The sequence below is a fragment of the Jaculus jaculus genome, chromosome 1 (genome assembly GCF_020740685.1).
Source record: "Jaculus jaculus isolate mJacJac1 chromosome 1, mJacJac1.mat.Y.cur, whole genome shotgun sequence".
NCBI classification, from domain to species: domain Eukaryota; kingdom Metazoa; phylum Chordata; class Mammalia; order Rodentia; family Dipodidae; genus Jaculus; species Jaculus jaculus.
The window spans coordinates 333209053-333353231 of NC_059102.1; the positions used below are offsets into that span (position 1 = coordinate 333209053).

At 42.4% G+C, this 144179-nt stretch overlaps 1 protein-coding gene across 5 annotated transcripts; it reads right to left on the minus strand.

The window, feature by feature from the left end:
• Nucleotides 1-6448: 6448 nt before the first annotated feature.
• On the minus strand, nt 6449-88806 carry Lpgat1 (lysophosphatidylglycerol acyltransferase 1). 5 transcript variants are annotated; one of them, XM_045154176.1, is made up of 8 exons: nt 88727-88806; nt 86978-87242; nt 43054-43172; nt 37859-37954; nt 33518-33791; nt 29380-29506; nt 10299-10405; nt 6449-8041 (listed from the first exon to the last, which is right to left on the minus strand). In XM_045154176.1, exons 2-8 carry the CDS (start codon nt 87213-87215, stop codon nt 7890-7892), a joined length of 1113 nt encoding a protein of 370 aa, XP_045010111.1. In that variant the 5' UTR covers nt 87216-87242; nt 88727-88806; the 3' UTR covers nt 6449-7889. The 5 variants fall into 5 exon arrangements, with proteins under 5 accessions (XP_045010111.1, XP_045010136.1, XP_045010118.1 ...); XM_045154201.1 differs by lacking the exon at nt 88727-88806 and adding an exon at nt 88548-88572; XM_045154183.1 differs by lacking the exon at nt 88727-88806 and adding an exon at nt 88253-88374.
• Between the last annotated feature and the right edge of the window lie 55373 nt (nt 88807-144179).

Sequence of the window (144179 nt, forward strand, 5' to 3'; positions counted from 1 at the left end):
TTCTGACATAGCCTCTCACTCTGTAGCCCATTACTATGTAGCTCAGGATGGCCTCCGACTCACCTCAAGCCCAGGCTAGCCTCAAACTCTGCAGCCTCCTGCCTGAGCTGGGTGCTAGGGTTACAGGCATATATCATCCCATTTGGCAAAAATCTTTTTACTTTACTTTTGTGGTACCAGGGATAGAACCCAGACTTCGTAATGCTCGGCAAATGCCAAAATCTATCCATTTACCAGGTGATCCATCTGATCGGTATGCTCTACACATGTGAGCGGCAGTACAACAGACCTGATCCACTTTAAGTACCTGGAAACTGAAAACATTGCCAATTAATGCAAATGTTGAGAGCTCCTCTAGAAACAACTTGTGTTCTTTGTTCAAACAGCTAGGGAATGATCTATGCAGATGATTCCCATTGACCAGACTTCTGTAGACTCTACCATACTCACCTCTGGACTGACAAACTTTAACCAAGAAGACAGCAGCTAGAGAGTTATGGAGATGGATCTGTGGTTAAAGGCACTTGCTTGCAAAACCTGCCAGCCCGGGGCTTGATTCCCCAGTATCCACATAAAGCCAGATGCACAATGTGGCCTATGCTTCTGGAGTTAGTGCAGCAGAAAGAGGCCCTAGTATACCATTCTGTGTCTCAAATAACTAAAGAAAATACAGCATCTAAAATGATGCTATTCCTGGGCTGGTGTCCGAAGGTGTGTCAGTGGCTTCCACTTTTGTGCCTTTGGGAGCCCCAAGATGCTATCACTCTCACTGTCCCATTCTAAACACATTAGAACTCAATGCAACCAAACAGCCCCAAATATTAACCCGACCCTTTGTCCTTCGTGGGACATGCATGTATCTACGAAAGACAAACAGCCCTACTGTGGGACATGGAAGCCTTGGTTATAGGAAGTATGTGTCACTAGTATTGTGAACTGCCCCTTTATTGGGCTTCCTGAGGGAGATGCCCGATGGCTGAAGAAAGGGCAGTCACCTGGAGTAGGAGGAGCCACCGCAAAGGTGGGTGTTCAGGAACAGCACTGTGGGCATTTGCCATGGACAGCCGCCCTGGTCTCCCTTTGTCTTCCAGCATTCCTGGGTTCCTCTTCCCACCAACCCATGCTCTGCTCATGGCTCCCCTTCTGGGCACCTATTTTCTTGACCCTCAACTGTTGGTCCTGATGGTGCTGACTGGTAAAAAAACTGCAGATAAAAGCTGGGCATGGTGGTGCACACCCTTAATCTCAGCTCTAGGGAGGCACAGGTAGGAGGATTGCTATGAGTTCAAGGCCACCCTGAGACTACATAGTGAATTCCAGGTTGGCCTGAGCTAGAGTGAGACCCTGCCTCAAACAAACAAACCTGCAGATAAGACTCTTAAGGGAGTTTGTGTACCAAAAATGAAACAAAAACACAAGTAATCACTGTCTCAGGAGTTTTTCTCCATGACAACAGTAGATACCTGGGACAGTCAGAGGATGGCTGCTCACTGTTGCCTCAGTTAACACAATGAGAACTTCGCTGTCTCCAGAGCGAGCTCACAGCGGAGCCGTGCAGTCGAGGGCAGCATGCACTGTGAAAGGCTCCTGTGTTTGCTTCCTGTGAAGTGGTTTGGATCAGGCATAACCAGGAGTACGTCTGGGTTGTGAAAGGAGCCTATGTCAGTTCCAGCAGTCGGCCAGCCCTCCCCCCATGTTGCATCTGACTCCGTTTCCAAGTGTCCTGAAGTGTGGTGACTGTGTTTTGCAGCCTTTAACAGTTGAGAACAAGGTTAACCAAATTCTGAGAGGTTAAGCACTTACTGCTGTCTAACACACAGGCATGTTATACCACGGTCACGCCTGCACATACAGCTGACTTCCTAGAACCAAAGGAAGGTTTTGCTTTTCCTTTGAAAAATAAATTTTTCATCAGGAAGATATTTTTAAAACAAACGTTTTTATGTTCAGTGGCAATTAAGAACAATGGCTTTCCCTGCACTTTGAGGAACAGGGCTGGTCAGTAATAGATCTCTGTGAGTTTTTCCACATCTGTGTTCAGGCCCCTGCCCCCAACCTGCTCTTTGTCTTCCACAGAAAGTCCTTCCAGAAGAGAAGCAAGAATCAGAACCTCATCCAACACCTAAATACAGCCAGAAACAGAAAAGGCACACTAAACTAAAACTATAACATATTTGGTAGATGTACATTTTTACTCAGTTTTTAGAAGTAAATCCTGTGGCTTCCCCTATGCTACCAAAAGCCTGTTTCTGTCAGATTCTTCTGAAGCTCATTGGGTGGGATTGTTCTTAGTGCTCTTTCCATCCCTTAAAGCTCCTGCAAGGGCCAAGAGTAGAATTTTGGGGGGGTGAGTGAGAATTTTATCCAATACTAATAATTAAATCAAAGAGTAAAAGACAAAGACCAGGGTGGTGATGTGCTAGAGATGGTTACTACTGGCTCTTCAGGGCCATTTCATTGTAGGGGGTTGCCAGCAGTTATTGAACTGTTATTAAAATTATATAAACTTCCAATTTGTGCTGAAGATAAAAAGTGGTTTGGAGGCTGGAGAGATGGCTTAGCAGTCAAGGTACTTGCCTGTAAAGTCAAAGGACCCAGGTGTGATTCCCCAGGACCCATGTAAGCCAGATGCACAAGGTGGCACATGCATCTGGAGTTCATTTGCAGCAGCTAAAGGCCCTGGTGCACCTATTCTCTATGTGCCCCTCTCTCTCATACATAAATAAATAAGAAGTTTTTTTTTTTTTAAAGTGTTTTGGCTGGGCATGGTGGCACACGCCTTTAATTCCAGCACTCAGGAGGTAGAGGTAGGAGGAACGTTGAGTTCAAGGCCACCCTGAGACTACATAGTCAGCCTGAGCTAGAGTAAGACCCTACCTCAAAAATCCTGGCCCCCCAAAAATGGTTTTATACAAGAGTAAGAAAAAGTTGTCTTATGCTCCGAGTGACACTTCCCTGGGAGATGAGTTAGACCGGAGCTTGACGCCATCACGCAAGCCAGTTGGCAGGCAGTCACAGGTGGGCGACGAGGGCTCAGCAGGAAGCAAGGAAGCATCCTGTGAGAACCAACTGGCTATCTGGAATTTACAATAATCATTTTATTATTTGTTAACTGCCTCATATGTCATTGTAATCAACAAAATTCTAAGCATTTATGCACACTTGCATGACTATTTTTTCCAGGACAGGACTGTTACAGTCTCACTAGAACACCACTGGGTGGGGTGAAGGAAGAGGACAATCCTTAAACAAGAAGGAAGCCGGTGGCTTTCTCACTCGGTGTTTCAATCAGTTCTCAGCACTACACGGCGCCTGTGCCCTGGGCACATGCCTGTAAATGTCAATGCTGAATAGCACCCAAGCAGCACAGACCACCACACCCACTGTTAAGAATTAAAAGCACTGTATTTGAAAAAAATCAACTTTATTTTCTCTACATTAAAAAAAATAGAACCAGCTATTAATTTTTGCTGAGAAAATGCTCTTGTGGTGCTCACAACATCTAAATGTCTGACAAGGTGATCTGGTAAAATCATTCCAAATGCATTCATCAACCAGATCCACATGTGACCAGCCCTTTACAAAAGTGATTTACAGTTGTCTCAGCCTTACATTCGCTCTTATCACATACTACGACATGCAGGTCACAGAGAAAGCTCAACTAGCAGAAATGAACATTACAGCATCAGGAAAATGAAATCCACCTGTATAAAATAAATACACCTTTGTAATGATTGCAAAGAAAGTGAAAGCACTTAATAAAATAACAGCAGTTGAATGTATAACTGTCTCATTACCCAATCATAAGATAAGTTACTGTAAAATGAACAGACCCCTTACATGTAAAGAGTTTGTACACCACAGTCATGTGTTCAACAGTTTTATACAATAAAAATAAAGCCATTCAAAATGTGTGCATACTTTGCAACTAGAATACACTTAAAATTTTTGCTCTTTAGGCTTTTAAAAAAATATTAAATGTAAAAATCCTCAGATGGAAATTTTTCAGAAAACCCCACATTTCTTCTATATGGCTACAGTCACCATCCCTAACAGCTGAGCACCTGCAATGTATTCCATGGCCCACTTCCTAATCACTGGGGACTGGAGTAAAATGATCACAGCAAAGTGTCAACCAATGGCTGCTCCAGAGGACGGCCAGCCCTTTTGGAATCCAGAAATTTCCAACTCAGGTGTTTTTGGTCCCAAATGTTTTAGTCTCTACCCCTCACTAAATGAACTACTACACCTGCTGCCCAGTGGTTCTCTCCACTTTGCCTGGCGTGTTGACAGACGTAAGGCTCACAGCACTTGCCGGGCAAAAAAGAGCTCATATAAGAAACCACTATCCATCCCTTGTGGACCAGAGCTAAACATACTTGTAAATGGTAACTCTGAAGTGAAGTCCTATGTTTGCTACTGTGTAGTGACTTCAAAACAAGAATGAACAACTGCAACAAAAAATACACAACAACCAGTTAACCCTTCCTATTCAGTAGTGCAAATACAACATTTTCTGTTTAAGAATGAAGAGTGCAGAGGACTGCCCATGATCAAAGACTACTTCCTATGGTTGTAGTGGGGACCAACTAACTAGCAGAGAAGTGTCTTCAGGCAAGTGATTGTCACGACACATCACAAGGATAAGCCAGGAGAAGGGAGTGACATGGCCACGTGAGTGGCATTCTCAACGTTGCTCCACACTGCAGCACTAGAGCCATGTTTCTTTCTGGGTGACTTCAGAACTCATTTTCAGATGAATTTGCAACAATCCTGTTGCACTAACTCTGCATCACTCGGGGATGCCTTTGCAGCCTGGGCCACGCAGGCTTTGGTGCGTCATCCTGGCAGCTGACCATCTTTCCACGTCACCTCACTACTTATTTACATGTCATTAACACATAGGCAAAACCAATTAAACAGTTTTTTCAATGGCTCAATTGAAGAATTCAAATCATTTTTTTAATTAGTAAGCATCACTAGAAGGAGAAAAAACTATAAAAATTCAGTCCTATACCAAATTAGACTTTTTAGACTTTTGGTTTTTCTATGACTTATTACTGAATTAACTACCCAGTAACTGATTAACTATCCAGTAATCTCTAGTTTTTTTTTAAACTAGGGAAAATTAAGAGTTGGTTGTAATATCAAAAACTAATCAGTAACCAACAGACCTGAACTCACAGGTTTTAAAACATGTTAAATTCCCACCTAACTTCGTTTTCCCATCTAAAGCTTGGTTTTTTTCTTCACATCCCATTACTTACAGGATTTTCTGTCACACATGTATATTCCAATCATTGTTTCTGTGAGGGAACTGCTGTTTGGTCAGTTCTGTCATCCATGGACTTGCTTGTGGCTGAGCAGACGCTTAGCACCGTGCCTACTGACAGCGGGAACTCAGCAGAAGGCTTCCACCCTCTCTGGTAGTAAGCCAGGCAGTCCAAACGAGACCACAAGTGCTGAGGTCCCAAGCAGCCACAGCACAGTGTTGCTTTTTCTCCTGAGGCCAAACACAGAACTGCTTTCAGCAGACTTCACGCAGAAAACACAAGCCAGATTCTGGCTCAGTTCTGTACAGTGGCTCTTCCCCGGAAGGCCCTTCAGGACACCAACTCTCTGGAGCTTCCCTCATGCAACATAACTCGTTGATAAGGAAAGTGTTGTCAATGTTCTCAAACAAACATATTTTGCAAACAGAAGACACCATGTTCAGAAAGAATCAAAGAAGGGCAGAACAGATTAAATACACATCTATTTACAACTTGTATCTATTTTCAAAAGTTAAGTCACAAATCTATAGGTAGTTGTCACTCTAGTGACTATGGAAATGACACTGTATTTGAAAGTAAAGCATCTTACAGGAGAGCGTGTTGAACGCATACAGTATATTAACAGGATCATGTTCCTTTGGAGTACAGCAATGGCAAGAGTGGCCCAGAGCCACATGTATGTATGCATGTATGCATATATAAATAGGAGAACTAGCCACTCTACCCTGTGGTCTGCCAGCTAGGACTGTGCAAGCTGCACTTGACAATGAGCCATCTCTCCCCCAGATGGCCAACTAATGATGTCAAGTCCTTCCTGCAATTGAGTAGTTTGTGGGCCTCAAGAAGCAATGGGCTTCTGGCTGCCGGCCAGCACTGACACCTCCACAGTGAGACTCCTTCATTCTCTCACCGTCACTGCAGAACACAGGGAAATGCTCAGGTTTCATGAAAGTTTCGTTTTATAACAACTGCTAACAAGCCAAACATACTCTGCAGTTTAACAGCAGTGGTTTAATATTCAATGAGGTATTTCAGTTAACACACTATTCTCTCTCACATACACTCCAAATTGCCCTAATGATGAAGCTGCAATGAGATTTATTTGGTGGTGTTTAATCTTTCCCACATAACTGGGGGAAAATTCACATATTTTCATCTTTTCCTTTCCTTTCTTCTTTTTTTTTTTTTTTTTTGGTTTATTTGAAACAGAAAACACTGGCCTTATTTTTGCTTTGCAGCCTGCTTCTCAGAGTTGCTATGTGAGCAACTAGTGACATTAGGGGCATCTATAGCACTGATGTCACAGAAACTACTGACTTATTCTTACTGGACCTTGAGAGTCCTACGGCCCTGAAGCCCAGACCTTCCCAACTTCAGTACTGCCATGGTGCTTCCCTGCCTGTGAAGGGCTTGGTTCTCCTATGAGGTAACTCACATGAACATAGTGACAAATTAAAAAAAAAAAAGTTTTCTAGAAACCACAGAAACTTGACTTAACCTTCAAAAGCAACAGGAAGAGACTGGGAAGCTTCTGTATGGCTGGCTCCGGGTGATGTCACCCCAGGGTGGCCGCTGGGTAGAGTGACAGAACTCAATGATACCTGCATAGCTGCCAGGGGCCATAGGAGACCCTGTCAAATGCTGTACCAAGTTTTGGCTCTACCTATTATTTTCCTAATAAACTAGTCTATTTCCCCTTAAACTGATCACTTAAATGTCTTACATAAATTGCTTTAGCCACCTCCAAGTGCATTTAGAGCTACTATGTCAAGATGGGGAAACGGCATCCAGCTGCCAAGAGGAACATGGCGTCCGGGAGGTGACCGTGGAGAGTGGTACTGGACAGGGTTGTAGGCAAGCACGCAGACAGGCAAGCCTCCTGAGAGCCGGCTCGCAGACGAGGCTTCCCTTTGTTTTCTGGCTATGTTACTATCCTTTGCTATATTTGCATCTGATAAAAGTGCATTTTGTAAAATACAATTATCAATCTATGATATGCCTTCTATACAAAAAGAGAAATTGGGTGCCCACCCCCCAGCAGAAGGGAAAGCACCGCACGTGTAAACATGGTGCTGGACTGAGCTAGCCTCTGAAGAACACAGTGATGACAGGTGTTCAGTGGACTCTGCTTCCCACCTCTGCCAGGCTCGAGGACTGCAGTTGGTTGAACAGGGAGTGCTCACCAGCTCCCAGGCTAGCAACGCCTCAGCAGGTGGTGGACATGAGGCGCAGCACAGCTCTGCACTGACAGAGGCGGCAGGCCAGGAGACAGGAGCACAGCTTCTGACCTGAACTAAGTGAACACGTGTGTCCAGGGGCAGCTTCTTTCAGAGGTCTCCTAGGGGTTACGATCTCCTTCACATGTAATGTTTGCTTAAAGAGATGGTAGAGTGTATCGTTTTAAAACATGAAAAATTCTTAAAATATATTAGCACATCGTTAAATTACTGATCCTCCTCATAGTAGAGTTTAAAATATCCCAAAGGGGGATAAACACTAATCCATCCATTGAATTTCCTTTTCTGTTTTTTTGTATTTTGATTTGCACATGTAAAACAATGCACACACATGAAAGTCTGAACTCCTATGAGGCCTTTGACAAGTCCAAGTCAGTTCCTAAAACAGGCAATGGTAAACATACTGAAGGATGTTGTACCACATGTAGCCTGACAGAAATGCAAAGGACTGTATGAGGAATATCCACATGTTGCTGAGGGTCATCTCCTTGGAAACAGCTTCCTTCTGGCCTTGGGAAGGGGGAAAGGCTCCTGCAAAACAAGAGAGAAGCAGTAATGTATTCTGCTATAGAAGCAAGCCTCCTGGAATGAAAGTTGAGTATTACTCCACACACAGTGGGGTTGCTGCGACGTGCACTGTTGTGTGGCGAGTCGCCTCTGAGATGCAGTTTCTGGTTAGCGGCCCTGTCACGCGCCCAGCCTTTGCTCTCCTCCGCTGAATGCTCCTTCTTCCAGTGACTAGCCCGTCAGCAGCCATTCCACATCAGAAACAATGCCCGCTCGCTAGCCTTGTCTCCGGTCCTCCAGCATGCAATGGCCTATCTGAGCTTTCTCTTGGTGGGCTTGCTCACCTCCAAGCTGGGAGAGAGAGAGCTGTCCCTCTGGCTGCTCTGTCTCCTCAGGGCTGGGTATAGGGTCTGTGAAAGTGATGGTGATGAATTCCGGACCAGCGCTGCTACACTGCCTTTCATTTATAAATTAAATGTTGGGTTTTTGTTTTTTTGCCACAAAAGTGGCTATATAAATAACAATGACATTTTCAAAAGGCAGTATGGATTATAAAATATAATAAATAATAGGCCAATAAAAAGAGGAATACAGAGTAAACAGATGTCTAAATTCTTTCTAGAAAGGAAGGCTAGACAGCTTCACAACAGTGTTACAGATGTCATTTTACCACTCTCAGCAACAAGCAGCCTTTGTCTTTGCTGATAATCCTCAGGGTAAGCTGGCTCATGAGGAGATTTGCTGCTCACAAGCAATTCACAGGGCACACTTTCCAGTTTCCAGGTCTAGTATGCCAAGGGTTTTCTTCAAGAGGCCTGCAACTGCTGCTACAATTTAGGCCAAATATCAGAAGGCAAGAAACTGAGGACAGGAAAGGAGACAGGCTTTGCCTTCTCAGCCCAGGGTCAGATCAGTACCCCACAGCCCTGTGGACTCAGGACACCTCCTGTTTATGTTTCCCCACAGTTCAGGTGTTAGAGGAACAGGCCTCCAACTAGCAATTTGTGAAAGCACTTTGCTTGTGCCTGGTATTGGACCAGTGTTAATTTGCTTCCGTCCAACTTCCTTCCACTTTTTCCTTTCCCTTTCATGTTTTCTCACTAATTTTCTGTGGTTTGTGGTATTAAGGAAGGGTTTAGCACTAAGCTACCTCTCCAATCCTCTTTTCACTTTTTGTTTTGAGCCAGGGTTTCACAAAGTTACCCAAGCAAGCCTTGAACTTGCAAGCAGCCAGGATCACAGGCCTGTGGCCCTGGGTCCAGCTTCATTGCTCTTAAGGAGTAGATAGAACAGCAAGAATACAAGGGAGCTTAGGGTGGACTTCTTTTTCATCCCAACGAGAAAAGACTCACTTTGCACTCTTGAATTAGAAAGGGAACTTTATCCTTAATGCCAAGGGAGTAAGTATGCATGGCTCTCTCCTTCCTGACTGCCCCACCATGTGCTCCCAACACGATGTTTTCCTCCACTTCACTTTCGGACCAAAGCCAGGGGTCAAGTAATCATGGACTGAGACCTTTGCACTGAGACCTCTATAACCAGACTCACACCTACGAATTTGTTTTGCGGCTCAGACGAGACTTTGGATTCACAGTTCACACAATGCTAAAACTCTTCAACCATCTGGGACGTTTGGAGAATGATTGAGTGCACATGACATTATGAGATGGACATGAGCCTTTGGAGGTGAGGCAGCAGTAGAATGTTATGGTTTGTGCTTGAAAGGGTCCCAAAAAGTCATGTACTTAGATGTCAGCTTGTGGCACTACTGGGAGGTGATACAATCTTTAGGAGATGGGCCCTTTGGAAAGAAATAAAGTCACACAAGGCATGCCCTTGAAAAGGCTACTGGGACTCTGACTGTCCTTTCACTGCTGCCCAGCTGCCCGCCACACAGTGGACTACTCTGCAAAGGCAGGCACAGGCATGCGCGCGCGCGCGCTCACACACACACACACACACACACACACACACACACGGACCTTCTGCCTTGACACAGGCTCAACACAATGAGTCAATGACTGGATGAAAACCATGGGGCCAATCTGTCCTCCACAGGAAAGAAAGGAGGAAAAGAGGGAAGGATGTAAAAAAAAAATCACTTAAAATGTACACAGGTGAAGAACTAAGAACCCAAATAGAGCAACACAGAGTTGTCTTTACATGTGTTTTAAACTGAAATTCTTAATTTGATTTATTTCAGGTATAAAAACAGTTAAAAATGATTATCTCCCCTAAAGCTCATGTTTGGAACATCAGAAATGTACACAAAATGAGATACCTGTTTCATAAAAATGTGATAAGAGGTCCTCTTTTTCAATAAACCGTTGATAGAGCCAACTGGCAAGGCCATCGGTTTCCAGGGGCACATCTTTAATTGGAAAAACCCTATCAAGAGTTAGAGGGAAAAAAGGATAAAACTACTTTAATTCAGAAGTGAAAATCATACATAACCACACTTGATTATGGACCAATAACAACAAATTCAGCCATTGGGTTAAATGCTAGGCCAAATATGTATCTTAGCAATGCACTTTGGTAAAATAAATGGAATTTACCCAAATTGGAGGGTTTTGCTAATTATATCAGAGATACTGACTTTATGAATAGGGAAAACCTTTTAAAAGATTTTTTTTTTTTTTGAGACAGTCAAGTATTCCAGGCTGGCCTTCAACTTCTGGTCCTACTGTCTTCACCTCATGGGTACTGGGATGGAATTCAGGGGTCTTGTGCACTTTACAACTGAGCTATATAAGTTTTAAACACAGTCTCATGCAGCAGTCCAGGCTGGACCTGAACATTGCCATATAGCCAAAAATGACCTTTGAACTCCTGACCCTTCCACCTCTACCTCCTGAGTGCTAGGATTATAGGCATGTGCCACCACATCCAGCTACGATTTTTGTTTTTGAAGACCATGCCTCACACTAATGATATTCCTGAGTGTTAGAGCTATAGCAATGTGCCACTACACCTGACTGTGACTGACTGGAACTGCTGGAGATCCCAGGACTATAACCTAACTCAACAGGAGGTAAGCTGTGACAGTTGGTAGCACCCAAGAGGTGAGAGCAGAAAGGGGCGTAGTCCTAGGTGTTTACTGACCAGAGTTTCTTTCCTTGTTTTCCAATTTTGTGGCAGATTTTCTTTATGCTTTTCCCTTCATCAAAGGTGTAGTGATACACAGTTTACAAAGTCTGCAGAGGTCAGCTGGGTGTGGCGACTCATGTCTGCAATCCTAGTGAAGGGAGGAGGGCTACTACAAATTCAAGGTCAACTTGGGTTTCACAGTGAGTTCCAGGCCAGCCTGGGCTACAGAGTGAGCCCTGTCTCACAACACCTGGAACAAACACACACAAAGTCTGCAGAAGCATACATGAAAATGGCAACACTATTCTTCTCCCTCTACAGAGGTGTCCATGAGCACCTCATTTACCCACTGCCTTTGCACTTAGTGGCATTTTCCTTCAGTTGCACATGCAAAGGCCGCAGGCTCTTCCCCGTCCTCGTCCCAGTGCACAAGCACAGCTGCCTATCCTACACTGCTCCCCGGCCAAGTGTGGGTGCCGCCGTCACAAGTACGCAGAGCGAAGACACGGAGGAATTCATGGCTCCATGTTTTGCCCAATATTTGTTTTTCCTGCATTAAGCAACATTATTGGTTTACATTTGCTTTTCTTTTATTAAATTTTTATTATTTGAGAGAGAGAGAGAGAGAGAGACAGAGAAGGAGGGAGGGAGGGAGGAGAAGAGAATGGCTACACCAGGGCCTCCAGCTGCTGCAAATGAACTCCAGATGCATACACCACCCTGTGCATCTGGCTTACCATGGGTCCTGGGGAATCAAACCTGGGTCCTTTGGCTTTGCAGGCAAGCACTTTAACCACTAAGCAATCTCTCCAGCCCTGCTAATTTTTCTTAAAATTTTTTGCATGTGTTTGTATGCATGTGGATACACATGCATGTATGAGTGCACATGTACGTGTGTATGTATGTGTGTGTGTGCATGTGTATGGGGGTCAAAGTTGGATGACTGGTGTTTTCCTCAGTTGCTCTCTATCTTGTGGGTTTTTGTTTTATTTTTTGAGATGGTCTCTCACTGAGTCTGGAGCTTACCAATTCAGTAGAGTACTAGCCAGCAAGCCACAGGGATCCTCCTGTGTCTGCCTCCTCAGGTGTTCACCAGAACACCTGACATTTTATGTGGGTGCTGAGGATCTGAATGCAGGTCCTCATATTTGTACAGGAATCACTGCACCTGCTGAGCCATCTCTGAAGCCCCATCATTTGCTTATTTTTTGAAGTACATATAACTAATTGAGCCCCAAGCTTTCAGACAACTGCCTAGAGTCAATTCTCTAGATTAGGTCCACAAACTTTCTACAAGGCCAGGGAGAAAATATTCTAGGTTACCTGATCTGTCACAGTACTAATTCTGCCTGCAGTGTCAAAGCGACTAGAGACAATATGCACTAATATCTCCCTAGCCTTGGGATTTGTTCCTGTGACTATCTCTGAAGCTGCATACCTTTCAGCTGACCCAGGCACACCTAATGGTAGGTGAAATACTGTCTTGTGCTCCCGGCTTCGTTTCTCTACTCTTGGTAGAGCACATTGGCTGGCAGTGTCTTGAGAAAGGGGACTTTCACTGTCATTTTTCTGTCTTGCTGTACTATGGCTCTTGAATGTTCCCCAAAGCCCACGTGTTCAGAAGGTAGAACCCCAGGAAGGAGCTACTGGGAGACTTTCAAGATGTGGGCTTTGCTGCAAGGTCTAGGTCACTGAAGTGGTGCCCTTGAGGTGGGATATGGGACCCCAGCCTCTTCCTCTCTTCTCTTTGCTCTTTGGCCTGAAAGCGAGAGGTTTGTTCCATTAGGTGCTCCTGCCAGCCTACCTCAAGCTTACTTCATGACAGGCCAAACACAACGAGGCCAGCGATCATGGAGCAAAGCCTCCAAAACCGTAAACCAAAGTAAAAGTAACCCTTTTCTCTTCACTGATGGATTCTCTTTAGTATTTGTTATAGTGACAGAAAGCTGACTAACATCATTCTTGGTTGATAGTTGGCTAGACATGGGACTTAGGCTTCTTCTTTATCTTCTGTCCTTTTTGGGGCACTTTTTGGATACATATATATATTTTTTTAATTAAAAATTTTTTTTTGGTTTTTCAAGGTAGAGTCTCACTCAAGCTCAGGCTGACCTGGAATTCACTATGTAGTCTCAGGGTGGTCTCAAACTTATGGTGATCCTCCTACCCTGCCTCCCCAGTGCAGAGATTAAAGGTGTGCACCACCACACCCGGCTTTTGTTTAATATATTTTTAATTTATTCTCTCTTTGCAAGTGGGGGCGGGGAGTGTAGTGTCAAAGCGACTATAGACATACGCACTAACATCTCCCTAGCATTGGGATTTGCTCCTGTGACTTTCTCTCTGAAGCTGCATACCTTTCAGGGGAAAGGGGTGGGAAGAGAAGAGGCATGCCAGGGCCTCTTTGTCATTGCAAATAAACTCAGATGCATGTGCCACTTTGTGCATTTGGCTTTATGTGGGCACTGGGGATTTGAACCTGGGCTGTTATGCTTTGTAAGCAAACATCAGGGTACATTTATTTATTTATTTATTTGCTAGCAGAGAGTGGTGGGGGAATGGGTGAACCAGGCCATCTTGCCACTGCAAACGAACTCCAGATGCATGTGTCACTGTATGTGGGTACTGGGGAAATGAACTCAGGCTGTCAGGCTTTGCAAGCAAGCACTTTTAATTGTTGAGCCATCTTTCCAGCTTGCTTTTTGGGGTATTTCTTCTTAAGTTCCAAGCCTATGAGTTTTTCTTTTGTTGTACTTTTAATTTCTCAGAGGTTTTAACTGCCTGCTACCTTCAGTTTACTGTTGTAGTTAGTCCTATGAGGCTTCAAAACTATAATGGAAATTCTTTAAAATTCACAAAAGTAGAGGAAAGGGCTAATGAATTCCAGCGTACTCTAGGATATTTGGAAGCGGCTCTCTTCTTGTACTCTTGTGTGCCTTTGTTCCTGCAGGTCACCCTCCATGTTTGTCTTGCTTTCTGTCTTCTAGTCAATCACCTGGAAATTAACTGCTGCTTGTTTACTCAACTTACAGGTAGAGACAGCAGCTGATCGGAAGTTCTCAGACTATGCATGGAGCCCAATGGCTTTGAGCTGAGCTGAGTTCTTAATGGAGAAGGAAATCCTAAGGTCTAGAAACTTCAACTTTTGCTTGCTATTCTAAGCCTGATTAGATATCTAATCTAAACAGATTAGAGTATCTCTCTGTGTTGAATGAACCCAAACCAGAAAGACTAAAGGAAGTCCTGACCTTTAAAAAGTGCTTACAGTGGGCTGGAGAGATGACTTAGAAGCCTAAGGATCCCAGTTCGAGGCTCGATACCCCAGGACCCACATTAGCCAGATGCACAAGGGGGCACACACATCTGGAATTCATCTGCAGTGGCTAGAAGCCCTGGCGCGCCCATTCTCTCTCTCTCTGCCTTGTCCTCCGTCGCTCTCAAATAAATAAATAAAAATAAGCCAAAAAAAAAAAGTGCTTACAGTATATAACATCATTTGACAGGGCTGGGGAAAGAGCTCCGTGTTAGGAGCACTTGGCTGCGCAAGCATGAGGACCCAAGTTTGATCCCTATCACTCACATGAAAAACTGGGTGTGGCAGCCTGTAACCCAGGTCACTGAGCAGAACCAGGCAGAGACAGGAGGATCAGTCTTACAAGGGGGAGAGGAATGAAGAGGACAGCAAGCTCCAGGTTCAGAAAGAGACTGTCACCAGGAAGTGAGGCAGAGGAGTGATAGAGAACACCTGACACCTTCCTATGCATCTAAACATGCGTAACCACACACATGTACAGGTATATACCACACACACACTCACAACAAACATGCGCACACACAAAACCTATACTTTAAAACAATTTTTTGTTTTTATTTTATTTTTATTTGTTTATTTGAGAGAGACAGACAGAGAGAGAAAGAGGCAGAAAGAGAGAGAGAATGGGTGCGCCAGGGCCTCCAGCCACTGCAAACAAACTCCAGACACGTGCACCCCCTTGTGCATCTGGCTAACGTGGATCCTGGGGAATCAAACCTTGAACAGGGGTCCTTAGGCTTCATAGGGAAGCGCTTAACCGCTAAGCCATCTCTCCAGCCCTTGTTTTGTTTTTTGAAATGGGCTCCCTCTAGTCCAGGCTGGCCTGGAACACACTATGTAGTCCAGGCTGACTTTGAAGTCACAGCTACACTTGTACCTCAGCCTTCTGAGTGCTGGAATGAAAGGATTGTGCCACCATGCCTGGCTTAAGACCTACACTCTTAGGCAAGTGCCTTAATTGCTAAGCCATCTCTCCAGTTCCAAGACCTACACTCTTAAGACCTGGACCCTCTTCAAACTACAACTCTCCGCTCTGACCTCTTTGCGCCTCCAAGTTTGATGTTTGTGTCACTGAGTCAATGAGTGTAACTCCCTGGCTTGGATTCCCTCATGCTAACAGTGGAGGGGGACAGGAGTGGAGTTAATTGAATAGTTGCTTTCTAGGCACAGTTTAAGTGAACCCGACAGTATAACATAGTGTCTAAGAACACAGGCCCTTACCGATACTACCTGTGGCTGAAACCGGCTCTGCCACCTGCCATTGCGTGACTTGTTTAACTCTGGATGACTTAGTTCTCTCATCTGTGGGCTGATAAGTTCATTTACTTTACAAAGTCATCATACATGTAAGTGCTTACATAATACTTGTCAAGATAAAGACTGGCACTCTGCCAGTATTGTGGCTATGCGTGGCTTGATGCCACATCAGCCAGGGCAAGCCCCACTGAGCTCCCAGGTTCTTCGAGCTCTGCACCAGCTGCAGTCACCAGACTGCATCTGCAGTCGCTGGTGGGGGCGCTGGCCCATGGCTGTTATTATACAAACACACTCGCTTTCTTCCTATAAACTGAAGCTGGCCTCAAGGAAAGTAATAAAAATGAGGGCTGGCGAGATGGCTTAGAGGTTAAGGTGCTTGCCTGCAAAGCCTAAGGGCTCATGTTCACTCTCTAGCTCCCACATAAGCCAGACACACAAAGTGATGCAAGCGCACAAGGTCACACATGCTTGCACAAGGGGCACACGCATCTGGAGTTAGACTGCAGGGGCTGGAGGCCCCGCCATACCAACTTTCTCTCTTGCGTCAAAAAAAGACACCAGTCTGCTGGGCTTGCCTCAAAAAAAAAAAATTAAAGAAAGTAATTGTGTAGGTTTGATTCAGGTGTCCCCCATAAACTTAGGTGTTCTGAATGCTAGGTTCCCAGCTGATGGAGAGTTGAGAATTAATGCTTCCTGGGGACTGTATTGTTGGGGGCAGGCTTATGGGTGTTATAGCCAGTTTTCCCGTGCCAGTGTTTGGCACACTCTCCTGTTGCTATTGTCCCCTTTAAGTTGGCCGGGGGTGATGTCCACCATCTGCTCATGCCATCGTGGAGCTTCCCCCTTCAGTATGTAAGCCAAAATAAACCTCTTTGTCCCACAAGCTGCTCTTGGTTGGGTGATTTCAACCAGCAAAGCAAACTAAACTGCAACAGTAATAGAAATGAGCATCCTCCTCCATCCATCTTAGTTTTTCAGTGGAGATGTATGGCATTCACTATAGATTTCTTTTGTATATATCATTAATCAGATGAAAAAAATCCTCATCTTTTTCTTTAAAACTTAAAGTTATTTACTTACTTGCAAGTGTGGACATCTGTATTTATCAGGGTCTCTTGCTGCTGCAAGTGGGTGCCTGTCTGGCTTTATAGGGTAAAGCTGGGGAACTGAACCCAGACTGGCAAGCTTTGCAAACAAGCAAGTGCCTTTTAACTGCTGAGACATCTTCTTAGCCTTAAGAAATCCTTTTTTATGCTGTTTTCCACAGTGTTGTTTTTTTTTTAATGAATGAAGTGTGTATTTTATTTAAAATTTTCCTTTAATTCTGTCAATGAGATCAATATATTGATTTTACATCTTTTCAAAAAACTGGTACTTAATAGGTTGGTATTGTATATATGTAAGTAGGAGAATAGATTAACGGGGGTGAAAAGCCCAAAGTGAGGTCAGGGGAAGAGATTGAGTAAAGGAAAAGTGGAGGGAGGGCTAATCAAAATCCAAGAGGATGCAAATAAATAAAATGGAATCCTCCAGTTTCGGACAATGGAACACTCAGGAGCCATAGATCATTGTTAGCAAATTTTCAGTGCCAAGAATGGGATACCTCCAGTGAGTTGTTGGCCAGGGAGGTCCCTGATGCCCCCAAAACATTATAGGCCACTGCTGAGGCCCTTGGTTTCCCACCAGGAATAGATGGTAAGACCCTATTGCTGAAGACTCCACATACTTGGGCTGCAAGGCCACTGAGAAATCCTGCTGGAACTGAGCTGATAACCTCCTCCATGTAGACCAGCTGACAGAAAGCTGGAAGAAGCCATTCTACATGCAGTTCAATGGGAGAAAGGGATACCACAAGTGAAGATACTCAACAGTGGACACTGCAAGCCAGGCCAAATGAACCAACGGGTACAGTAGTGACACATCTGTCATGGTGGAAACCAACTGCCCTCCAAGTGGACTGGAGGCTTGCTCAATGAGGGGAAATACACCCCTGATTCTGAAAACTTAAAACAGGGGTAGCCATGAGCCCTAGGGGGTGTAACATCTGCTGATGTCTGGATAAGTGTATATACTATGCTTATCAAACTGCCCAGTAAGCACTTCTCTTAATATTTATACCCTTATATTAATGCTACTCTCACTTTGGGTAGAGAATCTTCTCTTTTCAGGTGGCGGTGACCTTGGGATGACTCAGAAGGTATCATAGTGCTGGAAAGAGGTGACTGGAGTACTGAGTAACATCTCGATCACACCTTCCAAGGCTCAGGGTCTAATGTGGAAGAGGTGGCAGAAGGAATGTAAGAGCCAAAGGAAGGGTAGGACTCCTTACAACATGCTCCTCCAGACACAAAATGGCCTGCAAATCCATGAGCTCACCATGTCTGACATTACCTACACAAGACCATCATAAGAGGAGGAAAAGATCATGACATCAAAATAAAAGAGAGACTGATTGAGATGGGGAGGGGATATAATGGAGAATGGAATTTCAAAAGGGAAAGCGGGGAGGGGGAGGGAGGGAGGGTATTACCATGGGATATTTTTTATAATCATGGAAAATGTTAATAAAAATTGAGTAAATAAATAAAAATAAAGTTTAAAAAATTTATTCATTATTCATGAGAGAGAGATTGAGAGAGAGAAAAACTGACAGAGAGAATGAGTATGGGCATGCCAGGCTTCCTGCCCCTGCAAACTAACTCACGACATACATACCATTTAGTGCATCTGACTTATGTGGGTACTGTAGAATCAAATCCAGGTTGTTAGGCTTTGCAGGCAATTGCCTTAACCTCTGAGACCTCTCTCTAGCCCTGATTTTTTTTTCTTTTTTGCTTATTTTATTTGAGAGTGGAGAGAATGAGTGTGATGGAGCCTTCAGCCGCTGCAAACGAAATCCAGATGCATGTGCCACCTTGTGCATCTCACTTACATGGGTTCTGGGGAATTGAACCTGGGTCCTTTGGCTTTACAGACAAGTATCTTAACCGCTAAGTTATCCCTCCAGCCCCTGAATTTTTTTAAAAAATATTTTTACTACTCTGTTTATGTAGAGAAAGAGAGGGAGGAAGGGAGGAGGCAGGGAGAGAATGGGTGCAACAGGGCCCCTTGCTGCTGCAAACAAACTCCAGACTCATGTTTCATTTTACGTATCTGAATTTACATGAGTCAGAGGGAATTGAAACTGGATTGGCAGAGTTTGCCAGCAAGTGCCTTTAGCCACTGAGCTACAGACTGAGTTCCAGGTCAGCCTGGACTAGAGTAAGACCCTACCTTAAAAAAAAAAAAAAAAAAAAAAGGGCTGGGCGAGGTGGCACACACCTTTAACCCAGCACTCAGGAGGCAGAAATAGGAGGAGCGCCATGAGTTTGAGCCCACCCTGAGACTACATAGTGAATTCCAGGTCAGCCTGAGCTAGAGTGAGACCCTACCTCAAAAAACCAAAAAAAAAAAAAAAAAAAAAAAAAAGGCTGGAGAGATGGCTTAGTAGATAAGGCATTTGCCTACAAAGCCAAAGGACCCAGGTTCAACTCCCCAGGACCCACATAAGCCAGCTTCACAAGGAGGCACATGCGTTTGCACCTTATTACCAGTGGCTGGAGGCCCTGATATGCCCATTCTCTATCTGCCTCTTTCTATGTGTGTTCTCTCTCTCTCTCTCTCTCTCTCTCTCAAATAAATGAATGAACAAATCTATTTGGAAAAAAAAAAACAGATTTCGATAGGTACATCCTTAATTAACTATGCTTATCCCCTTTAACCTATGCTGATAACATTGTTGATGAATCTGTTTTTCTTTTACAGAAGGCAGCAAAAACCAAGAATTACTAAAATCTACCAACAAGACAAGAAAGGAGAGCTGACTTCCTAGCAGGAGATGAGCCATCCCTCACACATCAGCTAGGGCCCAGGGGAAACCAGAGGAACTGGCACGATGAGCAAGAGTGCTGCTGCCATGGCGAGCCTGACAACCAGCCCTAGGGTGGTGGAGACAGACACTGAGGAGACTCAAAGCACAAGCCCAGAAGCTGCTGAGAGCTCAACACTAAAGTCGACTAAAAGCACATCCACCTCGGCTCAGGGAATTTGCAGAAGAGGGAATGGAAAGACTGTTAAGAGCCACAGGAGGGAGGGAGTATCCAGAGGCACTGACTGACTGCTGCTCTCAGAACTCATAACCCACAACCCCATGAGGAGTACCAGCAATCCCACTGAGGGCTCTCAGTGGAATGGGGGCGCCACTACATGATGTTCCATACAAAGGTTCTACTAAATAAATAAAAAACAAACAAGGCTGAATTAAACAGTTTACCAACTGAACTCTTGAAAGAACACAGTGACATTGCTGGATCATGTCACTTTAAATGGGATGAATAGGGGGCTGGGGATAGGAGAGTGCTTGGACCAGGAATTTACACTACTATCTGCTCAGACAGCACGGACATTCTCTTAAACGCAGCCAAGAGAGTTGACTAAATGCTCGCTCAAGAGCAAACTACTTCTTAACTCTGATTGTTAGGTTACCATGGGATTAAAATATTAAAACAAACAATCCTCTAATATGGCAAGGGATCAAATGTACCGAAAACCAGTTCTCTTGAAACCAAATAAGAGGAGTTTGTGGGAAATTGAAATAAGTAAACCTAGGCATATCAGATATAAACTTTTAAAACATCAATAGCAACCCACATGAAAAACCAGCTCCTCACTTTTGAACCACAAAATTATTTTTAGTAATCTAGAATGTGCTTTTAAATCCAAAGTATTTTATTAAAATCCATAAAATCCCATCTAAGAATATTATATGAAGTTGCACTTTCAAAACAAAATGTAGCCAGGTATGGTGGCACATGTATTTAATCCTAGCACTTCGAAGGCAGAGGTAAGAGGATCTGAGGTCAAGGCCAGCCTGAGACCACATAGTGAATTCCAGGTTAGCCTGGGCTACAGTGAGACTTTACCTCAAAAAAATAAAAATAAAATTCTTAGCTTAGCAGATGGCTCTCTACATCTGAGTTAGAACATTTGATATTTAAGCCATCAAAAATCCAAAATATGAGCCAAGATATCATACAATTTACCTATCAACTCAGTTAGGAAAAGCAGATAGAAGAAACTAAGCACAGGAGATTCCGAGGGAAATAGTTACTGATTTCACAGGGTTCATAACCCAGCAAGATGAGAAAAGGAAGAAGTAAATGTGTGCTTGAGTCTGAAGAGCTACAGGTGAGTTACAGTGAAGGAACACGCATGCTTATTCACTCACAGCAAAGGACACATTGGACAGCTATCACTCAAATTTGTCTGCAAGAATAAGATTAAGAATTTGTATTCTTTTAAAAAATATATATTTAAGAGCCAGGCATGGTGGCACACACCTTTAATCCCAGCACTTGGGAGGCAGAGGTAGGAGAATTGCTGTGAGTTCAAGGCCACCCTGTGACTCCATAGTGAATTCCAGGTCAGCCTGGGCTAGAGTGAGACCCTACCTCAAAAAAAGAAAAAAATATATTATATTTATTTATTTGAAAAAAAAAAAAAGAGAGAATGAGAGTGCACACCAGGCCCTCTAGCCACTGCCAACAAATCACAGATGCATGTACCACCTTGTGCATATGGCTTACTTGGGTACTAGGGAATCTAACCTAGGTCCTTATGTTTTGCCGGTAAGTACATTAACCACTAAGACATCTCTCTAGCTCAAGAATTTACATTCTTTAAAAAAACATTTTATAGGTTGTTTTTTTTTTTTTTTTAATTTGCAATCAGAGAGAGATAGAGATAGGAGAGAGAGAATGGGCATATCAGAGCCTCTAGCCACTGCAAACGAACTCCAAACACATGTGCCTTCTTGTGCATCTGGATAACATGTGTCCTGGGGAATTGAACCTGGGCCCTTTGGCTTTGCAGGCAAATGCCTTAACTGCTAAACTAAACCCAAGAATTTACATTCTTAAACTCAGTAACATGCGCAAATAGTCTTCAAAAATCAAATCATACTGTAAGAAAAGACAACAAAAATATTCCTGTTTCCAAGATACAACCCCCCCCTCCAAATGCTTCATTTGCTATTTATTTCCATATCATTTATAAAAGGTGAGGACTACTCTTTCTAGAACATTACACTTCAAATCAGCCTGTGATGTCCTTCCTACAGAGGGTAGATTCAGCCATCTTGCACCATTTCCTTCATGTTCCTCCTTTAGATAATTCAAAATTCCTTCTCTGTCTGTACTTATGTGTATTAGTTTATGACTTATCTTTGTGTCTGTTGCCTCTTTCTAATGGTGTCATGCTCACCTTTGCATATCCCGTGTAAAACCAATGAAGTATAAACACTCAGGTTTGGCCTTGCAAAACAAACCAGATCCTATACCATACTGTAAATTAGTGGTTCCAAAGCTACTTACTGAAGAGTTCACCCTTCATTCACTGATATTTGAATCTTCCTCAGTCAGATATGAGTTCTCAAACTGTAGACCTGGATTCTCTTATCTTTCTACTGATCTGTATCTGCCCTATATCACATTGTTTTGTGGGGTTTTGTTAGTTTTGAGGCAGGGTCTCATTTTAGCCCAAGCTGACCTGGAGCTTATTCTGTAGCCCAGGCTAACTTTGATCTCACAGCCATCCTCCTATCTCAACCTCCTGAGTGCGGGGATTAAAGGCGAGAGCCATCACGCTAGCCCCTTCTTTTTATGAGACAGTCTTATGTAGCCCACTGGTCTGGAACTTACTACATAGTCAAGGACTACCTTGAACTCCTGATGTTCCTGTTGCCACCTCCCATGTGCTGGGATTACAGGCTTTCAGGCAGGTGCCATCAAGCCCTGCCAAACTCTCCCATATTCTGCTCTGCTTTCAGAGTTTTTGTTTTATTCTGTCCTGTTTTGGGCAGTGCTGGAAACAGATGCCAGGCCTCACACATACTAGACAAGTGCTCTACCACTGAGCCCTACCTGCAGCCTTCCACTGTGTTTCAATTACACTAGCACTTGACATCTGGTGGGAAGAATTGACATTTCGTTCATTTGCAAATTATTTTAGTTGGGCTGGAGAGATGGCTCAGCAGTTAAGGTACTTGCCCACAAAGTCTAACTGCCCTGGCCAGCGGGGAGTTGAACGAGGACTCGAGGAGAAGCTAACCTGAATGGGGGGAGGCAAACAGACACAAGAAGGAGACCAAGCTAGGTATTTGCCAAGGTCTCGAAGTTTATTTTTACACATAGGTTTTTATAAGGTTGTAGGGGGAAGGAGTCATAATCAGGCCAGAGATCACAGGGTTACTGGCTAAATGCAATTTCTTTGTTTCTTCATCAATTACTGGCAGGACCAGGAGAGGCTACCACCCAGGCATAACGGCTCCTTCATTTCTGGTAATAGATCATTAGATGAGGAAATAGAAACTTAACTTGCTATATGGCGGTTTCTGTCAACATGGCCAAGGTTTGGTTCATAGCTCCCAACATCTAATGACCCAAGTTTGATTCCCTGGTACCCACGTAAAGCAAGGTGAACAAGGTGGCATATGTGTCTGGAGCGTATCTGCAGTGACTACAGGCCCTGGCACGCCCATTCTCTCTCTCTCTCTCTGGCAGGAGTGGTGTCACATGCCTTTAATCCCAGCACTCAGGAGCCAGGGGTAGGAGGATCACTATGAATTCAAGGCCAGCCTAAGACTACCTAGTGAATTCCAGGTCAGCCTGGACTAGAGTGAGACCCTACCTCAAAAATAATTATTTTAGTTGTTCATTTTTCCTTACTCTCTCAAATGAGTTTTGAAATTACTTTGGAAAATTTCCTTAAAAACCATCCTAAGCTCTGACCAAAATCACATTAAATTTATAGATTTGGAAGAATTATCATCCCTATGATAGGCAGTATCTTTTCACTCAGATGATTAATGTTCTTATAGTTTCAATAAGATACAATGAAATATTTATTAATGAATGATATGATGCTTGAGTCTTGCTTCTAAACAATGCCACTGGGCCTGGGAAACAAAATAGAGGCAGAAACATTGGTCCTATTTATATTGTTGAAGGGGTCTGATGGGTACATAGGGTTTACATATTTGAATTTTACTGTAAAAAAATAGTTTCGTTGGGCTGGAAAGATGACTTAGCAGTTAAGGTGCTTACCTGTGAAGCCTAAGGACCCATGTTTGACTCTCCAGATCCCATGTAAGCCAGATGCACAAAGGTGAGACAAGCATCAGGTTGCACATGCCCACTAGGTGGCACAAGCATCTGGCTTTTGGATTCAGTGGTTGAGGCCCTGGCATACGAATTCTCTCTCCCTCCCCCCACCCTCCAAAAATAGTTTTGTAAGAATAACTATTTTTGCTATATGGCCCCTAAAACATTTATTGTGACTTTCTTTTTTTAGGGAGTAAAGATAAAAGTAAAAGGGAAAAATCACAATGATACATTAATCATGTATATGCCTAACTATAAATAAAATTTCTAAGTGTTATATACTGCTTTTAAATACTGGCATTTTTTCTCAATTTCTGACAATGATCACTCTAAGGTGTGACATTAGTAGCAGTCTTTACACTAATGTAGGTATGTCTTTTCCCTCTGATGAAGCTCCTGGACTATGGGTCTGTGCACTTTCACCCAGTGGGTGTCACCAAGTGGACCTTGCAGTGGTTATGGCAGCTGAAAGCTCATAGTAGTATGTCAGAGACCATCTTTCCCCATGTGTAGATCAAAAGTATCATCTTTGATTTTTGCAAATCTAACCAGCTTTAACCGGCTTATCATTTCTTTTGTTCATTAAATAAATCCTGAAGCAAATACATCAAAACATTAACATGTGTATGTGTTTTTTTAAAAAATGTTTATGTTTATATTTATGTTCAAACACAGAAAGAGAGAGGAGACAGAATGGACATATCAGGGCCTCCAGCTGCTGCAAACAAACTCCAGGTGAATGTACACTTTGTGCATCTAGCTTTATGTAGGTACTGGGGAATTGAATCCTGGCCAGAAGGCTTTGCAAGAAAGTGCCTTTAACCACTGAGAAATCTCCCCAGGCAAAGGGTATGCTTTTGCTGGTGAGAGTATTTATCTTAAAGCATTAAATTTTCCTTTTCTAAATTAAGCCCCCCCCCAAAAACAATTGAAATTAAATTCTTCCCCAAGCTCCCCAGGTGACTGCCTTTGGCAAAGTAACTAATGCCCTAGTTACATCAGGCATGATAGCATTCCTAGGGGCTGGTGCTGGGGTCAGGGGGTGAGAGCTTGCCCAGCATGCTTAGGGCCCTGGCTTTAGAACCCTGCAGTGTCTCCTCAGCTTCCAGTCGTTCATCCATGGCACTATAGTAAGGCTTCAGTTTTTCCTCAAGACTCTACAGTTGACATATGAGCTAATTCTGAACAAGAGGACCATCATCTTTAGCTCACTGCCCAAATGGAGCAAAGCAGACAGTCATTTATGTTAAGGATTGGCTTACTTTCGCTTTTATCCCTGTGGACAAGCAACCCTGCAATTAAAACCTAACCATGCTTTATTTTCCCACCAACCACTTTCCAGCAGTGCACTTACAAGGGGGAGGAAGGAGGAAAAAGGTTTTACTCTTGAATTTCCCACAGTGCAGACCCAGTTGTACTTTGAAAACAATCCTAACTTTTCAAAAAGTTCAATTGTCACTAAGAAAACAATGCTGCTCAGGTGAAGCAACATAAATTAGGAAGGAGCGAATAAGGAAACACATCTTTGAAGGAACAAGTGCACAGACATCAGGTATATCCAATGTCTACAAATACTTTACATGTCTCCCTCCCCCCCCCCCCCACAAGGCAGGATCTCACGCTAGCCCAGGCTTATCTGGAATTCATTATGTAGCCTCAGGCTGGCCTCAAACTCATAGCAATCCTCCTACCTCTGCCTGGGATTAAAGGTGTATGCACTTTATATGTATTAATGGTACTTTATTTCGAGTTTACATTGCTTTTTTGCCAGTTTATCATTTGGTGTTCACAACAATGCATTCACTGAGGTTAGGGCCACTTTATGGCCACAAAAGTCCCATGTGTGCATTGGGCAAAACTAGCCACAAAGGTCTGCCTGCTCATCTGTGTGCTACCCTAGAGGCTGTGTGCACATCCAAGGTCTGCTTCTACAAATACAAAAAAAGCAACACAAACATAAGAAAAAGTTAATTGACATGGAACTGCTAATGGAAGAAAGATCGTTTATTTTAAAGTACTTAACATAAGCCATTGCATTCTCATACTTTTTTCCTAAACATCAGTAGAGAAACCTAGAATCTAAAAACATTCTGGAGCCGGGCAAGGTGGCACACACCTTTAATCCCAGCACTTGGGAGGCTGAAGTAGGAGGATCGAGGCCACCCTGAGACTACATAGTAAATTCCAGGTTAGCCTGGGCTAGAGTGAAACCGTACCTCAAAAACAAAACAAAACAAAAAAACATTCTGCTACTGCTGCTGCTGGGCATGGTGGCGCGCCCCTGCAATGCCAGCGTGGGAGGCAGAGGCAGGAGGACCGCCCTGAGTTTGAGATCACTCTCAGACTACACAGTGAATTCTAGGTCAGCCTGGGCTAGAGTGAAACCCTGCCTAAAAAAATAATTTATATATATATATGTGTGTGTGTGTGTGTGTGTGTGTGTGTGTGTGTGTGTGTGTGTGCCTATATATAACAAAAATAAAATAAAAATATACTGCTGTACATTCTAATACTCCAGATGCTATTTTCCTATCTGAATAAAAAATAAAGGTTTCAAGGAACTTATTAACACAATATGAAATGATGCACAAATCTCAAACATACAGAAACTTATACCTTCAGTACTTACACATTTTTAATCTTTTAGCCTGTTTGTGCTGTTCTGTCAACTGCAGACTCTTAGAACTGTGTTTTATATAGTTATGAACACCTCCAAATCTGCCTTGCTTTGATCTAAAATGACTGCCTTTTAAGCAGTACTAGCATTCTAGGATTTATTTTTTTTTTTTAGCTTTTTCAATAATCTTTCTCTTTTTTGGAGGCAAGCCCAAGAATTCTTTTCTAATTTTTTTTTGTTTATTTTTATTTATTTATTTATTTGAGAGCAACAGACAAAGAGAGAGAATGGGCACACCAGGGCCTCCAGCCACTGCAAAGGAACTCCAGATGCATGTGCCCCCTTGTGCATCTGGCTAACGTGGATCCTAGGGATTAAAGCCTCGAACCAGGGTCCTTAGGCTTCACAGGCAAGTGCTTAACCACTATGCCATCTTTCCAGCCCACCCATGAATTCTTGATCATTTATTTGATTTACTTGAGAGAGAGAGAGATAGAAAGAAGGAGGGAGGGAGGGACGGAAGGAGGGAGAGAGAGAGAGAGAATGGCTGTGCCAGGACCTTCAGCCACTGCAAATGACCTCCAAACCCATGCATCACCTTGTGCACCTGGCTAACGTGAGTCCTTTGGCTTCATGGGAAAATGCCTTAATGGCTAAGCCATCTCCCCAGCTCTATTTCTTTTAAAATGGAAACATACAGGGGATATTCTGAGTGGGATCTGACCATGGTTGAACAGAATGGAACGACTATTCTGTGACTCTCACATATAACATCTCAGGATTAGCATGAAAAACTGGTGACAGTACTAACGTCCCATCTGTGCACAGGCACTAAGTGATCACTTCAGTTAAACTCTCTTAAGAATGAGAACTGGAACCCTAACCCTAACCCTAAAAAAAAATAAAAAAAAAAAGAATGAGAACTGCTAGGGCAGTAACACCTGCTGGTGTCTGGGTAAATGCATATATTATGCCAACCAAACTGCCCTCCAAGCACTTTATGTTTATGCCCATATATTAATGCTATTCTCACACTTTTGTTTTTTCTTTTCGAGATAGGTTCTCACTCTAGCCCAAGCTGACCTGGAATTCATTATGTAATCTCAGGGTGGCCTCAAACTCGCGGTGATCCACCTACCTCTGCCTCCCAAGTGCTGGGATTAAAGGCACGTGCCACCACGCCTGGCTATTCTCACTTTTGATTAGAGAAGCTTTTTCTTTTTAGATGGTGGTGGCCACTGGGGTGATTCAAGTCACTACAGCGCTAAGAAGTGACGGTAGAGTGTTTAACACTAAGTGAGATACCTTCATCCCACCCTCTAAAGCTCAGGGTCCCTGTGGAAGAGGTGGCAGGAAGAGAACAAAAGCCAAAGGAAGAGTAGTACTTCTGTTAGGTAACTGCTGAACGTGAACCAATTCTTGAATTTCCAAGATCCCTGATCATCTCAACCATTTTTTTTTTCAATTATCCACAGAGAAAATTTTCATCTAGTTATTGACTAACAAAGAACAGCAGGTCATTTGTAGTGGAATGCTGAAATGACAGAAAGTTCTCTTGCTATCCCCTAGCCTTCGGGTCTGATCTGCTAAGAATGCCCACTCATATCCAGTGAAGACAATCTACTTGCAGCCAACATCCATACCCATCTGCCATGGAATCCAAGCTTGTCTATTCACAGTGATCTTCTATTTATTTATTTATTTTGAGGCAGGGTCTCACTCCAGCCCAGGCTAACCTAGAACTCACTCTTATCGCTCCAGTCTAGCCTCAAACTCATGTCAATCTTCCTACCTCGATCTTCTAAGTGCTGAGTTTAAGGGTGTGTGCCACTGATGCCTGGCTCACAGTAACTTTCAAAAATTAAGTAGTTTTCGTTTTGAGGTATGGTCTCACTGTAGCCCAGGCTGACCTGGAGCTTACTCTGTAACCCAGTTGGTTTTGAACTCAGGGAAATCCTTCTACCTCAGCCTCTCAAGTGTGGGATTAAAGGCATGCACCTCCCCTCCAGGCTCACAGTGACCTTTTATGCTAGACTGTAAATTAGAAACATACTTAAGGAGCAATATGGTTCATACATATGAAAGCCAACTATTATTAGAGGAATGTGTCCAGAGCCTAAGACATCACCTTTGATATACAGTAAGTGGACAATGCTACAAGTAAAATACACAATATTTGTGAGATGGAGTCAGAACAGTCAACAACAATGACATGCTTACTGGGCATGGTGGCACACACGATCGCCTTGAGTTCAAGGCCATCCTGAGACTACATAGTGAATTCCAGGTCAGGCTGAGCTACAGTGAGACCCTACCTCGGGGGGAGGGGGGGAATGACATGCTTATCATTGCATGAATTCCCTAATTTAACAATATAAATTATACACTAAATTCAACTTTAATTTTACAGTAACCCCTCACATAACAACCAAAAAAAAGTGTACCATTTAAGTTGCAAATTCTCCCAACTCTGCACATACAGAATGCTGACAAAACCATATGAAACACATTGAAAACATGCTTTCTATCTGTTCTCAATGGGAATGTCATCTGTGCAGTCTTCCTCTTGTCTGGAGGGGCCTGCATGGCAACCATGTCTTCCAGGGGACACTCTGTCCACCTCTAAGTCAACTGCTAGGTGCTGAGACTCTGACAAAGGCAGTAAGCTAAATGGTTCATAGAACGACAAATCTACACAGCATTCATCAGTGCTGTGCTCTGTTGTAAACACCTCCAGACACTTACATGAAGTATAAGAATGACTTCTATTCCCTATAAGCACAAATCATGCCAATATTTTCACTGTCTGGTTAAAGATTAAACATTAACACAGTGCCCCAAGGTGGTACTGCTGTATATATTCTGAGTTCTAAAATAGAATCCTTACCTGTAATGAACATGAGTAACTGTTGGTTTCCTGTATCCAAGGATCCAGGTTTGAATGTCTATAGGTTCTGCTTTGGGATAAGCTATAGTTGTATCTATTATCCACTGGAGGCCTTTTGATTTGCACTCTGCAAATAAAGAAAATGACTTCAGTTGGATGAGATTTTATATTATCTACCACAGATAACAGTGAAGATCATCCCAGAGGCATGAAGCTCACCAATGTACTTGCTACTTGAAGAGACAGGACTCTAGCTAGCTCTGTTGCGACTGTTCTGCAATGCACTTCCTGTAAGATGAGCTTCAAAGCAGGTACTAGAACACTATTACTTACAACACAGGGCCATTCAAGTCTATTTCTATTTTATCACTACTATAACAAAACTGGCCTACAAAAAGATCAAAAGGTAAAGTATAAAATCACAAAACCAGATTTATTTCAAACCAAACATTCACTAAACATAATTTGAAACAAAAAAAAAAACCCTAAGACTTGAAATAGTTATTGGAACATGACACTAAAATTAAACATTTTTAAGCATACATTAGTGCTGATTGCTTTTCTTTTTTTAGAAGTCATATAAAATAAAGCAGGCATCCTCCAGTTCTTCCCTCAGGAGCAGTGACAACTGACCACTGCTGCAAGAGTGATTGGGAGGGTCTCGTCTCCCACCCTGCCCTCCAGAGGAGAGGATCTGACCACTGCTGGAAGAGCGTATGGAAGGTTCTAGTCTTTCTGGTCCTCTGTGCATTTTCTATTCTCATCGTGTATTGCCAAGCTGAGCAAGAATGCAGAGGGTATTCTTACAGAGAATGCTGATAGCCAGACTTGAAAGTGTAATATTCTTTCTATATTTAAAGTATCTAGAAAATCAAAACAAATTTATTTCCAAGCATGTCAAAATGTGCTTGAGGAGTCAGCAGTACATCTCCTTGTTAAACATGAAAGCCTACTTTAAAGTCTTCAAAGAGACATTAGAATTCATTTGGAAGAGGAAAAATAATTTGTAAAAGAAGGAGCAACTTTTCTCTGAGTGTGGTGGTACTTAGGAGGCTGAGGCAGAAGGATCATTATTAGTTCTAGGACCGCCTGGGTTATATGGTGGGAACCGTGTCTCAAAAAAAATCAAAGAAACGACAGCCAAACAAATTAAAACTTTTCCATTTTGAAATATGTACTAACCAGGTGGTGGTGCATCCCAGCATGTGGGAGGTAGAGGGAGGCAAATAAGAGTTCAAGGTCATCTTAGACTACATTGCAAATTTGAGGCCAGCCTAGGTTACATGAGTACTTGTCTCATAAGAACAAAATATACCTCCCAAACCAAAATAACAAAAAGGGTGAGGCTCTAGCTCACTTGGTAGAGTGCTTGTCTAGCATGCCTGAAACGCTGGGTACCATCTCTAACACTGAACAAAAAACAATGGAAGTGTGTGCCTGTAAGCCTAGCACTTGGGACATGGAGGCAAATGGGTCAGAAATTCAAGATTGTCCTCAGCTACACAGCAAGCAAGCCAGCCTGGGATACATGACACTCTGTCTTTAGAAAACGCTACTCAAAAAAAAAGTTTATGTGAAAAAATATTTTAACAAAGTATCAGTATACGTGTGCTGAATTGTTTATAGGTCACTTTGAAATGCATTGAAAAAAAAACACATGATGGACTAACATGTGGAGAGAAAGGTAGAGAGAGCGATAAAGCAAATATGGTACAGAAAAACAGTACAGAGCTAGTCAGCTCATGAGGGAGCTGTGTAAGTTCCTGAGTATAATGAATCTGCATATTGGAGGGATGAGAGAGAACCCACCCGAGCCTACACAGCATCTGTGAAGTCATGCAGGAAACACAGAGAGGATTTCAAGTCCTTTCAGGCAGGACTTAATTTTGACATATGTGCATGGAGCACATATCAAAACAAACACAAAATGTGGATGTATGGATAAAACACTAATGAGTATGAGCCCTATAGAAAATAAAATGCAGCAATACCAAAACACAGAGAATAGTACATTTTTCAGACATTTTGATGATGTGTGTGTGATTTCCAGGCTGACCTGGAACTCACAGTAATCCTCCTATCTCAGCCTCCCAAGTGCTGGGATTAAAAGCATGTACCACCACACCTGGCTCAGATATTCTGATACCTCTTAGGAATTAACTAAGATTAACTAAGTAACAAACTTCTTTGAGTATAAATAGAAATTGTTGCTCTCCATAAGTAAGCCATCTCTCTTCAATGCTAGGCAATCATCACAGCAATGCCTCTCTGCTGAGATCCAGCCCACCGCCGGCGCTGTGGCATCAACCACACGATCAGCCATCTTTCTTGGGTCCTGTCTAGAAGCCCTTTAAAGGTCTTCAGTTCTGCTTTGGCTGACATTGCCACAGGGTGTGACCAGCAGTGAAGCTGTTCTGAACTTTGCTTTTCTATTAAGAGATTCTTTCAATTTGCCTTTTAATTAGATGATGCAAGATCAAGCAAGCTGCCTGCCGAGTAGCCAGTGCCAGAGCGCGTGCAGGGACCTCACAGGCTTCATTTCTCTACATTTGTCCCGCAGCCATTGGCAGTCATTTCTGCTTTTACTTTACTTCAGTGACACTAAAAGAACAGCAACGTGCCGTCGAAGGCACAGACCCAGTGGCTGTCTTTCCTAGCTGCAGTGGCTTGGATGGACTTGCTCAAACACTTGCCATGCTGTCAGCAAAAATACCTTCTTCAAAAGTTACATGCTGGCGTCTCCAAGATGACAGTTACCTCTCTGTGTGCTGCTTACTTTTTCCTGGTTACATGAGTGGTATGTGTTCATTACTTTAAAGAACTGTAAGACAGTATTAACAAATGAAGAAAGTCATCCCCAATGTTGCTACTCTGAGAAACAATCACTGCTAATATTTGTGTCTTTCCCTTCACTTATTTCCTTTTTATTTTCACTTTAGTGTGATATGTATGTATATAATAAGTACACGTGTAACGTGCACACACGTGTGCACATGCATGTGGGGGCAGGCTGGGGGACAGCCTCAGGCTCAGGACGGCTGTCCTCCACCTGTAAGACAGAGTCCCTCATTGGCCTGAAGTTCACCCACCAGGCTAGATGAGCTGCCAGTGAGTCCCAGAGGTTCTTGTCACTGTCACCATCTCTCCACTACAGGGACCACTGGTATTCACCATCATGCCAAGTATTTTACCTGGGTACTACATGGTCTATTATAAATAATACTGTCACAAATTTTATTGTCTGTATTCTGATTATTTCATTTTTGTCATTGTTCTGTTTTTGAGACAAGGTCTCACTCTGTAGCCCAGGCTGGCCTAAAACTCATGATGGTCCTACCTAAGTCTTCCCCATGCTGAGGCTAAAGTGTGTGCCACTATACCTAGCTCAGATTATTTCTTTGTCTTGCTCTACTGTCCCAGGCTGATCTGGAATCCACTATGCAATCTCAAGCTGGCCTCAAACTCACAACGGTCCTCCTACCTCATCCACCCAAATGCTAGGGTTATTTCCTTTTGATAAGTAATATTTGAAGTGGACTGAGTCATTTATTGATACTTTAAGGATCTTAATAAATACTGCTAAGCTATATTAAATTCCTTCTCTAATTAAAAGCAAACTTAAGGGCCTGGAGAGATGGCTCAGCAGCTAAAGACACTTATTTACAAAGCCTGCCAGCCTGGATTCAATAGTCCAGCACCCACATAAAGCCAATGTACAAAGTAGTGCATGCATCTGGAGTTCACTTATAGTAGTAACAGCCCCTGGCATGTCAATATTCTCTCTCTCTTTCCCCTTGCAAATAAAATCAAAATATTTAAAAAGCAAATTTATTCTCACTTAAAGCAAACAAAACCTTCTAAATCTGATAAATGAAAAATAACATGTACCACCAGCAGCAGGAATTATCCTAAGTAAGAACAGATAGACAGGGAAAGACATCATTAATTTTATATACTTCTATATTATTTGAGTAAGTTTTTATAAGCATGACCTGCTTTTATAAAGAGAAACATGAAAAAAAATGATAGCTCCATCTTCTCTCTGATGGGCACTTGTTACACAGTCAGTGGTTCTGTCTTCTTGAAGTCCAGAACACTCTGACCTGGCACAAGGTTAAGACGTGCTAAACCATCCTACCTAATTCTTTAGCATCTCCTCCTGCTGGGCTTCCATTTTCCTGTCTTGCTACAAGTGCATTCAAAATAATTTTTGTTGCCCCAAACCGTGGCAAAGTGACATGCTTAAGAAATGGCAAGTTATTTTTCTTGGCAAATGCTTGGCTTGTTTCTCTCCTCTTCCTGAGGAAGCCGCCTTCAGGAAACAGAACGACCCACTTTCGATCTCTGCTCCTATAACTCTGCTCCAGGTGCTTCTTCAGAACCAGCAGCTGTTGTTCACGATGGGATCTTCCCTAGAAGGACCACAGAGTGAGGACAGGGACATCTGAGGTGAAAACACCCAGAGTAAACAGAAACAACTGCTTCTAAAATACATTGCAATTATGGACAGAACAGTGATTTCTCTCCACTTACTTCCCTTTTTGATCCGGTGACAAAAAGAGAGAAAATGTTAGCATTTATTAAACAAACTTCTTTCTGAAGAAAAAGCAATTCACCGCATACCAAGTGCCTACCACTTGCCAGCACAGTCTGAGATTCTGGAGACAAAGTCGACTACCTTCAGGAAATTTGGGAAGGTGGTGAGTAGGGAGCACAAGCTCCGGTGGGATGGGCTAGGAAGAAGAGTAAGGAGCAAGGGTCAGGAGGATCTGAGCAAAGAGGGAATAAGCCACCTGACGAGGAGAGGCAGACGATTCCAAGTGACAAGAACAAGAAAGGACACAGGCCCAGAGGTGGGGACGTCCTTGAAATGTTGGAAGAATAGCCCCCTAGGAATGTGGCTGAAGTGACGGAGGAAGAGAGCAGTAATAGATGAAACTGCAGGAGCCCAAACAAAAAAAAGGGCTCATTCACAGTGATAATTTATTTTTTTAATATTTTATTATTATTTATTTGAGAGAAAGAGGAAAAAAAAGGAGAGAGATAATGGGCATGGTAGGGCCTCTAGCCACTGCAAACAAACTCCAAACACATGCACCACCTTGTGCATCTGTCTTTAGGTGGCTACTAGGGAATCAAACCTGGGTCCTTAGGCTTTGCAGGCAAGCACCTTAACTGCTAAACCATCTCTTCAGTCCCACAGTGATAAATTTTAGATGCAAATCATCAGATAGTTTATTTTTGAGTGTGTGTATGTATGTGCTATGAAAATACGTGTGTGTGTGTGTGTGTGTGTGTGTAGGCCAGAAGTTGAAGTTGGGTATCTTCCTCAGCTGCTCCCCAACTTATTTCTTTTGAGATAGGGTCTCTCACTGGACCTAGAACTCACTAACTCAGTCAGACTAGCTGGCTGCAAGCCCTGGAGCCCTGCCTGTCTCTGTCTTCTCGGTGCTGGAATTACAGGTGTACACCCACAGGATCTGAACTCAGGTCCTCATGCTTGTGTGGCAAGCACTTTACTCACTGAGCCATCTCCCCAGACCCCTACTGAATAGTTTTGAACAAGGAATTGCCATAATCTTACAGATAAGCCCAACTCTTATTTACATAGCAACCAAACTCTACCGACTTCTGTGACAAAAAGACACAATAGTTAAGAGACAGCTGCAAAAGCACACAAGAAAGCCTGGGCAAGCTAGTGTGCTAAGCAGGAGCAGGTAGTCAGGAAAAATCCTGAAGCAGTAACAGGACATTCTTATGGACCAGATCTTAGTTGTGAGGTGAAGAGAAGAAAGAGCAGGACTTGAAGAATGAAAACAGACAGTTTCTAGCAAGGCCCCCAAACCTCCAGCTGAGTACCACACAGGCTCTTCCTTTCTGTGTGATCTGTCTACTGACTTCCAGCCAACACAGTGACAAAGCACTAATGCAAAGCAAGGACAACTTTTCTTTCCTAGCTGACTGAACTGAATTAATGATGATTAACATAGCTTTTATGCTCCAAAGACTACATGTAAAATGTTTTACTAGTCTTGAAAGTTTGTCAAAAATGACCTACTAGGGCTGGAGAGATGGCTTAGTGGTTAAGCGCTTGCCTGTGAAGCCTAAGGACCCCGATTCGAGGCTCGGTTCCCCAGGTCCCACGTTAGCCAGATGCACAAGGGGGCGCACGCGTCTGGAGTTCGTTTGCAGAGACTGGAAGCCCTGGCGCGCCCATTCTCTCTCTCTCCCTCTATCTGTCTTTCTCTCTGTGTCTGTCGCTCTCAAATAAATAAAAAATTTTCTAAAAATGACCTACTAACAAAATCCTAAGAGATTAAAAAATCAAATTAATAATTTTCTATTCCACCCACCCTCATATTATGGATTTTTATTACTAATCAGGGGGAAATGTTGCTCTTTAGAAATAACTGTGCAGATGCTATGAAATACAATCTTTATTAGCACAAAACATTCATGGTAATTGGAGTATATCATTTTCATTTTACCCCCTTTCAATGACACCAAGGAACCATCCTTTGCATCAGCTGTCATGCTGCACTCTGAATCGGTCACTTCCTCAGGCCACAGGAAAGGAGGCTGGACTAGTTCCCTAGCCCTCAGCTGCTAAGCTTTCTGCGGCTTTTGCTGCCTTGTCTGATAACTGCCTAGTTCACTCAATTGTTGCTGTCTATTGTCTTGATCTTGAGGCCAATCCCCATTGCCAATTCTTCTGCAGGTTTTCCATGCTTCTATTTGTCCCTGATCAGAAGACTAAAGTGTTTCTAGTATGAGGAAATAAAAACATATTCTATACATAAAACTGTGGAGCAATGTGGATGTGCTTTGACACTCATTTTCAGAGGTTAGAAGTTTTCTCCTTGCTTCCAGCTGATTGCTGAATGTATAAGTTATTCTTTAAGTACTCATGTGCAAAGGGCTACACAATCCAGGTTGAAGATATTAAGTATATAAACTCCAAACACAGTATTAGCAGCACGGACACATATTTTGGTTTTCCCCTTTGGAGAAAATAAGTGTATGACAATACTGCACGAGGGAAATATTGAAATATAAGGCTGACTGGAGAAATTATAATTCTTTTTTTTTATATTTATTTGCAATGAGAGAGAGAGAATTATATGCACCAGGGCTTCTTGCCATGTAAACAAATTTCAGACACATGCACCGCTTTGTGCATTTGGCTTTATGTGGGTACTGGGGAGTCAAACCCAGGCCATCAGGCTTGTAAGTACCTTTGCCTGATGAGCCTTCTCTCCAGTCCTGATTCTTTTTCTTACACTAAACTGTCCTCATGCTTGGGACCCTTCCCAACTTAACTTCACCCATCCAATTCATACCTGCTCCTTATAAAACTCATGCAAGGGCTAGAGAGATGGCTTAGTGGTAAAGGCATTTGCCTGCAAAGCCAAAGGACCCAGGTTCAATTCCCCAGGACCCACATAAGACAGATGCACAAGGTAGCACATGCATCTGTAGTTTGTCTGCAATGGCTGGAGGCCCTCACATGCCCATTCTCTCTCTCTGCCTTTCTCTCTCTCTCAAATAAATAAGTAAAAATAAAAAATATTTTTAAAACTCATGCCAAATATCTTCTCTAAGTATTTTGGGTTCACAGAAATCTGATGTATTCGCTTTTCCTATTATGATTTCTCAAAAAATTTATCATCATCCTCCTTATTTTAAAAGTTCATGTGGTCCATGCTGGCCTCAAACTCCTGATCTTTCTGCCTCTGCCTCCAGAGTACTAGAATTACAGGCCCACATGACCACGACTGCATTCATTTCCTATTATCATTTATTTATCTACTTAGATAATACTCTTCCTACTGGTAGTTGATATACTCTGTACTATATAACATGGCCTTGTAAATAAATAGTGGTGGTTTAGATGGTGAAAACGAGAATCCTGATAAAATGCTAAAGGAACCAGCTGCTGTTATGAGTATGTATAACTACATGTATAACTTCATGTAATCCCACAGCTGTCCAGCAGGGATTACTAGCTATTGTTTTCATATTAAAAAAAAATGAGGATAGCCAGGTGTGGTGGTGCACACCTTTAATCCTAGTACTCTGGAGGCTGAGGTAGGAGGATTGTTGTGAATATGAAGCACCCTGAGACTACATAGGAATTCCTGGTCAACTTGGACTACAGCAAGACCCTATCTCAAAAAACAAAACAAAACAAAAATTGAGGAGACCCTGGGCATTTAAGTAATTTGCCCAATTCACATAACTAATATGTAAAGAGCAGAAAATGTGGTAAGTACTTGATACATACATTACAAGCCCCTTGTTGTGTAATCAAGTATACCAAAATTCAACTTGAAATCAATGTCTAAAGAGAAAAAGAAAAGGAAGTGCCTCAGACATGAGAGCTGGCTATATTTATTATAATTGCTGTGTCATACCCCTTTTTATAATTAAGAGTCAGTTTGACCAGTGTGGCTACTAAAAATCAATGCTCACCACTTACCTGTCGTATAAAAAAGTCCCCATGTATCAGAGAAACAATTCCAAAGTTTGTGTACTTGAAAATATGATCCATCAACCACATCATTTGAGCAACAACCTAAAAGATTAAAAAGATGGACGTGTTTAAATGTTGGAGAGAAGAAACTTGCTCTACTTTAGCCAAGTCTCCCAAGTTTTAAGTATAATCATCCAAGCATATTTTTAATTAATGATTAAATATTTTAAGTTTAATGCTACTTTTACCAACACAGACATTTAAAAATATATATTTAAATTTATTTATTTATTTGCAAGCTAGCGGGGGGGGGGGAAGAATGGGCATAGCAGGGTCTCCAACCACTGCAAACAAACTCCAGATGCATGTGCCAGCTTGTGCATCTGGCTTATGTGGATACTGGGGAATTGAACTTCGGTCCTTAGGCTTTGCAGGCAGGCACCTTAACCACTAAGCCATCTCTCCAGCCCATTCAAAGTGTTAGGATCCTAAGTCACAGGTATGCAAACAAACACTTTTAACCCCTGAGCCATCTCCCTAGCCCTCTGGCAGTTCTTATAACTTGTAAAGCTATACTGAATTAATACAATAAAATCATGAAAATTAAATTAAAATAAAGATATACATTTAATGAATAAGCACTAAAGCTTTATGAAATATGAGTATGCCTCAATGGCTAAAATATAAAGTTACTGTCCAAAGTAAGAGAACATTTATAAACTAATGTATAATTTATATATTCTATATACTCATTTAAACTTTTTTTTTTCATTTAAACTCTTATGACAAATATTTATTAGCTTACATGCATATTCTTTGACAGTATAAAATATTTATAATGCTTCATTATTTATTGCTGACAACAGTTAATTCCCACAATGAGAGAAAACTTTGTTTCAAGAAAATTTAAACAGGACCTAATTAATGAACTGGTTAACTGTTCCTTCCTGCTGAGGAGATAAGCATTATCTGTTATAAGCCCAAAATGCAGGGAAAGCTACAGCCTTGACACAGAGTGCAGTGGCTTTGCCTTGGCCTCCCAGAGCCCAAGCACATAAGCACCATCTCCAGACACAGCGCATATGGAAGTCCTCACATGTAAGAAGTGGCATGTCCCAGCTCCTTCCTGAAGGCTTTGGTGAAACAACCATTTGCTTTCATGTATTGAATCACTTTAAGAATTAAAAGTACACACTTTTAAAAGAAAGTTATATGTCCAGAGAAGAACTGAACTGCCACTTAGAGAAAAACAACCAGTAGCACCTTATTTTCTAATTTTCCATTCTCATCTTGCTTTCTAAGAATGCCTATACAGTTTAAATAAATTTTGAACTAAGTGGATTTTGCTGAAAAGTAACCCAAAAGCAAACTGGTTTAACCTATAAAGCATTTAAGCTGCTGGGCATGGTGGTACATGTGTATAATTTGAGCACTTGAGAAACTGAAGCAGAACAATTGCTCGAAGTTTGAGACCTTAAGCAAGTCTGGGCTACACGACAAGACCTTACTTCAAAAACAGCCTCCTCCAATTTTTTTAACTTCCCACACAAAATGAAGGATAGCTAAAAGTTATTGGCCTCTGGGTTTAAAATATTAACACTAAAGTAATTAACTTTTATGTTAAATCTTTCATTTATGGAGTATTTACCACTCTAGTTAGAACTCACATTCTAGTTAATATTGCTGCCAGTTGGTCAAACTGGCCCTTAGAATAACTACTATAATTATAGTGTAACTGAGACTAAAAATGTTGGCTAATTGTTGATTCTCTTTTATGGAAAGCCAAATAAAATAGTTTTTACAAAATTTTATCATCCTAAATTTAAAGGACAAGCAATAAGTATTATGGTAAGGACAAAAATGTCTACATAGTAGCTTCTTTTAACAATTCAAGATTCTGAATATAAGAACAGACTGAATGTATTTCATATTCCAGTAAGCTTATAACTCTGCTTTTTAGATAAATAACCACACCTGGCCAGGTAAACAAGAAAAATAAATTATGCAATTACTAAGCATATTTCCATGAAATTTCACTTTGTTTTCTAACTTTATCTGGTAAGTCAAAATCTCTGGGCCTAATAAACACCCCAGCTTATTATCCTTTCTATTTTTGCCAAAATTATCTCACTAAAGACTGAATACTATGGTTTACCAGTCCACCTAACTAAATTCTATCCTTCAAGGCCAAGTTTATGCTCTCTCCCTCTGCAGTTTTCTATATCGACCAGGTAAATGTTGAGATCACCTTCAACTAAAGGCCTTTCATTTTGCAGTTCAATATTGCTGTAGTGACCATCCCTCATCTGTTATTAGACTGCTGGACTGAAAGGAAGGATGGTGGTTTATTTCTTAAAGTCACTATGACCACTGAGCACTAAAGCACACCTGTTTTTATTTTATTTATTGATTGTGAACTTTACTTTATGAACATACTGGTCATATTCCTATTGGGTTATACTCTTATGTTCCCTCTCTCCCACCCTCATTCACCAAGGGCCCTCCTCAGTGGGGTTTTTGGTATTCATTGTGGGGTCATAAAAACACCAGTCACTCTCTGTGGGAGGAATGTTGGCTTATTTACCACCATGCTCAGCCTACACGTAGCAATTCTGTTAATGATAAAAAGCAAACTTGCCGGGTGTGTTGGTGCACGCCTTTAATCCCAGCATTCAGGAGGCAGAGGTAGGAGGATTGCCATGAGTTCGAGGCCACCCTGAGACTCCATAGTGAATTCCAGGTCAACCTGGGCTAGAGTGAGACCCTACCTCGAAAAAACAAAAAAACAAAAAGCAAACTTATTTTTAAATTTTTTATTCCACTTGTTTGAGAGAGAGAGGCAGAGGGAGAAAGAGAAAATATGGGCACACCAGGCCTCAAGCTACTGCAAACAAACTCCAGATGCATGTGCTGCCTTGTGCATCTGGCTTATATAGGTCTTAGGGAATTGAACCTGGGTCCTTAGGCTTCACAGGCAAGCGCCTCAACCACTAAGCCATCTCTCCAGCCCAAACTTATTTTTTTTAATTTACCCAATTTGTTGACATTTTAATTATCAAAATATGTAATGCAAAGTGACAGTGTAAATACAACCTTGTCAACACTAAATAAATCAAGCCTAGTATATTTCAACTGACTTTGTACATGAAATCCAAAATAACACTGATCTTATTTCCTTCTGGATAAGATATCCAAGATCACCTCATTCACTGAGTAGAGTTACCCTCCTGTTTTAAGCAAGATTATTTTTTTTGTTTTGTTCTGTTTTGTTTTTTGAGGTAGGGTCTCACTCTAGCCCAAGCTGACTTGGAGTTATTTATGCAGTCTCAGGCTGATCTTGAACTCATGGCAATCCTCCTACCTCTGCCTCCCGAGTGCTGGAACTAAAGGTGGGTGCCACCACACCCAGCAAGATTTTTTTTTAATGATCACTTCACCTCAAGTTAGTTCTTAATTTGAGCTGTATTAACTTGACTTTCATCACAGTTAGTCATTTTATTTACTTATCTATTATCCATCCATCCATCTATCTGTCTGTCTGACGAGGAGAAGAGAGAGAAAATGGATGTACCAAGGCTGCCTGTCAGTGTAAATGGATTCCAGATGCATATGCTGCTTTGTGTGTCTGGCTTTACATGGGGAACTGAACTCAGGCTATCAGTCTTTATAAGTGCCTTTTAATCACTCAGCCATCTCTCCCTAGCCCTGGTATTATTTTTAGATCGTTTTATGGAGATCTAGGTCACACTACCCTAGTTATGTATCTTTTAAAAAATATATTCATTTTCATGTGTGTGTGCACACACATGTGCCAGGGTCTTTCTGCTGCAAATGAAGGCCTGTCTGGCTGGGGAAATGAATCTGAGCCTGCAAGCAAGCGCCTTTGAGCCATCTCCTATGGCCCTTATTTATCTCTATTTTGTTTTTGTTTTTGAGATAGGGTCTCATTCTAGCCAAGGCTGACCTGGAATTCACTATGTAGTCTCAGGGTAGCCTTGAACTCATGGCAATCCTCCTACCTCTGACTCCTGAGTGCTGGGATTAAAAACGTTTGCCACCATACCTGGCTTAATTTATCTTTTAAAGTCTCTAAATCGAGTTAGTCTCCAGACAGTTAGAGCATCTAGTGTCAGAAGGTGCTACATGGGCGACTGGGGGAAAATGACCAATATCTGTCCAAGCAACTCATGGTCTAACCTACTTAGCAGCAAATAACCTGTTGTGATGCCCACACAAGTGCAATAGTGGCACACATCCATGGTGGGGAACCAACTGCTCTTGATTTGGCTAACTGATCCCCTCAGTGGTACGGGACCCATAGCTGGAGCTGGGAAACAAGTCAGAACCATATCCAAACATAAGCCCACTGTCCATTATCAAGCTACCATCAATCATGGGCTACAAGAGGGCCTACACCTATTAAATTCTCTATTTAAAAAGTGAGGGTTATCTCATTTGCCCTGGTGCTAACTTACTCTCTGTTGGAGAATCTGCTTCTCTTTTTCAGATAGATGTAGATCCTAAGGAGAGAGCCACCCCATCATACTTCAAAAGGGCCCCGGCTGAAACTAAGAAAAATTGGCGAAACAAGCGAGGGTGCTGTTTTCCTGGTGAACTGGATACCAGCACAAGGGGGAAGGAGATCAACACAGAGAAAAATCAACTCCTACCAAATCAGAGAGCCAGAGACCCAGAGGCCCCCAATACCTCATCAGTGAAGCAGACCAAAAATGAATCCAACAAGGCTCAGGGAAATTTTGTGGAAAAGGGGTCGAAAAGAATGTCAGAGCCACATGTTGGGTCATGATATGCAGAGACATTTATCTTACCCATAAGTGTGGGCTAACTCCACAATGCATGACCCATATACCTCAACAAGGAGGGGCCAAGGGGAGAGGGTAGGCCACAGATGACCCTAATAATGGTACCAAACTGATGACCCTAATAATGGTACCAAACTGACTGTATTTGCTGAATGTAAAACTAATTAATACAAAAATTAAAATAAATAAATAAATAAATAACGTCTCTAAATCTCCCTTCTGGTGTGACTTAGAATTGTACATTTTAAAAATATTTCCTGAAGTTTTGGGTAAAGTGGACATGTTAAGTCTAAGTCTGTTGCAAGCACAGTGAGACACCTGAATGGGTGCTTTGTGAGTGGCCTGTGGGAGGCCTGGCCACTGCTTTCAGGTGCTCACCAGTCCTTTGTCCTGCAGGCACATCATCAGCACACACACGTCTCCTGTTGCCTGATGGTTCACCAACATCACTGCTTCATCGTTTGAAATTGCTTTGATGTCTTCTCCCCATTCCATCACTGTACAGATAAAAAGTTTCAAAGTGAGATACCCAAATTAATAAAATGAGAGATGAAAAGGACACCACTATAACAGACACCAATGAAATTCAGAAAACCATAAGGACATACCTTAGGAACATATACTCCATTAAATTTAAAAATCTGACAAAATTCAATGATCTTCTAGATATGTATGTTCTACCCAAATTAAAGCAAATATGAGATAAGCCATTTAAACAAACCTATAACAAGCACTGAGATCAAAGCCAATTATATAAAATCCCAATGCGTGCTAAAGAGATGGCTTAGCAGTTAAGTCACTTGCCTGCAAAACCAAAGGACCCAGGTTTGATTCTCCAGGACCCACGTAAGCCAAATGCACAAGGTGGTGTATGTGTCTGGAGTTCATTTGCAGTGGCTGGAGGCCCTGGTACACCCATTGTTTCCCTCTGTCTTGTAAATAGATAAAAATTAAATATAAAAAAAGATATCCCAACTAAAACATGTCCAGGTCCAGTTGGATTCACTGGTGAATTCTACCAGGTCTTCATGGGTTAACTAATACCAATGCTTCCCAAGTTTTCCCATAAACACAAAAGGAAGGAATGCTACCTAACTCCTTTACAAAGCCAGCATTACCCTGATACTGAAGCCAAAGATACAACAAAAAAGAAAAGTATAGACCAATCATGTTATGAACATAAATGTAAAATTTCTCAACAAAATACTGACAGACAGAATTCAAAATACTTTAAAAAGATAATTCACCTCAAACCAGGTGGGTTTTATCCCAGAGGTGTAGGGATGGTTCAACATGAAAATCAACAAATGTAATACACCATATAAATGGACTGATGGACAAAAATCACATGATACCAATAGATGCAGAAAAGCATCTGACCAAATTCAACATCCCTTCATGATAAAGTCCTAAATAAATTGGGAATAGAGTAAACATTATCTTTAACATAACAAAAACTATGACAAACCTATAGCTAACATTATATTAAATGAGGAAAACCTTGAAGCATTTCCACTAAAATCAGGAACAATACAATATACTTTCCTCACTTTTATTCAATATAGTACCAGAAGCCTTATCTATTGCAATAAGACAAGAGACACAAATAAAAAGGACACAAACTGGAAAGGAACAGGTCAAGTTATCATTATTTGCAGATAATGTGAATCTATACACAAAGGACATACAGTAAACTGTTAGAGCTGATAAATACTTTCAGCAAAGTAGCAGGATACAAAACACGCAGGAATCAATAGCTTTCCTATATGCCAGTAACAAACATGCTAAGGATGAAATCAGAAAAACATTTCTATTTATAATTGCCTCCAAAAAATAGAAAAGTACCTTGGAATAAACCTAAGGAAATGAAGGATATCTACAATGAAAACTTTAAAACACTCACGAGAGAAACTGTAGAAGACACTAGGAAATGGAAAGACATCCCATGTTCATGGATTAGAAAAAAATCAATATTGTGAAAATGTCTATTTACTAAGAGCAATCTACAGATTTAATGGAATTCTCATCAAAATTCTAATGACATTTTTCACCAAATAGATAAAACAATCCTAAAACTTATTTGGAAGTACAAAAACCTTGGAGTAGACAAAGCAATTTAAAGATATATCAATAGAGCCATAGTAATAAAAACAGTATGGTACTGGCACCAAAACACACAGTTCAATGGAACAGAAATAGAGGATTTAGATGTAAACCTAAGCAGCTACAGCCATCTCATTTTTGACAAAAATGCCAAAAGTATTCACTGAAGAAAAAAATGGCCTCTGTAACAAATTGTGTTGAGAAAATTGGATATCTATTATGGAGAAAGACGACAATAGATCCTTATCTCTCTCCATGTGGAAGAATCAAGTCCAGATGGATCAAATACCTTAATATCAGACTTGAAATTGCTAGAGAAAGCAGCAGGGGAAACACTTTAACATATAGGCATATGCAACAACTCTGAACAGAACCCCAGGTGTTCAGGAAGTAAAACTACTGATCACTAATTGGTACCTCATGATTTGTACAGCAAAGGACACATAAATAGAGCAAAAAGGCAACCTATAGGATAGGAGAAAATTTGCTTGCTACATATCTGGCACAGGAATAATACCTAGATTATACAAAGAATTCAAAAAACTTGGTTAGAAATAATATGTTGCTGTTGTTGCTATTGTTTTCAAGGTAGAGTTTCACACTAGCCCAGGCTGACCTGGAATTCACTATGTAGTTTCATGGCCATCCTCTTACCTCTGCCTCCTGAGTGCTGAGATTAAAGGTGTATGCCACTATATCTGGCTAATTATAAGAAATCAAACAATCCAATAAAAATGGGTTATAGAACTGAATGAAGTTCTCAAAAGAAAAAAAAATATAAAGGGCCAATAAAAATCTAAAACATGTTCTATATCGTTAGCCATCAGGAAAATGCAATTTAAACTACTTCGAGAGTCCATCTCACTCCTGTGAGAATGACTGTCATCAAGACAACAACTGACAGTAAGTGCTATGAGGCTGAGGAAAAAGAGGAACTCTTCTGCATTGTTAGTGGGAATATAACTTGGTACAGCCTTTATAGAAGTAAATCAGCGAGAAGGTTCTGGAAACAGTTTAAAATAGATTTTCCACATGACCAGCTGTACTACTCCCTGGCATACATTACTATAGAGATTCTTGTTCATCCATGTTTATTGCTGCTCTATGCACAACAGCTAGGAAATGGAACCAGCTTAGATAGCTATCAAGTGATCAATAGATAATGAAGATGTGGTACATTTACACAGTGGAGTTTTACTCAGCTGCTAAAAGAACATTAAACTGGGAAATTTGCAAGGAAATGGATGGATCTGGAAAGGATTATACTAAGTGAGGTAACCTAGACCCAGAAAATGAAATACCACATGTTCCCTCTCATAATGTGCATCCTAGCGTCAAACAGATCTATATGTGAGTGGGAGTTAAGTTAGTAATAGAGGCCAGGAAGCTAGAAGGAGGCTATGAAGGAGGAAGGAAAAGGGAGAACTTGAAGGGAGGGTATTGTAGACATGTAAGTAGAAAGGCAGAGCATTAGGGGGTACAATGGCCTGAGTAAAATCAGTGGAACAGATGGAGGACAGGTGGGGTGGGGGACAGTTAATCAAAATTTAAGATGTTGAGCTGGAGAGATGGCTTAGTGGTTAAGGTGCTTTCATGCAAAGCCTATGGACTCATATTTGACTCCCTAGATCCCATGTAAGCCAGACACACAGGTGACCCCCACACACTTGTGCACAAGGTAGTTCACATCTTTGGAGTTCGACTGCAGTGGCTGGAGGCCCTAGCATGCCAATTCTCTCTCTCTCTCATAAAAAAGAAATGAAAGAAATCTAAGATGTTATAGTGGTGCACCCCCAAACCATAGCTTGTTATTAAAAATTTTCATTGCCAGGCGTGGAATACCTTCCTGTGAGTTGTTATCCAGGGAGGTCCTTGATGCCTCTCAATCATCACAGGCCATTGCCAAGGCTCTTGGTTGCCCACTAGAATAAAGCTGGTAAAAGCTATGCACCATACAGCTTTTTAGGAGGAAGAAGTCACCAATGGTGTTAATCAGCAGTGGGCCCTTGGGGATGGCCAGCCAGGCCAAGTTTGCCAACGGGCACAATAGTGGCATGTCTGTTATGGGGGAAAACAACTGCTCTCTGGTTGGACTGGAGACCCACTCCACAGGAGGGAATGCATGCCTGCTACTAGGGGAGTAATGGTTACTATTGTCTGTCCATAAATGGATATACTATGTCCTCTAAACACTTTATTTATGCCCTTATATTAATGTTACTGTCAATTTTGGTTAGAAAAGCTTCTCTTTTCAGATACTGGTGACCACTGGGGTGACTCAAAACTCACCCAGTGTTAAGAAGTGACAGTGAAGTGCTCAGCAATATTTGAGACATCTCTTGTCACACCCTTCAAGACTCAGGGTCCATTGAGGAAGAGGTAGCAGGAAGAATGTAAGAGCCAAAGGAAGGACTGGACTGCTTACAATGTAGTCTTCCAGACACAAAATGTCCCTGATATTCATGACCCATAGTGCCTGACACTACCACCACAAAACCTTCCTAACAGGTGGGGAAAAATGATGACATCAAAATAGAAGAGAGATGAGTTGGAAAGAAGGGATTCAATGAAGGGTGAATCTGGGAGGAGAACAATGGGGGGGTAGTGGGAGGTAATTATCATGGTTTATTGTCTATACTTAGGGAAGTTATCAATAAAAAGGTTTTTTTTTAAGTTTAAAAATGTCATGTTAAAGAACTTCACATGACTAGAAACTTCAAGTAGTATTCTAAACTAAATAGTCGTTTTTTTTACCCCCCAAGGTAGGGTCTAACCCAGGCTGACCTGGAATTCATTATGTAGTCTCAGTCTGACTTTGAGCTCAGTGATCCTCCTACCTCTGCCTCTCAAGTGCTGGGATTAAAGGTGTACGCCACCATGTCCAACTCACAAATAGTCTTTTTAAAAGAATCTAGGGCTACAAGATAATGTGAAAAACTTTCCTGGTTTCTCATCTATATAAATGCATATTGTATATGCACATATTTCATTAAACACTCCTTTAGTGCAATCTCTGCTACATGAGTGGAAATGGAATATCCCCTGGCCCAAAAAGTAAAAAAAAAAAAAAAGCATGTGATATAACTGCAAATAAAAATAAACATTTTAAAGGGAGGAGGGTACTTAATAGGTTGATATTGTATACATGTAAGTACAATGATGGAGATGGGGAGGTAATATGATAGAGAATGGAATTTCAAAGGGGAAAGTGGGGGGGGGGGAGGGAATTACCATGGGATTTTTTTATAATCATGGAAAATGTTAATAAAAAATTATAAAAACAAATAAATAAATATTTTACATAAAATTATCCTACCTGTTTTATATGATATAGATGAATCTAATAAGGTTTAAATATCAACATATAAATTCACTTAGATCTCTCATTACTTGGTCAAGTAACATAATCCCCAAATCCATATGCCCAGAATCTGAAAATCAAATTAAGATGACATCACGGTGGATTAGGGTGAGCCCTGAACCCAAATCCAACATAACTAGCATTCTTTAAAGAAAAGAGAAAGTTAGGATTGGAGAGATGGCTTAGTAGTTAATGCATTTGCCTGCAAAGCCTAAGAATCTGGGCTCCATTCCCCATACCCACGTAAAGCCAGATGCATTAAGTGGCACATGCATCTGGAGTTTGTTTACAGCAGCTAGAGGTCCTGGCATGCCCATTCTCTCCCTCCCTCCCTCCCTCCCTCCCTCCCTCCCTCCCTCCCTCCCTCCCTCCCTCCCTCCCTCTCTCTCTCTCTCTCTCTCTCTCTCTCTCTCTCTCTCTCTCTCCTCTTTCCTCTCTCTCTGAAAAATAAAAAAAAATTTTAAAGAGAGAAAGTTGGAAAGACACATTGACAGATAGACACATGTACCCACAAAAATGACAGTTGAGGCCAAGACTATACATAGTGGATAAGCTCCGAAGCTAAGAAGAGGCAAGAAGTACCTTCCCTCAGGTCCTTAGACTCCTGAGAGAACACAGTCCTGATGATACCTGGATTTAGACTTAGGGCCTCCAGAACTACAAAGAATAAACTTCTGCTATTTCAAGCTGCGTCATCTATTGCTATCCTGTCTCTTTCTCCCATTCTATTCAGTTTCTCTCACAATCACAGACTTTTTATTAACAGATATAGGAAAAGAACTGCATTAAACTTATTCTCTAAAATCTTTAACAGACACCTAACATTATGTATTATAAATGGTCACATAAATGTTCACTTCTAAATATTTTCAAAGTATAATCTTAAGAATTGCTCCAAAACATTTTATCTCTTAACCAGAACTTAATCAAGACACACTTTCAGCCTAGACACTTTCAGCCTAAATGTTAACTTACCTAGACTAACATACCATATAAAATTAAAGAAGCAAGTAACTGGATCAACTTTTCTTTTAAATCTTATTTATTTATGAGCAAAGACAGGAGAGTGAGTATGGACACACCAGGGCTTCCTGCCACTACAAATGAACTCCAAACATATGTGCCACTTTGTGCATCTGGCTTTACATGGGTACTGGGGAATTGAACCCACAACAACATAGGCCAGGTTTTGAAAGCAAGCACCTTTAGCCACTGGGCAATCCCCTGAGATTGACTTTTTAATCAAGAAATCACCCCAGTGCAACAATATGATCATTATTTTATCAGGAACACATTCTTCTTTTAGAACATACTTTAAAGATGACGAATGAAAAATTAATGACTAAAAAAAAACTCACCAATAAGGAAAAACAATTTGTTTGAAATAGCTATGTTCCACAGCTATCTCAGGACTGGAACTATAATAAAGCTAACAGCTTAACTAAGAGACAGGATTACCTGCATGTTAAAGTACAGGAGCTATCGACACCTGCCAGTTCTTAACTTGGACATGATTAGAGGAACAAAAATATTCTAAACACTTTTCTGTGAGATGAATTCTCAAAAAAGAACTGGGCCAGGCCTGCTATTCCAAAGGGAATAAAGGTTAACTGCTTAAGACCTGGACAAAAATCTTGCTATAAAGTACTTCTTACATTGTTATTAAAGAACAAAACTAATTATTGTCAACTACACACAGACACATTAACACATATCTCAACACACCACTCATAAAAGTTTTACATTAGAACTGATCAGAACAGTTCATATCTCAGAAATTAAACAAAAACAGTAACACTGAGATGGCTCAGGGTAAAGGTGCTGGCTTACAAGTGACTGCAGTTCAATTCCCTAGCACCCACACAAAGCTGGATGCAAAGTGGTACACCCATCTGTGATCCTAACACACCTACTGCAATGCAGGTGGAGCAAGAATCCAAAAGCTTGCGGGCAAGCTGGACTACCATACATATGGCAGACAAGAAAGACTGTCTCAAAAAGAAGGTGGAAGCTGTGTGGTGGTGCACACCTTTAATCCCAGCACTTGGGAGGCAGAGGTAGGAGGATCACTGTGAGTTTTAGGCCAGCCTGAGACTATAGAGTGAATTCCAGGTCAGCCTACGCCAGAGTGAAACCCTACATCAGAAAACCAAGAAAAAGAAGGTAGAAAGAGAGGACAAAGACCCTAAGGTTGTAGACAGCCTAATCGATGCCGTTTCAGGTCAGCCAGAGCCTGTCTAAAACAAAACAAAAAACAAGCTGGGCATGATAGCACACAACTTTAATCCCAGCACTTCAGAGGCAGAGGTAGGAGGTTCATCATGACTTTGAGGCCAGCCAGGGACTACAGAGCGTCAGGTTAGCCTGGGCTACAGTGAGACTCTACCTCAAAAACAAACAAAACAAAGAGATACTGAAGCCAAAAGCAGAATTATTGTACAGAAGGTTCTTTGTTATGTAATCATAACAATTTCCCTTTCAAAAGAATTGTGCCTAACTGCTGATGCCACAATATTTTTACCACCCCGCACTTTATTTTCTCATTTGTGAATCAATATAATTAATACCACTGGAACATATTATAAAAACTAATGAGATATAATTGATAGTTCCACAGAGATCCTGGGTAATGGACAAGAAAATCTCTTTAGGAATCATTACCAAGTAAGAGTCATACACTTCTTTCATGTGTGAATAACTGGGAAAATAAAAGTTAACAATACTACACATGGCTCAGTTATTAATAGACAGATATATTCATAAATCCCAAATATTATATAACTCAAGCTGCAATAAAAATCGAAGACAAAGTAGAAACGGCTTTTTTTTTTTGGTTTTATAAGGAAGGGTCTCACTCTAGCCCAGGCTGACTTGGAATTCACTATGTGAATTCACTATGTCTCAGGGTGGCTCCGACTCAGAGACCCCCCCCCACCTCTGCCTCTTGAGTACTGGGATTAAAGGTGTGTGCCACCATGTCCGGCTAGCAAATGCTTCTAAATATCATTTTAAAATAAAGTGATAGGAGCCAAAGGAAGGGTGGGACTGCTTACAATACAATCATCCAACAGAAACTGGCCTTGATACCATGACCTTGCAGTGCCTAGCACTACCTTCACAAGACCCTCATAACAGGAAGAAAAGATGATGACACCAAAATAAAAGAGAGACTAATGGAGAGAGGGAGGAGATATGATGGAGAGTGGATTCATGAAGGGGAAAGCGGGGAGGGGAGAGAATTATCATGGTTTGTCTGTACGTATGGAAGTTGTCAATAAAAAAACCAAAATAGGGCTGGAGAGATGGCACAGCGGTTAAGCACTTGCCCGTGAAGCCTAAGGACCCCGGTTCAAGGCTCGATTCCCCAGGACCCACATTAGCCAGATGCACAAGGGAGCGCATGAGTCTGGAGTTCGTTTGCCGTGGCTGTAGCCCTGTGCCCATTCTCTCTCTCGCTCTCTATCTGCCTCTTTCTCTCTCTCTGTCACTCTCAAATAAATAAATAAAAAATAATTTAAAAAAAAACAAAATAAAGTGATGGGGACTAAAGAGATGGCTCAGTGGTTAAAGGCACCTGTGATTTTTCTATATGTATAAAGACATTTTGAACCTTTTATTTCAAACCAAAAAGGAAAGATTCTTAACATTACTATTTTATGAGTAGGAAATTCTTAAATTAGCTATTATTATTCTTCCATAATATGATTTTTTATGGCTATATAATAACTCATTGTACGCAGGTACTACTAATTAGTGAAGTCTTCAGTGCTGAGGCCCAGCCATTGACTATAGTAGGATGCTAAACAAACATGCAAAAGCAAAGAAAAATAAAGTTTTTGCTCTTTCAAAGCTCTGTGATTTTCTTAATGACTAAAAATTTTCTTTCCTGTAAATGGTAAGTCACCAAGAGAAATAAATCAAAGCCTCAAAGATTTATTTGGGGTCAGGGATATAACTCAGCACTGAGACTACATAGTGAATTCCAGGTCAGCTTGGACTTGAGTGAAACTCAAAAAAACAAACAAACAAAAAAGAATGGAGCCAGGCATGGTGGCTGTTGTAGTCTGGGTCGCATTGCTGTTAGAAATCACCCAACCAAGAGCAGCTTCTGGGAAAAAGAGATTTATTTTGGCTTACAGGCTCGAGGGGAAGCTCCACGATGGCAGGGGAAAACGATGGCATGAGCATAGAGTGGACATCACCCCCCGGCAAACATAAGGTGGACTACAGCAACAGGAGGGTGTGCCAAACACTGGCATGGGGAAACTGGCTATAAAGCCCATAAGCCCGCCCCCAACAATACACTCCCACCAGGAGGCATTAATTCTCAAATATCCATCAGCTTGGAATTTAGCATTCAGAACACCTAAGTTTATGGGGGACACCTGAATCAAACCACCACATTCCGCCCCTGGCCCCCATGAACTGATATCCATACATGATGTAAAATACAATGCTTTCAGTCTGACTTTAAAAGTCCCCATAGTTTTTATCAATCCCAATGATGATTATACATCCCCATAGTTCAAGATCTTTTAACTGAGCCATAATACCAAAATATAACCTCAAAAAACCCATAATAGCACAGAATAAATATTCACGCTGCAAAAGATGGCATTGGGCATAGCAAAGAAACATTCAACCAATACAAGATTTAAAACAACCAGGGCAAACATCTGTAGCTTCAAGTCCAGCAACTCTAGCCAGTGACAAATCTTCAAGTCCGATAATTCTAACCAGCAACAAGTCTCTGGCATTCCAATTCCGCCCCTCCAGCTAGGCTACTCACAGTCCTGGAAAACTTCACCGGGGCCGGCAGCTCCTTGGCAGCCATCTCATGATCCTGGCATCTCCACTGGGTCTCCACTGCAAGCCACGGTTCATCCTCATGGCCCCATGGGGTCTCTATGCAGGCAACCAGCAAACCTGCTTCACACTGCCCATGGCCATTTCCAAAACACAAGACCGTGTTGCAAACTCAATGACCCTCTTTCCAGCATTTCTTATACTCCACGATACCAGGTAGGGTGCCAATTTGTTAATCCAGGGGGGAATAAAGCAGACTTTGAAGAACAGGACACTCCTTGAGCACTCAGACCCCTTCAAAAGAGTCGACATTCTTTTTGTTGCCCCAGCGCAGGTCAGCTAGCCCAGTCTCAAAGGTTGTAATCTCTCAGTTGCAGCTGAATGGGCAATAGTTCACCCAAAGATTTTCCTTTCTGTGCCATATCCTTCTGCACACACCAGTTCATTTCTACGCAAAGCAACCCTGCACAACTTCTCAGGACATGGGCATAAGAGCAAGCTTCTCACACAAACTGCTAGCCCAGTCCAGGCACAGCTCTTTCTCACCCTCATAAGCCAAACCTCACAGTCCATAGTTCTTACTGCCTTCGGGTCTTTCAGCTCTGTCCAGATTACTCCATCAAGCTGTACTTACAGCACTGCAAGGCATCTCTTAGGCCAAGGTTTCAACTCCTTCCACATTCCTCTTGAAAATCAGCTCCAAAAGGCCAAAGCCACATAGTCAGGCATCTAGCAGCAATCCCACTCCTGGTACCACTTTACTGTTGCAGTCCGGTTCGCATTGCTGGTAGAAATCACCCAACCAAGAGCAGCTTCCGGGAAAAAGAGATTTATTTTGGCTTACAGGCTCAAGGGGAAGCTCCACGATGGCAGGGGGAAATGATGGCATGAGCAGAGGGTGGACATCATCCCCTGGCTAACAGAAGGTGGACCACAGCAACAGGAGGGTGTGCCAAACACTGGCATGGGGAAACTGGCTATAAAGCCCATAAGCCCGCCCCCAACAATACACTCCCACCAGGAGGCATTAATTCCCAAATATCCATCAGCTGGGAACTTAGCATTCAGAACACCTAAGTTTATGGGGGACACCTGAATCAAACCACCACAGTGGCATATGCCCTTAATCCCAGCACTTGGGAGGCAGAGGTAGGAGGATCACTGTAACTTTGAGGCCTGAGACTACATAGCAAATTCCAGGTCAGCCTTGAGTACAGGAGACCCTACCTCGAAAAACAAAACAAAAAAAAGTTGAGATTTGTGAATGTCCTCTGTATTGAGTGTGTGGTGAGGGTCGCATAACTGTATATGTCTGTCCAAATTCACAGGTTGTACAGCAAACTGAATGCGCTTCACTGCTATAAATTATCCTGCTTTAAAGTTGACTAAAACATGCTCAGAAAACACAGATTTCTTTCAACAGGATGTCAAGCCAGTCTGTATGAATAAATTCTTTTTATAAACTTGGGCTTTTTGGATATAAATAAATTCTAGATTGACAGTCTACCAAAGAATACAAGGAGTTAAAAGAACAGAAATTGAGGCTGGAGAGATGGCTAAGCAGTTACAGGCATTTGCACTGCAAAGCCTGAAGGTCTGTGTTTGATTCCCCAGTACCCATGTAAAGCCAAATGCACAAAGTGATGCATGTACCTGGAGTATTTTTGCAGTGGCAAGAGGTCCTAATATGCCCATTCCCTCTCTCATTGTCTCTGATTATAAATAAATAATTTTAAAAAGAAAGAACAGAAATAATTATGTCAATGATGTAGACAACAGAAAAATCAACAAAACAAAGTGACTCTTTGCAAAGGCCAATAGAGTTTACAAAACTAACAAAGAAAAAACACCAGCCACCAGTGTCAGGCATGAAAGAGAAGCTATCAGTATACACACCAAAGACATTTACAAAAAGCACAGAGAAGGGCTAGGAAGATTGCTCAGCATTTAAAGGCACTTGATTGCAAAACCTACCAGCCTGGTTTTAATTCCCAAACTGCCCATGGAATTTAGCTGAAAAAAAAAAAAAAAAAAAAGGTACAAGTATCTGGTGTTCAATTGCAGAGACAAGAGGCCCTGCACACCAATATACATACTCACCCTCTCACACACATGCAAATAAACAAGATAAAGTTTTTTTAATCCAGAGTATCTGTAAACAACAACAATGGCAGCAAGGTGAAACAGACCAACCCCAAATACTCCCTACCAACCATTAAAACTCAGTCAAGATGAAAATACACAACCTGAATATTTTTACTAAGTAATTTTGAGGCTAAAGAGATGGCTTCAGCTGGTTAAAAGCATTTGCTTGCAAAGCCTGGCAGCCTAGGCTCGATACCCCAGCACCCACATACAGCCAGATGCACATGGTACCACATGCGTCTAGAGTTTGTTTGCAGTGGCTAGAGGCCCTGACATGCTCATTCTCTCTCTCTCGTCTTCCTTTTCTCCCTCTTTCTTTCTCTCAAATTAGTTAATTAATTAAAAAACAAAAACAACAAACAGTAAGGCCTCCCATGGTTGCAGCACTTGTGAGGTAGAGGGAACTCTAGGAAGAACAGGAGTTCAAGGCCATCCTAGCAAAATAGTGAGGCTGAAGCCAACAAGGGCTACACAAGCCCCAGTCTCAAAAAAAAAAAACAAAAAAAAAAAAACAAAACACTAAACTAAACTAAAACAAAAGGAAGCTCTCAACATCATTAGCCACCATAAAAATCAAACAACAAGCTGCCTTTTACATTTCGTACTATGACTAAAGCTTAAAAACACTGGAAATAACGAAGACTGGCAGGTCAAACAGCTACAGCATTGCTGCTGGAGTAAAAAGCAGTCACTATAGAAAAGGGTCTGGCAGTCTGTAGATACCACATAACCTAGCAGACCCACTTCTGGGCATTTACTCTAGAGCAGGGGCCATGGGGACAGAGTGAATATTTGTTTCCTCCAATCAGATTAATTATGGAAGATATTACTAAATGGACTATATTCTTTGTTTTTTAAATATTATTTTCTTACATTTGCTGTCTAACAATTTCTCCCACAAGTAGCTTCATTCAAATTTGCTTTGTTAAACCAGTGAGGGCTGAGGTAACTAAGACTTGACATCTAAGATGTTTTTTCTACCATATCGAATAATACTACAAAATAGTGCAAAATTGTCCACTTGCTTAGAGGCTTACTTTCTCATTCTTTTAAACAGCTCCTTTTCACTCATCGGAATGTTGAAAAACATAACATTATACCAAATGCAGGGATCAGAGTTGTTTTTATTTATTTGTAAGGAGACAGACAGACATAGAGAGGGTATGTGTTTTTGGGTATGGCATACCAAGACCTCCAGCCATTGAAAAGGAACTCCAGATGCATGCGGCACTTTGTGCATCTGGTTTATGTGAGTACTAGGAAATTGACTCCAGGCCAGCAGGCTTTCTAAGCAAGTGTCTTTATAGTTATTGAGCCATCTCTCCAGCCCCAGGGATAAGAATTTAAATCGACATTATTTTAAATTTTATCCCATTGGAGAAAGTATTTAAGTAGCAGAATTAAATACTATCTGCCTTAGATTCCTAACATGAATAACTGGAAAACAGGAAATGCTGACTTCTTCTAAAGGTAAGTACGTGCAGCAAACTGCCAAGTAGTTACCAGACACACCTCTCTGCTTCACTGCAGAGCTCTAAGAAACCATAATCCGACTATGACATGCAGTGAAGGTTTGACCTCAAAGAAATTTAGAGTTAGAAAGGAATGTAGAGATTTCTTCCCCCCAATTCCTCAGTTTACAGGTATTTTCAGCCAAATACTAGAAAACAGAATTCTAGGGCTCCTCCTTATCTAAATAAACATCTGCACAGAAGCCACATGGATGGCAACTCCAGTGAAATCACACCACCTCCTGCTCAGTACCCCAAGCACTTACTGAAATACCTGTTCATCCAGTGCAGAGACCCGTGGATCAACCACTGTGAGAGACAGAAAAAAATACACTAGAATTCTATCATAAAGTAGTTAATTTATGAAATTCAACTATATGAGCTCAGCAAAAAGAACGACAAAAGAAATGTAGGCGAGGGAAGAACAAGGCTGGAAGCAGAGGACCAGACAGGCAAGAGCTTCGACGGTGCGCGCAGCCCTGCTCGCTCGTCCAGGCAGCGGACGGTGCCCTGAGGAGGTAGCCCAGAACTCAGGAAAGTGCCCAGCATCGCACCAGCATCTCACTGAGCTGTGTGCGTTCTGATTTTCTTCCGTAAAAACATAACCAACTTTTTGGGGTGTATATGTGTGTGGAGTACGTATGTGGATGTGTGCTTGTGGATGTGTGCCAGTGTACACATGGTAGCAAGAGGTTCAGGTCGAGGTCTGCCTAAGTCATTCTCCACCTTTCCTTTGCTGTTTCTTGATGTGCACGAGTGTACGTATGTAACACGGTGTGTGTGGTGTACGCACATGTACACACTTTGTGGCTCCCCACACACTCGCCTGCAGCACGGTTGCTCACCTCCAACGGTTCTGTTGCTCTTCCTGCTGGTCTTGTTTTGAGCCCGAGTCTCTTTATTACTAATTCTGGAGCTCGGAGGCTCCTAAGGTTCTCTCCCGTGCAGGACTGGGGCTGCAGGTGTGCAGGCCACACCCTGCTGTTTCACATGGGATCTGGAAATCTGAACTCTCAGCCTCAGATCCCCTCTGGGCCTCATGCCTGTGCAGGAAGCACACTTAACTGCTAAGCCATCTCTGCAGCCCACCCACACTATTTTCCAAGACAGGGTCCCTCACTAAACCTAGAGCTCATCACCTGGGCTAAAATGGCTGGGATAACAGGTGGGCACTGCTATGCCTAGCTTGTATGTGGTGTTGAGGGTCCAAACTCAGGTCCCTATGCTGTCTTGCAAGCACTTTACCCACTGAACCATCTCCCAGCCCCATAAGCCAACTTTTTAACAGGAATAAAACAAAAAGTGGAGAATAACAGAAGAGTAAACACCACAGGAGGCAGAAAAAAAAAGTTCTTTTAAACTGAAACAAGACAAAAACAGATACAAAAGATGTGGCTAACATGCCTTATAGAACCTTTCTGGAACAGATAGTTGGTGTGATCATTACTCTTGTCAACTTGATGGAATTTAAAGTCACCATGGAAGGGCTGGAGAGATGGCGTAGCGGTTAAGCGCTTGCCTGTGAAGCCTAAGGACCCCGGTTCGAGGCTCGGTTCCCCAGGTCCCACGTTAGCCAGATGCACAAGGGGGCGCACGTGTCTGGAGTTCGTTTGCAGAGGCTGGAAGCCCTGGCGCGCCCATTCTCTCTCTCTCTCCCTCTATCTGTCTTTCTCTCTGTGTTTGTCGCTCTCAAATAAATAAATAAATAACTTAAAAAAAATTATAAAAAGATTTTAAAGTCACCATGGAAGCAAATGTGCAGGAAGGTCTGCGGTCTGGCTAAAAGAGTCTCTAGATTAAGTTAAAGGAGGTAGGGAGACCCACTCCAAATGTAGGTGGCACCATTCCAAGAGCTAGAGTCTCAGTCTTAATATAAAGGAGAAAGAGAGCTGAGCACTAACATTTCTCTCTCTCTCTCTCCTTCCTGACTGTATATTCACTGTGACCACCTGCCTCTCCCTCCTGCCACCATACTTACCCCACCATGATGCATGGTGTCTCCTGGAACTGTGAGCCCAAACAAACCTTTCCTCCCTTAAGTTGTTTCTTTTTTTTTTTTCTTTTCCTTTTTTTTTTTTTTTGGTTTTTCGAGGTAGGGTCTCACTCTAGCCCAGGCTGACCTGGAATGCACTATGGAGTCTCAGGGTGATCCTCTTACCTCTGTCTCCCGAGGGCTGGGATTAAAGGCATGCGCCACCACGCCCAGCTTAAGTTGTTTCTTGTCAGATATTTTGTCATTGCAACAAGAAGAGTAACTAACAGTTGTCACTTGGAAGAAGAAAAACTGATGTTATATCTATAAATACAAGTTCAGCTTATGGGATTACATTTAAAAGCCAGATAATAGAACTTTGTCCAGGGACTACAGATTTCATTTATGTCACCATATAGGTGACAATTAAGGGATACAGGCTTCCTATGTGAGAATTGGAAGCAGTGGCACTATGTCAATCCTGTACTGATATCTGATAGTGGGGAAACAGACCACATCCTCCAATTACTGAAGCATATAGTCATGTGTTATGATGACAGTTTAGTCATAGGTGAACTAAGGTGAACTATATACATGACAATGGCTATATCATACAGCCTAAGGGACCTATGTGTGCACATACCCTCTATGATGTTCACAAGGACGAAATCACCTAACAAACTTCTCAAAAAATAGCTTCATTATTAAGCACCACATAAGTACAATTGTAAGTTTGAGATTCCTATTAGAGTTAAAGATAGAGGAGATAAACACTTCAATGAAGGAAAGTCCCCCAGCAAGCCAGAAGGAATAGAATCCAAACAAAGACACTATTGCAGGAAGAAGAAAGAGAAAGTACCAAAATACAAGCCTCTTACGGTGGGCCTGGGAGCAAGCTCATTAGAGTACCACAGCCTATGATACTGATGCAAACATAAGCAGATTTCAAAAGTGCAAGTGGTGGGGATGAGGGACATAAATAAGAATGTCCAAGTTAGACAAAGTAGGTGAGGCACTCAAACTAAAGAGCAGACAGCTGAGTAGGAACCGTTAAGAACCAGCCAGATGCCCAACAGATCCTAAGCAATGACATTCCCAGCCTGGTTAGGGGAGTTTCTGGTTTGATGCCTGGCCACAACCCCAAATCTGAAATCTAGGAAAGGAAAAGAAGTGCTAAGAATGGGATCAAATAAAAAACTAACTTATGGGCTGGAGAGGTGGCTTAGTGACTAAGGCACTTGCCTGCAAAGCCTAAGGACCTAGGTTCAATTCTCCAGGTCCCATGTAAGCCAGATGCACAAGGTGGTGCATGTGTCTGGAATTTGTTTGCAGTGGCTACAGGCCCTGGCATGCCCATTCTCTCTCCACCCCCTTTCTTTGTCTCAAATAAAAATAAACTACTTTAAAAAAAAACTAACTCATACTCTCCATGTCCACAATAGCCCTAAAGGACATACAAGTCCCATGTCAGTCCTATTTAAAGCGAGGGATCAGACTGCAAGATGATCTTCTAAGCACCATCAATCTAGGTCAGCTGACCTTGAAAACCAAAGCAAAGGCTGTCACCCACACCCCAACGTGTAGCGAGATTCCCATTTGACCAAAAGTGAAACATGCCATGTTTTCATCATACAATGGGCTTCAAAGTAAAGAACTTTATTCAAATAGTGGCACCACTCCTGGTGAGTTCCATCACCCTCACGGAGCAGCTTACTTTACTTCCCCCACTGGTCAGTACAGAGTGTGGTTGGTGTTGCCTCCACTCAGGACTGATCTCAGAGTGAGAAGCCAGATATAAGTCCTTATTGAGCAGCCAGGCATAATGAGCATTCCCTTTCTCTTCTGAATGTGATCTAGTATTTGCATGAATCTACCAATAGAGTGGAAGGAAAATTATTTTCTTTTAAAAGTAAATCTTAGCAGAGGATTAGTAATTCGCAGAGCAAACTATAGATTGAAGTATCTAAGGTCATGTCAAGACTTATACTAACAGAATAAAGAATGTACAGAATGTGACTGAGATTGCAGAACTAGAACACAGCACAGGTATATGCCTCTTGCTGAGCAAGCCTAAAGTCCATGGAGTCCACACATAAAGACCTGTGACCCCTTCACTGAAGAAATCAAAAAGGAAATCAATAAATTCATAGAACCAAATGATGATGAGAACACAACATAGCAAAACCCATGGGACACAATGAAGGCAGTCCTAAGAGGGAAATTTGTAGCACTAAGTGCCTATATTAAGAGTTCAAAAGTAGGGCTGGAGAGATGGCGTAGCGGTTAAGCGCTTGCCTGTGAAGCCTAAGGACCCCGGTTCGAGGCTCAGTTCCCCAGGTCCCACGTTAGCCAGATGCACAAGGGGGCGCATGCGTCTGGAGTTCGTTTGCAGTGGCTGGAAGCCCTGGCGCGCCCATTCTCTCTCTCTCCCTCTGTCTTTCTCTCTATGTCTGTCACTCTCAAATAAATAAATAAAAAATGAACAAAAAAAAATTTAAAAAAAAAGAGTTCAAAAGTAAACAATTTAATGCTTCACCATAAGGCCTTGGAAAAAGAAAGAGAAGGCAAATCAAAAATCAGTAGATTTAAAGATTAGAGCAGAAATTAATGAAATAAAAACTAAAAAAACAATCCAAAGAATCAATGAGACAAAGAGTTGGTTCTTCAAAAGGTTAAACAACATTAATAAACCCTTAGCAAATCTGACCAGAAGAGAGAAGAAACAAAAATTAATAAAATTAAAGATGAAGAAGGTACCATTACAACAGACACCAAAGAAATTCAGAAAATTATAAGGACATACTTTAAGAATATGGGCTGGAGAGATGGCTTAGCAGTTAGGGCATATGCCTGTGAAGTCTAAGGACCCAGGTTCAATTCTCCAGGTCCCGCGTAAGCCAGGTGGCACATGGTGGTGCATGCGTCTGGAGTTTATTTTCAGTGGCTGGAGGCCCCAGTGCACCCTTTCTCACTCAGTCACTCTCTATCTCTATCTCTCTCTCTCCCACTCTCTGTCTCAAATAAATAAAGTTGATAAATAAAATGTTTAAAAAAACTTAGGGAAGAGTGATGATGATTTTTTAACAAAGAATATATACACCTATAAGTTTGAAAATCTGAAAGAAATGGATGATTTCCTTGATTCATATGACCTACCAAAATTAAATCAAGATGTGATAAAATACTTAAATAGACCTATAACAAGTACAGAGATCCAAGCAGTTTTAAAGTCTCCCAACTAAAAACGTCCAGGCCCAGATGGGTTCACTGGTGAATTTTACCAGACCTTCATGGAAGAACCACTGCTTCTCAAACTTTTCCATAAAATAGAAAAGGAAGGAATTCTGCCGAACTCCTTCTATGAAGCCAGCATCACCCTGATACCAAAACCAGACAAAGACAGAACAAAAAAAGAAAATTACAGACAAGTCTCCCTCATGAACATAGATGCAAAAATTCTGAATAAAATATTGGCAAACAGAATTCAAGAATATATCAAAAAGATTATTCACTCTGACCAAGTTGGCTTTATCCCAGTGTTACAGGGATGGTTCAACATATACAAATTGATGAATATCATGCACTATATAAATGGACTTAAGGACAAAATCACATGATCATCTCAATAGATGCAGGAAAGGCATAGGACAAAATCTAACATCCCTTCATGGTAAAAGTCCTACAAAAACTGGAAATAGAAGGAACATATCTCAACATAATAAAAGCTATTAATGACAAACCTACATAATACCAAGTAGGGAAAAATTTGAAGCTTTTCCACTAAATTCAGGAACAAGACAAGGGTGTTCACTGTCCCCACTTTTATTTAATATAGTACTGGAAGTCCTAGCTATAGCAATAAGACAAGAGACACTCATAAAAGGTATACAAATTGGAAAGGAAGAGATCAAATTATTATTATTTGCAGATGATATGATTTTATACATAAAGGACCCTAAAGACCCTACCAGCAAACTGCTAGAGCTGATAAACACTTTTAGCAATGTAGCAGGATACAAAATAAACACACAGAAATCAGTAACTTTCCTATATGCTAACAACAAACATGCAGAGGATGAAATCAGGGAACCTCTCCCATTTATAATTGCCTCAAAAAAAAAAAAAAAAATCAAGTACCTTGGGCCAGGTATGGTGGCGCACACCTTTAATCCCAGCACTCTGGAGGCAGAAGTAGAAGGATTGCCATGAGTCCCAGGCTACCCTGAGACTACATAGTGCATTATAGGTCTGCCCAGACTAGAGCAAGACCCTACCTCGAAAAAAAACCAAAAATAATAAATAAAATAAAATAAAGTACCTTGGAATAAAACTAACTAAGGAAGGATCTCTACAATGAGACCTTTAAAACAGTCAAGACAGAAATTGCAGAAGACACAAGGAAATGGAAAGACATCCCATGTTCTTGGATTGGAAGAATTAATATTGTGAAAATGTCAATCTCACCAAAAGCAATCTACACATTTAATGTAATCCCTATTAAAATTCCAATGGCATTCTTCACAGAAAAAGAAAACACAATCCTAAAATTCATTTGGACACACAAAAAACCTCAAATAGCCAAAACAATTTTGAGCAACAAAAATAAGGATGGGGATATCACCATACCGAATTTTAAGCTATATTACAAAGCTGTAGTAACAAAAACAGCATGGCACTGGCACAAAGACACACAGATTAGTGGAACAGAATACAGGACCCAGGTGTTAATCCAGACAGCTACAGCCATCTGATTTTTGACAAAAATGCCAAAAATAATCATTGGAAAAAAGACAGCCTCTCCAAGAAGTGGTGCTGGGAAAACTGCATATCTATACGTAGAAGGACGAAAATAGATCCTTGTCTTACTTTTTGTACGGGAATTAAGTCCAAATAGATCAGGGACCTTAATATCAGACCTGAAACTGCTAGAGGAAAAGGTAATGGAAATCCTTCAATATATTGGCACAGGCAATGACTTTCTAAATATAACCCCAATTGCTCAGGAAATAAAACCACTAATCAACCACTGGGATCTCATGAAATTATAAAGCTTTTGTACAGCAAAGGACACTGAATAGAATAAAGAGACAACCTACAGAATGAGAGAAAATCTTTGCCCGCAGTATATCTGACAGAGGATTAATATCCAGAATATACAAAGAACTCAAAAAACAAAACAATAAGAAATCAACAAACCCAATTAAAAATGGGCTATGGAACTAAATACAGAGTTCTCAAAGGAAGAAATACAGATGGCATATAGACATCCAAAAAAGTGTGCACCTCCTTAGCCATCAGGGAAAAGCAAATTAAAACTACGTTGAGATTCCATCTCACTTCTGGCAGAATGGCGACAATCAAGAAAACAAATGACAATAAATGTTGGTAAGGATGCAGAAAACGGGGAACCTTTCTACACTATAGGTGAGAATGTAGTCTCGTACAGCCATTGTGGAAATCAGTTGTGAAGGTTCTTAAGACAGCTAAAAATAGATTTGTCATATGACCAGGTATAGCACTCCTAGGCATATATCCTAATGACTCTTCTCACTACCTTAGGGATTCCTGCACAACCAAGTCTATTGCTGCTCTATTCACAATAGCTAGGAAATGGAAACAGCCTAGATACCCCTCAACAGGTAAATGGATAATAAAGATGTGATACATTTACACAACGGAGTTTATTCAGCGATAAAGAAAAATGAAATTATGAAATTTACAGGGAAATGGATGGATCTGCAAAGGATTATACTAAGTGAGGTAACCCAGGCCCAGAAAGCCAAACATTGCATGTTCTCTCTCACATGTGGATCCTAGCTACAAATGTTTAGACTTGTGTTAGCTGGAACCAAAAATCAGTAGCAGAGCTGGGGATGGTGGCACACCCCTTTAATCCCAGCACTTGGGAGGCAGAGGTAGAAGGATCACTGTGAGTTCAAGACCACCCTGAGACTACATAATGAATTCCAGGTCAGCCTGGACTAGAGTGAAACCCTACCTCGAAAAAAAAAAAAAAAAAATCAGTAGCAGAGGCCACTAAGCTAGACAAAGGCTATAAGGGAAGGAAGAGAGGGAAGAACTTTAGGGGATAATGCTATATATATGTAAGTAGAAGAACAGATTACAGGGAGTGGAATGGCCTAAGCGAGGCCAGGGGAAGAGATTAAGTAAGAGAAGAGTGGGGGGAGGATCAATCAAAATTCAAGATATTCTGAATAAGACATATGAAAGCCTACATTTTTGGAAAATGGCACATCCAGAAGCCATAGATTGCTAGTAGAAAATTTTCAGAGTCAGGGATGGGATACCTTTGACTAAGTTGCTGGCCAGGGATGTCCCTGTTGCCTCCAAAACATTACAGGCTATTACCAAGGCCCTTGGTTTCCCACAAGTAACCGATGGTAAGACCCTATTGCTGAAGACTTCACATGCCTGGGCAGCAAGGTCACTGAGAAACCAAGCTGGTGCTGAGCAGAAAACCTTCTCCCTGTAGACCAGCGAACTGAAAGCTGGAAAAAGCTCCACTGCATGCAGCCCTATGGGAGACAGAAGTCATCAGCTACTAAAACAGTAGACACTGGAAACCTCAAGTTTGGCCAGACAGGGCAAATGACTGAACGAGTGCAATAGTGGCATGTCTGCTCTGGGGGAAACCAACTGCTCTCATTGGACTGGAGGCCCACTCTATGGAAGGGAATACATGCCTAGTACTGAAAACCTAATCAAAAGCCTATGGCAAGGGAGATCATGAGCCTTAGGGGTATAAAGCCTACTCTTGTCTGGCTAAATGCATATATTCTCACCAAACTTCCCTGAAAGCACCATACTTAATGTTCATATTCATATATTAATTCTATTCTCACTTTTGGCTATAGAAGCTTCTCTTTTCAGATGGTGGTAACCACTGGAATGACCCAAAAGGCAACATAGTGCTGAGAAGTGACAGAGGAGTGCTCAGTACTGAAATATCTCTATCACACCCTCCAAGGCTCAGGGTCCATTGCAGAAGAGGTAGCAAAAAGAATGTAAGAGCCAAAGGAAGGGTCCCACTCCTTACAATGCAACTGTCCAAACTGAAACTGGGCTCGATATTCATGACTTCACAGGGCCTAGCAATACCTTCACAAACCCTCATAACAGGAGAAAAAATAGGATGACATCAAAATAAAAGACAGACTAATGGACAGAGGGAAGGGATATGAAGGGGAATGGAGTTGTAAAGGGGAAAGTGGGGGAGGGGAGGGAATGATCATGGTTTATTGTCTGTAGGTATAGAAGTTGTCAATAAAAAAAAAATTAAAGAAAAAGATAACCTGCGACCCTGAAAACTAAAACTGGGGTATGTGCAAAGGTTCTGTGAAAAGCCACCCTGCCCTCAATCCAGGTCCAGTCCCTACAATCTGTGAATTTCACCTTACAAGGTTTAAAACAAGATTAAGTCAAGGGTCTTGAGGAAGAGCTTATCCTAGATTATCCAGTGGACTTAAATTCAATAACATTTGCCCTTATAGGAAATATAGAAGAGGAGATGGTAATGTGACCCTGGAAGAAGAGGTTGAGCAAAGAGAAATGAGCCAAGAAATGCTGCCCTAAGCTAGAAAAGGCAGAGGATCTCCCAAGAGCTCTGGAGGATGTTGGCCTTGCTGGTACTTTGATTTGAACTTCTGGTCTCCACAGCTGTGAGAGAATAAATTTAGAATAAATGCCTGTGGTCATAGTGCTTCAGTTGCAGTGTGTTACAGCAAGCACAGCCAACAAATGCAAGTGCACTGTGCAGGAGGGGTTAGCTGTCAGTAAATTCTCAGAGGTTCTTAGGAGCTCCAGGAGGCAAGAGAACCACCCAAATAGAGAGAAAAGCAAACTACATGAACTAAGGAACCAGAAACTTAATACACCTGCGGAACAAGTAGTTACTGAAATATGGTCTCACAGCTAGCAACTGTTGTAGCTGGGAGTGGGGAGCTATCCTGTGTGTATAATTCATTTCATAATCTCTTAGAGTTCAATCCTAGGAATGTTTCCCAAACAACTCAACTGTCTGGTTCTCAGGCTCTACTCCTGATATTCTGAACCGGAATCTTCAGGGTCAAGGAATCCAAACTTTAGGCATACAGTGACTTACTCAGAGCTCCCTGGGTACTTCAAATGTGCAGGCATATTGGGGGCTGTCACTATAAAGCAGGGATGGCAAATTTTCTCTAAAAAGGGTGCGATACTAAAAGTTTTAGGACATGCAAGAAAACAGGATCTTAGTGGATAGTTTTATAACATTTTAATATATTTCTATAATATTGTTTTGACAACAGTCAAAATGTAAAATAACTGAATCCAACTCTTTGTAATGTAAATCCACTAATGGGAAGAATGGAAATTTTTCTTGGAGATAATATTCTCTTCAATTAGAGTTTAAAGATTGCTTTGTTTCCCTATCATTAGATTGATGGCTGATGTTCAGCTATAAAAATCTTCTTAGCTGGAGGGAAAAGTACAAAAACAGGAAGTGAGCTGGATTTAGCGCAAAGGCTGCAGTTTGCCAGCCTCTGGTGTAAGGTAGAAGAAAGAACCACAACCCCTGGCTTTAAGCAATTGACAAGTTAAAGAGACAGGAGCAACAAAGGCACAACAGTGAGGAACAGGAAACAGAACATGGCACGCTGGGTGTCACAGAGCAGTGGTTCCTAACCTTTTCAAGTAAGCACATTCTTTAAAAACTGTGTGGCAGACCTCTATGCAGTAGTTCTCTTAGCACTGAGTGAGAATGCATGCAAGGGCTGGTCATGGTACTCAGCGGGAGGCAGGGGTGGAGAGCTTGCCTAGGTCCTGGATTTAATCACCAAACTGCAACAAAAGGGAAACACATGTAACCCAGAGCAGGTTCCATCTATGATGTTTTCACAAAATTTCTTATCAAAAGGAAACCATAAGTATTGGGAAAATATGAGTATATAGTTATAAGACTATTACTTATTATCTGCAGGTGATTCTTAATACACGTACACTGGGGAGCCCGTGTGCACTGCAGACAATCTGCTCTAGTGGCTAGGAAGGACAGCTACAGAGCAGAGGCTGAAGAGGTTCAGAGAACAGGAGGCAGTAGAAATTGGAGCGCTGGAAAGGGTGTGGTAGGCTAGTCAGGCAAATAGAAATTTTTAAAAAATATTTTACCTGAGAGAGAAAAAGAGGCAAAGAAAGAGAGAGAATGAGCATCCACTGCAACTGAACTGCAGACACATGTGCCACCTTTTGCATCTGGTTTACATGGGTACTGGGGAATTGAACCTGGGTCCTTAGACTTCGCAGGCAAATGCCTTAGCTGCTATGCCATCTTTCCAGCCCAGCAAGTAGAAATTTTTGAAGAAGTGGAACGGAGGACACGCACAGGTGCTGTAGGAGAGTGATTTGACTACTATGAAGTAGGTCAACCAGGCCATGAGGCTCTGAGCGCTGATAAGCATTCCTTCATTCATTCCTCACCAAGAACAGCTTCCTAAATTGCTGTGTGATAGTGATCTTTGTCCCGTTGGGTATAGCCAACATAGGTCAGGTCTAGAATTTTTCATCTTAGTTAAAAGGAGCGTCCCTTGGCCCTGCAACCCTTCTACAGTGATCCCCCTCTATTCCTTCCCCATGTCTATGTTAGAACAGGTGAATGAATGGATTAAAAAAGTTAATGTGTTTCCACTGAATCCCTTCCCATTCATCACTCATCTCCAACCCAGTCCAATCCAGGGTCCAGTTCGAGCTGTTCTCGCCAGGCGCAGTAAAAGGCGCAGCTCTCATCTCACAGCAGCAGCCAGCAGCACCTCCGCAGCCTGCGCACGTTGAAGCACTGCTGCCTACAAACAGGCTTTCTTTCCCCTGCTGGTCTACAGCTGTCTAAACCTCTGCCATGTGCCTCATTGGCTCTAGGCGCTGGCACTCCCCGGGTGACTGTGGGCTTCTCATCCCTCAGTTCCCCAGCTTTCAGAACTCAGCTTGCTTTTGCAGTTCCAAAGTGCACATCCATGTCTTCATGTGCCCCCTAATGGGTTCCAGCTGCCCTGTGCTAAAGTTCTAGAGCCTTTCCTCTTATTGCTCCTTCTGGGTTTCCTCAGCAGCTCTCACCAGAAACCTCAGAGGCATTCCTGTCACCTATTCCTCCCTCACCAAGTCCTGACAATAGTCCCCTGTACAACTTCAATCATGTCACTTCTTTCCACTCACTGCTATCCCCACTCATCTATCACCTTCATCTGGACAAGGCAGTAATCTTCAGAAGCCCTGCTCCCATCCTCATTTCTTTCTAATCCATTTCTACAGAGTACAGAATTACAAATAATATGATTTTATCATTCCCTACATAAAAGACTAGTAGAAATTTCAAAACCCTTCATGTGCACATCCAGGCCTCTGAGGACTGGCTTCTCCCTCTTCCCCACCAACTGCTGCAGCTCCCTTCGCTATTCCATGCTGCCAAGCCGGCTCCGTGTCCTCAAGGACATCAGCCCTGTTCTGCAATGTCTGCAACATTGAGGAGACATCCCAGTGTCTATGTTAGAACAGGTGAATGAATGGATTAAAAAAATAGTTAAACATAAGATATCTTTAGGTATTTCAGAATTTGTAAACATGCAATTTTTTTAAAATAGTCAATATTTTCAACTGTGGCTGATTTTACTGATTGACTTAAAGCAAGAACCCTATTGAGCTGGGCATGGTGGCACATGCCTTTAATTCTAGCTCTCAGGAAGCTAGGGTAGGAGATGAGGTAGGAGAATTGCTATGAGTTTGAGACCAGCCTGAGGCTACATAGTGGATTCTAGGTCAGCCTGGTCTAGAACAAGACCCTACCTCAAAGAAACAAAAAAAAACAAAAAGAAAGAAATCTGAGGCCCAGAGAAATCAAGTAACTAAGTTAAATAAGTTACACAACTACCAAGCATGGGTGGCAGAATCCAAATTCACGTTAAGTCAAGGAAAAAAGTACCTCCTCCCAAATATATTATGCTATCCCTGGTGAACTTACTTAGCAATCTCTACTACCTACAATAGACACTGCATCTGTTATAAATAGTATTTATAACTAATATTGATGATATCAAGTACTGGAGGTTTAAAGCATTTGGGGTTGCTCAGTTGAGTCTTATAGATAAAAACTAACTGTACCCAGCCCATACAATAGTCTGGGACACCCTAAGTGACATCCTGTTCTGTGTTCATTTTACTTGAATTTGCTTCCAGTTAACTTTGTTGTCTGTAGAACCTCATTGGCTTTAGACACTGGACCATCACATTAGCTGAACATGTGCCCACTGATCTTTATCTTCCAGAAAACTTCACAGGTACACTTTGAACACAGTTTACTCTAGACTTGACTATTCCCAAAGCCATCCATCAAAATAAAAGCTATGCCATACATCTTTTTTTGGTACAAATTAATCTGAACCACACCCTCTAATGAATGACTTAGTTAATCAGAAGTGGACAGTTAATAAGCATCTCATTGCTCAATCACATAATCCTTCTATAATTGATGCTCTATTTTTATGAGAGTAGTAAGTCTCTAAGATAATGCCTGTGAAACACGCAACTAGTAAAAGTTTTCTCAGTAGAGATAAGAAGGGAGATTTAACCCAAATATGCAGGTTAATTCCAAAAAGTACTGTTTTAACTAAACAAACATTTTAAAATCCAAGCTGTTTCTAAATTAGGATTTCTAAATTGTGAATGACCAGCCTCATTACTAATACATAAGAAGAAAATCATTATTCATTTTTGATAGGGTCTTGCTATGTGGCCCAGGTTGGCCTTGAACTTACAGATCCTCCTGCTTCAGCCTCCTGAGTGCTGGGATTACAAGCATGTACCACACCACATAGAATCATGATTTTTGAAAGAATTAAAATACAACAGGGGCTGAGGAGATATCTTAGTGATTAAAGGTGCTTACTTGCAAAGCCTGCTAGCTTGCATTCAATTCCCCACCACCCATGTAAAGGCAAATATTTGTTTGCAGTGGCAAGAAATCCTGGGGTGTGTATATGTGTGTGTAAACAGGTATTAATAAATTCAAAAATTAAATACAACAAAAATTTAATATTCCAAGCTTAGTACAAAGCTACAGCAATCAAGGCAGTGTAATGTGGTACTGGCTTAAAAAGAGACATGGAGAATCAAGGAACAGAACTGAGAGTCCTGAAATAAGTCCACACAGCTACAGTCAACTGATTCTTAATAAGGATACAACAACACTCAATGTGGAAAAAGAAACAATTTTTTCAGCAAATGATAATATGGCAATTAGATATATACATGTAAAAGAATGAAATTTACCTCACTCCATGTATAAGAACTAATCAAAACGGATCATAAAATTAAACTCTTTTTTAAAAAACTGTTATTTGGGAGCTGAAGAGATGGCTTAATGGTTAAGGCATTTGCCTGTGAAGCCAAAAGACCTAGCCCAAGTCGCCAGGACCTATGTAGACCAGATGCACAAGGTGGCACATGTGTCTGGAGTTCATTTACAGCAGCTAAAGGCCCTGATGCATGCATTTTCTCCCCCCCTTCTCTTATTCTTTCTCAAATAAATAATTTTTTAAGAAGATAATGTTATTTGGGCTGGAAAGATGGCTTAACAGTTAAGCTGGTTGCCTGCAAAGTCAAAGGACCCAGGTCCAATTCCCCAAGACCCATGTAAGCCAGATGCACAGGTGGTGCATGCGTTTGGAGTTCATTTGCAGCAGCTAGAAGCCCTGGTGTACCCATTCTCTCTCTCTCTTTCTTTCTCTCAAATAAATAAACTACATAGATAGATAGATAGATAGATAGATAGATAGATAGATAGATAGATAGATAGATAGATAGATAGGGATATATAATATATATGTACATATATAGTAGATATACATATATATTATTTGTTCACTTGAGTGAAGAGAGAGAGTATGGACACACCAGGGCTTCCCATCACTACAAACCAACTCCACATGCATACTCTATTTTGTGCATCTGAGTTTACATGGATGGGAATTGAACCCAGGCTATCAGGCTTTGAAAGCAAATGCCTTTAAGCACTGAGCAATGTTTGCAGCCCTAAAAACTACACTCTTTACAGAAAATATAAATGTAAGTTTTCATGATATTGAACTAGGTATAGTTCCTAATATTAAAAGTACAAGAAAGCAAGAAAAAAATAGAGCATAGGATCCGAATTTAGAAAAAAAAAATCTTTTTGTGTGTGCGTCTTGTTTTGTTTCTCAAGGTAGGGTCTCACTGTAGCCCAGGCTGACCTGGAATTCACTATGTAGTGTCAGGATGGCCTCGAACTCAGAGTGATCCTCTTACCTCTGCTTCCCAATTACTGAGATTAAGGCATGTGCCACTACATACACCTGGCTAAGAAAACTCTTAATAATTTACATTACTCAGTTTTGTGCAACTGTAACAAATAGATGAGATTGGCTAATTTTATAAAGCAAACAGGTTATTTTGCTTGCTATTTTATAGTCAAGGGCATGGCACAGGCTCCAGCAAGTTGTCTCATCCTGGCTCTTTCACCTCATGGCAGACGCAATGGTGTGAACTTGCAGTCCCTTCACCAAACAGGACATCAGACTGGTGGGGCCAGGCTGAGACTTTTATAATACTCTTCTCAAGAGAACTATTAGAGTCCCACAAGAAATAGCTTAATCTCTTTTGAGGGCTTTCCCACAACTGACTGAAGGCCTTCCCATTTGGCACTACCTCTGAAAGATCCAATACTAGCCCTAAAGACCAACACATGAAACTCGAGGAACAAACAGAATCCCTACCATCACATAACTCCACAATAAAAAGATAAACAACTCAATTAAAAAATGGGCAAAAGATATGAAGAGATACAAATGGCTACTAAGTACAGGAAAAGAACATTAGATACTAATGAAATACAGCTCTAAAGCACAGTGAAATAGCACTGCACATCCACTTGAATGACTAGCATTAAAAACAAAAGCAAGCATCAACAAAAAACAGAGGAGAAGACAAGTGTGAGGATGTACAGAAGCTAGAGCCTCTCCACACTGCTAGTGAGAATGTACAACAGTGCAGCTGTGATGGAAACGTGTGGCGGCTTCTCAAAAGTTAAACACAGAATTATCATATGACCCAGAAATTTGATTGCTATATCTAAGAGGATTGAAAGCATATGCCATTATAAAACTTGTACATGAGGGTCTGAGGGATGGCTCAGTGGCTAAAGACACTTGCTTACAAAGCCTGCTCACCTGAGTTCAATTCCCTAGCCACCCACATAAAGCTGGACAGGCATTCAATGACTGTAGCAGCTAGCGACCCAGGCACGCGCACACACATATGCACACACACACAATTAAGATAAAATAAAATAACTTTTAAAAAAAACTTGTACATGAATGTTCACAGCAGTACTATTTATGTTAACCAAAGAACCCAAATATTCATGAACTGTTATATATATACAAAATGTTGTCTACTTGTACAGTGGAATGTTACTCAGCGATACAAAGTATGAAGTACTGGCACATTATACTATAGATGAACACTGAAAAGATTTCACTAAGTGAAAGAAGCCAGACTCAAAAGAGCACATATCATACAATTCCATTTATATGACATGTCCAATAGGCAAATCCATAGAGACAGACAGAACAGATTACTGGCTGACAGCAGGGGAAAGGAAGAGGGAATGGGGAATGAAAGCTAGTTGGGTTGGAATTTCTTTTGAGGGTGATGAAATGTTCTGGAATTAGTGGTAAAGAATGTGTAATCATGTGAACATACGAAAACCACCGAATTGCATACTTAAAATTTTTTTGAAATTTTAATTTTTTTTAAAAGAGGCAGAGAGAGAGACAGAATGGGCACAACAGGGCCTCCAGCCATTGCAAACGAACTCCAGACCTGTGTGAACCTTGTGCATCTGGCTGCGTGGGTCCTTGGGAATCAAGCCTCAAACTGGGTCCTTAGGCTTCACAGACAAGTGCTTAACTGCTAAGCCATCTCTCCAGCCCTGAATTGCATATTTTAAAATGGTGAAACTGGGCTGGAGAGATGGCTTAGTGGTTAGGGAATTTGCCTACGAAGCCTAAGAACTCAGATTTGATTCCCCAGAACCCACATGAGCTAGATGCACATGCATCTGGAGTTCATTTGCAATAGTACGCTCATTCTCTCAGTCTCTGTCTGTCTGTCTTTCTATCTCACTCTGCCTCACTGTACCTCTTTCTGTCTCTTTAAAATAAATAATTCTTTAAAAAATAAAATAAAATGGTAAAATTTATATTATAACTTATAATACTTATATAAGTATGATTAACACTAATACCCACTGCACATTTTTTTGTCTTTAAAATACTTTTAAAAATATTTTATTTATAGCCAGGCGTGGTGGTGCACACCTTTAATCTCAGGACTCGAGAGGCAGAGGTAGAAGGATTGTTGTGGGTTTGAGACCACCCTGAGACTCCATAGTGAATCCCAGGTCAGCCTGGGCTAGAGTGAGACCCTACCTTGAAACACCAAAATTTTTTTTTTATTTACTTGCTCATTTGAAAGAAAGAGAGAGAAAGAATGGGCATACCAGGGCCTTCAGCCACTGCAAACAAACTTCAGATATATATGCTACTTTGTGCATCTAGCTTTACATGGGTACTGGGGAATCAAACATGAGTCCTTAGGCTTTGCAGGCAAAAACCTTAGCTACTGAGCCATCTCTCTAGCCCTGTTTTGTCTTTAGATGACTCAGAAATATCTTGTTTGTACAGAACTTCCTCATGTAGCCCAGGCTTGCCTCATATTCATGATTCTCCTGCTTCTACCCTCTAGAATGCCACCCTACTAGAAACATTTTAATTACAAATGTTTTCCCCTTAACCTATGAAACAATGGCAGCTTCTAATTATAGCACAAGAAGACTCCTAATTAATAGCATGTTACTATATACATGATTCATAAGGTTTCTTAATATTCAACAGATTTTCATAGTTTGGGAAAGTTTTTGCTACCAAGATTTGTTCAATTAAGCCTTGAGAAAAAGTATCATGTTATACTTCATCTTTCTGCAATAGTAATTTTTAATTATATATAATTTAAAATGAGAAAAGGAAGTCACCAGGATCGCTCTACTTTTCAAATTTTAAAAATAAGTAGCAGCTAAGCATGGTGGTGCACACCTTTAATCCCTGTGCTCGCGAGGCAGAGGCATAAGAACCGTAGTAAGTCTGAGGTCAGCCTGACACTACATACTGAATTCCAGGTTAACCTGGGCTAGAGCAAAACCTTACCTTAAAAAACAAAACAAAAAACAAATTTTCTGAGCTGGAGAGATGTCTCAGCAGCAAAGGTACAACAGGCCTGCAAAGCCTGACAACCTGGGTTTGATTCCCCAATAGCCTTATAAAGCCAAATGCACAGAGGGGGCATACATCTGGAGTTCATTTGCAGAAGCTGGAAGCCCTAGTGCACCTTTTCTCTCTGTGTGTCTGTCTCTCTTCTTTCTATCTCTCCCTGCTTGCAAATAAATAAATACAAAGATTTAAGGAAAAAAATAGCCATAGGTGGTGGCGTGTAATTCTAGAATTCAGGAGACTGAAGGAAAAGGACTGCCCAAAGTTTGAGGCCAGCCTGGGCTGCTCAGTGAGTAACATGCCAAACAGGGCTATGTATATAATAAGACTCTATCTCAAAAACAAAAAAACAACAAAATTAAAACAACAGGGAATAACCTATAGAAATAACATAATTTTTAATGGTCTAGACTTACATGGTTATATTTATAAGAAGAAATGAAGCATTCTACTAATGAATGCAGACAAAGGAGCAAACATTTCACCAGATTAGTAATATAATCACAGCTCCTGAAAAGGCTCTTCCCTGAATGAATACCTCTGCTATATGAAATGAGTAGATAAGATCACTAACAAACTTTCCTTTTAAATAAGAGACCACACTGCTTTTGGCTACCATATGGCATTTACAGACAGAATAATTATCATATACCCTATAGAAACAGACTAGTAACTATAAATTTATTTGCATGTATGATGTATATGTGTTTATGTTTGTACATACACAAGAACATGTATGTAAGCCAGATGTCAATGACAGGACAGGGTGTTCCTCAATGGCTCTCTACCTTATTCTTTGAAACAGGGTCTCCTGCTAAAACTAGCACTCACTGACTTCACTAGAGTAGCTAGCTAGTGAGTTCCAAGGATTCCTGTCTCTGCCTCCTCAGCACTAGGATTACAGGAACACACTACCATACTAGGTAGTTTACATGGGTGCTGAGGATCTGAACTTGGGTCCTCATGCCAGCACAGCAAGCATTTTACCCATGGAACCATCTCCCCAGACCTGGATGTTGGATTTTTCTTTTAATTAACATCACCAAGTCTCAAGAGTCCAAGCAGGCACTGTACATGGCAAAAGTGAGAGGAGAAAGAAGAAGTGGCATCTTGGGTGAACTGGAGAACAGGCTTATGTGAAGGAAAAGCCAGCACAGTCCAGCCAACTACGGCCAGCAGAGCAAGACTTCAGCCTGGCGCAGTTTCTAAGGTCCCAAGAGTAGCTGGAATACAGATGTTTTCGCCATGTTTTGTGAAATCTCCATAATTTTGAAATGCTAACATTTTTTTTTAATTTTAAATAGTGCTAAAGCCAAATAAATGTACCAGCTGCTAAATATGGCCATTATTTTTATAAATTCTACAAAGAACTCATATTAAAGGTCACGTACTTAGGACTAGAGAGATGGCTCAGCAGTTAAGACACTTGCCTGCAAAGCCTAATGATTCTGGTTCAATTCCCCAGTACTCACATAAAGCCAGACACACAAGATGGTATATGCATCTGGAGTTTGTTTGCAGTGGTTGGAGGCCCTGGTACACCCATTCTTTCTGTCTGTCTCTCTTCTATCTCTCTCTCTCTGCTTCCAAATAAATAAATAAAACATTTTAAAATAAAAAGGCCATGTACTTTGTAAATTCACTTGGATTTGCACTTGGATGATATATTCTTACTGAAGCCAAGTGGGGATAGCATGGATGTCCTAATTACGTGTGTTGCAGCCAGCAACTTGTTGCTGGGACAAGCATCTAACCAGATGCAGCTTATGGGAGGAAATGGGGTCTGTTTCAGGCTTACAAATTTCAGGGGAACACCATGAGTCGCAGAAGAAGCTGGTCCACTTCCACAGGTTCACAGCAGAGACACATCACTAGCAAGGACAAACAGCCAGAGCTCAAACTACTCTGAACACGCCTAGAAGTGCTAGGATGAAGATCTGGCCCCAAACACCTCTTCCCCAGTAGGGCTCTGCCCACTGGAGATTAAAATTTCAAGCCTGAGTCCATATATTCAAACTACTACAATATGCAATGGTAAATAGTCCAAGAATCAAGACAGCTCAGGAAGTTTAAATGTAGCTCCAGGGTAGAGTGCCTGGCTAGCATGCACAAGGCCCTGGTTTCAATTCTCAACACAGTATGCAAACAATAAAAATAAGCTTTGGAACCACAGAGAGGAGACACACACACACTTGGGAAGCTACTTCCTTTTAGGTCGACTTCAACAAAAACTAGCTAAATGATAAAAACTGGTCTCCATTTCACAAGAGACTTTAACAAGGGGAAACTTTTGTCTTTAATTACATAAATGAAGAAGAAACTGAAAGGAGAATAAAGGACAGAAAAGAGTCACTCACGGGCTGGAGAGATCACTTAAGATCTCTTAAGGCATTTACCTGCAAAGCTGAAGGACCCAGGTTCAATTCCTCAGTACTCATATAAGCCAAATGGACAGGTGGTACATTCATCTGGAATTCATCTGCAGTGGCTATAGACCCTGGCATGCCCATTCTCTCTCTATCTGCCTATTTCTCTCTCCCTCTCTCTCTCATAAATAAATAATATTTTTTAAAGCAAAAAAAAAAAAGCCACTCAAGACAGATACAAATGAAAGTGTTTAAAAAAATTAAGGGGGGGGGGGTATCCTGTGACACACCTGTAGTCTTAGCACTCGGGGACAGGAGTAACAGGAGTTCGGTGTCACCCTTAGCTGGATAAGGGTTCCAAAGCCAGCCTGGGCTACATGAGACTGTTTCAAAGAAACAAACAAAAAAGAATTAAAGTAAAAATAACTAATACAAATGACGTAAAATGAGATTGCATAAAGGAAACCAAAACAATGATGTGCAATAAATATAGATACAATTAAAGAAAACTGCCCTGAATCATACTTGATCCATAAATTTAAAAATAGCAAATATGTATCAGGAAAAACTGAATTTAATAGCCACTCTGACACATCCTTGTAAAGTACTACTTATCATAGGTAGGAAGAATCCATTAGGCAAATGGGCAAAAAGAAAATGTCACAAATAATGGAAAAATTTAACCTGGCTTCCTGCAACTGCACAGCAACATTTAATATTACAAGACATTTAGATACTCCAGCAAAGTGTGAGCCAAGGATTTTATAACCTGTTAAGCTTTCCTTTAAATGTAAAACATAAAGTTATTGAAATATTATTTAAAAATCCCCATTTTATTCCCATGATCCCTATTGAGACACTGTAGGCTGATCGTCCCTTGAACTGCCTGCGAGCAAAACTAGTTAAGATTTCGGGGGCGGGGGGGGGGGGTGGGGGGTAGGTGGGGCTGGAGAGATGGCTTAGTGGTTAAGTGCTTGCCTGTGAAGCCTAAGGACCCTGGTTCAAGGCTCAGTTCCCCAGGTCCCATGTTAGCCAGATGCACAAGGGGGCGCACACGTCTGGAGTTCGTTTGTAGTGGCTGGAAGCCCTGGTGCACCCGTTCTTTCTCTCTCCCTGTATCTGTCTTTCTCCCTGTGTCTGTCTCTCTCAAATAAATAAATAAAAAATAGGGCTGGAGAGATGGCTTAGCGGTTAAGCGCTTGCCTGTGAAGCCTAAGGACCCCGGTTCGAGGCTCGGTTCCCCAGGTCCCACGTTAGCCAGATGCACAAGGGGGCGCACGTGTCTGGAGTTCGTTTGCACAGGCTGGAAGCCCTGGCGCGCCCATTCACTCTTTCTCCCTCTATCTGTCTTTCTCTCTGTGTCTGTCGCTCTCAAATTAAAAAAAAAATTTAAATAAAAAATAAACAAAAAAATATTTTAAAAGATTTCAGGGGGCTTTAGAGCTTACAGTATTTACAAATACACAATGAGACTGGAAGGACCCAAGTGTAAACATAAATATCTCTCAGTCTGAATATATACCTTACATATACAGCCCAAGGGTAATGTCACACAGCATGTCTCATGTACCCACAGTACCTTACACATACTGCCTGAGGGTAATGTCACGTAGTATTTCTAATGCACCTACATTTTCACAAAGTCAAGTGAGGCATTTTCTACTTGTGAAATCATGTCCAAAGTTTTAGATTTTGGAGCATTTCAGATTTGGGAAGCTCAATCTGTACTAGAGGATAAACTTCAGCCAACCACAGGATGACTGGGAGAAACTCCTATAAACACTTGGGTGAGCACTGTTTATATTTACTTAGAGAACTAAGACAAAAACAGATGAAGAGAAAGATTCAAAGAGAATGCAGTATAGGTCATCGTCTTATATAACAGCAACAACATAAACTAGAAGGGAAAGGACAAGCTCACTAATTACCTTGGCGTAACAGCTGGGAGTCAGTGGGTAGCCTTAAAGCTCACAAATCAAGTACTACAAGTATAAGCGAAACAACAGACAAATGTGCATGCTACTGCCAATAAACATAACTGACTGAAATTGAGTAGTGGAAATGGGAAAAAAAAAAAAAAGAATTAAAAACTTTTTAGGGGAGCTAGCTCAGCAGTTAAGGCACTTGCCTGCAAAGCCCAATGACTTGGGTTCGATTCCTTAGGACCTATGTAAAGTCAGATGTACAAAGTGGCGTATGCATCGGGGCTTGTTTGCAATGGCACTCTGCCTGATGTGCTCATTATCTCTCTATCCCTCTTTCTCTGTCCTACTGTTTGCAAATATTTATAAAATACCTTTATTCATAAATAGTTACTATCAGTAGAGAATAAAGAATCGTGTGTAGGGGCTGGGGAGATGGTTCAGCAGTTCAAGCCACTTGCTTACAAAGCCTGCTGACCTGGGTTCAATTCCCCGGTACCCACATAAAGACATATACACAAAATGGCGCATGAATCTCAAGTTTGTTTGCAGTGGCTACATGGCCTAGCAGGACACCATACATGCTCTCTTTCTCTCAAATAAATAAGTCATTTTTAAAAAGAGACCTGTCTTTGTTTTAAAAGTTATTCTTTAAAAAAAACAGAATAGTGTGTCAAGTAATGTCAAAAATACAAATCTTTCTAAATATCAGAAAAAAATCAAAGAAAAATAGACTATACAGTTAAGGACCTAAAATTTATACATATGAAAACAGAAAACATAAAGTGGGATATTATGGCCAGGCATGGTGGCACGCGCCTTTAATCCCAGTATTCAGGAGGCAGAGGTAGAAGGAACACTGTGAGTTCAAGGCCACCCTGAGTCTATAGAGTGAATTCCCAGGTCAGCCTGGGCTAGAGTGAGAACCTACCTCAAAAAAAAAGGGGGGGGAGATATTATGAAATTTCTAATATACTACAAGTATTTTCATTAAAACAATGTTTTTAGCCTCCTGAAAAAAATCTACACTTGTGATATTGCTTTCAGATGTTGGGGTTGTTATTTCAGAAAGAGATCTCATGCCTCTGAAATAAAAGGGCACAGAGGGTAGTAAAAATTGAGAAACCCTCTAGGAACATTATCTAAAGATCAATGTTGGCTCTTTAAATACAAAAATAAACTTGTGGCAACATCAACTCAGTCAGTGTTGAAGGGGAAGGAGCTGTAAACCTCTGCTGCAATTTCAACATCAATAACAAAAGGAGAGGGGTGATAATAGTACTAACCTGACACAACAGTAGCAAGCACAAAATAACTGAACAGGGAAGTGTGAAGTAAAATGACAAACTCATTAAAGTGAAGTATTTAGAACCCTTCTTGGCTTATACATCAATAAAAGTTAGCTAATACATTGCCACAAAGATGCAAATTTCAAACTGGTACATTATTCAAATGTTTTGAATCTACTATAATTACTGGTGATAGTGTTAGACAAGAAACCCAAAGAGAAATATTTCCCTAATGGGGGGAGGAGGACACAAAAAAGCAGGAAGCTGAAGGCTTCATGTTCTCCTAAAGCCAGTACACATCCCCCTCCCCACAACCTCCCACTTCTGCTGCCATCAGGAGGCCCTCCTCGTGCATCATTCTTAAGCGCTCCTTCATGGTACACTGTCTCTCCACCAAGTCTGCTGCGAAGACCATGAAGCCCTCAGTTATGTCTTGTGCATTGCAACACTTCCAGGGCGCCTGCTCCCATGTATAGTACAAGTTCAATAAAACCATGCTCAATGCGCAAATATGGATTTAACAAGATCTGGTTCAGGGTTTATATCTCATGGACTGCAACCATCTTGACAGCAGAACATTCAGGAAAGCAGGCAGCAAAGGAATCTCATTTGGGACCAGGAAGGAGATGACTGAGGTGCGTAGCTCAAGGGTAGAACGCATGCTAACATGTGTGAGGCCCTGGGCTCCATCCCAACAAACAGAAGCCACTTACTAACTCTGAGCCCAAAGACCCAGGGCAGGAAGCAGGCAAGCATCACATCTCACCCGAGAGTAGAGACATTAAAGCTGGATCAATCAGGGCCTGACCCAAGAGCTCTAAGCACAGAGCTCTTTCCAACAAAACAACGCCCTTCAATGCTACCTGCACTTGCAGTCTAAAAAAGCGAACTCTGTAACACCACTCTACAGATACAGATGTTCCTGACCTTTGTATTTAACTCTTTAATTTCATGATTTTTTTTAAAGTTTCACATTTTAAGAATGTTCATCTTGACATACTAAATTGGTTTTATGACTTGACGGTTGAAAAATAAACTGCTCTGAAGATTTCTGTTTTCGACTTTCTCCAGAAGGTCAAGGTCACATACAATTCCTAAACATTATTATTTTTTTTTTTTTTGAAACAGCAAATCGTTATCCCCAACACAAAAGTAGAACCCTACCAAATAGCCAAATAGTCCACACAGATGCACACACACTGCTGCAGCCTATCAGCACCAGCTTCCCTGAAGCCGCCTAAAGTAAACACCCAAGCTGAGGAAACCAGCCAGCTCCACAGCAAAGCCCCTGGCACCCTACCTCCCCACCAGCCAGACTCTGGCCCAAAGATTCAATTCTACATGGGAATTCTGGCGTGTCCACTTACAATGGATATCTTTAAACTGTTTCATGTACTGAGACTTTAATTAAATGTGTTTTGATAACAATGATGTTATCAAAATAAGTGAATGAAAATCAAAAACTATCTTAAATAAGCATTTTATTTTTATCATAGTCTCTCATACCCCAAAAGTAGACCACTAATTAAGCCAGAACCTTTTTCAAATTGCCTTCAAATTATCAGAGTAAAGACAGATGGCACAGGGCTTTTCCTTAACATGAGGAACTGTATGCCATTTTCCACTGAAGGCCTGTGGTAATCATCACCACCATTACCTAGTAGAAAGTTAGGATAAAAAAAACCATTGTTTTCAGAGTTCTTTCAAGAAACATGTTCCCCTGAAAGGACTAAGTCAGAAACAGGCAGAAAGACTAGAAAAATTCCTTTACTATATTGTATGTTCACAGGTAGTTCCCCATCTTTGAGAAGGCAAACTAAATACAAGCAAGGTTCTTTTTTTTTTTTTTTTTTTTTTTTTGGTTTTTCGAGGTAGGGTCTCTCTCTGGCTCAGGCTGACCTGGAATTCACTATGAGTCTCAGGGTGGCCTCGAACTCTCAGAGATCCTCCTACCTCTGCCTCCCGAGTGCTGGGATTAAAGGCATGCGCCACCACACCCGGCTACAAGCAAGGTTCTTGGAAGGCAGGCATGATGGCTCAAGCTTGTGATATGGCACTTGGGAAACTGAAGCTACAATTAGTTCAAGGCCAGCCTAGGCGATACAGTGAGTCTATTAGTAGTGATGAGGATCAAACCAGAGTTTTGTGCATTATAGGCAAGTGTTCTATCACTAAACTGCATCTTCAAGCCAAAAATCTGTTTAGAACTGAGGAAGACATTCTTTTAATAAAGATAAGATGTGGGTTATGGATGTAGTCACTGGTAGCATGTTTGCTTAGCATACACAAAGTCCTAGTTCAATTCCCAGTATGTGGTAAATCCCAGATGTGGTGGTACACACACCAAGTGCTGTAAACCCAGCATGTGGGAGACAGAGACAAGATCAGAAGTTCAAGGTCATCACAGCAAGTTCAAGGCTAGCCTGAGGTGCATGAGACCATGTCTCAAAAAAAAGAGGTAAAATGTAATTTTCCTATAAAAATGGAGAAAACCATAAATATTGTTTATTATCTCTGTCTCCAGCAGCATTTTCTTTTTTTATTTTTTTTTGTTCATTTTTATTTATTTATTTAAAAGTGACAGAGAGAGAGAGAAAGAGGCAGATAAGAGAGAGAATGGGTGCACCAGGGCTCCCAGCCACTGCAAACAAACTCCAGATGTGTGTGCCCCCTTGTGCATTTGGCTAACGTGGGTCCTGGGGAATAGAGCCTTGATCCGGGGTCCTTAGGTTCACAGGCAACCACTTAACCACTAAGCCATCTCTCCAGCCCTTCCAGCAGCACTTTCTATAATGACAGAAATGTTCTGTATCTGCACTGGCCCATCTAGTGCCGAGTCCTGAAATCTGGTAGATGTGACTGAACTGAACTCTGATTTCATAAACTTTTTGTGTCTGTGCATGTGGTATTTGTGAGCACACATGGTGGGTAGGAGCAAGTGCATGTGAGCATGTGCAATTGGAGGCCAGAGGTCAATGTTGGGTGTCTTCTTCAATCCCTCTCCATATTAGTTGTTTTTTTAAAAGATAGTGTCTCACTCTAGCCCAGTCTGATCTGGAACTCGCTCTTAGCCCCAGGGTGACCTGGAACTCACTCTATGGCCCTAGGCTGACCTCAAACTCCCCATGTTCCTCCTAGGCCTGGCTATTTAAAAAAAATATATTTATTTAAGAGAGAGAGGAAAAGAGAAAATATGGGCATGCCAGGGCCTCTTGCCCTGCTAATATACTCAAGATGCATGTGCTACTTTGTACATATGGCTTTAGGGAGTCAAACCTGGGTCAGAAAGCTTTGCAAGAAAGCATTGTTAACCACTGAGACATCTCCCCAGCCCTCCATCTTATTTCTCGAGACAGGGTCTCTCACCGAACCTGGAACTCACCAATTTGGCTAGACTGGCCAGCCAGTAAGTCCCAAAGATCCTTCTGTCTCTACCTCTCCAGCACTGAGATTACAGGCCTATACCACCATACCCAGCTTTCACATGGGTGCTTAGGATCCAAACTCAGGTCTTCCTGCTTGAAGGACAAGCACTTGACTGACTGAGTCCCTATAATGTAATTCATTTAAATGTAAAATCACATGCAGCTAGTGGCTCTCGTGGGGCAGGGAAGAGCAGATCATCATCATGCCTTCAGAACCTGAATCAAGTAATCAACTTGTCTTACACTGACATGTCATGATTTAAAAACTTATCTTCTATGCCAGTGTTCAACTGTCAGCTTCCTAATTCACATTTAAGGCTCCCTTAAGATGGTTTCTCAGCAAAACTTGGAAATTTTTGACCTAAAACATGAACTGAACAGAATTCCTTTCACAATGTTCACTTTTCCAATTGTGAAGCTTAAGCACAGAGAAAGGGAGTAGGGGACGCTCCAGTGTTCCCTTTATACAAAGGGAAGAAATGAAATGCATGGGGCTGGAGAGATGGCTCAGTGGTTAAGGCGCTTGCCTGCAATGTCAAACAACCTAGACTCAATTCTCCAGTATTCATGTAAAGCCAGAGGCACAAAGTGACATATCTGGAGTTCGTCTGCAGCATCTGGAGGCCCTGGCATGCTCATTTTCTCTCTGTCTGCTTCTTTTTGTCTCTCTCTCTGCTTGCAAATTAATAAATTTAAAAAATAGAAATGAAATGCATAATGCTAAGAAAGGCTGATATAACTGAGAGATCCTTTTATTTGTATAACTACTCATCAACTCCTATGTTAGTTTATTTTTTTTTTAAATCTGGCTGTGGCTCTCAGCAAAATTCATCCCTACTTTGTTTGACTGTGTTCTGTTATCATGAGACTGTGACCAGACTCTCTAAAAACAAGTATTGTGCTCCATAGAAAACTATTGAAAACATGCAGACTGTAATATTCTGTATTTGAATGAGAAAATGATCAAGTTGCAAAAATGCAGTAGCCTGAAAAAAGTAAATGTTTCAGAGACTAAAAGACAGAAGACGGGTCAAAAACACTTTCCAAGCTACAGTAGAAGCAACTCTCCTCTCCAGTCCTATAGTCAGCAAGAGAGATGCCCGGAGACAACAGGCAAAAGTACACCACAGCTGGGTGTTGTAGGTCACACCTGTACCCAGAACGCCAGAGGCTGGGGTAGAACGAGATCAAGACCAGCCTGGGCTACATAAGAGAAACCAAATCAAAAACTCCAAACCAAAACAAACAGAAAACCATACTATAGGAGTGGCATGTCTAGCCATAGGGTGACTAACTTCAAGTCAGAAGCACTGGACTCCTCACAATGTCAAGGTCAAATACAAACTAATTTCTTCCACCTTCCCATTAAGCTGACACACACAAATACTTACCACATACAACACAAACTTCCAGTTATTTCGTTGTGCTTAAGTGGAATAAACTAGAAGTTGTTTCTAAACAGCCAGTGGAGGTAGGCATGGTGGCACACATCTTTAACCCCAGAACTCGGTAGGCAGAAATAGAAGGATTGCAGTGAGTTTAAGGCCACCCAGAGATGATACAGTGACTTCCAGGTCAGCCTGGGCTAGAGCAAGACCCTACTTTAAAAAACAAAACAACAACAATAACAACAGAAGCCAATGTACTTATGTGAAACAAGCAAACTTCAGTACACAGTGCAAAGACTAAAGCCACTGGTTACCACATAGCCTATTAGGAAAGCTCCAACTATATATCAAGCAAAGCCACTCAAAGACAGTAGTGCAATTCAGATAAGGATTCACAATTAGATAAGAACTTTTTTCTCCCTACCATTGCTATTGCTACCACAGGTCCTGATAAGGACTAGGAGCTCACCTATGACATCTAGGAAGCAATGGCATCTCAACATCTGGGCACATATACTACCCAAGAGGCTTGTAGAGTAACAATACAAGGCATTGCTGGAAGGGGGGAAAGCCTTCCTCTGGGGGAACGGGGGCCATTTTGACATAGCAGGAGTCCCCCAGACTCCATCAAGCTCTGTCCTGTTGGTTCTTTTTCATGTGTATGGTTAAAATCTGCCGCTGCAGCCTGGGCAGGAAAGAGAGAGATGGATTTTAAGATGGAGAGCAGCCGTGCTGCCTGACTCTTCCAAACTAGGGACTGCAGATCCCTGGCTGAGCATCTGCAGCATGCTCACTAAAGAATCAGCCCACCAGTTATATATTTCCATACTAAAAGCTTCCATGTCCTATGAGTACTAGAAGCCTCACTGTTTTTATTAGCCTCATCTTAAATAGAAAAAAATCAAATACACAGAAAAGGATATAGCATTTTGGCAGAAGCATAAATTCACAAAGTATATAAGGTTTACAGACAGAAAATAAACTTAGTTCTACAAAAGTCCCCTTCAGAACAGTGCTATTCTTTTTCCCAAAATACAATTTAAAAGCAGAAATAGAAATCTGCTTAAAGACACTCAGGAGATAAATTAGCTTGCCAAAGATAATTTATTTAATTTAATATGCTTGGGTTTAAAAGATAAAATACAGATTGTAGAAAACAAAAGAAACATACCTAACAGAAAAGAGTCATAGACGGAAACTTGACTTAAAATGTTAATACAGACCAGTATCACATTAAATGGAAAAAAAAAACCTTTTAAATGTCTTAGCAAAAATATGGCTCAGTTGCTTTTCTACATTCCTAATGTTTGTGGACTAAGTATCTTACATATTCACTTTATAAGGTCTCCTCAAGTCATGTACAACATATTCCTATTCCTCTACGGATGCTTTTGCAGATCAGTTTTAATAAATGAATGTAAGTTATTATTTATTAAGAAAGTGGTCAATATTTAATTATGAAAATATTATGCTTCTGAAAGCCATGCTTCCCCGCTGGGATTCTGAAGAAAAAGCCAACAGACCTGCTTTCTATTTATTTTTTTAAACACTGAAAACGTAAAAGCTCTTCAACTCAAAGCATAATATATGTTGAAGCATGGCTCCTGATTGAAGCCCAGCATCGTCAATTCGTCCATATGCATTGCATAAAAGTGCTCTCTCTCTTACCTGTGTATCCAGCAGACCATCCCCAGGAAGCCACCATTCCTAAAAGCCATTTATAGATGACTCCTTCAATATACCAGAACCGTTTACTGTCCAGCATTCGAAGGGGCTGCAGTATAATCAGGTAGCAGATGTAGGACGGAATAGCAACCAGGTTGTTGGCGACCATGAAGGCAAACCTCATCAGGGCTTTCACCACCATCCAGCCCAGCCAGGGAGCTTCTTCCAAAGTCACGGCCATTCTCACATTGGAGTCGGTTTTGTGTCTCTGGAGTGAAAAGAAAAATTCATTTAGAAAGGGAAACAAAATCCAACCCGTCTAAGCCGTGAGCGGCACAGAGATGGGCTCCTTCCCGGGTGCAGTACCTCGGGGACCCGGGGGGCAAGTTCCGGAGGGGGACAGAGCGCGGCCGAGGAGCCCCAAGGTCAAGGGAGCCGCTCGGGCGGCGCGGGGCATGTCACAATATATTTAGCCCGCGATGATGCCGCGGCCGCTCCCTGGCTGGGGACGGCGGCCCGCGCCGCGGCTCTCTGCGGCCGCGCTCTGGGACCCGAGCGAAAACACGCCGCGCCGGCCTCCGGTGCCCTCGCCGCGCGCTAGCGGACGGCCCGGGGACGTGCCGCTGACCTCCCGGCCCGGGGGGGCGGCGTGCGGGCCCCACGCCGGCTCCTTGGATTCCCCGCCCGGGCCGAGCACGCGCGCTGGCAGCCGCGGGGTTTTTGTGTCCCGGGCTGCTCGGGGGAGCAGGGCAGGGGTCCGAGGACGCGGGCGGAGGGGAGCCGGAGCACGCGCAGGCCACGGGCGAGGGGGCAGCGGCCGCGAGGGGCGCGGCGCGGCGCGGGCCACGAGCAGCGGTTTCCGCGGCTGCGGCGGCGTCGCGCGGCCGGCCGGGGCTCACCTCAGCGCCTCGGCGGGGCGCGGGCCCGGGGCGCGGCGGCGGCGGTCCCCGGCCCAAGGGTCGCGGTCATGGACGCGGCGGCCGGCTCGGCGCGCCCGGGCGCCCTAGTCGGCTCGCGGCGGTCTGTGGACAGAGGCGCGGCGGGGACTCAGAGGCCGGACCTGTCACCGGGGCGGGTCCGCGGAGGCGGGCGGAGGCCCCGCGCGCCGCCTCCTCCCCGGGGCCTACCGCGCCCTCGTCCTCAGGCCGCCGCCGCCCCCTCCGCCTCCGCCTCCGCCTCCCGGGGCCACGCGACGCCCACGGGCCCGCCCGCCCGCCCCCCGCGCGTTCCCGGCCCCGGCCCGCCGCCCCAGGCCTGCGCCCCCCGCGCCGCGGGTACCTCGGGCTGGCCGGAGCCCGGCCGCGACTGTGGGAGCCGCAGGAGCCGGAAGAGCGCATGGCCGGCGGAAGGAGGCCGGCCTGCACCGCTCGGGGGTCCCGGGCGGCGGGCAGGGCGGTCCCCAGGGCCCGGCGGCTGCGTGCGCCCGGCCGGCCGGCGCGGAGCAGCGCAGGAAGCGGCGGCGGCGGCGGCCGGGGAGGCGGCGGCCCGCCCCCGAGCGCCCTCTAACGAAGGCGGGCCGCCGGGCCCCGAGCCGAGGCAGGGGGCTGCCCGCTTAGGGCTGCGTGGAACTGACCCTTCCAGCGCGCGCCGCGCTCCCCTCGGGCCGAACGGCCGCCTCCCGCCGCAGCCCGGCGAGCTTCTCCTTGAAGCCCAAGGTCCTTCGCTGCTGACCCAAGCCAGCCGCTCCGGGCTTCGCGGAAGGACCTCCCCAGCATTCCCGTCCAGCGCCTTAAAATCAATTCTTTTAAGTACCAGCCAGCATTCTTGTTTCTGGAAAGCACCTGGAGCATGACTGACGGTGTCTGTCCCCTTTACACACACGCGTGCGCGCGCTCGCGCGCGCGCGCGCACACACACACACACACACACACACACACACACCAGTGGGAAGAATCCAAGGGTCTGCACAGTGAAACTGAATTTAGCCAAGAATGGAAAAACATTTAGCCAAGTGCCTGGCATTGAATATTGTAGCCTCAGGATCTGCTAGACAGGCTTGGCCACCCCTGGGCCACTAGCTACATTTCCCTTCAAGAGCTGTTGCACATTAGCAGAAAACATGTAGCCTAGTGAGACTTGACTAAGGTTCCGCCTTTAAAAAAAAAAAAAATGAAAACTCAGTTTACAGAACCTTGTAGCTCTTGCTAGGTGGTGGTCCAAGCCTATGGTAGGAGGATCATTCCAAGTTTAAGCCCAGCCTGAGCTACAGGGTGAGATAGTAGAATCCAAGTCAGGGTGGCAGGGTGGTTAGAGTGAGACCTTGCCTAAAAAAAAAAAAAAAAAAAAAAAAAAACTGGGGAGATGGCTCAGCTCTAAAGGTGCTTGGTTGTCTCCCCGGTTCCTATGTAAAGTCAGGTGAGCAAAGAGGCACATGTGTCTGGAGTTCATTTACAGCTAGAGGCCTTGGCTTGCTCACATGGTCTCAAGTAAATAAATAAAATACATTAAAAAAATTCCAAGCCGGGCATGGTGGCCCACACCTTTAATCCCAGCACTCACGAGGCAAAGAGAGGGAGGAGGATCAGCATGAGTTCAAGGCCACCCTGAGACTACATAATGAATTTCTGGTCAGCCTAGAATGAAACCCTACCTAAAAAAAAAAAAAAAAAAAAAAAAAAGAAAAGAAAAGAAACACTTTACTCTGTAGCCCAGGCTAACCTGGAACTCACCATGCTGGGTGCAACTCAGCCATCCTCCCGCCTTCTGAATACTGTGTTTATAGATGTGTGTCACCGTGGCTGGTTTCAGGTGGCACTGGGGATGGAACCCAGGGCTTCATGCATTCTAGGAAAGCACTCTGCCAACTGAGCTGCTCCCCCAGCCTCCATCCGGCTCCTCATTACAGAAGTCTGCCATTTCACCTGCTCCTCACACGCAGGATCTTTACACCCCAATCTCCTTGATCATTTCAGGTGTCCTGCTGACTAGCCTCCAACCTCAATAGGCTTTGTGGGGGGGGGAACAGGGGAAGATGAGGATTGAACCCAGGGCCACACATCCACAAGCAGGCATTATACAGCTCTGAGTTACTCTCCAGGGCTCCATTAAACTTTTTTGAAGCCCAGCAGACCACACAGCACAGCAGATTACATTGAGTACAGCTATGTTCTAGTCTTACACAATTCACCTTACATATAATTCTTTTCTTCTTTCTAGATAGGTTTTCATGTACCCCAGGCTGACCTTGAACTCTAGGTAGCTGAGGATGACCTTGAACTTCTGATTCTCATGCCTCTACCTCCGTAATGCTAAGTTCATGGTCATATACCAGCACGCTCAGTTTATGCAGCTCTGGGAATCAAACTCAGGGTTTCATGCAGTGCCAGGCAGGCACTCTACCCATGGAGCCACGTCACCAAGCCTAATTCCTACTTTTTATTGTGCTGTCATCCTCCAGCCATGTCGGTAAAGTGCTGACAATTTCCTGTGGCTTATTTGCATTGTAGGACATGCAGATGGATATACAAGTGCTCTGAAAGATCACAAGGGGAAAGCTGGGATGGCCGCTTCTTCAGAGTAGACACCTCTAGGGAACATGAGACACTTCCTCAGTGACCAGCTTCCAGTACCCAGCCTACTGCCTTAGCTGCTCCTTCACTCATGCAAACACAAACACCAAGTCCAGAATTTCAGCGCCTTCATATACAACCCAAGTAGGGGTAAAAACAGGCCCCAGCCTATAGCCATCCATGTCGCTTTCTGTCTTGAAACCCCGTATTTGAACCATAAGAGCATGACCCTCTGAAACAGAAACAGGACTGCTTAACCTTTCCTCGTCTCCACACATTTGAAAACAATCTAACCACAATACCTTGGGAGGTTTAATTCCATCCATCTGATCTCTATGCACACCACAAATTAGGTTTGATCCAGGGAAGGCCCCATTGGGCAGAAAAATTCCCCTGAGCCTTCTCTTTTTCCTAGTGGTGATTATAAAAACATTTAACCTACCTGTGCTGGTTTCCACAGTGAACCTCCAGTGAGCTATTTCCTCTCTGGGGGAAACCTACCGGCAGTTTGATACCTGCTCAAGGAGTTGGCACAGGCCTCACATCCCTAGGAAACAGTGGCAGCCGGAAATCAGCAGCCCCAGAGGTTTGGGTGTCAGCTTTAACCTGGGCAAAAGGGGAAATACATCAACAGTCATTTTACATAGGATCTATCTACTAGGTTTATCATCCTAAACCCTATTAGACATGGTGGATCAAACTATCCAGTCTTAGGTGCAACTTTTTCTAAAGATGTTATTTATCTGAGAGAGAGAGAGAAAGATAGGTAGGGAGTAGGGGAGATAGAATGGGTGCACCAGGGCCTCTAGCTACTGCAAATGAACTCCAGAGGCTTGTGCCACCAAGTGCATCTTGCTTACATGGGTACTAGGAAATTGAGACTGGGTCCTTAGGCTTCGCAGGCAAGTGACCTAACTGTTAAGCCGTCTCTCCAGCCCTTAGCTGCAGCTCTAAGACTGTTCAGCCCCTCTTGCTAAGCAGTGTCATGAAGCTTGTCTTCACTGTGCCCCTTCCCTGCTTCCTCTTGAGACTGAAATATCCCCGAAGACTGAAGACATCTCTCCCATCAACAGACAACACCCTCAATAGAACCTTCTCTCTCATTTGTCTGAGCTTGCATTTTCTTGGCCCAGCCTTACCTGTCCTGCTTATGGTAAATGAATCCATGCCAAGTTGTTTATGCTATAAAGGGTCCCTTTACTACTAAAGTGTTACAACTTTCTAAGGCACCTCCTAAAATCCCAAAGCTATAGGCCATTTCTGTTAGTGGGATCTTAGGACATACAGTCAATAAGGTATTGTGGGGGAAAAAAGATATTTCTGCAGGTTCTTCTGCTTACAGAGCCTACAAAAGAGCATAGTAGGCCTGTTAATGAGGCAAGTTCAGAATCACACTGTATTTTCCTAGTTTAACAACCAAAAGAATGGCATCCTGTTGCTACTTATGCTGACCCAGTGACAGCTGACGCTGAATGTGTTCAACATTCTAGGGCACATTGTCTGTGCTGTGTGTGCCTTCCTTCTCTTAATATTTATTGGTTTTTCAAATCTTTATTTATACATGTATGTGTCTTTGTATGCACATGTGTGTATGTCACGGTATCTCTTGCATGAGACTGCAAACTCTAGACATGAGCCACTTTGCATCTGGCTTTACATGGTTGCTGGGGAATTAACCCCAAGATGTCAGGCTTTGCAAGCAAGGACCTTTAGCTGCTGAACCATATTCCCAGCCCCTGTTTGTTTTCTAATTTTTAGTGAGTGTGTGTATGTGTGTGTGTGTGTGTTCGTGTGTGTGCCAGCAAATGGCATGCCACAGCGCACACTTGGAGGTCAGAGGATGACGTTTGGATCTGTCACCTGTCCACCTCATTTGAGGCAGGGTTTCTCACTAGGGATTCTCGCCCTGCTGTTCTTTTCTCTGTTCACCACGAGTTTGGGGGAAATTCTCCTGTCTCTGCCTCTCACGACTTTGCTGTCACTGTCACTCAGCATGCTAGGATGACAGAAGCCTGCCATGCCTTCTGCCTTCTCTTTTTCTTTGTGTTTTTGAGATAGGGTCTTGCTCTTCTAGCACAGGCTAACCTGAAATTCACTATGGAGTCTCAGGGTGGCCTCATTGCGATCCTCCTACCTCTGCCTCCCAAGTGCTGGGATTAAAGGCATGGGCCACCCTGCCTGGCTGGCTTCTGGCTTTTTATATGGGGTCTGGAGATCAAACTCCAGCTTTGTTATTTAATCCACAGAGCCATCTCTCTAGCCTTTTTGTGTTTTAGACATCTCACTCTAGCCCAGGCTGACTTGAACTCACCATCTTCATGCCTATACCCTCCAGTGCTGGGATCACAGGCCTGAGCCTCCACACCCAATTTTCTTTTTTTTTTAATCCTCAGAACAACTTTGTAAGGATTATAACATTGCCTACATTTTACAAATAAATTAAGTAATCTGCATAGATCACTTAACAAATGGAAGAGCCAGAACTCGTTCCCAGCACCAGAGTTACACTCTGCAATACTTCTGCTCCAGTAGGAAAGCTGTCCTCTAAGAAAGAGACTGGGGAAGTCCACCTTTTCTCACTCCTTCCTCCCAGCCTCTGCTCTGTCCCCACAGGAGGAAAGGGTAGTTTGTGACTTTGCACTTAGAGCTCATTCTTTGTCCTTGTCGGCGTCTATTTGATTAAACTCATTCTTCATGGTCCCGCCAGGATATCAAAGGCTCCATCTCACCACTTATGCCCCACTTGAGGATTTGCCACCTTTCCTCTGGGCCCTTGCTTCTGTTGCTTGGCCAGGATGCTTTCTGCTTCAGTCTGTCTGTTGAGATTGGTGGCTTCCCATCACCTGTCGTCTTTTTGTTGTTTCATTATTGTTTTCCTAGCTACCTTTATATCTTATATAGAGGGAGGAAAGGAATGAAAAGTTTAGTTGGCTGGACATGATGGCACACACCTTTAATCCCAACATTGGAAAGGATTGTTGTGTGTTCAAGGCCAGCCGGAGACTACATAGTGAATTCCAGGCTAGCCTGGACTGGTGCAACACTCTACCTCACAAAACCTCAAAAAAAAAAATGTAATTCAATGTTTATTTAATTTATTTGGACTATTTTTGCATTTTTAACTATAAGAGTTGAGTATATTAAATGGTGATATCATTCAACCCATATACAGAAGAAGTAATGTTGCTAATACTTCATTTTAAATCATTTCTTCAATCTCTGATAACTGGTTGTTTTAGTTAATAGTCAGTGACTAAACACACCTCAGTTTAATCACTAACTGAACAAAATAAAATTATCACTTCTGAGGCTGGAGAGATGGCTTAGCGGTTAAGTGCTTGCCTATGAAGCCTAAGGACCCTGGTTCGAGGCTCGATTCCCCAGGACCCACGAAAGTCAGATGCACAAGGTGGTGCATGCATCTGAAGTTTATTTGCAGTGGCTGGAGGCTCTGGTGTGTCTATTCTCTCTCTCTCTCTCTCCCTCTCCCTTTCTCTGTCACTCTCAAATAAATAAATACTAATAAAAAATTTTAAAGAGTTTAAAATACCACTTTTTGTTAAAATATCTTCCTCTATTCTCAAGCCATCAGTCACTACCAATCTACCTGGAACATGTGCTTCTTAAATATTTATTTATTAGAGAGAGAGAGAAAGAGGGAGAGAGAGAGGCAGAGAGAGAATGGGCTCGCCAGGGCCTCCAGCCACTGCAAACGAACTCCAGACACATGCACCACCTTGTGCATCTGGCTAACGTGGTTGCTGGGGAATTGAGCCTGGGTCCTTTGGCTTTGCTGACAAGCACCTTAACTGCTAAACCATTTCTCCAGACTGGAACATGTGCTTCTTAAGGTGGTATTTTTAATATTTCATTTTTCAGTCCAGATTCTACCAAGTTTGAGTGTCTTCATACAGCTTACTTCACGGCCTTCTATTCCTAATTCCTCACCCAGCAGGTTAGAGTGCATTAGCCAGTGGACCACACACACTGGAACTGCTCAGTGGGCAGTGAGGTTCAGCAAGGCAGCAGGCTGGTCATACCCAGTTACCTCATACTGTAATTCCTATTTCCCAAGAGCACATCAAGTCAGGCAGTTGGGAAACATCAAATTCAACTTCATCTCCTTACTCCCCAACCAGCCTTTCCATTTTGAAACAGGTGCCTTGCCATAGCTTCACTTTGGTGATGATGCCATCTGAAGTGCTATTCTTCCCAAACATATTGTAAGTACTGGATAAAGCCAGTCTTCCGGTCAGGAGCCAGGCATATTGTAAGTACTGGGTAAAGCCTGTCTTTCGTCAGGATCTGGGTCTTCCTCTGAGAAACTATTTTATCTACAGGAAACACCACACAGCTTCTACTTTGTTGTCTGCTTGCCCATGTTGCCTCTGTGAGCTTGTGGGAGTGTAGTCCAGAATTAACCTCCCAGCTGTGAACCTGGAGTTGGAGGCTTCTTTGTACAACCTGTAACACCTAGTTCCAGGTACAGTTTCATGGCTGTCCATTCAGACTTCAAACATTCTAGCTTCTCTTTCCTTATCTCTGTTCTGATTTGTTTATTTACTTGCCTGTGTGTATTTGCATGTGCACTCCTGTGTGTCAGGGTTTCTAGCCATTGGAAACAGATGCCAGACAGATGTGCTATTTTTTGCATCTGCCTTTTCGTGGGTGTGGGGGTACTGAGTTGAACCCCAGGACAAATGGAACCTGGACTAAATCAAACCTGGACCGGCAGGCTTTGCAAACAAGCACCTTTAACCACTGAGCAGTCCCCTAGCAGTTGGGTGTAGCCCAGACGGGCCTCAAATTTACAGCAATTCCACTAGGCCTCTGAATGGCTGGGATTACAAGTGTGTACCACTACCACCACACCTGGCTCAGCTCTCTCATCTTACCTTTGGTGTATGTGTGTGTGGATTCACTTTTTAAATTAAAGTTTTATTCATTCATTTATTTATTTATTTTAAGACAGCCTTACATGTAGCCCAGACTGACTCTGAATTCTTTGTAGAACCAAGGATAACTTTGATCTTCTGACTCTCCTGCCTTTACCTTTAAAGTGCAGAGATTACAGGTTCGTGCCACCATGCCCAGTTTATGTGGTGCAGGGATTCAAACTCGGGGTCTTATGCATACTAGACAAGACTGTACCACTGAGTTGTACCCCCAGTCCGGATTAAGTGTTTGAAGCTAGCATACAAAGCAATGGGCTTCATTATGGCATCTTCAAACATATCTGTCACATTTTTCCCTCATTTGTCCTATTTCTCCCATGTTCTCCCTTGCCCTCCTGTCCCCTTCTTGCTGGTCTCCCCAGATAGTCCATCTAGGTTCATGTCACATCTATTCCATTATTCTCTCCTTTTTCCCTTCATTTCGCCTCTTTATCTGCTGATCCTTCAGTAGCTTGATCCTCCCAGTCACTCTGTCCTTCCAGTCCACACCCCATCTTTCCTCCAACTCCTAGGAAAGCTGATTCTTCTCAAGGCCCTGGTCCCCCAAAGTGCTGTGCTCAATCATCTGACTTCCAGCTTGGCAACATCCCTGAACTCTGCCCACAAAAATTTCTAGAACAGACTTCTCTCTGTAAATAATGCCAACTGGCTTTGAACTAACGTATTGCATTTGGCTTCTGCTCTCACCTCCACCCCCAGGAGACCACAGAATCTCACATCTCAGGTTTTCTTATATGACATCAAGTACTAGCATTCACAGTAGCCCTTAACTTTCCTAGAACCTTTTACCTTGCAAGTATCCTATGATTCTGGGTTTCCCTGCAGATTATAAAAGATCCCTGGAACATCTTTATTCTGGTATTCAAGTGCCAACAGTTTTGAGAAGCCTCCAAGTGGAACTGCAGTACCCTGGGTCAACTCCTATCTTAAGGGCTATGAGTTAAAGCTCTGGAAAATGAGTGATGTTAAAGGACTGTGGCTTTTGTGAGATGTCAAAGCCTAGAACTATTTTGGTTAAGTTATTACACAGCTTGAGGTCTCATATCCAGGGTTGGTAGTGCTGGTTCCTGTGTGTTACAATGCGACCGTGTCGATGGCTGTTAGACATGCCATGTGGTATGGTCATCTGGGGATTCTTTTGAGATTCAGGCTTCAAGTTTACACAGATCTTCTGGGAAGCCCTGACTCTGGTTCCCCATTCCAGAGGTTCTGATTCAGTGGGATGGACAGGGGCCCTGGGATCTTTGGCTTTGAAAAGTGTCTTCCTGTGATCTAAGGCAAGTGATGTGACATCTTTCAGCAAGAGATCACCCATCACGTTTTAGAAATGCAGACGTTCTGGCTGTACCCTAGATCTCCAGAGTCAAGACCTGTATTTTCACAAGACTCCCCAGGCAATCTGGGTGTGATTGAGGTTGTCACTTCACACATTGGAGCAAAGTAAGAGCTGTAAGTGGATGACCTAGTGCAAACCTCTTTCATAATCTTTTTTTTAATAATTTTTTTTTATTTCTATCTATTTGAAAGAGAGAGAAAAGGGCAGATGGAGAAAGAGTATTTTATTTATTTATTTAGTTAGTTAGTTTTGGTTTTTTGAAGTAGGGTCTCGCTCTAACCCAGGCTGACCTGGAATTCACTATGTAGTCTCAGGGTGGTCTTGAACTCATGGCAGTCATCCTGCCTCTGCCTTCCAAGTGCTGGGATTAAAGGCGTGTACCACCATACCTGCAATTCACAAGGTTCTAACATGCACTCAATAAATATTTGTTACATGAGTGTGCTTCTGTGGGAGAAGGGCCATAGAGTTACCATTGTATAAATTTACTTGTATTGACAAAAGCTGAGTGAACTATACTGTAATAACTACTTAGTAGGTATTCACATGTACCCAGATGTTGTTTTCCCATTATAGGTGAGGGAAATAAAAACTAACATAGGACTTTTGATGGATAATGAAATGTTTCTATGTCTATGCTACATGGGCATTTTGTGTTTGCAACTGGAATTCAAAGGGGAAGAGGCTGGAATGGTGAAGGAGCAGGTGAGCTGCTCAACAGCATGTGGTGAGATTTATGTAGACTGATAGACTTCCAAGAAGAGGAAAATTGAAAATGAGCTTAATTCATCCAGGATACAGATAGGCAAATGGCCCATGTGGCAAAGGTCTAAAGTGGACCAGGATGAAGCTGAATTATAGAACATTTTGAGACTTGAGTTTGCCTGTATGTGTAAAAAAAAAAAAAAAAAGTCCCACGTACAGAAAGTACATGCTGTTATTTTCTCCTCTGCTGGATGTGGTGGCACACACCTGTAATCTCAACCCATAGAAGAGGGTCAAGAGTTCAAGGTCATCTTCAGTTAGGAAATTTGAGGACAGCCTGAGCTACATCTCAAGAACCCTGGAGCACCCATTCTCTCTCTCTCTCTAATAAATAGAATAAAATATATTTAAATAAACAAATGAAAATAAACCTTGGTCTCATAGCTGACAAAATTATGGACTCATTTCCCAGCTTCCTTTGCAGTGAGGTGTGATCATAAGACTGCTCCTGCCAGAAGTATCAGTTGTGAGTTCTCCAAAGTAGCTCTAGAGGCTGGGGTGAGGGCCGACCCTGCTTTATGCCACTTCTTCCTGACAGCTCGGTGTGGATGAGGATAACTGGAGTACAGGTTGGCATCTTGGGCCTGAGGGTGAAAAGGACAGGCTGAAGATGAACATGGTGTCTGTTGGGCCTCTGGTGACCAGGCACCTAGCTCCAGATTGCCTCCTGGTCTTCAACACGGGAAATGAAAGGTCATGAATGAGATGCAGCTTTTTTTGTTAATATTTTATTTATTTGAGAGACACACACATACAGAGAGAGAGAGGGGCCTCTAGCTACTGCAAATGAACTCCAAATACATGTGCTACCTTGTGCATCTGGTTTATGTGGGTCCTGGGGAATCGAACCTGGGTCCTTTGGCTTTGCAGGCAAGTGCCTTGATCACTAAGCCCTCTCCTCAGCCCAATGTAACTTTCTGAAGCCACTATTACTATATCTTAAACTTTTCTATCATGAATATGCAAACTTAATTCAAACTAGTGTTGCCGGTATTGCTATGGTTTGGATAAGTGTCCCCCCAAAGGCCCACGAGTTAAAGGTTTGGTCTCTAGCCTAATAAGGGAGTGTAACCTAATGGGAGGTGTTCTAGTCACTGGGTGGGGAGATCCCTTGGAGGGGATATTGGACCCCAGCCCCTTCTTCTACCTCTTTAAAGCATTTTCCCACCATGCATTTACTCCATGCTGTGTCACGAGTCCCAGAGCAGCAAGATTGTCACAGGCTGAAACCTTCAAAACTGAAGTGAAATACATATTTTCTCTTTATAAATTGATTCTCTGAGGTATTCATTAAGTAACAAAAAGCTGATGGACAGAAGTGTAATCGTGGTTCCATCTCTTACAACCCTGCTAGGTTAGCTATGTGATTGATCTCTCTAAGTTCTCCTCACATAGAAAGTAAAGAGAATGTTCTTCAAGGCCACGAGAGGAACAAGACCTAGTATGTATAACTGTGTAACACAGGGCTACTGTACATCACACTCAGTGTGCCCTTTCCTGTCACATACAGGGAAGGCAGCAAACCAATTTGGAACACAGCAATAGCTACGAGAATGGAGATTCCTCATACCTAAGATTGCCATGGCAGCAGCAGTATCATGGTTGGAAAGTGAATAGACTTCAGAGACAGGGAAATGCTTCAGACAGCTCAAGTGTAGCCTGTTACCACAGGTAGAACCAAAGTGGGTGTTGAGCCCTTGTATGTGCTAAGCACAGTCTAGGACACAAAAGCACATGTGGCCCTTACCCTCACAGTTTACAGGTCCTGGGGCTGAAGCTGTAGCTCAGTTGCAGAATGCTAGCCTGACATAAGGAAGGCCCTGGGTTCGATTCATAGCATCACAAAAAAAAAAAATGTCATGAAGATCTTATGACCTAGACTTGAAACTGCTGACAGTAATTGCATAGTGAGGAGCTAAGGCAAGTGCCCTGAAGGAAAGAAGCACGATGTTCTGAGAGCTCCTATCAGAAGGATCTCCACAGTGAGGGAGAACTGAGCTAGGACACGGATGTTGAACCTGGGCTCATGAAGTGAAAGGAGGCAGTGAGAATGTGCCTCTGGGGCTATGATGGGCAAAGGCCTTGGGGGCAGGTGGGCAGAGAAGCCTGATGAGTGTTGTGACTTAGGATAGAGCCAGAGTGCTGAGACCTGCATAGAGGGGTGGGAGAGGCCCTAGAGCCCCAGGGATCGGTGGGAGGGCTGGATTCTAAGTGTGACTAGAGGCTGTGAGGACCCTTGGCTGGCCAGTTTCTTGCTAGGAAGGCTTATCTGCCTTCAAGCTATCCTCTTGCCTCAGCCTCCCAAGTACTGACATTGCAACTATGTGCCACCACACCCCATTGGTCTGTTTTATTTTTTAAATATTTTTTAAAAAAATTTTTTGTTCATTATTTATTTATTTGAGAGTGAAAGACACAGAAAGAAAGGCAGAGAGAGAGAGAGAGAGAGAGAGTGAAAATGGGTGCGCCAGGGCCTCCAGCCACTGCAAACAAACTCCAGATGCGTGCGCCCCTTGTGCATCTGGCTAACGTGGGTCCCGGAGAATCGAGCCTCAAACCAGGGTCCTTAGGCTTCATAGGCAAGCACTTAACCATTAAGCCATCTTTCCAGCCCTAAATATTTTAATTTTATTGATTGATTTGACATAGATAAAGGGAGAGAGAGAATGGACACAACAGGGCCTCCAGCCACTGCAAAATAACTCCAGACATGTATACCCGCCTGTGCAGCTGGCTTACGTAAGTCCTGGGGAACTGAACCTGGGTCCTTTGGCTTTGCAGACAAATGCCTTAACTGCAGCCCTGTTTTTTTTTGGGGGGGGGTTGTTGTTTGTTTTACTTTTTATTTTTTGGGTTCTTTTTTGTTTGTTTTAAGGTAGGGTCTTGCTCTAGCCCAGGCTGACCTGGAATTCCCCATGTAATCTCAGGGTGGCCTCAAACTCACGATGATCCTCCTACCTCTGCCTCCCTAGTCCTGGGATTAAAGGCATGCACCACCATGCCTGGTTGGGTTTTTTTAAATATTATTATTTATTTGTTTGAGAGATTGAGAGACAATGGGTACAACAGGGCCTCTAACTACCTACCCCGTATGAGCTCTGGATGTATGTGCCACCTTGTATATCTGGCTAACATGGATACTGGGGACTCAAACCTGGGTTCTTTGGCTTTGCAGGCAAGCGCCTTAACTGTTAAAACATCTCTTCTGGTTTTGTTTTGTTTTTTGAGGTAGGGTCTCACACTAGTTCAAGCTGACATGACATTAACTATGTAGTCACAGAATGGCTTCAAATTCACTGCAATCCTCCTACCTCTGTCTCCTGGGTGCTGGAATTAAAGGCGTGTGCCACCACATCCTGCTTTGGTCTTGTTTTTGATGCTATCCCACACGACCCCAAAGATTGCACTGTGGCCTCTGTAAAAAACTAATTGCAGGAAGGCAGGAGTACGATTTGTGAGATGGGTTAGGCAATTTTTGGAGCATCCAGCAAGAGAGGATGGTAGGGCCTGTTGAGATGGTAAAAGCAAGTTGAGATGGTGGGTTAGAGAGAAAATTTAGGAGGTAAACTTGGCAGGACATGGTAGGAAATGCTACTTCTAAGACCACGCAGATTAAGTGATGTGTTAAAAAGGAAACCTGCTTTTGAATCCAGTGCAGGAGGATTTTGATTTCCATATTATTTTGATCATTGAAAGTCGAGGGTAGATTCAAGTGTAAAGGATCTGTCCTAGGCCCCAGTTGTCAGAGTCAAAGGCTGTAAAAGAAAAAATATGGCTCTTTAACTGCTGCCCTAGGCAAGAGCCATTTGAAGCACTTTAGATCAATGTGTTCCACATGGAAAAGGGCCTTCTTTTATAGCCTGACCTTTACACCTCACCCTGAGCAGATGCTCTGGAAATGAAGCCAAGAGCTCTTCCCCCTGGATGTTCTCTACATGTTCCTCCCGTTAGAGCGCAGCCCTGTGGTTTCCAAGTTACTTAGTGAGTTTACTGGTGAGAATGACGCTTCGGGCAGTTCTTCCACTCATCATTTGTTTCAGGCACATTTCAAAACTCACAGCTAGTTTATTAAGGAAATTGTTGCTCAACTATGACTGCTGTTGTGGTTGGTGATGATTTTAACCTCATAGGTAACAGCATATAGAACTTTTTAATTGCCATGTTCTTGTTTTGCACCATGAAACCAATGTGTGAGCTGGGAGATGGCTCAGTGAGTGAAGCACTTGCTGCATAAGCAGAAGGACCTGAGTTTGGATCCCCAGTCCCATGTAAATGCCAGGTGGGCATGGTAATCCATCCGTAACCCCAGTACTGGGGAGGCGGTGACAGAATTCCCAGGACAAGCTGGCTAACCAGAGTCTCCCAGCTGGTGAGCTCTGAATTCAAATGAGAGATCCTGTCTGAGTAAATGGCTGAGAGCAATCCAGGAATACATCTGACAGTGACCTCGGCCTCCGTGCACATGTGCCTCACAAATGCACCCACACGTATGCAAACACACATTCATAACACACGTACACATGCAGGAACAAATGCAAAAAAAGGTTTTAGCGCCGGGCGTGGTGGCGCACGCCTTTAATCCCAGCACTTGGGAGGCAGAGGTAGGAGGATCGCCGAGAGTTCGAGGCCACCCTGAGACTACATAGTGAATTCCAGGTCAGCCTGAGCCAGAGTGAGACCCTACCTCGAAAAACCAAAAAAAAAAAAAAAAAAAAAAAGGTTTTAAAAAAAAGAGGAGCTGGATAGGTTGCTCATCAGCTAAAGGCACTTGCTTGCAAAGCCTGAGAGCCTGGGTTAAATCCCCCAGTCCCCGTATGAAGCCAGATGCACAAGGTAGCACGTGTGTTTGCATTCCATTGCAATGGCACTAGACACTAGCATAACCATTCTCATGTTCTCTCTCTATCTATCTCTCTGTCTCTGTCTCTATCTCTCCTTACAAATAAATAGAAATAAGAGGTGTGAGTTCTAAGCCAAGCAATGATGAACAAAGCTTGATACTATAGATAAAATGTAATCACTGTTTGGCTTTGTTTCTCTCCAGTTACATTTAATCTAACACCTCTACTAAGCCTTCAGGAATTGAAACTTTTTTTAATCAATAAAGTACAAGGAGACTAGCAGGAGGAAGGAAAAAGAAGGGAGAAAGGGCAAGGCAATGAGTATGAATATGGCCGAAATATATGATATACCTGAAAGAAACTGTCCTTATGAAACCCAACACTACTCCAATATATACATGCTAGAAAAGAAAATGTTAAAGTAAAGTGGACTTCCGGTTAAGATGGCAGCATAGTAGCTACACCAAAGCAGCCTGGGGGCGGGGGAGGCAGAAAAACAGCAGCATACACTCTTCTGCTGAAAAGTGAAGGTGTGTGAGGAATTATGAACCCCAGCAGGAGAGACCCAGAGCTTCTAGCAACCAAACAAGGAACCAGAGTCGGCTCTAGTCGCTCTAGCAGTCAGCTGGGAAGCACTGCTCAGCCGGCCCTGCCTGAGCAGAACTAAGATGAAGGGACTCTCCACTCCCACCAGCCTCAGAAGGTCAAAAATCAAGAAACCTGAAGAAGACCCCAGGGGCCATCGGAACAGACCCTGAAAGAGAAGACAACAGGGACTAGCTGAACGGCTCCAGAACTTCAGGCCCTACACAGCCTCCTCTCCACTCCTCCAGCCAGCGGCACTGGGAACCACTGGAGAACTCAGGACTCAAAGGGATCTCAGCCATCCAGCATCCAGCACAGCAGATCCACTGGCCCAACCAGCCTAGCAGAGCCCTCAGTGCAACAAGGAAACAGGTGGGCACTCAGCCTAAGTGAGCCTGAAGGCCATCCAAAAGGGTAACAGGGCCTACTTATACTGGGTCAGTACCGGCCCCAAAACTAGGTACATAGGCCTGCACTGGAAGTGCTAACAGCACCTTCCAGGTCAGGGCAGGTGATATGATAGATGTGATTAATGTGCTTTTGGTCAGCATTGCCATTCTGGTTTTTTGTGTTTTTTTTTGTTTTTTTGTTTTTTTTTTAGCATTGCCATTCTTAAAGAAGCTGTATTTTGGGGTTGACTCTTGTTGCTTTTGATATTTCTTGATTTATAGTGCCTTTTTGTCTTTTTCTTCTGTCTTTCTTGGGGCAGGGTCTCACTCAGGCCCAGGCTGACCTGGAATCCACTAGACACCAGGAATCTCAACCTCCCATTCAACAGAATTAAGGCTATGAGCCAACACACACCCTTAGGGACTTTGGTTTTGTTAGAATTATCTGTTTGTTTTAATCCCCACTCTTGCATAAATACTTCATGTTGGTCTTGTTTCAGTGTATATATTGCTCAACTGGATTGTAGAATTCCCCTGTATTTTGCTCCAACCAGCCTACTGGAATAACCACACAGCACACATATCCAACACCTAGGGTCACTTCTGCTGTTACTCTAAGAGTAATATAAGTAAGTTATACCCAGCACCTTGGGTTCCTACCCTAAGGGTATGTAACTTCTGATTTGCATCTCTAAGAATACAGTAGATAATTAGAAAACCAAAGCATCAAATTAACTCAAGATGCAAAAATCTCTACATTATAAGAAACACAAAAACTCAAGACAATATAATTTCATCAAAAATTATAAATCCATCAGAAATGACCTCCAGTGAGACTGATTTTGAGATGAAATACCTGACAAAGAATTCAAAAGAATGATTATAACTATGTTAGAAGAAATGAAAGGAATCAAAGAAGAAAACAGACTCCTGGAGGAATCCCATGTGAACACAGGAAACCAGCTTAATGAAATAAGGAGATCAATACAAGACATGAGTAAGGAAATGGAAATACTGAAGAAATACCAATCAGAAATACTAGAAATGAAAAACACTATTTCAAATAAGAAACTAGAAAGTCTCACCAATTGAATGGATCAAGGAGAAGGCAGAATATCTAAGCTAGAAGACAAAGTGACAGATCTAGAACAGTGCAACAAAGAGAAAAAAAAAACTATTAGGGAGGTATGAATAGGGATTTCAGAACATTCAGGACACTGTGAAGAGATCAAATATAAGAATTCAGGGTATAGCCGGGTATGATGGCACACGCCTTTTGTGGTGGTTTGATTCAGGTGTCCCCCATAAACTTAGGTGTTCTGAATGCTAGGTTCCCAGCTGATGGATATTTGGGAATTAATGCCTCCTGGTGGGAGTGTATTGTTGGGGGCGGGCTTATGGGCTTTATAGCCAGTTTCCCCATGCCAGTGTTTGGCACACCCTCCTGTTGCTGTAGTCCACCTTATGTTGGCCAGGGGGTGATGTCCACCCTCTGCTCATGCCATTGTTTTTCCCTGCCATTGTGGAGCATCCCCTTGAGCCTATAAGCCAAAATAAATCTCTTTTTCCCAGAAGCTGCTCTTGGTTGGGTGATTTCTACCAGCAATGCGAACCGGACTGCAACACCTTTAATCCCAGAACTTGGGAGGCAGAGGTAGGAGGATCCCTGTGAGTTCGAGGCCATCCTCAGACTACATAGTGAATTCCAGGTCAGCCTGGGCTAGAGTGAGACCCTACCTCAAAAAACAAAAAACAAACAAACAAACAAACAAACAAATAAAAAGAATTCAGGGTATAGTAGGAGAACTTCACTCCAAAGGCATAGTAGGTATTTTCAACAAAGTCATAGAATAAAATTTCCCCAAAATAGGAAACTGGATACCATCACAGTTACAGAAGCCTTTGAATACAAAACAGACAAAACCAGGGAAGAATCTCTCCTTGCCATACTATAATTAAACTACTAAACACAGAGACCAAAGAAAATATATTGAAAGAAGTAAGAGAAACATCCAAGTCACATTCAAAGGCAAACCCATCAGGATCACAGCAGATTACTCAACACAAACTTTAAAGGCCAGAAGGGCTTGGAATGAAATATTCCAAGTTCTGAAAGATAACAACTGTCAACCAAGGTAATATTCATCAAAATTATCTGTCAAAATTAACAGAGAAATAAGGATTTTCCACAACAAAAACAGGCTAAAAGAAAATATGACCACCAAGCCAGCTCTAAGGAAAATACTTGAAGGATTCATTCATGCTAAATGGAAAGATAAGCACATACATGAGAAACCAGGGAAAAAAATAAACCATATTCAAATAATAGCTAATACAAGAAAGCAAAGGAAAAACAAGATGCACTACAAAGCAGGAAAAATGGCAAGAATAACTATATACCTATCAATAAACATGGTGGTACATGCCTTTAATCCCAGCACTTGGGAGGCAGAGGTAGGAGGATTGCCATTCATTCAAGGCCACTCTGAGACGACTGACTTAATTCCAAGTCAGCCTGAGCTAGAGAAAGATCTTGCCTTGAAAAAGCAAAAGAGGGCTGGAGAGATGGCATAGCAGTTAAGCGCTTGCCTGTGAAGCCTAAGGACCCTGGTTAGAGGCTCGATTCCCCAGGACCCACGTTAGCCAGATGCACAAGGGGGTGCATGCATCTGGAGTTCGTTTGCAGTGTCTGGAGGCCCTGGCATGCCCATTCTCTCTCTCTCTCTCTCTCTCTCTCTCTCTCTCTCTCTCTCTCTCTGTCTCTTTCTCTCTGTGTCTGTCACTCTCAAATATATAAACAAAAAAAATTTTTTTTAAAAGAAAAGCCAAAAGATAAGTAAATAAATAAAAATAACAATATCAATGGCCTCAGCACCCTAACCAAAAGATATAGGCTTGCATACTGGATTAAAAACAAGGATTCTTCTGTTTGTTGCCTCCCAGAAACTCACCTCTCCCCAAAATATAGACACTATCTTAGGGTGAAAGGATGGAAAATGGTATTTTAAGCAAATGGGCCCAGGAAACAAACAGGTGTTGTTATTCTACTATCTAAGTGAATAGAATTCAACCCAACATTAGTTAGGAATGATAAAGAATGTCACTTTAGGGCTGGAGAGATGGCTTAGTGGTTAAGCGCTTGCCTGTGAAGCCTAAGGACCCTGGTTCAAGGCTTGATTCCCCAGGACCCACGTTAGCCAGATGCACAAGGGGGTGCACACATCTGGAATTCGTCTGCAGTGGCTGGAAGCCCTGGCGCACCCATTCTCTCTCTCTCTGCCTCTTTCTCTATCTGTCACTCTCAAATAAATAAATAAACCAAAAAAAAAAAAAAAAAGAATGTCACTTTATATTGGTTAAAGCAACAATTCAACAGGAATACATTATAATTCTAACCATATGTGCACTTAACATGGGTGCTCCCAATTTCATCAAACAAACACTGTTAGATTTAAGGACAAAGATAACACCAAGCACAATTGTAGTGAGTGACTTCAATACCTCACTCTCATCAATTGACTGGTCATCCCAGCAAAAAATAAACAGAGAAGCATCTAGATTAAGTGACATCATAGAACAAATGGACCTAATAGATACATACAGAATAATTCCATCCTTATGCCGCAAAATACATATTCATTTCAGCAGCACATGTAATGTTCTCTAAAATAGATCATATATTAGAACACAAAGCAAATCTTAACAAATACAGGAAAATTGAAATAATTCCTTCTACTCTATCTGATCACAATGGTATTACACTACAAATCAATAGAAAGAAAAGCTAGAGATACACAAAATCATGGAAACTAAAGAGTACACTACTGAATGATGAATAGGTTACTGAAGAAATCAGGAAAGAAATAAGTTCATAGAATCAAATGATAATGATAACATAACATACCAAAACCTTTGGGACACAATGAAGGCAGTCCTAAGAGAGAAATTTATAGCTTTGAGGGCCTATATTAAGAAATTATAGGGCTGGAGAGATGGCTTAGCGGTTAAGCGCTTGCCTGTGAAGCCTAAGGACCCCGGTTCGAGGCTCGGTTCCCCAGGTCCCACGTTAGCCAGATGCACAAGGGGGCGCACGCGTCTGGAGTTCGTTTGCAGAGGCTGGAAGCCCTGGCATGCCCATTCTCTCTCTCTCTCTCCCTCTATCTGTCTTTCTCTCTGTGTCTGTCGCTCTCAAATAAATAAATAAAAAATTAAAAAAAAAAAAAGAAATTATAGAACTAGAGAGATGGCTTAGTGGTTAACGTGTTTGCAAAGTCGAAGGATACTGGTTCAATTCTCCAGAACCCACATAAGCCAGATGCACAAGGGGTGCATGCATCTGGAGTTTGTGCAGTGGCTAGAGGCCCTGGTATACCCATTCTCTCCCTCCCTCTCTCTCTCTCCCTTTCTCTCTCTTTCCCTCTCTCTGTCTCTCAAATAAATAAATAAAATACATTTTAAAAATAAAATATAGCTGGGCATGGTGGCACATGCTTTTAATCGCAGCACTTGGGAGGCAGAGGTAGGTGGATTGACGTGAGTTCAAAGGCACCCTGAGACTACATAGTTAATTCCAGGTCAGCCAGAGCCAGACTGAGGCCCTACCTCGAAAAAAAAAAAAATATATATATATATATATATATATATATATATATATATATATATATATATATACATATACACATACATACATACATATATATATACATACATACATGCACATATATATATGCTTATATATAATGTAAAAAAAAAAGAAATTATAAAGACTACAAGTCAACAACTTAATGCTTCACCTTAAGGTCTTAGAAAAAGAAGAACAAAGCAAACTAAAAATCAGTAGATGGAAAGAAATAATAAAAAAAATTGGGTGAAAATTAATGAAATAGAAAACAAACAAAAAATATAGACACTAAATGAAATGTTGGTTCTTTGAAAGGATAAACAAGATTAATAAATGCTTAACAAATCTGATCAAAAGAAAGAGAGAAGAAGCCGGGCGTGGTGGCACACGCCTTTAATCCCAGCACTCGGGAGGCAGAGGTAGGAGGATCGCCGTGAGTTCAAGGCCACCCTGAGACTGCAGAGTTAATTCCAGGTCAGCCTGGACCAGAGTGAGATCCTACCTCAAAAAACCAAAAAAAAAAAAAAAAAAAAAGAGAGAGAGAAGAGACACAAATTAATAAAATTAGAGAGGAAAAAGGCACTATTACAACAGATACCAATGAAATTCAGAAAATCATAAGGACATACTTTAAGAACATACACTCAACTAAGTTTGAAAATATGAAAGACTTACATGACCTACCAAAATTAAATCAAGATGATATATATGATTTAAACAGACCTATAATAAGCATTGATATCAAAGCAGTTATTAAAAAAAAAATCCCATGATGGATAGATGGCTTAGGGGTTAAGGAATTTGCCTGCAAAGCCAAAGGAACCTGGTTCAATTCTCCAGGACCCACATAAGCCAGATGCACAAGAGACCACATGCATAGGCCTGCATTGGACGTTGTAATCTCTTTCCATGTCAGGGCAGGTTATAGGTTACATATTCTTGGTTGGCTTTACCATCTTCAAATAAGCTATATTTGGGGGTTGAATATTATTGCCTCTGATGCTCTCAGATTTATAGGGCCTTTTTCTTTTGCTTCTGTGATTATTGGGGGCAGGGTCTCATTCAGATCCATATTGACCTAGAACCCAGTTCAGAACAGAATTCTCTAACTCCCAGCTGACAGGATTAAGGGTGTAGAGCAATACACACCCTTAGGGACTTTGGCTTTATAAGACTGTCTGTTAGTTTTAATCCCCAAAATTTCACACTCTGTGCTGGTTTTTATTGAATGTGTATATTGCTCTGTTGAAGTTTAGAATTTGCAAATTTTTCCAAGCAGCCCACTAGAATATTTGCTTAGCAAGCAAACTCAACACCTAGGATTGCTTCTGTGGTTGGATATGGGTACAAGAGCTACACTTGGCACCTTAAATTTATATCCTGAAAGTATGTAAAGGTGTTTTACCACATCTAAGAACACTGCAGATAAGTAGAAAACTCAAGCATCGAATCAATTCAGGATCAAAAGTTGCTTTCAAAGGGGAAAGTGCGGGGGGGGGGGGAGGGGGGGAGGGTATTACCATGGGATATTTTTTATAATCATAGAAAATGTTAATAAAAATTGTGAAAAGATAAAAAATAAAATAAAATAAAATACAGTCTCACCAAAAATTATAAATCTATCAGAAATGATCACCAATGAGACTGTTTTAGATGAAATACCTGTCAAAAATTTCAAAAAAAAAAAAAAAAGATTGTATCTATACTCAAAGAAATCAAAGGAATCAAAGATGAAAACAAAGGAATCAAAAAAGAAAACAAAGTACTGAAAGAGAACCAGCTTAATAAAATAAGGAGGTCCTTACAAGACATGAGCAAGGAAATAGTAATACTGAAGAAAAATCAGGCTGAAATTCTAGCTCTGAAGAACACAGTCAGTCAAATAAAAAGCTCTGTGGAAAGTCTCACCAGTAGAATGGGTGAAGGAGAGAACAGAATAGCTAAACTGGAAGACCAGGTGACAGGCCTAATAGAGTCCAACAAGGGGAAAGATAAGCTAATAGGAAGGTATGAGTGGGAATTTCCAGATATCCAGAACACTATGAAAAGATCAAACATAAGAATTCAGGGTATGGTAGAAGAAGAATTTCAATCCAGAGGCTTAGTAGGCATTTTCAACAAAATCACAGAAGAAACATTTCCTTAAATTAGGAAAGAAATACCAATGCAGATACAAAAAGGTTTTAGCACACCAAACAGACAAAATCTGGAAAGAAGCTCTCCTCACCATGTTATAATTAAACTACTAAATGTGCAAACCAAAGAAAATATATTGAAAGCAATTAGAGAGGAAAAGCAATTCACCTACAAAGGCAAGCCCATCAGAATAACAGCAGATTATTCAATGCAAACTATAAAATCCAGAAGGGCTAGGAATATTGTATTCCAAGTTCTGAAAGATAACAACTGTCAACCAAGATTACTTTATCCTGAAAAGTTATCTATCCAAATTGATGGAGAAATAAGGACATTCCACAACAGGATAAAGAAATTTATGACAATTAAACCTACTCTACAGAAAATACTTGAAGGAATCCTTCATGGTGAAGAGAAAGCAAAACATACACAGGAGGATATAGGAAATTATAAATGACAAAGATTTTCTCTCATTCTATAGGTTTTCTCTCATTCTATAGGTTGTCTCTTTGCTCTATTCACAGTGTCCTTTGCTGCACAAAAGCTTTGTAATTTCATGAGATCCCAGTGGTTTACTAGTGTATTTCCTGAGCAATTGGGGTTATATTCAGAAAGTCCTTACCTATGTCAATATGTTGAAGGGTTTCCCCTACCTTTTCCTTGAGCAATTTCAGAGTTTCAGGTCTGATATTTAGGTCCTTGATCCACTTGGATTTGATTCATGTGCATGGAGTAAGACAAGGATCTATTTTCATCTTTCTACATATAGATATCCAGTTTTACCAGTGCCACTTGTTGAAGAGGCTGTCTTTTCTCCTATGAATATTTTTGGCATTTTTGTCAAAAATTAGATGGCTTTAGCTGCCTGGATTAACAGCTGGGTCCTCTATTCTGTTCCATTAATCTACATGTCTGTCTTTGTGCCAATGCCATGCTGTTTTTGTTACTATGGCTTTGTGATGTAGATTTAAATCAGATATGGTGATACCAACCACCAGCCTTATTTTGGTGCTCAAAGTTGTTTTGGCTATTCAAGGTTTTTTGTGATTCCAAATGAATTTTAGGATTGTTTCTTCTATTTCTGTGAAGAATGCTATTGGAATTTTATGGGGATTGCATTAAATGTGTAGATCGCTTTTGGTAAGATTGCCATTTTCACAATATTGATTCTTCCAATCCAAAAACATGGAATGTCTTTCCATTTCCTTGTGTCTTCTGTAATTTCTCACTTGAGTGTTTTAAAATTCTCATTGTAGAGATCCTTCACTTCCTTGGTTAAGTTTATTCCAAGGTACTTTTTTTTTGATGCAATTGTGAATGGGAGAGATATCCTGATTTCTTCCTCTGCATGCTTATTGTTAGTATATAGGAAAGCTACTGGTTTCTGAGACAACGTACAGAATGGGAGAAAATCTTTGCCAGCTACACATCTGAAAGGGGATTAATATCCAGAATATACAAAAAATTTAAAAAACAGAACAATAAGAAATCAAACAATCCAGTCAAAAAATGGGCTATGGAACTAAATAGAGGCTTCTCATTGGAAGAAATACAGATGGCATATAAACATCTAAAAAAAGTGTTCTATGTCCTTAGCCATCAGGGAAATGCAAATTAAAACTACCTTGAGATTCCATCTCTCTCCTGTCAGAATGGCTACCATCAAGAAAACGAACAACAATAAATGTTGGCGAGGATGTGGTAAAAGGGGAACCTTTCTACATTGTTGATGGGAATGGAATCTGGTACAGCCATTATGGAAATCAGTGTGGAGGTTCTTGAGACAGCTAAAAATATATTTACCATATGACCCAGCTATAGCACTCCTAGGCATATATCTTAGTGATTCTTCTCACTACCTTAGACATATTTGCACAACCATGTTTATTGTTGCTCTATTCACAATAGCTAGGAAATGGAACTAGCTGAGATGTCCATCCACAGATCAATGGATAATAAAGATGTGGTACATCTACACAATGGAGTTCTATTCAGCAGTAAAGAAAAATGAAATTATGAAATTTGCAGGGAAATGGATGGATCTGGAAAGGATTATACTAAGTGAGTTAACCCAGGCCCAGAAAGCCAAACTTTCATGTTCCTCTCATATGTGGATCCTAGCTACAAATGTATAGACTTGTGTGTGAACTGGAACCAAAATTCAGTAGCAGCAGCTCATAATCTAGAAAACAGCTGTAAGGGAGGGAGGAAAGAGAAGGACTTTAGGGGATGGTATGGTATATATGTAAGTAGAAGAACAGATTACAGGGAAGGGAAAGACCTAAGCTGGGTCAGGGGAGGAGATTGTATAAAGGAGGGATGGGGGCTGGTCAATCAAAATTCAAGATATTTTGAATAAGATATATGAAAATCTGCTTTCTTGAATAATGGCACATCCAGAAGGCATAGATTGTTACTAGAAAATTTTCAGTGCCAGGGATGGGATACCTTCCAGTGAGTTGTTGGCCAGGGAGGTCCCTGTTACCTCCAGAACATTATAGGCTATTGCCAAGGCCCTTGGTTTCCCATGAGAAAGAGATGGTCAGACCCTATTGCTGAAGATTTCACATACCTGAGCAGCAAAGTCACTGTGAACTCAAGCTGGTGCTGAGCAGAAAACTTTCTCCCTGTAGCCCAGCCAACTGAAAGCTGGAAAAAGCTGTACTATATGCAGCCTTATGGGAGACAGAAGTCATCAGTGTTGAAAACAGTGGACACTAGAAGCCCCAAGTTTGGCCAGACAGGCCAAATGACTAAACAAGTGCAACAGTGGCATGTCTGCTCTGGGGGAAACCAACTGCTCTCTAATTGGACTGAAGGCCCGCTCTATGGGAGGGAATACATGCCTAGTACTGAAAACCTAATCAAAAGCCTATAGCAGGGGAGGTCATGAGCCTTAGGGGCATAAAGCCTGTTCTTGTCTGGATAAATGCTTATATTACTCTCACCAAATTTCCCTGAAACCACTACACTTAATGTTCATATTTATATATTAATGCTACTCTCACTTCTGGTTAGAGAAGCTTCCCTTTTCAGATGGCGATGACCACTGGGATGACCCAAAAGGCAACATAGTGCTGAGAAGAAGGGATGAAGGACTGTCCAGCACTGAAACAGCTCTATCACACCCTCCAAGGCTCATGGTCCATTGTGGAAGAGGTGGCGGAAAGGTTATAAGAGCCAAACGAAGGGTACCTCTCCTTACATACATACAACTGTCTGGACAGAAATTGGCCTTAATATCCAAGACCTTGCAGTGATAGCAATACCTGCACCAAAACCTCATAATAGGTGAAAAAAATGATGAATCAAATTAAAAGAGAATAATGGGGAGAGTGAGGGAATATGACAGAGAGCAGAGTTATGAAAGGGAAAGCAGGAGAGGGGAGGGAAATACCATGGTTTGTTGTCTGTAAGTATAGAAGTTATCAATAGAGAAAAATCTAAATGATATGACTCAAACAACCCAGGTTAAAAAAATGTTGTATAGGGCTGGATAGATGGCTTAGCAGTTAAGGCACATGCCTGCAAAGCCTAATGACCCAGGTTCAATTCTCCAGGTCCCATGTAATCCAGATGCACATGGTGGTGTATGCACCTGGAGTTTTTTTGTAGTGACGAGAAGCCCTGGCCCACCTTTTGTTTCTCTCTCTCTCTCTCTCTCTCTCTCTCTCTCTCCCTCTCTCTCTCCTTCCCTCTCTCTGTCTCTAATAAATAAATAAATACATCTTTTAAAATAGGCTATAATGTGGAGGGGGAGGGAATTACCATGGTTTATTGTCTATAATTATGAAAGTTGTCAATAAACAAATAAAATAAATGGGCTATGGAAGTAAATAGAGAGTTCTCAAAAGAAGAAATACAGATGGCATATAAACATCTAAAAACAATGTTCTATATCCTTAGCCATCCAGGAAATGCAAACTAAAACTTTTGAGATTCTATCTCACTCCTGTCAGAATGGCTATGATTAAGAAAACAAATGACAGCCAGGCATGGTGGCTCACACCTTTAGTCCCAGCACTCAGGAGGTAGAGGTAGGAGGATCACCATGAGCTTGAGGCCACCCTGAGGCTACATAGTGAACTCCAGGTCAGCCTGAGCTAAAGTGAGACCTGACCTCAAAAAAACCAAAAATAAAAAAATGACAATAAATGCTGGTAAGTATGTAAAAAAAGAGGAATGCTTCTACACTGTTGGTTGGAATTTAAACTGGTATAGCCGTTGTGGAAATCAGTGTGAAGCTTCCTGAAACACCTAACAACAGATTTACCATATGACCCAGCTATATATCCTAAGGATGCTACTTACTATCTTGGAGATACATGCTCATCTAAGTTTATTGTGGCTCTATTCATAGTAGTTAGGAACTGGAGCCAGCCTTGATATCCCTCAACTGCTGAATGGATAGTGAAGACGTGGTATATTTATACAATGGAATTCTATTCAGTGGTAAAGAAAAATGAAATTATGAAAATTTTAGGGAAATGGGTAGATATGGAAAGAATTGTACTGAGTGAAGTAACCCAGGCATAGAAAACCAAATGCTGCATGTTCTCTCTCATATGTGGATCCTAGCTACAAATGTTTAGGTTTGTATGTAAGTTGAAGTAAAAAGTTGGTAACAGAGGCCAGGAAGCTAGAAAGGGGCTATAAGGGAGGGAGGAGTTGGGAGGACTTGAGGGCGGGGATATATACATGCAAATGAACAGACTTCTGGAGGCACAATGGCCTAGGTGAACTCAGGGGAAGGATTGAGTAAAAGAAGTGTGGGAAAAAGGTTAATCAAAATCTAAGATGTTATGAATGAGCCATATGGAATCCTATCCCTTTGGACAATGGTGCACCCAAAAGCCATAGATTGTTACTAGAAAAATTTCAGTGCCAAGGATGGGATATCTTTCAGTGAGTTGTTGGTCAGGGAAGCCCCTGATACTCCAAACCATTACAGGCCATTGCCAAGGCTCTTGGCTTTCCGCCAGAACTAGATGGTGAGACCCTATTACTGAAGAATTCACATGCTTGAGCTGCAGGTCCCTGAGAAATCTTGCTGGAGCTGAGTTGAATACCTCCTCCCTGTTGACTAGTTGACAGAAAGCTGGAAGAAGCTATGCTTCAGGCTGCCCTATGGTACAGAGAAGTCATCAACAGTGGTGAACAGCAATGGACTTTGTAAACCTTACAATTGGCCAGCCAGGCCAAATGTGCCAAGTGGCACAATAGTGGCATATCTGTTATGGGGAAAATCACCCACTCTATCACTGGACTGTAGTCCTCCATGGGACGGAATACATGCCTGATACCAAAAACCTATGATCAGGGAAATCATGAGACCTGCTGATGTCTGGCTACATGTATATATTATGCTCACCAAACTGTCCTGTAAGCACTTTTCTTAATGTACATACGCATATATTAATGCTACTCTCACTTTTGGTTAGAGGAGCTTCTCTTTTCAGATAGCAGTGATCACTGATATGACTCAAAAGTAACCATAGTGCTGAGAAGTGACAGGAGAGTATTTAGCATTGAGACATCTCTATTACACCATCCAAGGCTCAGGGTCAACTGCAGAAGAGGTGAATTTAAGAGCCAAAGGAAGGGCAGGATTGCTTGCCATGCAATCTTCCAGATACAAAATACCTGGATATCCATGACATTGCAGTGCCTGGCACTATCTGCACACAATTTTCATAATAGGAGGAAAAGAGGATGTCAAAATAAAAGACTAATTGAGAAATGGGAGGGGGGGTGATAGAGGGTGGATTTGTGAGGGGCATAGTGGAGGTGGGGAGGGGTGTATCATGGTTTATTGTCTATAGTTATGGAAGCTGCCAATAAAAAGTATAAAAAGAGCCGGGCGTGGTGGCGCACGCCTTTAATCCCAGCACTCGGGAGGCAGAGGTAGGAGGATCGCCAAGAGTTCGAGGCCACCCTGAGACTCCATAGTGAATTCCAGGTCAGCCTGAGCTAAAGTGTGACCCTACCTCGAAAAACCAAAAAAAAAAAAAAAAAAAAAAAGTATAAAAAGTACCTGTACATTTTCTTTGTAAATCATTACTAATATATCTTAATATTTTTATTGTACGAAACCCCAATTATACCAGCAGCATTTAGTACCTTTATCTTTTTTTTTTTTTTTTGAGGTAGCGTCTCACTCTAGCTCAGGCTGACCTGGAATTCACTCTGTAGTCTCAGGGTGGCCTCAAACTCATGGCGATCCTCCTACCTCTGCCTCCCAAGTGCTGGGATTAAAGGTGTGCATCACCATGCCTGGATAGTACTTTTATCTTGGATCATCTGATTTCATTATAAGAAACACTAAAATAATGTTAGTGGAATACTCTAAGTTTCTGACTTTGTTCAGGGTAAATTTATGTGATTGGTGGGTTAAGTGCGTACATAAGGCTACATATGCAGGAGTGTTTCTCTTCAACTCACTGTGTAGCCCAGGTCCCCAGTTCATGGCCCATCTGTCTCCACCGCCCTGCTTCGGGAATTACAAAGCGAACACTGCCACACCCAGCTTTTCCGCCTTAAAAGTAGTAATAAATCCTGCTTCTATCTGGGAGGATAATTGATTTGGTCAAAAAGTTAAAAGCTGGCCTGGGAATAAAGATCAGTCAGTAATGTGCTGGCCTTGCAAGAATAAGGACCTGAATTCAATCCCCAAAACCCACACAAAATGGTGGGTGTGGTGGTTCACCTTTGTAATCTTGGCACTGGGGAGGTGGAGACACGTGCCTGGAGCTCTCTAGCCAGCCACTGTCTAGCATAATTGGTGAGTCAGGGCAGTGAGAGAGCCTGTCTCCCACAACATGGACTGTATTCCTGAGGATGACACCCATGCACACGCTCCCACAGACACGTGCACTTACATACGTGCTTGACGCGTCCATGACTAGAAGCTACAAGGAGGCAAATTTGGAGATTACGTAGTGCGTACCCACCAGCAACGCAGTCGGAGTCATTGAGCTGGTCAGCACCCAGATCTTAAGCCTCTAACCACAGTGTCCACTGCTTCCTGCTGTCCCCACTCTCACTCTCTACATCTGCAACCTTGAAAAGCTCCCTCTTTCCTCTGGGCTTCTCTTTAATCACTCTTCCTTGTCCCCACAACGTCTCCTCCCCTGCTCTTTATGTTACATCTTGTCAGCAAAGCTGTCATACCCACATGGCACTCCCAGGTTTAGCTGAGAAAAATCACACCGTGCAGTACAGATATGTAACCCAAAGTAATATGGCTTCTGAACTCAAGCAGTCCTCTGCGTCACTTGGAAACCATTTGGTAGTCTTCTGGTCACCTTCCCATCCATTTCCCTTCTGTCAAATCCAATGTCTTCCTGACAGCACCAACTTAGGATGGTTGGACTTAATTTTTTTTTTGACATGATAATAGTGCAAAAGCCAGACACAGATGTAGAATCTGTTTCCAGTTTTGAATCTTGACCAGTGCTTTGCCAGGCAATACTCAGTACAAAGCTGGCTGTGATGCTGGGCAGGAGCACCAGGGCAGCCCCAACCCTCCCTCCATCCTGACGGCGTCGCTAAAGCTACGGTGTTCAGTGGGTTAGCTGTCCTACATGTATTTTGTCTTCAATGACATTTTCCACTCAGGCTTGTTAGTATCCGTCCTTTATGCTTCCTCTCTCCTTGGCCTCAGCCGGAGGCCTTGTCTTCCTGCCTCCAACTAAGAAGCTACCTGCATCCATCTCTGCGTTTGATATCCTAGGAAAGTTTTAATTCACGTTTCTGAAGGCACATTAAATAATTTTGTCACCATCAAATAGCCTATAATCCTAGCACTGACTGATGGGTTAGGGGTTGAGGCAGGAGGATTACCACAATATATAAAATTTATTTATTTAAGAGAGAGAGAGGCAGAGGAGAGAGAGAATGGGCATGCCAGGGCCTCCAGACCCTACAAACGTACTCCAGATGCATGTGTCCCTTTGTGTATCTGGTTTATGTGGATCCTGGAGAATTGAACTGGGATCCTTTGGTTTTGCAGGCAAATCCCTTAGCTACTAAGCCATCTCTCCAGCCCAAAAACATTAACTTTCTAAGTAGAAAAGAATAACTATTGAACTAAGAGAAAAATAGGAAATGACGCAGACCAAAAGTCTTTTATACGTGCATATGTGTGTCTGTATATTGTCATGTAGATAGGTCAATATGTACATATGATTATATGATTAAATATATTGTCATGTATAGAAGCATATGTGTAAACACATAGTAATATATGCTGATCTATATCAGCTTTATAAAGATATAATTCATATACCACATGATTCACCCATTTCCAGTATATAACGTAAGGCTTGGGATGTAGTACTTGTCTAGCAAACATGAAACCATGAGTTTGATCTCCACCACCACATAAAATTAGGTCCACACCTGTAGTGCTACTCAGGAAGTAGAGGCAAGAGGATCAGAAGTTCAAGTTCATACTCAGCTAAATACTGACTTAGAAGCCAGCCTGGGACACATAAGACTCTGTCTTAAAAAAGAAAATAAAAGAAAGAAAATATGTGGGCTGGGGTGTAGTTCAGTGGTATGGTGCTCGCCTAGCATACATAAGATCCTGAATTCAATTTACAGTACCTCCAAATAAATAAATATAAGCAAACCAAGTACATAAGGCATGTTTTTATATACTCACAGAATTATATAACTACCACCACAATCAACTTAAAACCATTTTTATAAATCAAACAAGAATTCTTGTGTCCTTCAGTAGTCCTTCCTGATTTCCTCTCAGATGCCCTAGCCCAGGGCCACTGCTATTTTCTTTTCAGTCCCCACAGTCTAGACTTTTCCTATAAATAGAATCATAGTAGTATGGCCTCTCGTGTTTGGCTTCTTTCACTTGTATGTTTTTAAGATTTACTCATGTTAAAAACATTTTGGAACATTCATTGCCAAATAGTCTATGTTCTCAATGTACCTGCAACTCATCAATTGATGGGTGTTTGGCTTGTTTCTCCTGTTCAGCTACTGTGGAAATGTTGCTGTGAACATGAATGCATTAGTTTTATGTGGACATGTGTTTCCATTACTCTTAAGAGTACACCTAGATGGGAAATTGCTGGTTCATATGCCAACTCACTGTTTAACCATTTGACAAGCTACTAAACTATTTTCCAAAGCTGCTAGGTGTATTTAGCATTCTCACCAGCAAAAGTAAAAGCTTAGCTTCACATTCCTGCCAACACCTACCAGTATGCTTTTCTTTAAGTTTTTCAATGCGATTGGCTTAAGAAAAGCCAGAGATTCATAAAGCCCATCCCCAGGTGCACCAATGATGGGATTTCCAGAGACAGTTATATCTGCTGGGCTTTGACCTAATCAGTGGACTAATGCCTTGATGAACTCATGATATGATGGCATTACTGGGAGGTTGTGAGAGGGAGGAGGTGGGCCCAGTTAGAGAAAGTAGTTTACTTGGGGCATATCCTTGGGGCCATGTTACCCTGGATTCTCCTTGTCCTCCCATTTCTGTCTACCATGATATAAGCTGCTCCACGTCTTCCCTGCCATGATGGACTGGGGCCTCCGAAACCACAAGCCAACACAATTCTTTCCTCCTTTTAAGCAGTTTCTCTAAGGTATTTTGTCACAACAATGCAAAGCACTGACACAGCTTCTTAGTGGGTGTGACAGTCACTGTGGTTTGATCAGCATGAGTATCTTTTTATGAGCCTATAACCATTCACATGTTTGCTTAGAAAAAATACCTAGTTTTTTGTCTTTAACCAGATTGTTTCATTGTTAAATTGGAAAATTTTTATGCTATAAATACATGCTCTTTGTCAGCTATATATGCAAACATTTTGCCCACTTTTCACTGTTTTGACAGTAAACCACAAAACCTTCTCTTGACAATGTACAACTTACCTAGTTTTTCTTTTGTTGCTTGTACTTCTAGAGTCATATCTAAGAAACCATTGTCTAATTCAAGAGTGCAAAGATTTATGCCAGTATTTTCTTCTAAGTTTTAACTTTTTTGTCCTGGAAGCTGTGGCTGGGTCTCATTTGGTAAAGTCCTTGCTTAGCATGCATGAAGCCCTATCCTCGTACCACATAAAGCAGGTGTAACTCACCTGTAACTTCAACACCTGAGAGCTGAAGGTAGGTAGATCTGAAGTTCAAGGTCATCCTTGACAACATAGCAAGTTTAAAGCCAGCCTTGGGTACATGAGTCCATGCTAGAAAAAGGTTTTGGTCTACATTTTGGGTTCATTTTTGTATTTGCTACTTTATTAATAGTTATGTAGTTATCCCAGAACCATTTGTTTAAAAAAAAAAGTTATTTCTCTATTGGATGGTCTTAGCAAGCTTAGCAAAGTTGACTGCTCCTGACTATAAGGGGTATTTCTGGACTTTCAATTCTCTAACAGTTACTTTCTCAGGGTTAGTAATGCACTGTATCTGTAAGCGCCCAGAGGACAGTGCTGTTACCAATAATAGTAAGTCTGTGAGTGTCCTGGGGATACTGCCATCACCAATAGTAAGTCTGTCAGTGCCCTGCGGACACTTCCATTAACTAATAGTAAGTCTGAATGCCCTGGGGACACTGCCATCAACCGTATTCTGTAGCTTTCAGAGTTGAAGTTCTACACTTTTGTTTAATCTACTCCTAACTACTTTATTTGATAAACTTATTCCTAAGAATTTAATTTGTTTTTTCAGTCTTATGGTGTTTCTTAGCAAATGTGTAAAGATAGAGTAGACTTACTGTATATTAACCCTTACCCTCCAACTTTGCTGAGCTCATTTATAATTTCCAGTCGTTTCTGTTTGAATAAATTTCTTGGGATTCTTTGTATATCATGTCTCCTGTGCTCTGAAGGCTTTGGAGAATGATACATATGCTACCTGAGCTATGGGGGGCACCTTCAAAATGATGATGTGGGCTTTGCTGAGACCCTTTCATTATTCTCATTAAAGAGCCAGACATGGTGGCACACGCCTCTTACCCAGCACTCAGGAGGCAGGGGTAGGTGGATCACTGAGTTCAAGGCCACCCTGAGATTACGTAGTGAACTCCAGGTCAGCCTGAGCTAGAATGAGACCCTACCTTGAAAAACAAACAGACAAACCAAAAAAAAAAAAACACATGAATCTGGTTTGAAGAGGTGGCTCAGTGGTTAAAGGCACTTGCTTTCAAAGCCTGACAGTCCAGGTTTGATTCTCCAGTATCCAGATAAAGTCGGATGCACAAAGTGGTATGTGTATCTGGAATTTGTAGGGGCAAAAAATCCCTGGTGTGCTTATTCTCTCTCTCTCTCTCTCCCCTCACTGCTTGCAAATAAATACCAAATAAAATATTTAAAACCATGATTCTTGGGACTAAAGTAAAGTGTGTGTTCAGCATGTTTGAAGCACTGGGATTGAAGGGAGAAGGGGACGGGAGGTAAAAGAGAAGAGAGAGGGATCTCAACAAAACTCACTGCTAGGTCTTTACATGTGGCCTTTGGGCTGGATACAGCTAAGAAACATGTTTTGCTTGTAACTTTACATACGGCACTCATCTGCACACCAGGCTGCAATTCCAGCGACGGACAGTTGAGGCTGCTGGCCTTGGAGGCAGCAGGTTTATGGACAACAGCCTGACCTCTGCCAAGACAAGGCTGCTCTCCATGTGGAAAGGCTGCCAGGCTGCCTACCTCACTCCCCAGGCCTTCTGCGGGCCTCCCTCTAGCTGCCTCTTTCCTCCTTTTAGCTGCTTCTTTGGGCTTCTGCAGAGGGTCTGGGGGTGCGGGGCGGGGGCGGGGGAGTCTCAGAGGGTGCAATGCCTTTTCAGTAATTTCCTTGGTTGTGTCAGGGATAGTTCCTGACATAGCTTAAAACTGCTAGGGCATTCACACACCTCACACTCAGGGTAGGTCTCTTGTGGGTGAAGGTCTGTCCTGATGTCACCCAGCTTACTCCCTGTAGGCTGAAAAGAATCTAGAGGTCCATGATGACAGAAATCAGTGTAAAGTGCAGACGTTATAAACAGACAGTGGCCTTATCTTAGTCAAAGAGCCAAGGCTTTGCCAGGATGGAGGGTCGGCAGGGGACTTCCCGGCCTTAGCACAATGCACACTGTCCCAGCCGCCCACTGCCTCCAACCTTAACAGGTAGCGAAAGGCTGAGTCAGTAAGAGAGAAAGATCATGATAGTTTATGATAACCAAAGCCCACAATCCTAACGTGGGGCTTCCTCGCGAGGCTCGGCGGCATTGTGGCAAGAGTGGCTCTGCTGTTAGATTGTCCCTGGATTACAATCCTGGCTCCATCCTTTGGTAACTTCATGCACTTGGCACCTTAATACTGTCAAGATGGGCCAGGTGTGGTGGTGCACACCTTTAATCCCAGCACTCTGGAGGCAGAGGTGGGAGGATCGCTGTGAGTTCAAGGCCACCCTGGGATTACATAGTGAATTCCAGGTTAGCCTGAGCTAGAGTGAGACCCTACCTTGAAGAAACCAATATATATAGTCAAAATGGCAGAACTCTTTATCTGTAGGGAGTACCCATTTATAGGGATCCATAGAAATTGTGGGGAGAACTGACTAAATCATTGTTGCTTGCTACATTATGCCTTTTTAAATATTCTTGTCCATTTTTTATTTATTTGTTTGAGAGTGACAGACACAAAGAGAAAGACAGACAGAGGCAGAAAGAGAATGGGCGTGCCAGGGCTTCCAGCCACTGCAAACGAACTCCAGACACGTGCGCCCCCTTGTGCATCTAGCTGACGTGGGACCTGGGGAAGCAAGCCTCGAACCAGGGTCCTTAGGCTTCACAGGCAAGTGCTTAACCACTAAGCCATCTCTCCAGCCCCTACATTATGCCTTTTAACTTGTTGTGGTGGACTTACTTCAAGGCACTTACTTGATTAAGAAAATGCACTGCATTGTCCACTAGAATGGAATGGAAGTATTGTTTGAAGTTCACCTCGTGGGTTTTCAAGTATTAGTGTCGGAGTACTTGCCAAGGATGATCTCATGAGTGCACTCAGGTTCTTCCAGGATTTTGTTGCCGCTGTGCTGGGATTGAACCCAGGGTTGCACACTCACCACACCAACACTCCACCTCCGAGCTACATCCCAGCCCCTTCCCCCAGAATTTCTGAGTCAGTCACCAGTGACAAGTCCTACTTTAAACAAATACTATGTTCCAATACTTTCATTCAGGGGACCATTGGACATTGTTTAAAAATAAACTTAAAATTTTTTGTATAATTTTACATTTATAGAACAATTACAAAAATAGCAAAGTGGGGCTAGCAATCATTAATTTTAGTGGTTTTCTGGATTTGTTGTACTCATCTCTATTTCTCTTTTAATTTTTTTTTAATTTTTATTTATTTATTTGAGAGCAACAGACAGAAAAAGAGAGAGAGAGCGAATGGGTGCTCCAGGGCCTCCAGCCGCTGCAAACGAATTGCAGACACATGCAGCTCCTTGTGCTTCTGGCTAACGTGGGTCCCAGGGAACCTCGAACAGGGGTCCTTAGGCTTCCCAGGCAAGTGCCTAACTGTTAAGCCACCTGTCCAGCCTCTGTTTCTCTTTTTAGGAAATGTTTTTCTAAATTACTTGAAATGTGCTGTATGTTGCTACATCTCTATGCCCCTTAAAAGCTTCCATGTTTCCTAAGAATAAGGAGAGTCACTCTAAATAGTCACTTTTCAGTTATTAAACTCAAGAAATTTAACATTGATAGAATACTTTTATCTACTATACAATACATAATTCCATTTTTTTGTTTCATTAATGCCTTTTATAGTAGCTTTTATTCCCACTAAGGGATCCATTCCAGGATCACATTTTATCATTGGACTGACATCTGTTTTCTTTCCTTTAGTCTGGAATAGTTGCTCATCTTTATTTTTTTATGATATTGACATATTTAAAAGATACCAGCCAGTTCTTTTATAGACCATGCCTTAATGCAAGTTTGGCTGATGTCTTGTGGGTAGATTTAGGTTGTGTGTTTTTGGCTGCAATCCTACATAAATGGTGTGCCCTTCTCATAATAACATCCCTGGAGACATGATATCCGCTTGCTTTTTATTGGTGAGCTAGACCACACTTGAGGAAATCCTTGATGACTCTGAGAGATACTTGACTAGACACTTTCTGAGCTGCGAGGCCTCACACCTAAGGAGGCAGGATTTTTACTATTGGGAATTGTCTAATTGCTTGTTGGCTTGTGAAGGCCCTTATATGCGATTTTCAGGTCCTTCGGAAGATGATCACATGTTATCTCACCTGCTGTGACAGTCTGACACACAACACCTTCAGGTTTAACTTACACAGGGTCCCGCCTTCACCTATTTCACTCTCAGATCATGGTTCACTTCATAGTTAGTGCAGGCAGTAAGCTGTGTGTGTATCATGTGATGTTGCTAAGGCCGTCATGCTCTGCTTGGCTGTATTTTGACTAGCATAGTCAGGGCACTTTGAGTCTTAGATCATTTTACACTGATGTATTAGCTTCCTCGTCAATGCTATATGTGAAAGAATTTGCCTATTTTTGTCCCATTCCTAAGGTAGCCTTGACCTATCCTTGATGTGTCGCCTTGTCAATTATATCTCCACACAAAACCTCCAGCCACTGTCCTGGAGTACCTGCTACAATTACATTTCCATAAAGAGCCTCCAGCCACTGTCCTGGAGTACCTGCTACAATTACATTTCCATAAAGAGCCTCCAGCCACTGTCCTGGAGTACCTGCTACAATTACATTTCCATAAAGAGCCTCCAGCCACTGTCCTGGAGTACCTGCTACAATTACATTTCCATAAAGAGCCTCCAGCCACTGTCCTGGAGTACCTGCTACAATTACATTTCCATAAAGAGCCTCCAGCCACTGTCCTGGAGTACCTGCTACAATTATATTTCCGTATAAAGCCTCCAACTGCCGTCTGGGTATACCTACTACATTGTAGACCATCCAACTCTCCCAACATTCATTCACTTGTTTTTCATCAAAAAAATAATTCAGGGCCAGAGAGATGGCTCAGAGGGTAAGCTGTTTACCTGCAAAGCCTAAGGACCCAAGTTTGATTCCCCAGTACCCACATAAAACCAGATGCACAAGCTGGCACGTGTGTGTGGTTTGCAGTGGCTAGAGGCTCTGGTGTACTCATTCTCTCTCTCTCCCTCTCTCTCCCTCCCCTCTCGCTATCTGCCTTTTTCTCTCTCTTGTAAATAAATAAAGATTATTTTTTGAAATAGTTCAAAGGTTGAGGAAAGTATGATTTAAGCCCTGAAGAAGCTAGAACTTGCTAAGTACTAGCTTCCTGCCAACTGCTAGACCACAGACGACCTCAGAACAAAGAGAGAGGAGTCTTTTCATTTCTGCCTTTTTATAGACAAAGATGTGGACATAAAAACTTGCTTGACACCAAACAATTAGCAGTTGGTAAATCTGGGATTTAACTCAGTGCCCGATTAACTAGAAATTAACTATTTCTGGCCACCATCTGTAAAGTTGCAAGAGTAAGGATTGAATGAACTAAATTAAGTTCACAAATTTCAGAATGCCAAACTTAGGGCATGCCTTTCAAAATGGAAAGTGCAATCATGGTCAGCCTGAAAATATTACCTTGTAAAATGGCTGGGAAATTGAAGGGACTCTTAGGGTCCCTCAGGAGAAACAATTTTCATAATAGATTTCTTTGAAAATACTGAAAGACAAAATCCTTAGGCTTCCTCAATTCCCTCACTCCTTATGCTTTCTTCTGGTTGCTATATTGAATTTTTATATTTTGCATAATGTCATTAAGGTATAACTACAGCCGGGCATGGTGGCACAGCCTTTAATCCCAGCACTCGGGAGGCAGAGGTAGGAGGACTGCCATGAGTTCAAGGCCACCCTGAGACTACATAGTGAATTCCAGGTCAGCCTGGGCTAGGGTGAGACCCTACCTTGAAAAATAAAAATAAGTAAATAAATGAAGTTTAAATAAATATTAAATAAGTATGCAGTATTTCAAGTTAGACAAACTTGATATTATTATTAATGTTGCATTTGGAAAGCTATTATTTCTATTTACATTGTCTCAAGAGGGGCTTCCTGAAATTTTTCTCCCAATGACACCTTTTCTCCCATGGAATTTGTCTGTTACCCTGGATATATGGATATATAAAACAGGCATACAAATCAAATCACTAATAAATAATAAATGTATTTTATAGCAATTATTTGGTATACACATAATTTTATCATTTGTTGAACCTGAAAGCAAATCTGCATGCTACAGTGGTGGGTGTGCCCCTCTCTCTCTCTCTCTCTCTGTCTCTCTGTCTATCCATCCATCCATCCATCCATCACCCAGCCAGCCTGAGGTCCTGAGTATTGAACCCAGGGCTCTCACATGCTGGACAAGTACTCTGTCACGGAGTTATACCCTCATCCTCCTTTTCACTTGTTATTTTGAGTCAAGGTCTTGCTAAGTTGCCTGTGCTGGCCTTGAGTTCACTCTGTAGACCAGGCAAGCCTTAAGCCTATGATCCTTCATCAGCCACCCAAGCAACTAGGGTTACAGGCCTGTGCCACCGGGGCCAACTTCTATTTGTTTATCTTTACAAAAAGAATTAAACTTAAGGATGGAGAAATGGCTTAGCAGGTAAAGAGCTTTCTTGCAAAGCCAAAGGACCCAGGTTCAGTTCCCCAATACCCACATAAAGCCAGATGCACAGGGAGGTGCATGCGTCTGGAGTATTTTTTTTTTTATAGTGGCTAGAGGCCCTGGCATGCCCGTTTGATCTCTCAAATCAATAAATAAAATATTTCCAAAATAAAAAATAATTTAAATGAATTAAATTTATGTGAGTATTTGATACTATAGGACAATAAGGATCTTCAACATGCTTCAGAGTTGATCGCAGTGATAATGGTCAGTTGGGAACAATGCTTCACACAGATACATAGTACAAGATGGCAGAAGTATGTTTAGGGCTGTTTTAGAAATTGTTGAAAAGTCTGTCCTAACCCCATGCCAAGATTTATTTCATGATTTTTTGTTGTTGTTATGATTTTTGAGATAAGGTCTCACTCTGGCCCAGGCTAAGCTGGATCTTACTATGTAGCCCAATCTGGCCTCAAACTCATGGTGAGCCTCCTACCTCAGCCTTTCAAGTGTTGTAGGTATGAGTCACCATACCTGGATAATGATTTTTTTTTTTTTAATGAAATTCAAGTCAGCAACTAAAATTTTAAAAATCAAACATTTTTACACAATATAAAAATACTAATTTGATATGTACTGAGGAATAGCAGTAGGAAATTGTTTCTATAAGAAAAAAAATTTTATATGTACAGTAAAAAGAGCAGTGTATTTAGTAATGTACAACAGTCTCAAATCTGAGCTGAGGTGTCTCATGTTGGTACTGTGTGGTGTGGTGGCACCTGCAGCATTCAGAACACAAGTTTATGGAGGACACCTGAACCAAACCACCACATTCCACCCCTGGCCCTCATAAACTGATAACCATCCATGATGTAAAATGCAATGCATTCAGTCCAACTTTAAAAGTCCCCATAGTTTTTATCAATCCTAATGATGTTCAGACATCATCATAATCTGCATTCTTTTAACTGAGCCATCATACCAAAAAAAAAATTCCCCCAAACCCATAATGGCATAGAATAAACACTCACTCTGCAAAAGATGGCACTGGGCATAGCAAAGAAATATTCAACCAATACAAAATTTAAAACAACCAGAGCCAACATCAAACTCTGTAGCTCCAAGTCCAACAACTCTAGTTAGTGACAAGTCTCCAAGACCAATAATTCTAACCAGCATCAAGTCTATGGAGTTCCAATTCCACCCCTCCAGCTAGGCTACTCACAGTCCTGGAAAACTTCATCTGGGGCCGGCAGCCATCCTGTGGCCATGGCATCTCCACTGGGTCTCCACTGCAACCTACAGTTCATCCTCACAGCTCCATCAGGTCTTCATGCAGGCATCCAGCAGACCTGCTTCACACTGCCCATTGTCATTTCCAAAACACAAGACCATGTTGCAAATCCAATGATCCTCTTTCCTGCATTTCTGACAGTCCATAATACCAGATAGAGTGCCAAGTTTTTAAAAGTATTTTTTATCTTTATTTATTTGAGAGAGAGAGCGAGAGAGGGAGAGAGAAGAGAATGGGCACACCAGGGCTTCCAGCCACTGCAAACGAACTCCAGATGCATGCGCCCCCTTGTGCATCTGGCTAACGTGGGTCCTGGAGAATTGAGCCTCGAACCAGGGTCCTTAGGCTTCACAGGCAAGCGCTTAACTGCTGAGCCATCTCTCCAGCCTGGGTGCCAATTTTTAATCCGAGGGGAATAAAGCAGACTTTGAAGAACAGGACACTCCTTGAGGATTCAGGCCCTTTCAAGGAATCTACATTTTTTCTGTTGCCCCAATCTCAAAAGTTGTAATCTTTCATATAATGGCAGCTGAACAGGCAGCAGTTTTGGCACAAAGGTTCATTTTTTTTGGTGCCATATCCCTCTGCTCACACCAGTCCATTTCTATGCAATGCAATCCTGCACAAGTTCTCAGGACATGGCCATAACAGCAAGCCTCTCACACAAACTGCTTCTAACCAATCCAGACAAAGCTCTTTCTCACCCTCATAAGACAAATCTCACAGTCCATAGTTCTTACTGCATTCAGGTCTTTCAACTCGAACCAGAATAGTCCATCAAGCCATACTTATAGCACTGTAAGACATCTCTTAGGCCAAGGTTTCAAATCCTTCCACTTTCCTCTTGAAATTCAGCTCCAAAAGGCCAAAGCCACATAGTCAGGTATCTACCAGCAAATGACACCACTCCTCAGTAGTAACTATACTGTTGTAGTCAGGTTCACATTGCTGGCAGAGATCACCCAACCAAGAGAAGCTTTTGGGAAAAAAGGATTTTGGCTTATAGGCTTGAGGAGAAGCTCCATGATGGCAGGGGAAAATGACGGCATGAGCAGAGGCTGGACATCACCTCCCGGCAACATCAGGTGGACAACAGGAGCAGGAGAGTGTGCCAAATACTGGCAAGGGAAAACTGGCCACAATACCCACAAGCCTGCTCCCAACATTACACTGCCTCCAGGAGCCTTAATTCCCAAATCTCCATCAGCTGGGAATCTAGCATTTATAACACCTAAGTTTATGGGGGACACCTGAATCAAACCACCACACTAGTAATCTTATGCTTTACAAAGATATTTACTATGGGAAATTGTCAATTCTTATAACATATTTAATGTAAAATTTTATTTATGAAAACTCAATCTAAGCTGGGGATGGTGGGACACACCTGTAATCCTAGCATTCAGAAGGCTGAAACAGGAAGATTGAAAGTCCAAGACCAGCCTGGACTATAGAGGGAATCCTGGTCTCAAAAACAACAAAAATCCTCAACTGAGTTTATAAAAACATAATTATTATATGCAAATAGTATACTTAAATCATTCTGCTAGCCAAGTTACTCAACATAGTTTTTAGTTTAGACACTAGACTGTAAGAAGTGGCTCAAACATTTAAATGACTTTATTACACCCTCAAAAGTAAGAGGAAGTTATGCAGGTGTGGTGACACACCTTTAATCCCAGCACTCAGGAGGCCAAGGTAGGAGGGATCACTGTGAATTCCAGGCTGTCCTGAGACTACATCACTATGTGTCTTTATATGTATACTACATGCACGCTACATGACTATATTCAGGTCACTACCTACAAAATAAAGAGAGGAAGTTACAAAGAAAAGACAAATAGGAATAAGGTCAACTTTGAAGGCCTGTGGGTAACAGACAGAGACAAAGTAAGAGGACAGCCATAGAGGGCCATGTTCTCAGGGATAGAATTGTTATGGATACTGATGAAGGCTGGAGAAGGAAGGGAACACTGGGAGAAAATTACAGCAATGAGCATCATGACCGGAATCAAGGGCGTGACTGTTACTGAATATGGTTTCCAAGTCACAAAATGTACTGCGTTTAAACATGAGGCTATGCATAGAGAATGTCCTAAATTAAAATAACAGTAAAGAGAACGTAAGGGAACTTAAAAGTGATCAAAACACACAGCAAGAATCAGAAGAAAAGAATCCAATGGAATGCATCCAGATAGATTTCATAATTGCAGAAGTGTAGGCAGGAGGCTAGAGAGATGCTCCCCCTTTTAGGCACTTGCCGGTAAAAGTATGGGGTGGAAAAAGGGTGGAGTCTCATTAACAAGGAGATGGTATGTGTGACAACATCTTGGAGCAACAGAATGATAGTTTAGTTTCAGATATGTTATTTGTTTCAGAGTACAATCACCGTAATGATTAACGTTTATTCATCCTGACCTGTAACAGCACAATGCTAAACGCCCTGTCTCTATGTTATCTCTGATCTTCACAGCATTACCTCCAGAAGGAATGATCTCTGATTTATACCTGTGTAGATGAGGAGACTGAGGGTTCATGTCTTTAACTTGCTCAGTCTCACATATCCAGCCTGGGACTCCAAGTAAGGGCTGTGTGACTCCAGAGCTGGAACAAATTCATAACCTCAGTTACTGTCGTGGTTTGAATCAGATGCCTCACCCCATAAACTCATGTGTTCTGAATGCTAGGTCCCCAGCTGGTGGCAGTTTGGGAATTGGAGCCTTCTGGAGGAGGTGTGTTATTGGGGGTGGGCTTACGGGTGTTACAGCCAACTTCCCCTTGCCAGTGTTTGGCACACTCTCCTCTCGCTGTTGGCCAGGATATGATGTCTAGCCTCTGCTCGTGGCACATTCCCCCCCGCCATCATGGAGTTTCCCCTTGAGTGTATAAACCAAAATAGACCCTTTCTTCCCACAAGTTGCTTTTGGTCAGTTGCTTTGTGCTAGCAATGAGAAGACAACTGCAACAATTGTTACTTTCTAAATACTGCTAATGGGTCAGGCACTTGCTATACATTGTCTTAGATCTCACCACAACCCTGTGAGTTAACAGTTACTCATACTTGCAGGACATTGTCTTTTAATTATTAATAACATCCATGGAGAGTTACATTCAAAAATATGAAAAGCTGATATTGAATTCCCTCAAAAGAAACCATCATTAGCATTTCTTTTTTGCTTCCTACAAGAATGGACAGTGGAGAATGGACTGCGTGGGGAAATCCAAGCCAGGCAAAGTTTGGCTCTGGCTGATTTGCGCTCAGATTCCAACACAGTTGGGAAATCAACAACTAGAAAGATCTTGTGGAGGTACAACCAGTTCTCCAACTGCCTTCGGTGAACAGTGGATGTATATAGCAGCTTGTTTGTGGGGAATGGAACTAGACTTGAGTTCTATAATATACAGGAGAGGTCTAAGAAAAAAATCATAGAAAGATCATATTAGAGAATTAACATACTCTAAAACAAGACCTGAATATACTTTTTTTGGCAAATAACATATCTGAAAGCCCCAAAACAATAAGATAACAAATCCCTACAGGAAATATGAGTTCCAAGAATTATGGGGAATTTCTGGGTGGCATGGTGGTGCACATCTTTAATCCCAGCACTTAGGAGATAGAGGCAGGAGGATCACTGTGAGTTCAAGGCCAGCCTGAAACTACATAGTAAATTTCAGGTCAGCTTGGACTAAAGTGAGACCCTACCTCAATAAAATAAAAATAAAGAGTTATGGGAGATTAGTGGGGGGAAGAGCTGTGCCTTTATGTTTGTTTATTTTGAGACAGGTTTTTGCTATGTATGCAGGCTGGCACCAAATCATGGTCCTCTAGCCTTCCCTTCCTAAATGTTCAGACCACAGTGCTGGTCACAGAGATCTAATGCTATGTAACTTGCCCTCATTGTTTAAGGGACAGTTTGAAATCTCTGGGTTGCAAAGTTATCTGAATTACTGCTGTTCCTCCTATCTTGGCCTTCTTCGGACTTCAGTCTCTATTTTTAGGGTCAGCAGTAGGTGAAAAAAGGAAGGTAAAAGATGGGCTTACTTCCTTTTGGAAATGGGCTTTGCAAGCAAACATCTTTAACCGTTCACTGTCCCACCCCTTTGGAAATTTTGATAAAGTGTTGTTGAGAGAATGACAAAGAAGAGGACAGTGTCACTGGTTGGATGAGTTTTCTGGGTTAGCCTGTGTTAGAAGAGCACTTCAAGCCAGGATGAAGTCACTGCTGACTGGTTCATCTGCATGGCTTATTAGACTAGACTATTAGCTGTCTATGCCTTTAGTTTGCAGTTTGCCTCTCTTCTGAGGGATTATCGTGGAAGCATGCAAGCACACACAACCAGGCTTGAGGATAAGATCACAAGTAGGAGCAGGGAAAGAGCAATTATACAAGGGGAGCAGATGGCAAAGCCCTTTCTGCCCTGTGCCGAGTCCCAGCCTATATTCTGTGACCCATCTCTAAGAACCTCAGCTGGGGACTTCTGAGTGAAAAGGAGTCTGCTCAGGTTAGGAAGGCCTTGTACTTGTTGGGAATCATAGATCTTAAAACAGTAGTAGAATAATGTTGACATGTAGACACTCAACTTCTTTATGAGTTATATCTTCAGACCCAATGTAGATGTTCCACTAAATTTGCTAAAGGTGGAAATGAGTGGAAATAGTCTATGGAATCCTTAGTGTGCCTATCTGACCTCCTGGAATAAAGTTCATAGTCAAGTTGCCTCATCTCCCATTCTGATAAAATGAGTATCTGATCAACCCACAATGTGGTGGGAGTCCAGCCCTTGATTTTATGGATTTAGAAACCTCCAATCTCAACACTGTGTCTTAGCAGGTTCCATGACACATCCATGGGTGACCTCACTGATGTTCTGAAGAACTTGTAGGTCAATGCTTCACCCACAGGATCAGGGAAGCCACTGTCTAGTGACAAGCTCCAGCTGAGTCCTTGGCTGTACCCTCTACCAGTCCCCGTCCCAGCTGCTTCTCCTCACTTCAGGTCCCTAACCCATCCTGACCAAGGCAGGGGCAATTCTGCAGGCTTCATCTCCCCCCACACCTTTGTCTCATGAAGCTGAGAAGTAATTTTACTCCCTAAAACCTAGAGTCTGGTTCCTGGTGTACCTGGGTGGCTTGAGCATTCATTGCTTGTTCCTTTGATCTCCAGGATGACCTGGTGCTCAGATAGTGATCATGTTGACCTATGAAGCAAACTTCTTCTCAGTGCCCAGCCCCTCCAGTCTCCTGACTGGTCACCCTGACCTGGATCTCAGTACTAAGGCTGAAAAGCAAAGCTCAGCTTGGTTGCTGGTACTGCTTGCTTCCAGTCCAGGGTCATGGCTCTATAGACTGTGTAATTTGGCTGAAATCTCCCTCCCTCCCACTGTTCTCCCAACCTGTCTCTAACCTACTTTCCAAAGCCAAGTTTTCTGAAATTGTGATGGAGCTGGATGGGTCTTGTGCTGCCCTCTGGGTGGGGCCTCTCTCCAGAGCCAGCACAGTACAGCACAGCTGAGGAAGACCAGAGGTGGACTCCCTGACACTGGCTCAGGACTCTCACCCTGCAAGGACCCTCCCTCGGAGCCCTGATGCTGAGACTTGTCAGGTGTTCTCCCTGGAATGTCTCTGGGGAGACCCAAGCCACTTCTCCAGAGACAGTGACCAAACTGGTCTTGGGCTACTTTTTCTCTCCAGGAGACAGTTATTTAGCAATGTCTGGAAATACTTTTGGTTGTCTCAGTTTGGAGGTGGGGAGTTGCTTAGTGGGTAAAGACCACAAATGTGCAAAACATTTATAATGCAGGGCTGGAGAGATGGCTTAGCGGTTAAGCGCTTGCCTGTGAAGCCTAAGGACCCCGGTTCGAGGCTCGGTTCCCCAGGTCCCACGTTAGCCAGATGCACAAGGGGGCGCACGCGTCTGGAGTTCGTTTGCAGAGGCTGGAAGCCCTGGCGTGCCCATTCTCTCTCTCTCCCTCTAGCTGTCTTTCTCTCTGTGTCTGTTACTCTCAAATAAAAAAAAAAATTAAAAAAAAACATTTATAATGCAGAGGAAAGCAACACCACCCTACACACACACAGAAAGAGAGAGAGAGAGACAATTCTCTGGCTCATAATGTCCGTAGCACCACAACTGAGAAGCCTTAACCCAGGACGGGACTTGGAGCAGCAGATGTCTTAGAAATTTAACTATCTTGACTCAGCACTGGGGTTGGAAACAAGGGTTTACAGTTTGGAATGCTCACGCTCCTCACACAGTTCTTGCTAGGGGCACTCTGCTTGGAGAGAATGAACTCATTTAGTCTTTGGCCATAAACTTGTGAGATAAGACTATTATTGTTTTCATTTTACAGAGGAGGTATACTGAGGTCAAGAGATGTGCCTGTGTGTCAGACCCAGGGATTCACATCCAGACTTGCTCTTCAAAGCCTCAAAACCCGCTGGTCACACTGTGTCCCTGAACCTCCAGGGCTAGCTTACTTCCACCAGCTGGCCATCTCTGTAGGAGAAGGAGGCAATCTCAAACAAGATCCTTGACTGCTACCATAGGGCAGTGCTGTGCCTGCGCCCAATACTTGGAGATGAACAGGAACAAAGGCCTTAAATGGGTTCGGATGAGATAGGGGAGATGCATTAATCCCCTGTGTGTCAAAGGGCAGCCTCCCTGGTTGGGCATATTTGTTCCAGTTAATCATTATGTCTTTGTCTAGTTCAATTTGGTGGGTATGATTTACTTATTTGCATATGTGTTTATGTGGGTCAGTTGGTGTACGTGCTTGAATGTACATGTGGAGGCCAGAGGTCAATGGCAGGTATCTTCCTCCATTGCTCTTCACATTATTTTTTAATGGTTTGAAGAGATTTTATTATATTAAGAGAAGGAAAGAGAAGAAAGAGAACAAAATGCTCCTGTCCATGAGAAGGCAGGAGAAGGTAAAGCTTAAAGTAGAGTTCCTGCCCATGACTAACTGACCAGCAAGTTCTAGGGGTCCTCCTGTCTCTGCTCCTGCAGTGCTGAAATCAGAGTTGTGTGCCACCACCATGGCATCTTACATGGTGCTGGGCATTCGGGTTCAGGTCTTCATGCTGGCATGGCAAGCCCTTTACCGGCTGAGCCAGCTCCCCAACCTCCACATACAATTCACTTTGTTATGTGTGTTCGTGTATATGTGTGTTTTGTGTGCGCACATGTTCTGTGTGAGTACGGATGTATGAATGCCATGGTGCATGTGTGGAGGCTAGAGGACAACTTTGAAGTCTTGCCTTCTACCTCAGTTGAGGTAGGGTTTCTTGCTCACCACTCTGTTGTCCAGAGTAGTTGGCCTAGAAGCATCCGTCAGGGTCTCCTTGTCTACTTCTTCCTCGCTGTGGCTGTGTCTGTATTACAGATCCCCACCACTGCCTGCTCCTAGGGATCCAAATCCAGGAAATCATACTTGCATCGCAAGTACTTTGTCCACTAAACTACATTCCTGGATACCATTTGTTAAAATTAAAGTTTTATTCAGAAGTGGTAGACCCATGGTTAAGTACAAGATCTTAAAAAAAAAAAAAAGTGCTTTCTTCCATTACTGGCAAATATAAATAATAATAATTGTTACCACTACCACCAGCTCCAGAGCTGTGACGGGCCTTGTAACCAGGAACTTTGTGTTGGGGGAGTCTCTAGTTGAAAGCCAGGCCAAGCAGCTGCTGAAGAGTGGCCAGGGTGGGGAAACTGCTGCTCAGTGAAGAATGCAGACACCTGAGGCGCAGCAAGAGAGGTAAGTACCTGGAGATGACTCTGTTCTTACTCTGTCAGAGATGTCTTCAAGCAGAAAAGGTGACAAAGACTTCTTGGCATAAGTCCACAAAACCGAGAGTGCCTGGCACACAGTTTCTGCCTGCAGGGCAGAGGGTACGTCAGGGTGAATAAAAGGTCACAGAAACTCCCAGCACTCAGGAGGCAGAGGTAGGAGGATCGCCACAAGTTCGAGGCCAGCCTGAGACTACATAGTGAATTCCAGGTCAGCCTGGGCTAGAGTGAGACCCTACCTCAAAAAACAACAACAACAGCAAAAATCACAGAAACCCTGGCCTGGAAGAGACTCAAGACCCACATGAGGACTATAGCCTAGGGCCTAACTCCTTGATTTCTGCCCAGTGAGATTCTGATGGAGAATCTAGTCAGATAATGCTTAGACTTCCCATCTAAAGATTCAGACAGATAATACATTTGTGTGTGTTTCAACTACAAAATGTGATATATATATATTTTTTTTTGGTTTTTTTTAAAGCAGAATTTTTTTAAAATTTTTATTTATTTATTTGAGAGCGACAGACACAGAGAAAAGACAGATAGAGGGGGAGAGAGAGAATGGACGCTCCAGGGCTTCCAGCCTCTGCAAACGAACTCCAGACGCGTGCGCCCCCTTGTGCATTTGGCTAACGTGGGACCTGGGGAACCGAGCCTCGAACCGGGGTCCTTAGGCTTCACAGGCAAGCGCTTAACTGCTACGCCATCTCTCCAGCCCTTTTTTGGTTTTTTTGAGGTAGGGTCTTACTCTAGCTCAGGCTGACCTGGAATTCACTATGTAGCCTTAGGGTGGCCTCGAACTCGTGGCGATCCTCCTACCTCTGCCTTCCGAGTGCTGGGATTAAAGGCAAGTGCCACCACGCCCAGCTATAATGTGATAAGTTTTATATAGGAATAAGAAGCTAACACAATGAATGACATCAATTTTCAAATAACAAACCAACTTTAGGATTGGGGGTGTAGCTTGGTGATAGAGGGCCTGGGTTTGACCCCCACCACCACACAAAAAAATAATAATAAGTAAAACAACTTTACATTCCTGGGATAAATCCTACTTGGCCATGAAATGTTACCATGTTCTATATTATTGGCTTTTATTTGCCAAAGCTTTGATCAAAATTGTTTATATAAGTTTATGAGGAGCAAGGCTTGAAGCAAATTGAGAAGACATTTGAAGGAAAAAGAAATGGAAGTAAGCTAAGGAAGGAAGACATTACAGATCAACAGCTTAAAAAGTACTGAAATAGAACCAGGCATGGTGGCACACACCTTTAATCCCAGCACTCAGGAGGCAGAAGTAGGAGGATCACCATGAATTCAAGGCCATCCTGAGACTACATAGTGAATTCCAGGTCAGCCTGGGCCAGAGTGAGGCCCTATCTTGAAAAAACAAAACAAAACCAAAAGTACTGAAACAGGTTTGAAAGCTTACCTGTTGTTTATTCTGGAAGGATAGTCACAGGTGGTGAAGTGGAAGGAATAGGGCTGAAACCCCAGGTGCACCTCAGTAAAAGACCAGTTGCAGAGCTGCTGAAAGCACTTGGGAGGCAGAAGTGGAGGAGCAAGCTAGCGGCGGGGCGCGGCTGGAAGTACGCGGAGTGGGGCACACAGAAGACCCTGCAAGCCTGCGGAGGCCCTGGCAAGTGTCAGAGTGGAGAACACCGGACCTGAGCCTGGCTATGGCAAAGGCAAGGTGAACTTGAGGAGGGCATCCAAGGAGCCTTGGACAGAGGCTAGGTGGCCGGAGAGTGGCAGGGACTTTAACCCAAACATGAGAGTTGACCAGAAGGGCAGAGTCAAGGAGAGAAACCTCTCTGCACCTGCAGATTAGTCTGGGCTTTTTTAGTATCTGGCATTTGGAACCAGCCACTGAAGCCAACCTGAAAACTGCTTGTCAGCCATAGGTCCAGCTGCCCATGTCCAGCTGAACCCAAGCTGGCTGTGCATCCCAAGGTCGTGGAAGCCTTGGGGGAGCAGGCTCTAAAACCCAACCCAGAAGGACTCTATGAAACTGGCTTGATGCGTGCTGTGCACTCTGGGAGAGGAGGTGCAGCTGGATAGATGTCTACTTTCCCAAGGGGACAGGAGACTCAGGGGACAGAACTCCGTCCACTCAGTGAGGACTTAAAGATTCTCCCCTGGTCTGTGCTCCCTGCAGGGTGGGAGCAAAGGTCACCACGAAGCTGCCCTGGAGGGCGCCATCACGCACACCGGGTCAGGGGGAGCAGGGGCCTCTCGGGAAGGCAATGTGGGGGACATTGGTTTGTTCTCACAGCACTGGGGATCGTGCCTAGGGCCCTGCACATGCGGAACAAGCACTCTACCACTGAGTGATATCTCCAGCTTTTGGGCCTTTATTCTTGATCTTTTGAAACATGCCAACCTTCTAGAAGAGGCACTGTATCATGAGTACCTTAGGCAGACACCCCACAATGTCCTCAACGGAGCTGGTCTCAACATTCATTCTTGGGGCTGGAGAGATGGCTCAGCATTTAAAGGCACTGGCTTGCAAAGCCTGCACAAGGTGGCACATGTGTCTGCAGTTTGTGGTGTCAAGAGGCCCTGACATGTCCATACTCACACGTGCTCGCTCTCCTCTCTCCCGTTCAAATAAATAAACAAAAATATTTTCAAGGTAAAAAGGTACCACCTATAAACTTATCCAAGTATTGGGAACATAAGATCACATAAATGTATTAACCATGGCAGAAAAACCATGAGCAAGAACTTACCAAATACACTAGACCGAAGAAGTGTGCAGCCCTCGCCTACATCCATGCATAAAGAGGAGGGTACCTAATAATGAAGTGGCAAGGTCTCCCCACCCTGTCATCTGACAGAGAACTTCCGCTCAGCTTGGTCCCTGCTGTCTGACACGGCCCACTTGGATTTTCACCCTAACAAACGCATAGCCTGCCTTCCTCCACAGCCCTGCCCCTCGGCAGTAGGAGCTCAACCTGGGGCCCTGCAGCTCTCCTGAGCCTCCCGTAGCTGTTCTCAACTGAGTTGGTCAGTGTCTCATCTAACAGTGGCAGTGCCCCGCTGTCAGCTCTCCCTCTGCTTCCGGTATGGGCTCCTTCAACGATTCTGTGGCCCCTTTAGCCCTTTTTAGCCCATTCCGTAACATTCAATAGATGACGATAGATGGAGAGATAACTAGCCAGCCAGCTAGATAATTCACACTTAGTGCAACGTGTGATGTGTGGGCTGAGAGTTAACCTTAGCAATTAAGACTGGAATAAAAGAAACTGTTCTAGCATCCAGTTATCAAGGGAAATTAGGACTACTTAGCAAATTGTAGCCAATGAAACTGGCATAACCTGTGAATTTATTACTCAATAAACTTTGCCATAAAAGAAAAACAAACTTTGCCGTGGTAGAAAGATGCAACTGTGTCTATGGCTCCGGCACAGTGCACTCATGATAATTCTATTCTTTGAAAGATATCTTTTTCAATTTTTTTGACTTTTTAAACAATATATTTTATTTATTTATTGATATGATAAAAGGGCAGATAGAAAGAGAGAGAATGGGCGCACTAGAGCCCCAGCTATTGCAAATGAACTCCAGATGCATGTGCCACCTAGTGCATCTGACTTACGTGGATTTTGGAGACTTGAACTTGGGTCCTTACATTTTGCAGGCAAGTGCCCTAATCACTAAGCCATCTCTCCAGTCCTATTTACTTTTTGTTTGTTTGTTTGCTTTTCAAAATATGGTCTCCCTCTATCCCAGGTTGACCTAGAGCTCACTATGTGGTCTTAGACTAGGCTTGAACTCACAGTGGTTCTCCTATCTCAGCCTCCCGAATGCCAGGATTAAAAGGCCTGTACCACCAAGCCTGGTAAAACATACCTTTTTATTTCAAGTCCAGAGAATGTTCATTTTGTAAAATCAAGAGTCATGGCCCAAGTCATTCTCTGGATTTTGGTGGGCAAGTCTCCATAGTTGTTGGGAAAGGCACCATTGTCTTGGGCACCTGGCAACATTTCCACTGTTGGTAAAGGAAGTCAACAATGGTTCCCATGCCCCCACAGGCATGCTGCAAAGGTCTTGTAACTAAGTCTTCCCTCATTTAGCTCAGGGCTAATTGCAGCTAAATGATTATTATGGCCTTGGCTGTAGCCTAATTGGGGCCATATTTCTGGTGTAATGGTCCCTGTCATCATTCCCAGCAAGAACCTGTGATGCTTTGGTCCCAGAGTGTCCCCACTGACTGGCATTTTGCCCTCATCCCAGCCTTCTGCTCAGGCTGGCTGGCCTGCTGCCGTGGTCGCTGCCCTGTCCAGGGAGGCTGCGCAAGAACGCGTTCGGACTGGATTATGGATTGCACAGCTCTAAAGAGGCCAAGGGTCTTGGTTGGACTGGCTGTTAACATCTATCTGCTTTTGCGTCCTCGTGAGTTAGCCCATCGAATGGCAATGAACAGGCAGAAGGGTGGCCATCACCTCCAGGATCATGAAAGCCCGCAATACACAATAGCCAGATATTCATAATTCTTTCCTCAGAAGGCCACGACCACAGATGGGTCTTTCCTTACTTTCTTCTTTTTAAAATACAAATAGCACTTTGATTCACGGACAAAGAAGCATCAGCCACTCTTGTACTGGAGCCCCGCCTCCGCGCTCCCTGCTGGCCTCACAGAACTTCCATTCACCGGGTGGACCCTTCTTTACCCCTGGGGTTTAGTTACCATCAACCTGTTCTCACCATCCAGCCACTTTCCACTTTGGGGGTCAGCTGACAAGAGGTCTCTCAGGTATCCTTTGTCATTCCTGCCTCAGGTAAACTCAGTCCATATTCAGTTATGTTAACATATGAATCAGATGAGATTCCTGCTTTGCATATCCAAGAGACTTTCTTTTTTTGTTGTTTGTTTTTCAAGGTAGAGACTTTCATTTTTTCCACAAAATATATATTTAATAAACTTGGTATATAAAATCAGATATAACATTTTATCAATAATTCAAATTTAATTTTCTCTAACTGTGAGTGCCTGTATTTTAGAAGACAATAAAAATACATTTACATATTTATAACTTGAAAGTATAACTAAAAGTTATGAAATTTCCAGAACTCCAGAGATTTAAAGCCTGGAAGTATCATAAATTTGTCTTTAATCAAATGTTCTATGCTAATTATAAATGACTATTAAACCACAAGTGGAAAAATGGAAGGGAAATATATGACTTTGACATTAACACTAACCCATGATTTAAAAAAGCAATATAAAATTTATTTAAATGACCCAAACTCCTTACTAAATCCCTGATTGTCATTTTTGGCAATGTAACCCCACCCGTCAGAAGGCAGCGTGCTGTGTTGTAGGGAACCTTGTAGTGAGACTTTCACGTTTGATATACAAAGTAACTTTGAACATCACAGCTCTGATTCACCGATTGCCACATCATCACAGTTGCCCACATTACATCTTACACTTGTGGTTTCATATCTAACAACGTGTAGCCGTGGGCTTCCTCTGGAGTTTTCAGTGTCGTTGCCTGCCGTAGCTGTTGGACTCAGCTTAGACAGTGAGACCAGCACCCCCTCAATGAGCTGCGTGGCATCCGCCTCAGCACACGCCCTTCTTCTATTCCGGAGTTATTAGTTGTTGTAGTTTCAGTGTGGTTTGCCCCCAGGGATTCATGTGTTGGAAGCTTAGTATGATAAAGTGAGAAGTAGTGGACCTTAAGAGGTAGAGCTCAATGGGAGGTCCTATATCATTGGACATACCTTCTCGGACGGGATTAGCATTCTTGTGGGACCCTTGAGTTAGTTTTCTTGACAATGAGTTCTTATGAAAGTCTGAATCTGACATAAATCACTATTTCTAGTTTTTTGCCCCATCATGATTTCCATTTTCTCGCCTTCTCCCATGGTGTGATGCCCTCTGGTTGAGGCCATCTCAGAGCTGAGCTGATGCTGTGCCATGCTCTTGAGCCTCAGAATTGTGAGATGATGCATGTATTTTGCTTTACAAAATTACCTAGCCTCGGCTGGGTATAGTGGCTCATGCCTTTAATCCCAACTTGGGAGACAGAGACAGGAGGATCGCCATGAGTTCAAGGTCATCCTGAGACTACATAGTGAATTCCAGATCAGCCTGGGCTAGGGTGAGACCCTACCTCGAAAAATGAAAAGAAAAATTACCTAGCCTCAAGTGTTTGTCATAGTGAAGAAAAAAAATCAGCTAGAGATATAGCTTAATGGTATGGTAGACCATATGTCTAGCATGCATGAAGCCCTGAGTTATATCACCACCACAGAAGAAAGAAATAAGGGTTAAAGTGATGGTTCAGCACTGGTGTGTGAAGCCTAACAGCTTGAGTGTGACTCCCCAGTACCCACAGAAAGCTAGATGCACAAAGTGGTACATGCATCTAGAGTTGCTGTGCAGCGGCAAGAGGCTCTGGTGCACCCATTCTCTCTCTCCTTACAAATAAATTTTTAAAAAGAAAAGAAGGAAGGAAGGAGGGAAACTAGACTAATACACTGGCTGAAGCAGCAATCAAGTACAGAGTACTCCATAAAGGTCAACATAGAGCTGTCTCCTTGACGTGTGTGTGTGTGCGTGTGTGTCTTGGTGGTCCCTACTTTCAAGGAGACCACAATGGGGAAGCCATAGAAATGCAATGTGATCCATGCAAACATGGGAATACCCTTGTAAGAGAATGGAAGAGGTGTCCCAAATTAAGGGAGAGGAAGGTTTCCTACAGAAGAAAGCTGAAGCAGGGTTGAAGGGATTAGTTGCCATGGCCTGAAGAAGGAGACAAGATACAAATGAGCACTTAGCCTCAACCCACCAGAGGCTCTGCCACATGCCAAGCAGAGCTCTAAGTGCTGAAGATGGCAGTGCACACAGCCCAAGTCCTGGACCTCACAGAGCATTACTGCCAGTGAGACAGATGAGAATACAGAACATTCGAAGGCAATAAGTGCTATACAGAGGAAAAATAAACCAAGGAAGGGGGTTCAGTGTGTAGCTGTGGGAGAGGGAGGTGTTTTTAATGTGTCATCATGTATCTATCAGGACTGGAAGCCTCCAGCATGACCTGACTACAGCCAACTTGGTTGCGTCTGTCATGTTTTGCACACATTCCAAAGCCCTAGAGCCAAAGTCATTGCCATAGCCACGGATTCAATCTCCACACACACTGTTTCTCTGCTGATACTGAACAGGCTCATAGTTTAGGAGAAAGCCAGGGTGCATTCTAGCTGGCTACTACCCACCCTTGCTCAGCTCAGCGTATAAATCCCTTCTTCCTGCTTTGAGGTGCAGGACTCCCTTTGTTTTGCCTCTGTCTATTAAGTCTCTAACACTGGCACTCATGCAGTCTTGGCCTGCCTGACTCTTTGGAATCTTGGAACCTTCCTTTTCAGTTGGATTTTGTACATGGGGTTTTCCCAAAGCAAGTTCCATTCTCTTTCCTCTTCATTCTAGCTTTATTTATAGGGTGTTCTTGTTCTCTTGCATTAATACGGTAAGGGACATGCATCTCTGGGCTCTGCTGCTCCCTTCACTAGCTTTCTAAGATTGTTCTAACAAAGTATGACAAGCTTGACACAGAAATTCATTTTTCTCACAGGTCTGAAGGGCAGAAATCCCAGATCAGCCAGATGTGATGGTGCATGCCTTTAATCCTAGCACTCAGGAGGTTCAGGAAGGAAGATCAACGTGAATTCAAGGTAAGCATGGGCTACAGAGTGAGTTCTAGGTCAGCCTGAGATAGGGTAAGACTCTGCTTCAAAAAAAAGAAAAAAGAAAAAAGAAAAAGAAAGAAAGGAAGGAAGGAAGAATGAAAGAAAAAGGAAGGAAGGAAGGAAGGAAGGAAGGAAGGAAGGAAGGAAGGAAGGAAGGAAGGAAGGAAGGAAGGAAGGAAGAAATACAAAACCAAAATGAAAGCAGAGCTACTTCCTTCTGGGGGCTGTGATGTAAGGATCTACCCAGGCCTTTCTCCTTGACTGGCAGATGGCCATATCTTCCTGTGTCTTCACGCAGCCTTTCCTCTGTATCTGTGTTCTGAATTTCCTTTTCTTACAGGGACACCAGTTGTGGATCAGGGTCATTCACATGACTTCATCTTGACTTTTCCTCTGTAAAGGCCATGTCTCCAAATGAGATCAGATTCTGCAGTGGTCAAGACTTCCATTATGAGTCTGGCAAGGTAGGGGACACAAGTAAAGCTACCATACTGAGAGGGAGTCAGATAGCTCTTTTAGGCACTTAGAGTGACTCCTGAAAGTAAAAAGAAAGATGGTCTGAACTTGCTGGAAACCAAAGGATGATCTGACTTCTTCTCTCTTGCCTGGTTCTCTAGACCTGCTTTTCCACAAACAACCTGGGTCCTTCCTG

Excerpts from the sequence above, each read along its gene's own strand:
- Lpgat1 (XM_045154176.1), bottom strand. The coding sequence starts at position 87,215 with ATGGCCGTGACTTTGGAAGAAGCTCCCTGGCTGGGCTGGATGGTGGTG. Across the intron at positions 37,955-43,053 it reads GCCTGCAGGACAAAGGACTG|GTTGTTGCTCAAATGATGTG; the intron begins GTGAGCACCTGA and ends TTAATCTTTTAG. Across the intron at positions 10,406-29,379 it reads GTTACTCATGTTCATTACAG|GGTTTTTCCAATTAAAGATG; the intron begins GTAAGGATTCTA and ends AACTCTTGATAG.